Below are 144,179 nucleotides of genomic sequence, written 5' to 3' on the forward strand. Positions count from 1 at the left end.
TCTGTCAAAATGTATGGACGGTGTGGATAGAACATATACATCACCGTGGCCCCCACAGAGCTTTGGCCACGTCCTGCCTCACCGCGTGTAGAGGTGTGTGTTTGGGCCCGGTTACTCAAGAATAATTCGTTCTGCAGCCTTCGCGAGTCACGATCTAGCGCACTCACTGGGGCCCAGATGCTAGTTTTCCAGTGATCAGAACCTTCTATGTTGTGAAATGTATGATATAAGGCCTACCAAAAGAAATTATTTTGAAACGTACCACTGTAGGCGTTAATATCAGTAGATGAACTTAGAACCCGAAAAGAATATTTTGAATGGTTTGACATTCAACTCCAAAAAAATCAGAGCTGAGTATCATTGCTGTAGAGTGATTATGAGCGAATAGCTCAATGATGGTATTATAGAAAATATGGACGGTTCAAATCATCTGACCAGCTCAGCACGTGGGCCTCAATGGGTGGCGACAGACGCTGGATTCTGAGTCGCGACAGACGCCAAACGAACTCCCTCTCGGAGTAGAATTCAATTCAAAATGATTCGTTTGAATCTAAGGAAAAGGCCAAAAAATTGTAACTCGCGGGACACCCGAAATTGTATTTCGCGTGGCCTCAGATCCTCAACAGCACATGGAGACCGTTGGGAGACGGTCATGCTGAACGAAGTTGAATATTTTAAGCATTACGAACCATCTAAATCCACGGGCCTGTTAGATGAACGGTTCAAAACACGGGACGCTCCGAACATGTAATTCGCAGAAGGCATAGATTCGTAGTTCCGCGGACTACCAAAAACGAAGAGAGTCCATGTGCGAAACTGTTTGCAACCAACCCCAGCAAGGGCCCATGCTCACTTTTAAAATAGAAAAGAGGCTTTATACCATGCGTTGCCAGAGTATGGTAGATTGAATGTACACGCAGATCCCATATACACGTGGTATGCATCTACCTCAATCCAAACCGTCCAAAAGAACGCGAGCCCCATATAATAACTGTGAGAAGACCAGTACGGACAACATAATATTACGTTGAATGTTCACTTAGGTAATTAATTACCCGGAGAAAACTCAACCGTTCAAATCCAGCAAGCAACTATCTGTTGATTAGATGGTTCGGATCATACTGATGTGTTTTTTGGGTTACTTAAACAGTCATTACGTGGGGCCCACGAACTGGACCGTTTGGGTGATGCACTGACCACCTCTGTCAGTTGGACTCGTACTGCACGTACCAGAGATCCAGGCCGTTCATCGGCCAGACCCGTCTCCACATCAGTGTACGGAGATTTTACAGGACAGTTCGGGTTTAAATTTGCACAATTGGGGCCCACGGTTGACTGATCCAAACGGTTGACACTATGGGCCCCACTGCAGATGGCCCATTTACCCAAAAGTTTGGAGGAATCTTAACCGTCCAATAGGCGAACAAGAAACAAACGGATAAGTGAGCATATATGGTCCACATTCAACCAAGAAAAACGCCAAAATATTGTACGACTAGGATTTTCCACTTCTGTGAAACTTTTGATAGATCACTGAACTATAGGCAACACTTGTGCGAATCCAAAAATCGAACGGGCCAAACTGTCCACAGAGAGCATCTAAACAGTGGGACCCACCTAGATGAACGCCTCGGGCAACACACGCGTGCCACATTGACACGTGCTAACGGCTAGTACCAGAAAAACGCACTTTCCATTTCAAAATGGCTTTTTGTATCATCCAACTTACGTGATTTCTGGGCCAAAAGCATTTCAAAGTGGGGCCCACAGATTGGACGATGAGGGTGATGTATGCCTATCTCTGTCAGTGTTATGGAATTAATCTCTATTTTTTAAAAATAAAATGCATGTTAGCTCTTTTAAATCAAAGAGGAAGAAAAAAACAGAGAGAGAGAGAGAGAGAGAGGAAAATCTGCAGAGGGAGTTGCTGTCATGCCATCCCATTTCCAGATTACATAGTAGCTCTCTCTCTCTCTCTCTACAGTCATCGTGGTTTGTCTCGCCCTTTTCATCTCATTACATATCGTTTTCTACTATGTCTCTTCCTACCTCTCTCATGTTTCTTTCCGCCCATCTCAAAAAAGGCATTGCTTTTGACGATTTGAGCGGTTTTCTCAAGTGGGTTTGAAATTTCCGCTGTCTCTTTTTTGGTTATGGTATGATTGCACGTGGTTTTGGATTGGTTCCTGATACTGAAGGAAGATCTATTTGAAGATCTTCTGTTTTATTTCATTGTTGTAGGGCCTGTGATAAGGTAATGCAGTTATCTGCTCTTTTATATGTTTTGGTATTTGATTTTGGATTCTGGAAGTGGGTTTTTAGTGGGAAGGAAGTTGGTTTTGAATGAGAAGAAGAAATCTGATTTTGATGGATGTGTTTGTGTTTTTTTGGTTGGAGAAGTTGGGTTTTTTGAGGTGGGTTTTTGCGGAATGGTACCAGGAATTGTACTCTGAAAGTCGAGTTTTTTCCCCTCTCTCTCTCTCTCTCTCTCTCTCTCTCTCTCTCTCTCTTCTGATTTCTATATCTCTTGAATTGTTTTTTATTTTTGAAAATTTGAAAATGGTGTTTGGATGTAGGAATGGTGCTTTTGATTTGGATTGAGAAATTTGCTTTGGCATATGGGTTTATGTGATTTGTGTTTCTATTTTCTTCTATGGTTGTTTTTTCCAAATTCAAACCTACTTTGATAAGTGATGTTTGGACTTGAATCTGGAATCCTATTGATGGCTTTTTTCTTCCTTAAAAAAAAATAATATTATTGGTGTGTTCTATTTTTGAAATTCTGTATCTTAACGGTTCTGCTGTTCATCGATGGACGAGATTGTGCTTGGAAATCTGAAAATGTGTTCTAATCGACATGCATTGCAGCATTGGTTTCATTTCCTTTTTCTGGATTTGCAGTTTTTTATGATGGGCGTTTGATTCTCGGGTTGAATCTCTGATATCATGATTTTTCGTTGATAAACCATACGAATTTTACGGAAAATATGGTGGTCTTTTCATCCTTTGGGCTCTTGGGAATAATGGGTTTTATTTCTGAATTCTGATTCTTTACTTAGTATTTCTGACTGATGAATGAGACTTGAGATTGGAAATCATAAAGTTAGTTTTAATGGTTATACGTTTGTTTCATCTGTCAGGTTTGTAAAAAGACATCGCTGACAAGTGATTAGTTTTGGATTTTTCGGGGTTAAGTTCGAGCAATTTTGGCAGAGATTAAGCACCATGTTGTGCGCTTGCTCGGGAGAGCGGTTCAAGTTCGAGGAGGCACCTCAGTCGCCAGAATCTCTAGCGACAAGGGATTTTTCCGCCAGCGGCCTCTCATCGAGAACTGGGGATTGGGATTCGAAGTTTGATGATTGCCAAGTCGATGATGTAGAATCTACTCTAAAAGAAGCTCTCTCTCTAAACTATGAGGTTGATTTTCTGTTCTGCTTAGTCTATCATCCTTTGCATCCTCGAATTCCCATTTAATGATTTGTATTTCTGTTGCAGGAAGCCAGAGCGTTGTTGGGTCGGCTAGAATATCAGAGGGGGAACTTTGATGCCGCGCTTCAGGTATTTCAAGGAATCGAAATCCGCAGTTTGACACCGAGGATGACGAAGGCCATTGCTGAAAGAACTCGCCAAAGGAAAGGGCGTTACAGAGGCGAGAGCTTGCCGGCACCTGCAATGTCGATGCATTCGGTGAGCCTACTTCTGGAGGCAATGTTACTTAAAGCTAAGTCATTGGAGGAGCTTGGGCTAGCTAAAGGTAATAGTTTTTAGTCTTTGGTAGTTCACGAGTTTCTGAAATTTCTGAAATGAATGGTGAAACACTGATGTCTGCTTTGCTATTCTCACTGTTCAATTGTTAAAGCTTTGTTTGGACAGGACACCTTCCAAAATTAGGATTATGTTATATAATTCTGATTTTTGCCAGGCCTCACACCACCATGTCGGATTTTCCTTGTTATTTTGTGGTGCTTTGTCTGCCAAACTGCAATGGCGGATAATTTCTCTTTGGGTGAAAGTTCCTGAAGTCACTGTATGGCAGAAAAGCACTGCAAAATGATGTGAATGTTGGGGCTAATCCCTATATTGGAAGATTCACTTACTGTCCAAACACAACTGCAAGAATTGTAGGTCCAAAGCAATGTGATATTTGCTATTACACATCCAATTATATAATGAGGAAAAGGATCCAATGCTGAACTCTACTGTACTTGGCACGTATGGTGACATAATGATATTCAGACTATCAAGCAACCAAAGTTGGCACGAATGGGCCAACGTGACCATATGCCTAAAATCTCAATGAGCATCTGATCCAGCCACCAATTGGAAGACTTTTGCTTGTTGATCAGAATTTTTGTCCAACTGCTAAATCATGCCTCAAAAAAGTCACCCATTTGGATCATTTGATCAATGTGATTTTTGGGTTTACCCCTTATCCACGGCAAGGCCCAGCAAATGACCAGCTCCAATCTCATATGTGGCTGGTGGTAGATTTATGGATGAATGCTTGATACCTATGATATTTGCATTTAGTCTCCCGCTCGTTAGATGAGTTGGCAAAGATGGTGTAGTGTGTGTTATTGATCTATGGTTCAATCCCTGGTGCCTTCTTCCATTTTAGATATTATGTGGGAGTCAGACAAGCCATTTCTGTTGTTATTCATATGCTACTCATCTCTCTAAGGCATGTCTTGAATATCTCCATCTGTCTGCATTTTAAAGTTAATTGCTACTGGGCCCTCAACTTGTGGTACATCATACTTGAGCGCATTGCCTTCGTAGTCATATAAATGGTGAGCTGATGCTAGTTTGTAGTCATGGATCTGTTTTTAAACTTGAAAAGTGGCCATGATCAAGTAGTTCATATAATAACATAATTTATGGGCTTTTAAGTCCTTGCATGATGTTACATAAGAGGAAGTATAAGGTCCTGACGCATTAGAACATTATAGTGTCATGATGCATCTACTTTTTTACAAGTGGGCCCCATGTTTTGGTGAACCAGACCGTTTATATGACTGGGTTAATCACAGATGGAGTATGCCCCAAATTTTCCACATTGGATGATTAGACCTATCCCCCGAACTTTTAATCGGTAATGTTTTTGTGTTTTCTCCCCCTAATTGTTTATCCATAGGGTGGTGATCCATGGTTAGAATTGTTTGATCAGTGATTGTTCTTAGGCACTACCCATCCAATATGGGTTCCTTTGGATCCATGGTCTGGATCTTGAAACTAAAGGCTCTAGATGTACAAACCATCATATGAGGGTATTATTCATGTTCTGATGCATCAAAAGCCTATAATTCCTGTTGCATAATTGCCGGACACTGGTAAAGGAAACCAAATATTACGTTGACTCCTCTTTTCCACCATTTTAAAAATGGTGGTGACTCATCAAACATACAAATGACGTGGACTATCCAAATCACTGACCCACTGCACAATGGAAAAATTGCAACTGAGAACTAAATATTACCATTTGATTTTTCCCTTTGAATTTGGATCATTCACTAATTTTCTTTTAACCATTTTTATAGCCGGTAATTGGATGGTTAGGATTGCTTGATCAATATGATTTTTGATGTATGCTTCATTCACAATGGGACCCACAATCTGGTAGGCCTGGGTTACTGTACATCTGTGCCACATGTGAGAAGGATGAGTCGCCACCATTTTTTAAATGTTGCAAAACTAACATGGTGATCTAGCCCATATTACAAGGTTTCTAACACATTTTGAAACACTTGTAGGGCTGTCAATGGGCGAGGAAACATCAAAATTTTGAATAGGCCCAGCCCATTGACAACCCCAAAAACTAGCTATGCAAAACAGGTAATGGTTGAGCAACTATATTTGATTTATTGCTAAAATAATTACTCGAGAATACCTTTGAAAACCCAAACTCATATTACTGAATACGGTGTACTATCTACTATGAACAAAAAATTCATTTGACTAAATGTAATGTTATAAGATAAAATATCTAATATTGTAGTGCATGCTTTCATCTCTCTCTCTCTCTCCCTATATATATATATATATATATATATATATATATATATATATATATATATATATATATATATATATATGTTTGTATGTGTGTGTGTAAGGTGTGTTTGCCTCCGCCTAGCTCAATGTCTCATTGCCCTAAGCGCTTTACACCTTCTGCATGCTGATTTTATGAGGAAGCCTCACATCCAGGCCACGAAGGTTGTGTGTATTGCAGCTGTTGTGCGGAAGTGCGTGGAGTTATCCATGCAAAGGTTCGGAGGTGCATAGAGATACCTACGTGGTATTGTGCTGAAGCTGTTTGTGCAAAGGTGCAGAGCTAGCTGCATGGAGGCATGCTGGAGCTGTTCATGCAGAGGTGCATGGAGTTGTCTGTGCGAAGGCATGCTGGGGCTATTTGTGTGAAGTGTGAGGCTGTCTACATGGAGGCGCACTGGAGCAGTTCGCATAGAGGTGCGCTGGAGCTGTTTGCAATGAGGTGCGCTGGAGCTGTTTGCGCTAAGGTGCACTAGGCATGTCTCACTGATGCACGTTGGAGTTGTCTCTACTATTTGTGGGAAGCCTGTTTGTGCTAAGGTCAATGAAGCTCGCTTGCGTTTAGTTGTGCCGAGATCGTCGTTGAGGTTGTCTTGCTACTAAAATGCACACTTCAAAGAATGACTTCCCTCGTACTGGAGTCACTCACATATCTTCAACTATTGGATGATTGCTGTCAAGACTTTAAGTTGAGATTGATTGCTACCTTCCATGTTAGGCGACCTTTTCATGTACACGAGTTTCATTAAACGCCCTGAGCAGTATGATTACTACCCTACCGGCCTTGTGATCCGTCGTTTTAACTATCCCAGCAATCCTTATGACTATGTTCATTTCAAGACCATCGTTTTCAAATGCCCGGAGTGCGGGGCTCTAACCTTTTGGTCCCATGATAGTTGTATCATTGTCATTTTGGTGAGACTCCATCTCTCATGCGCAAACACTTGCATCACACTTGACACATCTCAGAGGTTCACGATGTGGATGCATGCGTGTTAGATAGAGACTTGTCTCATGGAGCTTGGAGCCACCCTAGGTGGGCCCCTTGGAGAGACATGTTCCTCCTCGTTCGTGGGACCCGTTGCCATTTGCATCTCATCGAGCCACCGCATCTTCTAGTGATACTTCATCTTTGGTTGCCACGTGTCATCTTCTCATAAGTTGCTAGGCATCATGTGTTGAGCCAGGATTGCCCATTTGTTAACTACCTCTCATTGCCACCTTATAAATAAGGGTCATTCTTTGCCAAAAAGGGCAAGAATTAAGAAAGGTCAAGGAAGAAGAAAAAGAAAACTTGAAGAACTCCTAAAAAGGAGAGAGAGTGGAGAGATTGAAAAGTGAAGTGGGCCTTTGTAGCTAGTGGAAGCCTTGCGATAGCTCCAAACCTTCCACCCACTCCGCACATTGCTCATAGTAGTTCAACATCTCGATGCTCATTCTCATTGCATCTCTTCCTTTCCTCGTACCTATGGGATAGTTGCCTACAACGGTACCCATTTCTTCTTGTACATGAGGATCTAACTGTCGCTTGTGCGCACCAGTTACTTGTCTTTGTTTTGTTTACTCTCCTAAATACATGGAGGTCTTGTAGCTAAGCTTGCACCCTCATACATCTTTCATTTTTGCTTGTATGTCATTTGAGGTTAACTGAGCCATGTCCCGTACAACCCTTGGATTTAGGTGCAAACACGGAAGTAACAAGGCGCTACCTTATGTAATAACCCATTTATGAAATGGGGGTGTTCGTTGAAGAGTGTGTGTGTGTACATTGCAGTTCTTTATTTTCGCTCATTTTCTCCTTTTATGACTTCTAACACTTGTGCGCGCATCTGGCCCTTAGGCGTAGGGACAAAGGAGCCACAACGACTCGATATGTGGGGACAAAAAGTGGGAATTCCTTACCCTAGTTTGGAACTTGTGGCATGCTAAGCAACTTTAAATGCCATTTTTGTTAAAGGATGGAAGACCCCCTTAAAGAAATTGGTCGAGTGAGTAAGAAGGCTCCACATATGACAGGTTCAAGTGCATGCTAGAGTCGTAAGGTATTTGCTAGGCCATTAAAGGATTGGCCGTGCATGTAAGTGAGCATTCAAACACAGTGCATACACTAATTGGGTTTTGGTGTCATGGGCTCAAGACATTCATCATTAATGAAAGAGTTTGGCTTCACCTTGGAAGATGCCATAGTGGCCGAGAGCTTGCTAGTCACATGCAAGCCTATACATCAAAGATTGAGTGAGGAGGCAGAACAAGTGCCCAAGCTTGAAAAGTTCACCAACCAACTCCATTGTAAAGGTAGCCATTTATCGTGAGGGAAGTGCATTTTTATAGTGTGGTTGACATACTTCAAACACCAAGGATAGCTTTGGCGCATCTGGTGAAGTCATCAACCTTGCAACATTGTCTTTGGAGGCGCATGTGGTGAAGTCATCAACCTTGCAACACTTAGCATTGCATATCGCCTTGCAAGCGGTTAGTGGTTTTCCTTGGCGCGAGCAATGATTGCAAACACCTATTGCGACTTGTTGTGTTATTGTCGAGATGCTCGAAAGAATGATGAAAAGGATGTTAACTCATCTATGTCGATGCGGATGTTGCAAATATGGCTCTCAGAGCACTTTTCTGACATGGCCTCAAGTAAAGTTGTGGTTGGGAAGCATATGTATCATCGAATGGACAAGTGTAATGGAAAGAGAAAAATATATTTATTCTAGGATACAAATGAGGGGCTGTGACATATGAAGCTTGTATGAGGTTGTATATTTTATATTGAGCCAAAGACAAAGGCCATATGTTGCTACATGCCTAGATATAATTCTCAAAGGGATGATGTGCAGGTATGTTGGAAGTTGTTAAGATGTTTATGACATTCATGATGCCTTGCATGCTAACAGACTTACCTTCTTTGTCAGACACTTGGGTTGGTGTGCTACTAAATGTTGGGTGCTTGAGTTGGAGTAGAGGAGAAAGGAGATGGTGGTTGAGCATAAGGCATTTTGGGTTGGTGCGGGAGTAAAAGCGAGAGGTGGATCTTCGGTCGGCATGGTTGAAGGGTGTGTTAGTGGGGAATGGATGCAAGTATCAAGGGCATCAACAAAGTTGGGTACTACGTCGCCGAGTTGCAATGTACACACATGCACTTTAACAAACTTCCTTGTCTCGTGGATGAGTTATTACATAAGGTGGGGCCTTGTTGTTTTCATATTTGCACATCAACCTACGTTTTATGAGATGTGGCTCGTTCTATCTTGAATAAATTTCAAGTAGGAAAAGGAAGATGTATGAGGTCGCATGCTCTGCTACAATACTTTCATGTATACAAGAGGGCAAACAAATGTAGATGAGTGAGCATACAATCCTCATGTGCAAGAGATGAGTATCATTATAAGCAACTATTAGATCCCGTAAGCATAAGGGAAGAGATGTAGCGAGGATGAGTGACAGAATGTCAAACTGCCTTGAGGAACACGCAGAGACGGTGAGAGACCGGGAGCTATAAATTTGCTCTCCTTTTCAATCCCTTTATCCCTCCCCCTTCGGTCAATTTTTCTCTCTTCTTAATTCTTGTTTTTTTTTTTTTTTTGGCAATGAGCGACTTATAATTTATGTAGTAGCAAGGAGATGTTGTTAACAAATGGTTAATGCTTACACAACATATGACGTCTGTCAGCTTATGAGAAAATAACACGTGGTAATTAGAGATGAGATGTCATTGGAACTTAAGGTGGCCGAATGAGATGCAAATGGCAATGAGTCTCACAAATGAGGGGAGGCCCAGCTTATGAGAAGATGACACATGACAATCAGAAGAGATGAGATGTCATTAGAAAATAAGGTAGTCAAATGAGATGCAAATGGCAGTGGGTTTCGAAAATGAGGAGGTACACATGTCTCTCTAAGGGGCCCACCTAAGGTAGTTATAAGCTCCACAAGATGAGTTTCTAACATGCATTCATCCACTCCTCAAATCTCTGAGTGTGATGCAGGTGCTTGTGCGCGAGTGGCATAGTTGCACCAGATCATCAGAGATGTAGCAGGCTTCAAGTCTAGAAGAGTAGCACCCCACACTTAGAGCATTTGGGAAAGATGGTCTCAAAATGGACATGATTGTAAGAGTTCACTGGAACAATAATTATGATGATGGATTGCAGGGCAATCACTCTACTTCAGGAGTCCAATGAGGCTCGCATACGTGGAAGGATCGCTTAGCTTGGAAGTAGTGTCTTCAGTTTAAAGTCTCGATTGTAATCATCTGACACTTGAAGAAGCATTCACGTGTCGGGACCTTGTGGGAGTCACAGGGCCAGAAGGATAACGATTGCAATGAACGAAGGTCTAGAGGCTAGGTACGTGAGTGACGTAAGTAGCATGACGTCATCCTTTGAAGCATGCATCTTGATATTGAGATAGCCTCAGCAATGTTCTCGGCACAAATGAACCCAAGTGAGTTTCATAGACCTCAACACATGCAGGCTTCACACACCACATCAAATACAAGTATAGAGCACCTGAACATAGACAGCTCCAATGTGCCTTAATGCACCTTACCACCAATAGCTCTAGCTTATCTTCCCGTGAGTAGCTCTATCGTGCCTCCATGTGAATAGCTTCTCACCTCTGCACGAACAGCTCCAACACCCAGACAGCTCTAGCGCATCCTCGGCACAACTCCCATCTATCTCCACTTGAAAATCTCTACGCCCCTCCGAGCAGACAGCTCCAGCATGCCTTCGCACAGACAACAACATGCACCTCTGTACAAACACCTCCAGGGCAGTACTGCGCACCTCCTCACAAATAATTCCAGTGTGTTGCACAATAGCTACAACGCACACAACCTTCATGGCCTGTGTGTGAGGCTTCCTTATAAAATAAACGTTCATTCTCACAAGGGGTTAAGCACCTATGGCGGTGAGATGTTGAGCTAGGCGGATGCAAACGCTATTCATACAATATATTAGAAGTGAGTTGGTTATGGTCATATTTATATGATCAGTTTTTTTTTTTTTTTTTCCTCTTATAAGGATTGGCCAAGCGAGCCAACCCTGTGGGTCCCACATATTTTGTCAGCCATGTCTTGGTAGCCTTACGATACTCACCTTCAAGGGGGAGCATATGATCAAGTGGATAATAATATTTTCTATACTGTCTATAATGCATGGAAGCTGTTATTATCAGGTTGGTAGTTTGCTATACAGCTCTCACATTTATGGCATATTCAGCCAGCTGACACTTCCATGTGATCATGCTGATATTAATATTTTTCGAGCTTTGCTAAGCCCAAGTCACATGTGTGAAATAAAACTCAGGTATGCACCAGTCGAGATGGCTCTGAGATCCAATCATCCGTCAGAATGGCACAACTATATTGATGGCCTAGCCCAAGAATGGTCAGGTGGGCCATAGTACGGGGAAAAAAAGAAAAAAAGTATGGCTCTGAAAAACTTGACTGAAGTTTTCTAACCCATTAACCTGTTTGCTGATTGCACCAGACTTCATGTTTTGGGAAAGCATGTACAAGGTTGGAGCAATCTGATGTATTGATTAGATCTCTCACATATTTTCCATGCTGGCACATATGTGGCATGTACACAAGCTTTATTGCATACACGTGTGCACTTTGTAAAGCTCATATTTTTCCATTCGATATATAATGCATGGAAGCTGTAGTTATCAGGTTGGTAGTTAGTGGTTAGGCATGTATGTTTTTTTCCCTGCATGGCTAAAGTTTGATAGAGGTAGTTTAAAAATAAATACAACATCATTTCAGGTAGACTACGGCTGGTTTTGTGCACCTAAAAGATCAATGACAGGCACTGAACCACCCAAGTGCTGCCCGTCTGCATTGCTGGAAACCACATTCACAACATTGCCAACAGCATCTATTTTGGAAGACTTCATACCTTGTTCACCCATTACTTGTAAGCTTGTGACATTGACCCCATGTTACTCGGGTATGGGTCTGGGTACGGGTATGAGGACTGCAACATGGGTTCCAGTCAACACGAACTCAAATGACCCAACCCGAGTTCAGGTTGGGTTGCATTAGGTTTGAGGTCCTTGGGTTGGGTTCAGGTTGGAAAACGGCAAGTTGCCAACCCGAGTTGAGTTCAGATTGGGTACAGGTTGAGCAAATTTGGCCATTTGGGTTTTAGTTAGGCCAGGCTGGGAACAGGCCACGGACTGTCTGTGACAATATAAGCCAATCTTGCAAGCTTGCATTATGGAAACTCTGGTGTGGAAATCTCACATTGGCAGAACATTTCTCATATTTCTGTGTTTATGATAAAATGATAATTTATCAGGTGGTCTTTGCACTGATTGGAATTTTGAACTTTGCAGATGCTGCAAGAGAGTGTAAAATTATTCTGGACACGGTTGAATCTGCATTACCTAATGGGATGCCAAACAGTATTGGTGAGGACTGCAAGATGCAAGAGATGTTTCACAGGGCGTTGGAGCTGCTTCCTGAGTTGTGGAAACAAGCTGGATTCCTCGATGAAGCCATTATTGCATACAGGCGTGCCCTTATCAAGCCATGGAACTTAGATGCTCAAAGGCTGTCTAGAATTCAGAAAGATTTAGCTGCACTGCTACTATATGGTGGTGTCGAAGCCACTTTCCCGCCTCAGTTGCAAGTGTGGGGCACAGGCTCCCCCAAGAGTAATATAGAGGAAGCGATTCTATTGTTGTTTATCCTAATGAGGAAGGTGGCTTTTCGGGAAATAGCTTGGGATTCTGAAATCATGGATCATCTAACCTTTGCATTGTCAGTATCCGGGCAATTCATAGTCTTGGCCGATCATATCGAGCAGGTGGTGCCCGGTGTCTATACCAGAGTAGAGAGATGGTATCTTCTCGCTCTATGTTACAGCGCTGCGGGTCGAAATGATGCTGCCTTGAATATTTTAAGGAAGGTACTTAGTCATTCGAAGACAAAAAACAAACACCATCTTCCATCGCTTTTATTGGGGGCAAAGTTGTCTTCTCAAAATCCAAAACATGCCCACGAAGGGGTTGATTTCGCTCGGCAAGCGATCAAGTTCATTGACTGTCGAAGAGACCCACATCTCATAGGTGTTGCGCATCACTTGCTTGGTGTTTGTTATGGTAATTGTGCTAGAGTTTCCATCTCAGACTCTGAAAGGCTCCACTTTCAGAAAGAGTCTCTAGTAGTGCTGCACCATGCCACCATAATCGAGAAAGACAACCCAGAAATCATACTGAGCCTAGCTGTGGAGAATGCCGTGCAACGGAATGTGAATGCAGCTTTAGATAATGCAAGAACATACTCAAACATGGTGGCTGGAAGCTCGGCAAGGTGTTGGAAGCTATTAGCCCAAATGATGTCCACAGAGCAGCACTTCGAAGATGCCAAAACCGTTGTTGATATTGCTTTAGATGAGACTGGAAGAAAGGACCAATTAGAAATTTTGAGGTTGAAAGCTCTGCTTGAAGTTGCTCAGGAACAGCCCAAGCGGGCAATAGAGACCTATAGACTATTGCTTTCTCTGGTTCAAGCACAAAGGGACCAAAACGGGAATTCTGATCATGAGGTGCTGTCATCTGTTTTTTCATACAAGAGATATTTGAAGCTTACTTGCATGAGTAGGATTATTCTGAATCCTACTCTTCTCACATGTGCCAACATGACATGGGTGTAGAATCCAAGCTGTTCATCCATTGATGGCACTGTGTATGTCCCATGGCCAATGGCAAGCTAGTCCCATCATCAAGTGGGCCATTTGTGTACAAAAAGAAAGGAATTGACAATCCACAGTTTACGAACATGTTGCCGTCTGATGACTGAACCAGCCAAATTTTTGGGCCAAAGCACGCATGATGAATGAACAGCCTGGGAACCACACATGCATCAGGACTGACCATAGCAGGGCTCTCTATTTATAGGACAACTGATTATTATTGTCGTCATCGTCTTTGTCGTCGTCGTTGTTGTTTGCTACACATATGATGACCTGTTGATGATTTGAACCGTTCATTCATTCATACAGCTTGGTGCAAGCTATGGTTCAAAAATCATGCCAATCGGATGATCCCAAACATCCAATCAATTGCATTGAACAAAATAGGTCCAATCGCCATCTTCCAACATCTATTTGATATGTTTGGTTTGGTGATTCTAACCATGTGATCTACAGCTTGTAAAAACCGGACAGTTGCAACAAATTGGGCCCATTCACGGGGTAAGGATCATCCATTCAGTGTGATTCTTGTATCTTACAATGGCACTATTGAATGAACTGTCCTGGTTGATGATTGGGCATCCATGTATAATTCGAAAGGTTTGGGAATCATTGGTAGCTAATGTTTTCTTTGTGCTTTGTACTCTTCTTTTTCCCTTTTAACAGGCAGAAGCCGCTAAGAAATTAGAAATGGAAGCATGGGAGGATTTGGCAAAGATTTACACGAAACTCGGATCATGGCCTGATGCAAAAGTCTGTTTGGATAAAGCCAAGGCGATTGGATTTCATTCTCCTAACAATTGGCATGCAACAGGTCATGAAAATTTCCTTTTAGAGCTTGATGAGCTGTGTCACCCTTTTATTCTCTAATCCTATCGTTCTGAGCATAGAAGTCTGTGCCTGTTGATTTCTTGCATCCCATTTATTTATTTATTTATTTATTTAAATTTTCTACAGACACTCAAAAGAATATGCTCAATTCTTCCATACAGAGCCTAGAATACCTAAAATCTAAAACTTTTATATTGTATCATACATAGATCCTCATCAGCATCATCTAAGCCCATCCCAACGACTAGGGGTTTATCATACATAAATATTTATTCTTCATTGAGAGATATAATCCTGGAATATATGAAAATGATCATTGCATTTGTTAGGATGCCCAGATATGGATATTTTGATATGGGGAATAGAATCCGTTTCCAATTTTATCAGAACTTCTAATATTTATGTAGTCTCCACCGCAAGGCTTTTATATGGTATTCCTTACTAGAACTCAAACTCTTTTTACTACTGGTACATAGGTTTGGTTGATGTCAAATGAAAATGGTATTACAGAGTTTCCTGAGCATCTGAATGCTAAAGCTGTATGAAATACTTAATAGTAAAGGTTGACGCCATTCCAAGTTTGTGGCTAGGTCAGTCGATGGGTTGGGTTTGGGGTCAGGTCCTTGAGTACCCGTACCTGTACTTGGCCTATTAGGATTGAGGTCTTGTTGGGTCAAAACTGACCATTTCTAAATGGTTCTGAAAAATTAAATGTGGACTCATTGAAATAAGGTCGGGTCCCTTGGTTACCCACAGATCTGAGAACCCACTGACAGCCCTGACTATCAGTGATGACTCGTGGCTTGCCTGGTGGCTGTTTCGGGTCAAGTCATCGATATTACACAGTTGTAGAACTACTAGAAGGAAAACATTTAGGTCTGTTTGGATTGGTGGAATTCTGATTTCTACTGTGGAAAAAAAAAAAAAACACTTTCTGCCGATTGCAAGAATAAAGAAACCTGTGCAAAAAAGAAAGAAGAAGGCAGTTTTCTGTTTTCCTCCAAAAAAAAAAAAAAAACTTAATAATCATCATTTCCTCACCTTTTGAGAGTCTATTCACTTTTTGACCAATGACCATTCCACATTTCTCTAAAAATCGCGGAAACTAAAACAAACAACCTTTTTAGGATTCTTTCCCATTCCTCAAATGTGACGTTTTTCCTTTTCAATTCTCCTTGTTGATTCCAATCCAAACAAGATCTAAGAAACTACGTGTTCTCGGTCAAGCCTATTATAATGATGGTGATGGTGATGTGGAGAATTGCATATCTTTATTTTCTTGCACTTCAATTCTGTTGCAGTATGCCATTTGATAGTATGCTCAGCATGGTAGGCCATAGCATGCACCATTAGCATTTATGTTGTATAGCTTCTCATTTTGTATATAGGGTATATGTGTGATCATGCTATATCATGGATCTGGGTTCTATGCACGCCCGCTATCAATCTAGGATTTCAATATCAACCACCATGCCAGTGCAAATCAAGAGCTTGCATCTTCCACTTGTTCAATGCCCAAATGTTTGTTTCTTTTCAATCTCAATCAACTTTATACGGATTTTTCATTCATTAAGAGGCTTGTACTTCAGTTCCTTATTTCTTCTTAAAAATCGATTCTCCATGCATTTCAGGCATGTTATTGGAAGCCCAATCATTAGACAACGAAGCCCTTGAGGCCTTCTCAACTGCACTTTCAATCGAACCAGACCACGTTCCTAGCATGGTTTCAACAGCGGTGATACTAAGGAAATTTGGAGGGAGTTCACTGCCGATTGCTAGAAGCTTTGTAATGAACGCTCTACGATTAGAACCCATGAATCACAATGCATGGTTGGAGCTTGGGTATGTGTCCAAGATGGAAGGCTCGCTACAACAAGCCGTTGATTGCTTCCAAGCAGCATTTGAGCTCAAACAATCATCGCCTGTACAGGATTTTGTGTGAACTCACCTCCCAATTCATTGCATTGGTGAGAACTTGAGTTCTTCATGAGTTCAATTGTCATGCGATAACTTATAAAATCCATGCAGCTGTAGAGCCACTAAACCGAAGACAAAGGGCTACAAGATATGTACCTGATCGCTGCATCATTTTTCGCAGAGAGCGGGCCCCACAAATTTCCCAAGTTAAATTCAGGATGTATATAAGTTGTTTGTGTTACTGAGGCCATCTGACTGAAATGCAAGAGGGGGGACTTGGAATGGAACTGAATCTTGGGTTTGGTGGTTTTGTCCAACCTCTTTTAAGTACAGCATAAGGCCCCAATCAGAGCCGTTTATAATGTGGGTCCCTAAGTGGGTTGGCAGGATCGCCCATTTGGTGAAATTTTTGTACCCGAGTAATCCAAGATGGGCCGCAATGGCGGATGAATGGTTTGGATCAGCCATGGTGAGCACTGGATGTGAAGATGCACCAAGTTTGGTAATTCAGAGTGTTGATCTGATGACCCAATTGAATGTGGAATGCACAACATCCACCAGATTGGGTGGCTAGGATCTTCTAATTTAGAAGACTCAAGGCCATTCTCCGTCCACCTTGAGGCCCAAAACATTGGTCTAGATCCCCCAAGCAATGCACCCAAATCCTGTATGGTGATCCGGACCATTCTTTGATGGGCTCCACATGGATGGCCTATTTTGCAACGGAGAATGTTGATGGGCCACAGTTCAGTGATCTAAACCATTGATTTGACGAGATAAAAAGCTGTTGGTGGCTGCTTTGAAAATCTTAAAGATAGGGTCGATGATAAAACAACGGTTAAAGATCGGGTCCATATTCAAAAGAAAAACGATCAAAGGGTAGAAACATTACAACCTAAGAGTTTGAGCATCCCCTGGTGAGGGTGTTGCATAAACGGTTTGGATTAATGGAAACGTTGTGATCATAGATCAACGGCTATAGTTCCAGAAGATAACGATGCGTAGGAATGTATTGTAGCAAGACTCTTTTATAACTTATTGCAATGCCATCTCCCAATGATCCAAACCATTTATACAATGAATCTCACTCTGGAGGGTAGATGGACAGCAAATAAAAGCTCCCAATTAGACTATTTCAATCCCATGATAATTCGACTCTTCTACTTTGAATATGGACGGTAATATTCATGCATTGAAACGAACTGGTAAAACAGATGGATGGGGTGGATAAAATATATACATCAGCTTGGTCTACAGGGTATCCTAGAGACCGAGTATCTAGGCCTTTTATTGACTCGGATTGGGTACTGAACTCTCCACTCCTGAAGTCTATCTTATGGTGGAAAACCTCTGTTGGCCCACCATGATGTATATGTTTTATCTACGCCGTTTATCTATTTTGCCAGCTAATATTAGGGCATGAGCCGAAAATGAGGCAGATTCAAAGCTCAAGTGGACTATATCCCTTAAGATAAATAGATGGCGTGGATAAAACATATACATCATGGTGGGCCAACAGAGCTTTCCCACCACCGACTTGGGTAGTGGAGGGGTCACTACAATGGGAGTCAGATAAAGACATGCCACGTGTACAATCTTTTGTGTGTGTGCATGTAGATTACCAAACGCTCCCAATGCACCGAACTTGTGTCTCGATAAAACGCGGGAAAGTCCAAAGCGGAGTTTTGAATCGTGACAGAATGAATGGCTAGTTTCTGCCGTTGGAGGAGATCTGCTCCGTTAGAAGAACGTATCCTAAGAAAATAGAAAGTCCAACGGTCCACATTCAAGGTTATTTTAGGTGAAATGATAGTAATGCCCTTGGCTATCCTTTTCCAAGAAAGTGATGAAATCGAGCATCTTGGAGCTCCACATGGTGTGCGTGTGACATCCAACCCGTCCAACAGTTGTACCACATCATAAACAACAGCCAACTAAAAATCAGGCCGGTATAATCATCATGTGGGCCACACAAGAATTAGGTAATTTTTGGACGATGTGTATTTTTATTTTTAAATTTGTGGCCCACCGGATGATTGGATCCGCACGGCTCTTGTTCCTGAAGATCATCATAGCACCAGTTGGACGACCATTTTGATGTATTTTATTATATCCACGCTGTCCATCTGTTTGGCCAGCTCATTTTAGGGCATGATCCAAAAAACGCTGCAGATCTAAATCTCAGGTGGACCACACCACTTTAAACGATGATGATTGAACACCCACCATTAAAATTTTCTTGGAGCTACGGGAATGTTTATTTGCTATCAAACCTATTAATGAGGTCATTGATGGACGGGTCTTGCTTCTTATGATCGTCATAGACGGGTTCACCAGTTGGACGCATTGGGTGCCATACGTGGGTCCACGACAGACACGGCTTCGGTGCCATCCAAATCTCAGGTGGACCATACCATATGATACAGCGGTGATTGACTATTAAAAACTTTTTGCGGGCCACAAAAGTTTTGGATCAAACTGATATTTGTGTGGTCCCTTCATCAAGGTCTTTTGTGATCTTATCAACAGCTTGGATGGCAAATAAACGTTCCGGTGGCACCCCGAGAAAATTTTAATGGTGGGTATCTAATCACCATTGTTTCCTGTTGTGTGGTCCACCTGAGATTTGGATCTGCTTCAAATTTTCTTTGTCTTATCCTAAAACGAGCTGTAAAAAAGGATGGACGGCGTGGATGTGAGGCACATGCATCACAGTTGGCGCCGCCATTCAGGGGATCCGGGAAGCCGCGTCCTTCCAGGATTCTGGCGAGATAAAGGTCATTTCGGTCATTTCATCTCTTTCCAAAAACAAGTTTCTAGAAAGATTTGCAAAGCTATAAGAGGAGAAGTGCTGCCACCCTCTCTCTCTCTCTCTCTCTCAACAACACTCGAGAAGAACAACCCAAGGTACGCCTCTCTCCTCTCTGCATGTGTGTTGATATGGTGGGACCCACTTGAGGGCTTGGAAATGCATCGATTGTCCATTGCCTCATTCATGGCGGGATTGGGCTCGGCTCATCACGAACGTGTTGAACGTGGGGCTGGTGATCAAGATTTCGAATGCCCTGTCCCCAGCAGTTGGACATTGGCCCTACGGTTACCAGCCCTACCGCAACGTTGGTGTGTGTCCGGTGTTGTTGAAGTAGAGATTAGATACTCTTAAATTCAATTGAAATCGGTTTTCTCTATTTGTGACAAAAACCCTTGTTTCTTTTTACGTGGATGCATTTGGATGTTAATGAATCTTCCTCAATTTGAGATTTCCCGTAGTCGTAATCTAGCTATGTGGAACCCACAGATGCCCGTTAGAAATCTACTCCATACATTAGTTTCTCAACTTGGGACTCCAAAAATCAAGCAGAAACACATGTGGGCCACACGACAAGGAAACAGTTAGAATAGAAATGTCAACCGTTGAAAACATTCAAATCTGTAGACACAAATATCTTATGTGGGCCCTGCAAAGTTTCCTCTTAGGTTTCTGTACGTTGGTACTAACAAACCACCCTCGAGTCTCCACCCCATACCTTACAGTCCAAGCTTACCATTACATCCATAGTGGGGCCCACCGTATGCTCAATAAGTCTAATCCAATAGTCAGATCTAAACCGTTTATCATGTGGGGGAGAACCTAATAGAGGTCTTACAGTACTCTCTTCCTGAAAAAGTAGAGCATATCTAAGCAAAGGTATTCTGTTTTCCTTTGTCATCCATGGGTTATAAGGTGTATGAATTCTCTCCCATTGACGATGGCCTACCGGAACATAGGATCGAGTCCTCCCGTGCCCACCACTACCTATGGTACCAGGCCGTACAAATGGGAAACAAATATATCATGGTGTGGCCAAGAGAGCACTGACCACAAGCCACCGGGCTGGTGGTAGGGGGAGTAGCCAATCCGTTTCCTCTTCCATAGGATGGCTAGGAATGGAGAGATTCGGAGCATTCATCACAACACCTATGCCAGGAGAATGTGTACTTAGGGCGTGTTTGGACAGGCAGCGTGCATTGGAGTAGCCTGTATTAGGTTGGATTGGGTACTCCAATCCTACAGCATTAGAGCAGCGGTCTGTTTGGACGGGCGGTGGATTCAAGCCGGGAGAGAAAATCCCCTGGATTGTGAGGGATTTCGTTGCTGGATTCGAAGGGTTATCGCCCGTACGGCGCAATCCCGCGGGATTCGACGCTAGACAGAGGTTTTTTCTCCCCGCCTTTCTCCTTCTCGATGTCCATCGTACGGCTGAAATCCGGATGGGTTTCAAGTGCTGGGATTTGGCGAGAGGGTCAGGAGGAAATGCACCTCTTCAGATCGGCAACAGGCGGGAGTTCAATGGCGTTCCATTGTTGTTGATGACCAGAGATGCAGCAGGGTTTCGGCGGCTGGTAGATGCAGTGTATTGGCGATGGTGATAGGTTTGAATGACGGTAATGGTGGACGCACAAGGGTCTTGATTTGGGAATTTGGTTTTTTTCACATAGGGACAAGGTCTGTAATGGTGCAGATGCAACGGGAAAGGGTTGGTTTGCCGAAGACGGGAGTTTGGACGGAGATGTTGTTGAGGGAGAGATGTTGCTGAGGGAGAGGGACAGAGACACATGACCCAGGGCAGAGAGATATCTTTCTGCCCGGGGCTGTATGGGGTCCACTGAGATGACTGCGACGAATCTACTCCATCCATCTATTTTTAAAGACAACAATAGGTCAGGAGTCCGAAAATCAGGAAGATCTAAAACTCAGGTCGGACACACCAACAAAACAGTGAGAATAATAACGTCCGCCGTTAAAACCTTCTATGAGCCCACAGGTTTTAAAACGGTTTAATGTGTTTCATCCTTTCCGTTCATACATTTTTACCGATCATTTTATGGCCCCAGATGAATGGAAAAAACAAAAATGAGCTTGATCCAAAACTATTATGGCCTGAAATTGTATTTTAATTGTCGATGCTCATTCAAAACTGTTTCCTGTAATGTGGTCCATTTAACATGGAACATAAGAATATTTTTTTTCTTCAGTCGTAAAATGATATGTTAAATTAGATTGACGGCATGGATGAGACATATACATCATGGTGGGTCCCACAGAGCAGCGACCACCAGCCAAAGGCTGCTATCAGGGGAGTACCCAGTCCGTTTTCCTGACATCGTACTGCTGTAGTAGAAGCGCTCGGATGGCAAGCAATCCCAAGCCAGTCCAAACACGCCCTCACTCAACCCACTCCCATCCAGGCCACCCGTCCAAACACGCCATGGCTGGGACGCTGGATACAACAATCCAGTGAGATTTCATGCAATCCACTGACACCTTATTGGAAGGCGTGCAATCCACCCTAATACAACCCAATCCCATCCAACGTGCCCGTCCAAACACGCCCTTAGAAAATAGAAAGTCTAGGTCCAACGGTCCAATTCAAGGTTTACTTTCTGTTTTTTTTGAGTTGAAATGACATTAATGCCCTTATCTATCTTTTTCTATGAAAGTAATGAAGTGGAGCACCTTGGAGCCTCACATGATGTGCGTGTGACATCCAACCCGTTCAACAGGTGTACCACATCATGATGAACAGAAGAATTAAAGATCATGCCTGTCCAATCATTACGTGGGCCACACAAGAATTAGGTTGTTTTTGGAGAGTGTATATTTTAATTTTGGCCCACCGGATGATTGGAAAGGCATGGGTCTTGTTTCTTATGATCTTCATGGACGTGTGCACCAGTTGGACGCATTGGGTTCCATACGTGGGTCCACGACAGATACGGCTTCGGTGCCATCCAAATCTCAGGTGGACCATACCATCTGATACAAAACTTCTTATGGGCCACAAAAAGTTTGGATCAAACTAATATTTGTGTGGTCCCTTCATCAAGGTCTTTTGTGATCTTACCAACAGCTTGGATGGTAAATAAACGTCCCGGTGGCACCATGAGAAAATTTTAATGGTGGGTATTTAATAACCATTGTTTCCTGTTGTATGGTCCACCTGAGATCTGGATCTGCTTCATTTTTTAATTGTGTCCTGAAACGAGCTGTAAAAAGGGATGGACGGCGTGGATGTAAGGCACATGCATCACGGTTGGCGCCGCAATTCGATGGATCCGGGGATATAGGGGAGCCGCATCCTTCCAGAAGTCTCGCATTACTTATTTAGAAAGTATAGAAGATAAGGTCATTTCGGTCATTTCATCTTTAAAGATTAGAAGAGTATTTCCACCAACTCTCTCAATCTCTCAACAAAACAGTCGGGAAGAGAAAAAACAAAGAGTCTCTGTGAAGAAGAAAAACGCGAAAGGTATGGCTCTCTCGTGTCTCTGCATGTGGTGGTATGGTGGGCCCCAGCCCCACTTGAGGGCTTGAAATAAAGCGCATGGCCTCATTCACCGCGGGATTGGGCCTGGCTCATCACGAACGTTGATCGTGGGGCTGGTGATCAATATTTCGAATGGCTTGTCCCCAGTATTTGGATGGTGGACTGATCGACGGTTGCCAGCCCTACACGTACGTTAGTAATGGGCCCCACCGCAACGTTGGTGTGTGTCGGGTGTTGAAATATAGATGAGATACTCCTAAATTCAATTGAAAAAAAAAAACCCTTGTTTCTTTTTACGTGGATGCATGAGGATGGTCATGAATCTTCCTCAATTTGAGATTTCCCGTAGTCAGAAGCTAGGTATGTGGGACCCACATATGCCCGTGAGAAATCTACTCCGTCCATTAGTTTCTCAACTTGGGACTCTAAAAATCAACCAGATACACATGTGGGCCACACGACAAGGAAACAGTTAGAATAGAAATGTCAACCGTTGAAAACATTCAAAACTGTAGACACAAATATCTTATGTGGGCCCTGAAAAGTTTCCTCTTAGGTTTCTGTACGTTGGTACTAACAGACCACCCTCAAGTCTCCACCCCATATATTACAGTCCAAGCTTACCATTACATCTATAGTGGGGTCCACCGCATGCTCAATAAGTCTAATCCAATAGTCAGATCTAAACCGTTTATCATGTGGGGGAGCACCTAATAGAGGTCTTACACTCTCTTCCTGAAAAAGTAGAGCATCTCTACGCAAGGTATTCTGTTTTAGGACAATCCATTGATTAAATGGCCCACATCTTGTGCACGTGTTCCATGCATAAAATTTAGGCCTTTTGTAGCTGGATCTTTCCTTCTTACCTACCTTGGTGTTTTGGAGCTCCAGGGCTTAGGATGTGGTCCTCTCCTATGGTTAGAGCTGGAAATCAACTCGAGTCAAGTCGGACCGATCGAGTTAGGGCTGACTAGACTCGATCTGGTTTTGAAATAGGCTGGACTCGTACCCGATATCGAGTCCAGCATGCCTGACTCGATCCGAGTCCGGTCTGGCCTGATTGGAACCGAGTCCGAGAATCAGGTTTCGGATCAAGTCAGTCGAGTTACTGGGTAACTCAAACTCGACTCGGTTTGAATTCAGATTGGGCGAAACCTACGCAGTTCGGACTGACTCACCCATTTGGTTCGAGTTGAGTCGGTACCAGGCCGTACAAATGGGGCCTACAGACTATTGATCTAGGTCGCTAATCTGCTAGGCTCCCCTGTAGTTGGGAATGCCCAAAAAAAGTATTCCTGTTTGGAATATACTAGCTGTCTACACTTTCACCTTCTTTATATTCACTTGCTGTATTTCTTTCATCGCCATCTATTTGCATGCTACAGATCGAATTGTCCGGATTGTTCTATCCAGGCCATTTTGGGGTTATGATGCATTCATGGCGGAGAATATCAGATTGATAGCCTTAACCACTGAACCATGGTTCTGCATTAGGAGGAATCATACTATCATGAGACCCACAATTCCATACATCTCAGGCTCATGAATTGGTGATCCAGACAGTTTATTATGATGGGCCCCTCCATGGTTGGACAATTTACCATAAATCTTGTAGATTGGAAGATCATGATGCTTTGATCTTTGCCATAAAAATAACTACAACCACTCAGATTCAATGCGGAGTGTGGACTGTCATGCCCCTTTTGATCATGGATTGGAACCGTAAGATGGACAATCTGGACCATTGAACCATGGGACCCACAAGTGGCTAATAGTGCAGCTTAACAAATTAACTGGATCAAGGTAACTGGTAAGACTTAGGTGATGATGAACATGGGACAATGGGAATTCCATTTATCCCCCATTAGTTAGGTTAGGGCTTAGTTGATGATGATGATGGGAGAGCATTTGCTGCATGGGGCCCACTGATGAGTGGTGCTAATTACAATCTAACCCAGAACATCTGATAGTGTCATGCTTAATTCCTTTCCTGTTGTATCGATTAAACATGAATGCATTTGTTTTCATGTAATTTACATAACATGATTTTTATATTTTCAGGAAGATGGATTCTTTTCTTGATGGCGATGAATTTGATCAATGGGTGATGACCGAAAACGTCATAGATAAAGATCAAGTTGATCGATTAGAGCTTGAACTCCAGGGATTGATTGGCAAACGCCTGCAACCTGAAATGGAATGTAGAGAACCTGGATTAAAGAGAAGAAAGCTTGAATGCAACTCGCCTTCGCCTTCCAGTGCTTCTTCAGTGGGGCCCACTGATGAAAGGTGCTAATTACAATCTAACCCAGAACATCTGATAGTGTCATGCTTAATTCATTTCCTGTTGTATCAATTAAACACGAATGCATTTGATTTCATGTAATTTACATAACATGATTTTTATATTTTCAGGAAGATGGATTCTTTTCTTGATGATGATGAATTTGATCAATGCATGATTGAACACATCATAGATAAAGATCAAGTTAATCAATATATGCTTGAACTCCAGGGATTGATTGGCAAATGCCCAGAACGTGGAGAACCTGCATGGCCCACTGATGAAAGGTGCTAATTACAATCTAACCCAGAACATCTGATAGTGTCATGCTTAATTCATTTCCTGTTGTATCAATTAAACACGAATGCATTTGTTTTCATGTAATTCGCATAACATGATTTTTATAATTTCAGGAAGATGGATTCTTTTCTTGATGATGATGAATTTGATCAATGGATGATTGAACACATCATAGATAAAGATCAAGTTGGTCAATATATGCTTGAACTCCAGGGATTGATTGGCAATCGCCTGGAATGTGGAGAACCTGAATGCAACAAGTCGCCTTCTTCTTGCAGTGCTTCTTCAGTGGAGAAAGAAGCAAAACGATGGAATAGACACACGCCTTCAATAAACCTGTCTTCTCTGATAGACAATAACGTGGTGTTGTTGGGGGAGAAAGCACGTTACTGGAATAAAAAGGACAACCGTGTTATGGCAGAAGGGTGGGTCATGCGTGAAGGAATCAGATGCTCGTGTTGCAAAAATGTGTATTGTCTTTCCAAGTTTGAGATCCATGCAGGCAGCCATAGTCATCGGCCTACTGCCAATATCTTCTTGGAAGATGGAAGGTCGCTGATGCAGTGTCAAGCACAAATAAAAAATGGTGATGAAGTTAAAGGCTATGAACAAAATCCACACCCCATAATTCAGAAAATGGAGAGTGATTTGAGTGTTGAAGGTTTCACAGGGTATCTGCATGAGCAAATGGAGAGGAATCAGGCCCACCCCTTAATTCAGCAAATGAAGGTTGACAAAAAGGATTGCAGAGTCGCAATTGCAGAAGAAATGAAGAGTAACACATCATGTTGCAGAGGAAATGGAATATGCCACATTTGTCTCCACCAAGGGGTTGGATTGCTAGTGTGTGAAGGTGAATGCCTGCGCATGTTTCACTCAAGCTGCATTGGTTTAGAGGTATGATCCCAAACTCTTGAAACCTTATGATATAATTCTATTTCCACTACAGTTTGGCAATTAAGTTCAAATAGTTAGCTTGATCCCCCCAAATCTGCTATATAATTCAACCAGTGTTTGGATGCACTATTGAATTGATTTCAAATAAATTAGTCATGTATAGAGGAAATGGCTGAATCATAATCACCTTAATATTTGTATTGATGGGTTAGATTCCAAATTGTAATTTTATTTCTTTATGGGCGGATTTGGAAGGAAATGATTATAATTTGAATGTTAATTCCTCATTGTGAATACTATAAAATGTCATTATGATTTTTATTTTTATTTTCTCTTTATTGGACTAAATTTTCAAATTTTCTTTTTATTTTTTAATCCAAACACAGCCTTAATTCATATATTAATACCGAGAATAGAGAAAATTATGATTTTTTTAAAATATATATTTTTTTTCTCACGTTTAACTTGATGTTGGCGCTCGTGTAGGGTTTTCATGGAAGTGAATGGTTCTGCCCATCTTGTGCATGTGGATTATGCGGCGGGGGTGAATACAATAATGACGGCGATCAGTTTGTGGAGCGAACGATTGTGTATTGTGATCAATGTGAACATAGATGTAGGTTCTTCTCTCATCTTCTTTTTTCCTAGATGTGTTGAATGGAAAATTGATCTCCAAAACTAACATTTTCTTTAATTTTCTTTAGATCATGTGGGTTGTCTAAGAGAAAGAGGAGTCGAAGGGCTTGAAAGTCGTCCGAAAGGAAATTGGTTTTGCAAGGAAAAATGTGCAGAGGTACTTCAAAATTTTCTCTATGAGAAGTAGAACTATATGCTTTTTCTAATTAATGTTTCACTTACAGTGTGTTTGGATGCACAACTGAATTGAACTGCAAATGTTCGATTCACTCGAAATTGAGTTAATTTCTTAACCATTTGAAACTAATGTAATTGCCACTTCTTTTAAAAGTAAGAATATGGAAAATAACTGCAATCCAATCATTTTCATTTATTGAATTAATTATTTCAATTCATTTCAATAATCCATGCATATGCAGCTATAATTAGTGCTATTATGTGATTTGTGTTTTATCAAGTTCTTGCTTTACACATTTACAAGAATTTTACTGATACATGAAATATTTTGTTATAAATGTGTCATTGAATATTCATACCTTTTATTATCTTTCTTTTTCAACTACATAGTTGTTTGGTGGATTTTGAGATGTCACCTATATACTTGACAGTTAAAAAACTGACATATGATCCACATTCATTGTACATAAGTGGTGCATGTCAAGGCATCTAAAAGTCTAAAATGTGTGCCGCACATGTCAAGGAATTCGAACAGCGGGCCCGCCTAATGGGTGGCTTGTATCTTGTACACACATCTCTTTATAGTAGAAAGAAATCAGAATCATTGAATTTTCAAGTCGAATCATGTGTTTGAATTCAACATATTTGTGATTATAAGCAATTTTTGAAATCCAAGAAACTTCAACTCTATATTTATCCAGTTACTAATTTAAGAAAGATTGTCATGTGTCTCTCCTTGAAATTCTTTCTCCTCCATGGATTTCCTTAAGAGTGGTCAATTCTAGCACAATAATACTCATTCTTGTGCTATTTTTTTTTTTTTTTTTCAGCTATGATAATGTTAATTTCTGCTAATGTACTTATTGTGATACAGATATTCTTCCATCTCCAAAAGTTTCTTGGAAAATCAAATCCAACGGACATAGGGGATCTATCGTGGACTATTTTGAGGTCAAATGAAAAGGATGGGCATGATCTTCACACATCCTCCTATATTGAAGCAATGACTAACCGCAAGCTTGAGAATGCACGTGCTGTACTGCGCGATTGTTATGGTCGCATTGTCCAGCCAGTTACCAAGACGAACCTTATCAAAGATATTGTTTTCAGTAAAGAGTAAGACCTACTTTCCTGCTTTCAGTAATAAAAATATCTATTGTCCTTGTAGTCCTATTATATTGTTAGCTATATAGCACGATGTGTCTTTGAGGTTGAGGAATCACCAAGTCCCGGTACTCGTCTGCACATGGGGCTAGTTATTTGGTGATCCAGGCTGTTAATGTGAGGGCACTGTCGACAAAGCATATACCCTGATTTTAATCATTAGCATATTGACCTCAATGAGTCTACTGCCATTGTTGCATTCCAACACTTAAAATAAAAAATAAAACTGAAGAGTACATTTTCTTAAATTCAAGATTTGATACATTTAACTTCCACTACTTGGAACTAAATAGAATCTTTTGAAGATTAAGAAACTCATGGGTTTTCCATGTTGCTCAGTGTCACTTCTATCCATGATAAACTGAGCCTCTTTCCTTCAATGCAGATCGAAGCTGCCCTATCAGAACTATCGAGGTTTCTATACCATGATCTTGGACAGAGGGAAGAGACCAATATCTGTGGCCACATTCAGGTACCTTGGTAACCCGTATTTGAACCTTTTACTTTTCTTCTTTTTTTTTTTTCACTCTTGTATGTATTGTATAACAAAATATTATTCTACTTTTGGCACATTTCTATTCTAGGGTCCACGGTGACAAGGTAGCAGAAGTGCCTCTATTGGGTACACGTGTTACGTCGCGCCAACGAGGAATGGCACGTCTTCTCATGAACAATTTACAAAAGGTAAGATTTTCAGTAGATATAGATATACAGCTAGATATTGTGTATTGATATTTAATGATATGTTTTAACTTGTGTGAATAATTTTCATTCAACCCATTGATTAGAGGCATAAGAGATAACATAGTTTTACCTATCCATCTATGTGTTTGGGGAAAAAGTTGAGGATATTGACACAGTTTGAGTATAGGAAGTCTGTGAATTTCATGTCCCAATATCACTCTATTCCGCACCAGGTAGGACACATGTATATGTTGAATGTGGATATCTGGTCAAGTTAGTTTGACAGTCCATTTCTATTAATATACATGTGGCCCGCTTTATGGACGAACTGAACCAAATTTTAAGCCATGGGGTCATATATGGTGTTCCCACTTCCTGAACAGCCTAGATATTGCTTGAATGCCACAGAGGATTCAATATCCTTCATGGTTCCTTCAGATGCTTGCTCATGCGGGCAATGTCTGAGATTATTTCAATACAAACAATGAAATACCATGGCAATTATGGAGACTTGCTCACATTGTTCTACTTGCTTTTTATGCAGATTCTTTCCGACATGGGTGTACAAAAATTGATATTGCCTATAGCTCCTAAGTTTCTACAGAGTTGGACTACGTCGTGTGGTTTTTCTAAGGCAACAAATTCAGACAGATTCGAGCTATTGGAGTGCCCTTTCATAGAATATAATGACAGTATAATGTGCCAGAAAATACTGATAACACCTGCAATTTAAAGCAGCAGAAGCAAGACGGGTGCAATATTTATACATCTATGCATATTGCATAGTTTCCATGACATTCAATGTATAAAATTTCTATTTTTTTTATTGTATACAAAAAGCTCCGTAGCTCTTATTCTTTATCTAATATACATAATTCTTATCTTCCATTTGGCTTTCATTTGTAATAAAGTTCTTCTTACAAGAGGCACCTATAACAGCAAGACAATACATATTACTTGGTTTGATACAACGGTCAAGATTGTTGCAAGTGTTTTTCGGGTATGGGCTGTTCTTGATTGGCCCACTAGTGGCTAATTCAGAAGACTGATTCCAATCCACATTAGTGGTAGTATGTTTGCCTTTCAATGACCAATACACTTTAGTGGTATATAGGATATACAGTAACTTCAAACCAAACAATATGGAGAGCACAAATACAAAATTAGATAAATTGGAAAATGTCTGTGTGCGTGTTGAGTGCATCACTGATCATCCATTTGATGGCACCAATTAGACGGTGAGGATCATCTATTCAAGGTTTTTGAATATGGCGCACCTTTAAATAAGGCTTGCCACTTGGACAGTTCGGAATTTCAAATGAGGTGTGTGTGCACGTGAATGTGTAAAGTAGCTTTGTAAATGCAGAGAGGGACACTATCAAGCAGGGTGAACAACAACTCATTTATCGAACTAGTCAACACAAATGTTTGTAAATCTACACCTTCCAAAAAATGGGACCCACAATGGATGGAGCAAATTCCAAATCAGTATTGACTACATGATGCTGACCATTTAACTTTTGGCTATGAAATGGATGAATGAAAATAAATGCCAAGCCATCCAAGTTTTACAAGCAAAATGGGATGGTCAGGCTTAATGAGTGTGGACCATGCCATAGGAAGTAGTGGTGATAATGACACCCCCAATGGAAACCTTCCTTTGAGTTACCTTGATGTTTATTTGCCATAATTCCAAAACTTTTGTGGCTCCCAATAAGTTTTTAATGGTGGGCGTTCAATTCCAACTGTATGGTCTAGTTAAGCCTTGAATCTGCCTCGTTTTGGGGTTCATACCCTAAAATGATCTGGCAAAACGGATGGACTGCATGGATAAAACCCATGCATCATGGTGGGCCCCAAAGAGCCCACCCTGGATGGATTATCATCCGGGGTCAGGACGCAATCTGCTTCCATGAATAAGGGCATTTAAAATAAAATTTTTAATGGCTCACATTCAACTAACTCAATCTATGGTGAGGATCATTTTTAATGACATGTGAGGAATGATGCAGGCTACATGCAGCACACAACGTCAGTGCTATATGTAGCCCATAGCATATGGCATGAAAGCCTACACCCGAAACGATGGTTGGACAGTCTCCCTGTATTTACCATCCCTTAGATCCAAGATTCAGTAAGTAGGGTGGCAATGGGCCAAGCTATGCCCGATCCCAGTCTGACACTGTTTCACTCGGAGGGTAAGTAGATCCAAGGCAATAGAAAGGAAAGAAGAAACAATAATTATCCAATGATAATTTCCACCAGAATTAACAAAACAGGGATTTCAATTTTGAATCCTTGTTTAAGTAGTAAGTGGAATTCTCATATTTCTCTCACGACACTCACCTTGTGTCAAAAATCTAAATTATGGAAAAGTGTAATGATTGTTTGGCAGAATCCACATTGTCTTTGCAATGTGTCCTCAAATACACACCAACATATTGCAATCAATACATCGGGACTTTAGCCTTTGAATTTGGATCATCTTCCGATGATGTAAATGGTTATTCGATGTGTCTCACCAATGTGTATTTGTGGTGGATAAACAACAAATAAAATGTCTGAAATTCAAGTGTTTCAACTGTTTGAAATTTGGATCATTTGATTTAAAAGTTGACAGTCACCATCCGTATGATCAAAGCCTTGAAATATTAAACCTTGGAGATGTTTAGGGCACTCCCATCTATGGGAAGCCCTATCATATAATTGGTTTGAGTCACTGGAAAGAATCCAATTTCAGTGGCTAAGTTAACCACGTATCATATTGCAATACGTCAGGATGGATTCAAACAAACCTCTTTCTTTGCTATTCAACAAATTTGTCACATCAAAAGAAAACCCTTTTTCCTTTTTTCTGCAGTGTGGCATGGAATCCATAGTTCCAAGCATGACCTCGAGGATCCAACAGCCTATGACAGCATGAGATCCACTGATAAAATGAAATGGTGGGGCAATTAGGAGGAGAAGAGACCGTTCCAAGTGCAGTCTCTTGGCAGTTAAGTGGGATGATGCAAGACAATTAACCACTTGCTTTAAAAGCTCGAACTGTTAGAGCATGGCAAATCAATCCATTTATCTCATAGCCCAAGCCCACATCTCATGGGTTAGGACCTCGGCCGAACCCCCCCTCGTGGGCCCCAAATCACATGGGTACCGCTTCACACGAGCCACCCGCTTCTCACGGGTGGGGCCCGCCTCACACGGGCTGCCTACCCCGAGTGTGTCCCCGCATCCCACAGGCTACCCCACTCGAGCCCGGTGTGAAATGCCCCTGCATTAATCACCTCCGGTGAAGAGTCTCGAACACGAGACCTCCTGCTCTGATACCAATTTGATGCAAGAAAATTAACCACTTGCTCTAAAAGCTCGAATTGTTAAAGCATGGCAAATCAATCCCTTTATCTCATAGCCCAGGCCCTACATCTCATGGGTTAGGACCTCGGCTGAACCCCCCTCGTGGGCCACAAATCACATGGGTACCGCCTCACATGAGCCACCCACCTCACACGGGCCGCCCACCCCAAGTGTGTCCCCGCATCCCACAGGCTACCCCACTTGAGTCCGGTGTGAAATGCCCCTGCATTATGGGAGAGGGGAAAGAATGAAAGAAATGTTTCAACAAGAGTGATTTAGTTGAGTGTGAGCCATTAAAATTTTCAATTCAATGGTCCAGATTCATCTGCAAAATTAATTGAAAGAATCATCCATTCACATGACAAAATCCATGTTCATTTAGCAAGCAACCAAGGTTGTACAATAGCACTGTCAAGTTGCACTATGGCCCAACCTAAGCAAGACAAAACAAACCCACATAAGGTCTACAATAAGCCCATATTTAAATAAATAAAACATGGTTAGGCATGCTAAAACTGTGAACATCTAAAATTACCAAAACTGACGAGGCACATACCAAAACTAATGTGACGAGAGAACTCGAGACAATAACAACTCAATCAGGCTCCAACTACTTCTGTTTCCCCTTCCGTCATAGTATCTTCATCCGGTTTATCCACCTTCACTCCCACATCCTCCGAGTAATCGCCGTGGACCTGCAAAAGTACTAGTAGTATTAGAAATTTCAGGTATCATTGGACTTGCCAACTTGGCGATACCAATAACACTAGTAGTATTAGAAATTTCAGGTATCGGTGATATGTCGCGACGTATCGACAATGTATCAATATCACTCGTGTATTGATATCACAAATGTTTTCGACTATGTAAATACCAAGTGTCGCTTGTATTACCAATAAATCAGTGATATTTTGATAATATCGCCAATGTATCAATATTGCCAAAATTTTGTTTATTAAAAGAAATTCCATATCAAATTCTTTTTATGGGTTCATGGTTGTATGATGAACTGCAAGTTTATATATGTATGCATGCATGGATGGATGAATGGATCAAGGATGAATATGTGTATGCACGCATGGATGGATGTATACATGCGTCTATGAATGCATGCATGAATGGATGGATGGATCATGTATTTGTGTATATATCGATATTATCAAAATTTTGTTTATTAAAAGAAATTCCATTTCAAATTTTTTGTATGGGTTCATGGTTGTATGACGAAATGCAAGTTTGTATATGTATGCATGCATGGATGGATGAATGGATCGGGGATGTATGTGTGTGTGTCTGTATGCATGGATGGATGGATGAAAGGATGGTTAGATGGATGGATGTATATATAAATGTGTCTATGAATGCATGCATGAATGGATGGATCATGTATTTTTGTAAATATGTATTTGTCATTGTATGTATGTATGCATGCATGGATGGTTGGATGGATCATGCATTGTTTGTATGTATGCATGTGCATGCATGGATGGTTGGATGGATCATGCATTGTTTGTATGTATGTATGTGCATGCATGGATGGATCCACCATTTCCTCATGTTTCCTTATCAACGATACATGTTTTTATGCGCCCATTAAATGGAAACTTATTATTTGTTTCCTAAATATGCAAATTTGCAACTTTTTAGCTATTATTTGATTATTAAATATGCAAATATGTGTATTTTAGCATCTTCTAAAATATCATTGAAAATTCCACCATTTTACTCGATGTTTGCCTCAATCAGCGTTACATGCTTTTAGGCCCCCATTAAAGGAAAACTTAGTATGTATGCATCTAGGGTTTTTTTTTTTTTTTTTTTTTTTTACAGTTATTTGATTTCTAAATATGCAAATATGTATGTTTTAGCACCTCCTAAAGTTTCATTGAGAAATTCCACCATTTTCCCCATATTTCCCAAACATTTCCCTCAATCAACGATATATTTTCAGGTATCGACCATATCAATACATGTTTCATATTCCCAGGCAGCGATACATGTAACGATACAGATACTGCAAACACTAATGATAACCAGGTTAGGAGAGGCTGTGAAGATACACTTAAGGGGGCCAAGGGTTTTCTTTAGGAACACGCGCCAATGTCGTGCACATGCCCCACACAAGATGATACCAGTCCAAAATTGGGCAAGTTCATGATAATCAGGTATAAGAGATGTTGCAGAGATCCATAAAAAGGGGAATTGAGGGTTTTCTCTAGGAACACATGCATATGCCGCACATGCTTTGGCCCAAAATTGAGCCAATCCATCAGGTGGAAAGGCCACAAATGCACAAGAAAAACACTTGGCTAGGAGAAAAGTAAGGACCAGTGGTCCAAATTCAACGTGCACTTGCACCCACATGAGCTTCCAAGGAATATTAGAGTCTTAGTTATTCACAGAATGGCTGAATCTGGCACTCTGTTTTCTTTTTTTCTTTTTTCTTTTTTTAAATTATCATTATCCCTCTTCGAATGGTTAAAAATCTGGCACTTCCCAGATAAAGAAAATTGGGTGTTGGTACGGGTGCGAAAATGCAAGTCTACCTCCATGAGCTTCCAAAGATCGAATTTTGGGGGCTTCAAGATCTTCACTTTACGGATAAATACATTCTGGAGTGGGTAGATACTTGAGGCTGGTTGCTTTCTCAATCTCTTACCCAATGACCTCAGGAATGAACTTCTGTACTGGTTCCTTTGACCATTATCTCTCTCATTTTGTGGCGGATCTGAAAATAAGACATGAATTGAAACAGATTTAAGATATGGTATGAGTATCACAAAAGGTAGCAGTTGAATGGTTGGGAAAGGAGCAAACCTGTCTGATCTGGCTAGATTGGCCATAACAAGTACGCTTGACCTGATTCGGACGTCTCTTGGTGAAACCGATACAGAACATAGATAGGAATGGAGAGAGAGAGAGGAAGGACCCTAACCCGACGGCCATGGTTGATGCTTCTGAAGCTCCAGTATCAGCAGAAAGAGTGTTTTAGTGATGATGAAGATATAAATCCCTACTAAGCGGATTTCCGGAAGTTCCTGCGCCGGGATGCCAGGTGGGCCCCACAGTGATGTTTGTTAGAAATCCACCCCGTCCATTCGTTTTTGAGAGGTTATTTTAATACATGCGACTGAAAATGAGGTGGATCCAAAACTCAAGTGGGCTGCACGAGAGTGAAAACGGCGAAAAGAGTTTACTACCGTTGAAACCCTCCTGGGCACCACCTTGATGTTTATAGGACATCCAAACCGTTTATGAGGTCACTCCCACTGGGACGAAATGAAAACACGAAAATTTATCTTGATACTTAAACTTTCGTGGCCATGAAAATATTTCAGCTGTGGTCACCGAATCCGCACTGTTTCATCTCGTGCAGCCCACTTGAGTCTTGGATTCACCTCATTTTTGGTTGCATGTCCTAAAATGATATTACTAAACTGATGGACGGAGTGGATTTCTCACAAACATCGATGTGAGCCCCACTTAGCTTCCTTGTGCAGGAACTTCCTGCGGAAGTCTTGCAGGAATAGGAAGTGGATTGGCTGGTGTACCACACACCACCAACATTGCAGGCGTAGGTGCGTGTTGGGCGAAGGCGAGCACTGACGCTCCTCGAGCTCCGAGTTGTACGAACGTTCAAAGGAGATTAAAGCTACAAGGGCCCAAAATGATGTATTTGTCATATCTATACCGTTCATCCATTTGGCAAGATCATTTTAGTTCTTGACCCCAAAAATGAGTAATTTCTAAGGTTCAATTGGACCACACCATAAATAACAGTGGGAGAATGATTCTCACCATTAAAGTATTCCTAAGGTCCACCCTTAATATCTACTTTCCATCCAATTTTTTTTTAAGGTCACATCCGGATGAAGAGAAAAAACAAAAATCATATTTACGTGACCTAAAGGATTTGGATTGTAGGCGTTCAACCCCCGTTGCTTTTTGAAGTGTGTTCCACTTGATTTTTGGATCTGTCTTATCTTTTTTCGTCTCAAGCTTTGGGAAGAGTTCACCAAGTGGACGGATGGTTTGGATATAACTCATATCTCATAATGGGATCACAGAACTTGGTGACGTCAACCTATCAGCCACATCGGTGGTGTGGTACACCAGCCAATCTGCCTCCAATTGCATATGAGTAAACTCTGCAGGGCTCACCTGGATGTACGCGTCTTATCAACGCCGTTCATCCGTTTTTCCAGCTCATTTTAGAGCATCACCCTAAAATTGACGCATATCCACTGCTCAAGTGTACCACATCATAGGAAAAAGTGGGGACAAATATCATCCTCCATTGAAACCTTCCAATGGCTACAATGATGTTTATTTCTCATCCGATCATCCCAAACTTGTATACCCAGGAAGTTTTTAATAGTCGGCATTTCCGATTCACATTATTTCGAGAAATAGAATCATCCTGTCTGATAGGAGCATCGATTTCCTGTTTTGTGTGATTGGGCCATAACATTATTGATGATGTCAGCAGAAATTATTAATGAAATCAGCCATGTCATCGCTGATGATGTTGCCCAGTCACATTGAATTTAGTAAGAAAATGATTCGGACCGTTTCTAGTGGTGTGGTTAGAGCTCGGCACTGAATTGAGTCCGACCGAGTTAGGGTTGACCCCACTCGATACAGTTATGACATGGACCTAACTTTAAGTGGACCCAACTCGGTACCGAGTCTAGCATACCTGACCTGATTTGAGTCTAGTTCTGACCTGGACTAATTCAAACTAAGTCTAACCCAATCGCAAGTGCTAAGTTGGGTCCAATTGGCACCAAGTCGGGTCAAGTGTTGTAGGTATCCATGGCTAAAATCACAACTCAAAGGTGAATTTATAAGAATTGAGTTTACACACACATACATGAGGCAAGTCAATATCAAGTTAAATTTCAAGTTGAGTTGAGTTACTAGGTGTCTTGAATTCGACTTAGTTTGAGTTTGGATTGGACAAAGCCTACTAAGTTTGAATTGACTTACTACTCAGTTCAAATTGAATTAGCTATGATTGCGTTAGAAAAAGTCCAGTTTGACGAGTCAAGTTGTTCATGCCCAACTCTAGAAGGTAAAACACATCATGACTTTAGTATTGTGTATACATGCCAAAGCCCCGTGGCCTCACCATGACATGTGTTTTATCCGCAGGGGAGACCATTTTGCAATATCATTTTAGGCATGAGCCTAAAAATGACATGTACCCAATGTGCAAATGGAATGCTATTTACGTGGCTTTACCTAGTGTGGTCCACTTGAGCTTTGAATTTGCCTCATCTTTAGGCTCATGCCTTGAAATGATCTTATAAAATGAATGGATGGTGTGGGTACAACACACACATTATGGTGGGCCAATACAGACATTATGCTGGGCCACGGAGTTTTGCCACATACACACACATGGGGTCGAGCTGTGTGGGCCCCACCATGATGTTTATTTCTCATCCGATCATCCCAAACTTGTATACCCAGGAAGTTTTTAATAGTCGGCATTTCCGATTCACATTGTTTCGAGAAATAGAATCATCCTGTCTGATAGGAGCATGGATTTCCTGTTTTGTGTGATTGGGCCATAACATTATTGATGATGTCAGCAGAAATTATTAATGAAATCAGCCATGTCATCACTGATGATGTTGCCCAATCACATTGAACAGAGTAAGAAAATGATTCGGACTGTTTCGAGTGGTGTGGTTAGAGCTGGGCACTGAATGGAGTCCGACCGAGTCAGGGTTGACCCCACTCGATCCAGTTATGACATGGACCTAACTTTAAGTGGACCCAACTCGATACCGAGTTCAGCATACCTGACCCGATTTGAGTCTAGTTTTGGCTTGGACTAATTTAGACTAAGTCCAACCCAATCACAAGTATTAAGTTGGGTCGAGTTGGCACCAAGTCAGGTCAACTGTCGTGGGTGTCCACGGCTAAAATCACAACTCAAAGCTTAGGTGAATTTATAAGAATTGAGTTTACACACACACAATCACACACACGAGTCAAGACAGCATCAAGTTGAATTTCAAGTTGAGTTACTTGGTTACCCGTATTCGACTTAGTTTGAATTTGGATTGGACAAAGCCTACCAAGTTCAAATTGACTTACTACTCAGTTCAAATTGAATTAGCTATAATTGAGTTACAAAAAGTCCAGTTTGTCAAGTCGTCCCATGCCCAACTCTAGCAGGTAAAACACATCATGACTTTAGTATTGTGTATGCATGACAAAGCCCCGTGGCCTCACCATGACTTGTGTTTTATCCGCAGGGGAGACCATTTTGCAATATCATTTTAGGCATGAGCCTAAAAGTGACACGTACCCAAAGCTCAAATGGAACGCTAGAACTTGAGCCGTGGAGTTTTGAATTAAGCTGATATTTGGGTCTTTCATTTGTCCATATATGTGTGACTCTGCCAGCAAGTTGGATGGCAAATAAACATCAACATAGGCCTTGGCAAGGTTTCAAGGGTGGGTGCCGTTATTTACGTCGCTTTCCGTAGTGTAGTCCACTTGAGCTTTGAATTTGCCTCATCTTTAGGGCCTGTTTGGCCGGACCAATCCCACAGTATTAGGAGGGATGGGATTGCGATATCCTGGGATATGCATGACGAGCCAAATAGACCCAGTGAACTTGTCCCAGGATATAAGCAATCCCATGGATCTTAAAACAATCCACTGACATCACCATCATTACCTTAAAATTGATCCCATCCCTTGGTTGGATGGATTGGAAGGTAAAATCACGGGATATGCCAGGCTTGCCAAACAGACCCAGTGAACTTGTCCCGGGATATAGCAATCCCATGGATCTTAAACCAATCCACTGACACCACCATCATTACCTTAAAATTCATCCCATCCCTCCTAATCCCATGGGATTCCACCGGCCAAATAGGCCCTTAGACTCATGCCTTGAAATGATCCTATAAAATGAATGGATGGTGTGAGTACAACGCATACATTATGGTGGGCCAACACACACATTATGGTGGGCCACAGAGTTTTGCCACACACACACATACACGCACATGGGGTTGAGCTGTGTGGGCCCCACCATGATGCATGTCAAACATCTACCCCATCAATCAGATGCACCATTCCATAGTGGACCTAGGGCTTATAAATCAAGTCAATCCGTGACTTGTGTGGGCCACACCACATACAAAAGTTGAGAAGGGTTACCCTCCATTAAAACATTTATAATCATTTTTTGGGCCCACCGAGATGTAGTTCACAAATCCAGCCCATCCATTATATGTGTTCCACTTGGATGAGGGGTCAGACCAAGTTTCAGACACATCCAAATTTCAGGTGGGCCCCACCAAGCGCTTTTATATATTTTAGGCATGTCTTCACATGATTTTAGATGGTATGGCCCACCTGAGTTTCGTATATGGCTGATTTTTGGGATATCCCATAATTTAAAGGGGACCTATCAAATGCACGGTGTTGATGTTTGATGTACATCATGGTGGGCCCACACAGCTAGACCTCTGTTGAGTGCCATGCAAAATACAGGCAAAACCATGTAAGCAATCAAAATTGACTGAGGGTCCACTGGTTGTTAGTTGAAATAGGAAATTAGACTGCATTGTGCCTCCACCTAGACAGACTCAGTCCATATAGGGACTTTGTGGGGCCCACCATGATGTATGAGTTTTATCCATTCCATCTACCCATTTTTTAGATCATTTTAATTATGATATAAGCCTAAGAATAAGGTAAATCTAATACTCAAGTGGACCACACCATAAGAAGCAACGCTGATAATGATGTTTATCATTGGAACCTTCCAATAGCCTACCATGATGTTTATTTGTCATCCAACCTGTTCATAAGGTCACGTTAACCCGAATGAAGGGAAAACACAAATAACGTCTTGATCAAAACTTCTAGGGCTCCAAAGAACTTTTTAATGGTAGACACTTGATCGCAATATGTGGTCCACTTGATTTTTCCCTTTGAACGAGGATCATTCACTATTTTGCTTTTAACCATTTTTATAACCGTTAACTGGATGGTTAGGATTGCTTAATCAGTGTGATTTTTTTAATGTATGCTTCATTCACATCAGGACCCACAAACTGGTAGGCCGTTGCTGTACAACAGTGCCGCACATGAGAAGGATGAAGCGCCACCATTTTAACAATGTTGCAAAACTAACATGGTAATCTAGGCATAGTGCATGTTAATTAATGGGCAAGGAAACATCAAAATTTTGAATAGGCCCAGCCCATTGATAACCCAAAAAATATCCATGTAAAACAGGTAATGGCTGAGCAACCATATTTGATTTATTGCTAAAATAATTACTCGAGAATACCTTTCAAAACCCATACCCAAACTAGCAGTGAACAAAAAAATCATTTAACTAAATGTAATGTTATAAGATAAAATATCTAATATCGTAGTGCATGCTTTCTTCATCATCATCTCTCTCTCTCTCTCTCTCTCTCTCTCTCTCTCTCTCTCTCTAATATATATATAACACACACACACACCCCAAGGCATAAATTTTCACCATGATCTAAAATACTGGTGGGCCATATCAAAGAAATGCAAGTCAATGGAGGAAACTATTTTCATTTTTCATGGCACAAGGTTTTGGATCAAAGTAAAAAAAATTAGGCTTGGAGGGTTTTACAAGGTGCTGCTTCATGTGAAGCATTCAAATTTTGGAGTCACATCACATATGATGAGTTCTCAGAAAAGTTCGCTCAAGTTCCATGCGAACTGGTCAACTGCATTCGTGTGTGTGTGTAGAGAGACAAAGATGCTCACACACTTAGTTGGACAGTGCATTTTGCTGGGCATTTAATGAGAAAACTTTTCTCTTAAATATAATATATACACCCCATGCTAATTAATGTTGAGACACCTTAGCTTTTCAAGAAGTCTTTTGAGAATGATCTCTAGCTTGGGCCAGCTCCGCTGTAGTGTTAATGTAAAATCCACATTGACCATCATGTGTGTCAACCTATGTTAGACGTGGGAACCGAAAATCAACTCCATCCATGGTTCAAGTGGACCGGACAGTTGAAAATAGTGTGAAAAAAAACTTACTTTTCAACATAATTCCTTTGATGAGGCATACTTACATCAAGTATAGCCATGATTTTTGAGTTCTACGTCTAATCTTTGGTGTAGCATATAATGGTTGGAGTTTATTTCATTTACTCATGGTTGTCAGTCTTGTAAATATACATCTCTCCCGATCTACTGTTCTATTGTTGTGGCCTACCATTAGTTTGATATTTTGCCGTGGCCTATCATTAGAATGAGATGACACATATGACGGTCACATGTACATCACCACATCAAGATGGGCCCAATAAAATTAAGGTTGTGTGTTTCTCTTCTGCCGTTAAGGTTCTTTGTCTCCGTTACAAGGAAAAAGTGCTTATTCGATTTTATTTTATTTTTAATTTTAAAGACAGGATTAAGTGCGGCCTCTTCCTCATGCAACACAGTTTGTCTCTGATCATCCCGCCCACGTTAATGTAGGTATTGTATATCCACGATGTTCATTGGATTTTTAAGCTCATTTTAGAACATTAATCCAAAAATGAAGTAGGTATAAATCTAAAGTGGTCCACACGCCATAGGAAATAGTGGATATTGAACTCTTACCATTAAAATTTTCCTAAGGCCCACCATATTTTTTTACTTGCCACCCAACTTATTGATAAGTTCACAAAGACCTTGATGCAGTAAATTAAAAATAAAAAACAAATTTTAGCTTGATTCAAAACTGTTGGCCCACAAAAAGTTTTTAATGGATAATCACCACAATTTCTGTGGTGTGTCCACCTGAGAATTTTATCTACTTCATTATTTGAATAATGTCCTATTATGAGCTGAAAATATGGATGTAGGGCATGGATATACAATACCTACATCAAGGTAGGCCCCAATGTGAGGACATGCTTCACCTAATCCACTTCCATTTTTTTTTTTTCGGATCTTTTCTCCTAACAAAGAAGTTTAACAACAAGAGGAAAAGCCAACCTTTATTTTTTATATGGCCCAATGCGTCATGTATATATATATAAAGATTCACTCCCACCATCAGATGTACAATCTCATTGTAAGTCTAGAGCCAAAATACAAGGAAGACGTGTAATTCAAGAGAGCCACACCAATAGAAAATTTGAGGTAGAGACGTCCACCTTTGATTTTTACAAGACCCCAATCATGAATACGTGAAATCCACTCCAATCATTAGATGCGACAACAAGGTCTAGGCATGGGACCCAAAGATAAGATCCACAAGTGATTCAAGTGGGCCTCATCAAATGAATCATTTTGGAGGGAGATTTTTCAGCACACTATTTCCAATTGTGCGGTCCACCTGAACCACCAATGGGGTTGGTTTTCAGTCCATAAGTCTAACATCCGGTGACACATGTGATGGTCATATAGATTTTACATTAACACCACAATAAGGCCCACCCGAGCTAATAAGTATTTTGAAATTGAGTTGTGTGAATACCTTATATGAAAAACTAAAACTTAAATGAATTGGGTTGTCCACTCTTACGCGAATTTAAGAATTTCGGACCGTCGGTTTACGACCAAACTTCACATGTATAATAAAGATATTTCTCCATACATATCCATAAAGCCACGGCCCCGATCGACTATCGGGGACCGTTGAACAGACTTCTGATCATACCCGTCAATCGATGCATCCAAATGATAGGCCGATTGTGTCTATGAGTAGATCATCGCTAGGGCCAACTATTCAACAGTGGGTGTCAACTCCTACGCACCGTAGTGGCACCCAAATGGTAGAAAAACACTCCCCTAGGGCTAGTATAGTAAAAACCCAGCCCTTATGGCCATTTACAATAAATCTGGAACTATATAAAGGCCTTATTTGGGCACCCCCTCCTTGTATAAGAATTTCATACCCTAGAGCAAGAGAAAAAGGAGAAAGGAGAAGAGAGAGAGAGCTTGGGTTATGGGTGTTGGTGCACCTCCACCCTCACATCCCATATCTAGCTGCCTTGCCGTAACAAAAGTCATCGCTGGAGTTTTTCCGATAATAAATGGAGGTAACTGTTGAATTTCACTTATAATATAGGCTTTCAATACTTGTTTATCCCCATTCTTACAAGCTTGTATGCTGCTTAGGTATTTCAATGATCTTTTTCAAAACTCTAACCTAAGGAACGCCATGAGTTGGGCGAAACGTCACAAGGTGTGGACCATTATACTTAGGTTTCCATTTATCGACCCTTGAGGGTTTTAGTTAATGATTTGTAAATAGCTAGCATGTTCATATTTCGTGTTTGATTGTAATATGTGTTATTGCTTGTCTATGCATGCTCACATGTTTGATAAAATGCCCAAGTGATTAAACATGTTATTCTAATAATGCTCACATGATTAATTGAACTCTAGATTGAATGCATTAATTTATTGATGCTCACGTGTTTGATTATATGCTCCAATGAATGTATTACTCTATTGTTGCTCACATGTTCGATGAAATGCCCAAGTGAATGTAGTGCTCTATTGATGCTTACATGTTTGATGAAATACATAGGTCGTTATGTAGTAGTATGTATGCTATAATCACATGATATAGTGTTTAGTTCATAGTGATGTTTAGAATTTCTACGATGTTGGGTTAGTCGGTAAATCGCCTAAATCAACGTGTAGCCCGAGTTAGAGCAGCCACCCTAGGCTTGTTCGATCGACCCGGGTTGAACACGGACGACCGACAGTAGCTGGACTATAGGGGCTGCTTGCACCCAATGCCGGTTGTGTCGTAGTTCTCCTAGGTCAATCAAATTAGCCCACTAGCCGACTAATCATGTATGTTTACAATGTATTATACAACTAAATGGAATTTAGGATATCCCGTTCTCAATGGCTGTGTCCACTCATAACCGTCAGTGCGATACGATTCTACTAAGACTCATGAGCCAGGCATGGTGGTATGGGACACCGTGTCCGAGCTGTTACCCTATACTGGGGTAACAAGCCTCCCTGTAATGACCAGTGAGCAACTAAGACTCATGAGCTAGACATGGTGATATGGGACACCGTGTCCAAGCTGTCAGCCTATACTGAGGTGACGAGCCTCCTCATAGTGACTAGTGAACACTGATAGAGGTGATAGACTATTATTCAAACAGCCCCCGTCAAATTACCTGGCCGATGGTTGCATGCTAAAGTATCATTTGAACGACACGAGCGTGGATGAAATTGGGTGACAAGCTCATTCCTTATGATAATTTGGTTTTATGTGACAAGTCCGCACCTCGGAACTGAGTGATCATACTCGGTTTGGGTAACGACCCATACCGGGTTGATCCTCATACATTTGGGTATCATACCGTACCCTTGGAATTGTTGATTTATGAGATAAATTGGTGACACCTAAATTTGGATCAAGGGACACTGGTAAGGAGTGGCTACGTCCGCAACGATTCATATGATCCGAATAAGGACTCGTGATATAACGTCGGTATCCTAGCTTCGCTAATATGCTGGATAAATTGAATTTAATAATTACTCAGCTAACGTGATTATTCATTACATCGCATTAGATTAGAATGTGAAGAACAGGCGTGATTGTCACGTGATGAGGAAGTGTTGTCATTTGTGAAATAAATGGTCAGAGTCACGTATGAGGGAGTGTTGTTTAGAAAGGGCATGCATCATGTTATATCTTTATATGTATATTTAACAAGAGTATTTAGGAATTGTTTAATTTCTTGTTTATCATTATGTCAATAGCATGTGTAATTTAGAACTAATGAAACCACTGAGTTGGTTACTCACTCCCACCTGGGACGGTATTTTAAAACACCAACCAGGCATATTATTGATGCAGGTTTTATCGAGGCCTTAGACAAATAGGCTCATATCGGGTTGTGCCAGCGCCGTTATATTTTGGAGAATTTGGTGTAAACTAAAGGCTTTACACTTTACCGTATTAGGTATGTATATTGTGGATTGTGATTTATATAATCCCATTTTGGGCGATCATCACAATTGAAACTGTACTTTTAACTCTTATCCCTATATTTCTGAATCTATTGTAATCTCTACCTTGCTTTAGATCTACTAATTCAAATTGCTCTACTCTGATTATCTGTGTGAAATGAATTTAAATCTGAATGATGACACACATACATTCTCATTACGTTAACACCCGGGAACTCGAGATCGGAGTCTTTGTACTTGGGTGCTGATTTTCAGGGCATTACATGTGCGCACATCCGACCCTTAGGCGTAGGGACAAAGGAGCCACAATGACTCGATAAGGGGGGATAAAAAGTGAGAATTCCTTACCCTAGCTTAGAACTCGCACTACCAAAAAAACAGAGCAACGCCGATGGCTAAAAACTGTCGGCAAGGCGATGGTCAAAATCATCAGCGTTTTCTATGGCTAAAACCGTTGCGTTTTTGATGATAAGAGCGACGACTAAAACCATCGGCGTTTTCGATGGCTAAGGGCGACGGCCAAAATCGTTGATGTTTTCGACAATTTTAGCCGTCTGTGATTCTCGTTATTTTTTTTAAAAAAAAAAAAATTTAATTAAATTTGGATGATATATTTATTTTTTATTTCTTCCTTTTCTATTTTGTAGACTTACCTTCTCAAATAGGTTAATTCGCTCAAGACTTTAGAGAAATGATTATATCTAGTAACGCACACATCCAAAACTAGATATACCTATTTCTCCAAAGCCCTAAAGGAACCAACCTATTTGAGAAGGTAAGTCTATACAATAGAAAAGGAAGAAATCAAAATCAAATATATCATCTAAATTCCAAATATTTGGATTAGATATATGCTTTAAAAAAGAGAACCAAGAGAGAGAAGTAGTAGCAACTTTTGATTCGAATGAATGCTCGTCTTCGAAAGGTGACAAGAGAGAGGCCATGTCGTGATCTTCGTACCAATAAGGGCAAGGGAAATCGGGTCAGACCTCTTCTTCCACCCCGAAATCCTCGAAGCTTAACCAATCTGAAACGAAGTCGATAAAAAAATCAAAAATTGGGGGCCGTCTATGAAGGGTCCATCACATGATAGGACATGGAGATCGATGGAGGAAATCTAAGGGGCCATTTGAATGTGGGCGCTCGATGGAGGATTTCTCGATGGAAAAAAGTGGGAAAAGAGGAAAAGAGGGAAAAGAGGGGCGCTCAATGGATTTGGGATAGATTTGGAAATCCTCTTTTAAATAAGATAATGTTTTGAAATCCATATGTTATGAATTTTCCACTAAATAATAACACAAACTCTATTAATGGTCGTACATGCATGGGACCAATTTCTGGATGGTTAAGATTGTATTATATAATAAAAATATATAAATATTTACCATTTACTACTAGACTGATTATTTAGATGGTCTGGATAACTCTATATCTTAGCTACTATTGTTATGAACAAGTCAAAATGAAAACGGTAAATTGAGCTTTGGATCTAGTAAGGCTCTGTGGGCCCCACCATGATCGATTTGTTTCATCCATGCTGTCCATCCATTTCTCAACATAATTTTATCATTGATTCCAAAATATAAGCCTGAACTAAAACTTGGGTGGACCACACAATGCGAAAACAATAGTGATTGGACGTCCACTATTAAAATACTGGTTTTGCTGACGGCTTATTGGGTTTCAGCTACGGCTAAAATCCGTAGCCGTAACCGACAGCCAAAATCCATCAGGAAAACCTTCTAAGGTCCATCGGCTTTGTCCTATTTTTTGGTAGTGGTGGCATACTAAGCAACTTTAAATGCCATTGTTGTTAAAGGATGTAAGACCCCCTTAAAGAAATTGGTCGAGTGGGTAAGAAGGCTACCATGTATGACAGGTTCAAGTGCATGCTAGAGTTGTAAGGTACTTGCTAGGACATTAAAGGATCAGCCATGCATGTAAGCAAGCATTCAAACATTGTGCAACACTAATTGGGTTTTGGTGTCATGGGCTCAAGACATTCATCATTGATGAAAGAGTTCGGCTTCACCTTAGAAGATGCCGTAGTGGCTGAGAGCTTGCTAGTCATATGCAAGCCTATACATCGAAGATTAAAGAGGCAGAAGAAATGCCCAAGCTTGAAAAGTTCGCCAACCAACTCCAATGTGAAGGTAGCCGTTTTAATGCAAGGGAAGTGCATTTTTATAGTGTGGTTGACATAAACACCAAGGAGAGCTTTAATTGGCGCATGTGGTGAAGTCATCAACCTTGCAACACTTAGCATTGCATATCGCCTTGCAAGCAGTAAGTGGTTTGGCACAAGCAATGATTTTATAAATATGAATTGGAGTTACAGTCATTCGGGCAGATCCCAACAAAAAGGTAACAGACCACGCCTATCATATACATGAAAACCAAAGCTAGACTAAGCAATACTTGCATGAGCAATGATTGCAAACATCTATTGCGACTCGTTGTGTTATTATCAAGATGCTCAAAGGAATGATGAAAAGGATATTAATTCATCCATGTCGATGCGGATGTTGTAAATATGGCTCTGAGAATGCTTTTTCAACATGGCCTCGAGCAAAGATGTGGTGGAGAAGCATATGTATCATTGAATAGACAAGTGGAATGGAAAGAGAAAAATATTTTTATTCTAGGATACAGATGAGGGGCTGCAACATATGAAGCTTGTATGAGGTTGTATGTTTTGTATTGAGCCTAAGACAAAGGCCATATGTCGCTACATGCCTAGATATAATTCTCAAAGGGATAATTGCAGGTATGTTGGAAGTTATTATTATGTTTATGACATTCATGATGCCTTGCATGCTAACAGACTTACCTTCTTTGTCAGACAATGGGGAATGGATGCAAGTATCAAGGGCATCAGCAAAGTTGGATACTAGGTCGATCGCTAAGTTGCAGCATACGTGCATGCACTTTAACAAACATCCTCGTCTCGCGGATGAGTTATTACGTAAGGTGGGGCCTTGTTGTTTCCGTGTTTGCACATCAACCCACGTTTTCTTTTCAATCTCAATCGACTTTATATGGATTTTTCATTCATTAAGAGCCTTGCATTTCAGTTCCTTATTTCTTCTTATAAATCGATTCTCCATGCATTTCAGCCATGTTATTGGAAGCCCAATCATTAAACAACGAAGCCCTTGAGGCCTTCTCAACCGCACTTTCAGAACCAGACCATGCTCCTGGCATGGTTTCAACAGTGGTGATACTAAAGAAATTTGGAGGGAGTTCGCTGCCAATTGCCAGAAGCTTTGTAATGAACGCCCTACGAATAGAACCCATGAATCACAATGCATGTTTGGAATTTGGGTATATGTCCAAGATGGAAGGCTCGCTACAACGAGCCGCTGATTGCTTCCAAGCCGCATTCGAGCTCAAACAATCATCGCTTGTACAGGATTTTGTCCTCCCAATTCATTGCATTGGTGAGAACTTGAGAAGATCTCAAGTTCTCACCAATGCAATGAATTGGGCGGAGAATTCGCACAAAATCCTTACTCTTGCTCCGGTGGTAGACTCTCAAGAGTTTCAACACCTGCTCAAGGGTTAAGTATCATAGGTGGTGAAATCCCAGGCGTGAGTGTGTGGGGGTGTGTGCGTGTTAAAATAATAATAATAAAGTTCTTCATGAGTTCAATTCTCATGCGATAAATGCATAATAATAATAATAAAGTTCTTCATGAGTTCAATTCTCATGCGATAAATGCTAAAAATCACCTAATTCTTGTGTCGCCCACATGATGATTAGACAGGCCTGATTTTTATTTGGCTATTGATCATGATGTGGTGCTATTGAGCATGATGTGGTACACCTGTTGGACGGGTTGGATGTTACACGCACACCATGTAGAGATCCAAGATGCCAGGCTTCATCACTTTCTTGGAAAAGTATCGCCGAGGGCATTACTGCCATTTCACCTTTAAAAAAAAAAAAAAACCTTGAATGTGGACTGTTGGAGCGGATCTCCTCCAACGGCGGGAACTATCCCTTCGTTCTGTCACGATTCATAACCCCGTTTTTGGACTTTTCCGCCATAAAAAGAGACAAAACTTTGGTGCTCTGCGAGACTTTAGTGATCTAAATGCGTACACATAGAAGATTGTACGTGTGGCATGTCTTTATCTGACTCAGATTGGATAGCGACCCCTCTACAACCCAAGTCGGTGGTGGAAAACCTCTGTTGGCCACCATGATGTATATGTTTTATCCACGCCATCCATCTGTTTTACCAGTTCGTTTCAAGGCATGAACAAAAAAATAAGGCAAATCCAAAATTCAAGCGGACCACATCACAGGAAATAGTGGAAATAGTGACAACACTATTAAAAGCTTCCTAAAAGACCTGCTGTAATGTATATTTGTTATCCAACCTGATGATTAGGTCATACAAAGTCGGATGAAGGTGAAACACAAATATTAACTTTATCCAACCTAATGATTAGGTCACACCCCTAGTGCAGCGATAAACTGCTGCCAATACCTAGGCCAGTATACTTGGTGGGTAGGCCGCCTTTCAAATTTTACATGCATACTTTTGAGAAGAACCTAACCAATAAACCAAAATTTTTAGAATTGTTGAAATGTGTTAAGTTAGACTCTTTAAACTGTTGGGCTTATAACATTCTACCGCCCTTCATAACCAATGACTATAGCTCTTTAAACTATTAGGATTATAATAACCATGCTTCATAGCCAATGTCCATCGCAGCCCCATCAACAGTGGTACTCTAGCCTCTTTTTCTTTTTCTTTTTCTTTTTTTCTTTTTTTCTTTTTTTTTTTTTTTACACACGCACACACCCCACACACGCACGCCATGGGATTTCACCACTGATGGGTACTCGAACCCTTGACCCGGTGTTGAAACTCCTGGGAGTCTACCACCCGGGTAAAAGCAAGGACCCTCTAGCCTCTTTTTCAAGTAGCCCTTTCCAAGGGAAGGTGGCTACACTCATGCTTATCCAACTAGCCGTTTCATGATATAGCGGCTTTCATTCTAGCAGTGTTCGCTTGATGCTAATTGTTAAGAACTTAACCATGTCAAAAGTTGATATAATGTGTCAAGCTAGGCTTTTTAAACCATTGATAAGATACATATCTGAATTTGTGGTTTTTCTTCTTCCTATTCTTCTTCATTTTTTCACTTTTTAATCTTCAATAGCCCAAACCAACTTTCAGACCGAATATTTCAGTCCACATTCAAAGTAGAAGAGTCAAATGATCATAGGGCTGAAATAATCTAATTGGGAGCTTTTATTTGTTGTCTATCTACCCTCCAAAGTGAGAATCATTGTATAAATGGTTTGGATAATTGGAGATGGCATTGCAATAAGTTGTAAAAGAGACTTGCTACAATACATTCCTATGCATCGTTATCTTCTGGAACTATATCCGTTGATCTTCTTCTTCTTTTTTTTCTTTTTTTAAAGCTTTTTAGTACACCCGCTGTAAGATCACACTTCACTGTTAGCCACCCCCACTAGGGAATTGATGCCAAGACCTCAGTGTTGAAACGAGGTATCTATGATCACAACGTTGAAATTAATCCAAACCGTTTATGCAACGACCCTCACCAAGGTATGCTCAAACTCTTTTAACTTGTAATGTTTCTACCCTTTGATCGTTTTTCTTTGGAATATGGACCCTATCTTTAACTGTTGTTTTATCATCGACCCACTATCTTTAACCGTTGTTTTATCATTGACCCACTATCTTTAAGATTTTTAAAGCAACCACCATCAGCTGTCCAGATCACCATACATGATGTGGGTACATTGCATGGGGGATCCAGACCAGTGTTTTGGGCCTCAAGGTAGATGGAGAAGGGCCTTGAGCCGGACGCAGCATCGGTGTACCCCTGACCGTGGGGCCATTTTGATGTATTTTTATTATATCCGCCCTGTCCATCCATTTGGCCAGCTCATATTAACGCATGATTGAAAAAATGCTGCAGATCTAAATCTCAGGTGGACCGCACCACTCTAAACGATGATGATTGAACATCCACCATTAAAAATTTCTTAGAGCTACCGGAATGTTTATTTGCTATCAGACCTATTGATAAGGTTATTGATGGACGGACAACACAAATATCAGCTTGATTCAAAACTTTTGTGACCCACAAGAAGTGTTTAATGGCTAATAATCACAACTACTACTTCATGTGGTGTGATACACCTGAGATTTGGAGGGCATGGATATAATAAAAATACATCACGGTGGGCCCTCAGTCAGGGATCCATTGGAGCCACGTCCGCACCGGTTGGACTCACAGATCCCATAACCACATCAGCTCCAACTGATTGCCTGCTACAGAAGTTAGGTGGGGCCCACTTTGATGTTTTTGAGAAATCCACTCAGCTCATCAATTTCACAAGGTAATGTTAAGACATGAGCCCAAAAAGAGAAAGATCCTGGGCTTAAGCGGGCAGCATGACAGGAAACAGTGAGGATTAAACATCCACCGTTAAAACCTATACCCAAGGCGGGACAGTGATATTTATATAGCATTCATACCGTTTATAAGGTTATTCTTATTGGGATGAACTGAAAACATAAACTTGATCCAAAACTTCCTAGCCCATGGGATATTTCAACGGTGGACATTCAATCCTCACCGTTTCCTGTTGTGTGACCCACTTAGCTTTGGATCTCATCATTTTTAGGCTGATGTACTAACATAACCTGAAAAAAACGGATAAAAACGTATATCTCTCACAAATATCACGGTGGACCCTACCCAGCTTCTTCCATGAAGTTGCTGCGGGGCCCGTCGTAGACGGTGTGTCCACGATGTTCAACTTCAATTTTAGAAAGTATAGTAGATAAGGGTATTTTGGTCATTTCCTCTAGCGAAAAATGAGATTCTGGAAGGATTTGTGAAGCTATATAAATACGAACAGCAATCTCTCGCTCTCTCACATTCGAGAAGAAAAGCAACTCTCTCTCTCTCTCTCTCTAAAAGAAGAAAAAAAATCCAAGGGACTGCTTTCTCTCATCTCTGCCTGGTATGCTGGCCTCACCTTTGGAGGTTAATTTATGCCTTTTAGATTCTTGATTTATTTTTATTTTTTAATTCATCTTCCCTATCTCCAGTGTCTCTCAATCGTTCATTTACTAACTCACGAATTCGTTTCTAAGCTTTCTTGCATCCTTATTAATGGCTTGAATACAAGCCAATAGCTACAACCAGAAGCAATTATAGGAAACAGTGTCATCAGATTTCTTAATATATGTTAAGTCTAATTGGGAAGTTGCATAGTCTTTAGTACAGGTTTATAGCGTTTGGATATAGGATTGGTGTGTTAGTTTGAATTACAGAATGTAGGATCAATCATATAAATTAATTATAAAGATAATTTGAATTTAATCATACACTTGAATGGACAGCATCTCTTTCGCCACCCTCTTACGTTCATGCATATTTACATATGTGCATGTACTACTATGCTTAAGGAAGCCTATTTTCTCTAGGGTTTTGGGTATTTTCTTTTTTTGTGGTTGTATCTATATAAAGAGATACACGTGTAGAGAGAGTATTTCATTTTATAATCTTTCGGATATTTCTTAGTGTGGATTCTTTGTATAGGTGAAAGAGAAGTAAGCCTTGTCTTCTCAAGCTTTGTGCTACTTCCCAATAGAATATGGATATTACGTAACCACATAAGTTTCTATGCTTATTGTCTTTTATTTTTTATCTAGACCTTTGGGTTTTTGTTTGATCTTTTTGTAGTCTTGGTTTTGTGGTGAGTGAACTTGACTCTATATCACACTACAATAATGCAAACTCGAGCCAATGACAAACCCAGATGAAACCTTAGGTGTTAGAGATTCGGATCTAACACCACCATCAATCCATACATTTTGCAGAAGCATGATAAACAAAAATATATAGGATTCCACAGTTGCAGCGCGGTTTTTTTTTTTTTTTTTTTTTTTACACACGCACACAGACCCCACACACTCACCCTAGTGGAATTTCACCACCTATGGATGCTCGAACCCTTGACCGGGTGTTGAAACTCCTAAGAGTCTATCACCCGAGCAAGAGTAAGGATCCAAACGGTCGCACTGCGGTTGACCATGGAATTCCACAATTGACCATGAACATCACAAAGTGTCTTGGGTCAACCATAAACCCTGCAGAATGCTAGGCATATGCACGACAAGTTTCACTTACATTAATCATATACACTTTTTTTTCTACGACAAGCCATTATTTGGACAATAAAGAGTTTTAAAAAATGGACACCCTGATCCATAGCTCAAGTGGTAGACTGAGTGAAGATAACTCAGTTTCAAGAAGTGGGGGTGGCTAATAGTGAAGTATGTAATGACAGTGGGGTGTGTACTAACAAGCTCACCAAAAAAAAGTTTTAAAAAATGGAATTTATTACAAACTACTGCATAGAATCCATATCTATTTGAAATACTGTAAATATATGTCATAAACTCATGCACGACTCTACTTAATTAAATTGATCATTTAAGTGGGGTCCATTGGTATGTTCAATCTAATTAATCCAACAGTCTAGATCTAAAGCAATAATCACGTGCAAATCATTTTATCTGGGATAAAATAAAACACATCTATATTTTTTTTTTTTTTTATGATTGTGGAGCACTGAAGCACGGAAGTTTTCCTCTCCTCGTTCTAGGGCGGGAAAGTTTAAAACGGATTTTTTGAAGTCTTACAAATCAGGGCTAGCTTCTTCCATTGGATGGCTAGCAACGTTGAGATTCAGAGCATTCATCACACCTATGCCAGGGGAACGTGTAGTTAGAAAGGATGCGGACTGCGTCCTACCCCCGCTCTTTGGGGCTCACCGTGATGTAAGTGTTTTATCCACGCCGTTCATCGTTTTTCTCGGATAATTTTAAGATACAATCCTAAAAATGAGGCAGGTCCAAGGCTTAATTGGACCACAGATTGGGGATTGAACGTCCACCATTAAAAACTTCTTGGGAGCAGGAGAAGTTTAGGATCAAGCTGATATTTGTTTTTTTCACTTCATCCCCGTCTACATGACCTTATCAATAGGTTGGATGGTAAAAAAAACGTAACGGTGGCCCTAAGAATTTCAACGGTGGGTGTCATTATCACTGCAGCTCCCTTTGGTGGGGTCCACTGGAGTTGTGTACCTGCCTCATTTTTAGGATCATGCCTTTAAATTATCTGATAAAAGAGATGGACGGCGTGGATAAAAACACTTACGTCAAGTTGATGATGATGATGATGATGGGACAGCATTTGCTGCATGGGGCCCACTGATGAGTGGTGCTAATTACAATCTAACCCAGAACATCTGATAGTGTCATGCTTAATTCCTTTCCTGCCATATCAATTAAACATGAATGCATTTGTTTTCATGTAATTTACATAACAAGATTTTTATATTTTCAGGAAAACGGATGCTTTTCTCGATGACGATGAATTTGATCAATGGATGACTGAACACATCATAGATAAAGATCAAGTTGATCAATTGATGCTTGAACTCCAGGGATTGATTGGCAAACGCCCGCAACCTGTTATGGAATGTGGAGAACCTGAATTAAAGAAAAGAAAGCTTGAATGCAACAACTCGCCTTCGTCTTCCGGTAGTTCTTCAGTGGAGAAGGATAGACAAGATCAGCCATCAAGCTACTTGGTTGAACCTCAATCTTTTGTGGAGAAGGATAGACAAGATCAGCCATCAAGTTACTTGGTTGAACCTCACAAGTTGAAAGGAGAAAAACGCCGGAATAGATGCATGCCTTCAATCAACCTGTCTTCTCTGATAGACAATAATGTGGTGTTGTTGGGGGAGAAAGCACATTACTTGAATAAAAAGGACAACCATGTTATGGCAGAAGGGTGGGTCATGCGCAAAGGAATCAGATGTTCGTGTTGCAAAAATGTGTATTGTCTTTCCAAGTTTGTGGTCCATGCAGGCAGCCGTAGTCATCAGCCTACCGCCAGTATCTTGTTGGAAGATGGAAGGTCACTGATGCAGTGTCAAGCACAAATAAAACATGGTGATGAAGTTAAAGGCTTTGCACAAAATCCACACCCCATAATTCAGAAAAAGGAGAGTGATATGAGTGTTGAAGGCTTCACAGGGTATCTGCATAAGCAAATGGAGAGGAATCAGGCCCACCCCTTAATTCAGCAAATGAAGGTTGACAAAAAGGATTGCAGAGTCACAATTGCAGAAGAAATGAAGAGTAACATCTCATGTTGCAGAGGAAATGGAATATGCCACATTTGTCTCCACCAAGGGGTTGGATTGCTAGTGTGTGAAGGTGAATGCCTGCGCATGTTTCACTCAAGCTGCATTGGTTTAGAGGTATGATCCCAAACTCATGAAATCTTATGATATAATTCTATTTCCACTACGGTTTGGCAATTAAGTTCAAATAGTTGGCTTGATCCCCTAAATCTGCTATATAGTTCAACCAATGTTTGGATGCACTATTGAATTGAATTGAAATAAATTAGACATGTATAGAGGAAATGGCTGAATCATAATCACCTTAATATTTGTATTGATGGGTTAGATTCCAAATTGTAATTTTATTTCTTTATGGGTGGATTTGGAAGGAAATTATTATAATATGAATGCTAATTCCTCATTGTGAATACTAGAAAACGTCGTCATGATTTTTTTTCTCTTTATTGGACTAAATTTTCATAATTTCTTTTTATTTTTAAATCCAAACCTAGCCTTAATTCATATATTAATACTGAGAATAGAGAAAATTATGTTTTTTTTCTCACGTTTAACTTGATGTTGGCACTCGTGTAGGGTTTTCCTGAAAGTGTATGGTTCTGCTCATCTTGTGCATGTGGATTATGCGGCGGGGGTGAACACAATAATGATGGTGATCAGTTTGTGGAGTGAACACTTGTGTATTGTGATCAATGCGAACGTAGATGTGGGTTCTTCTCTCATCTTCTTTTTTCCTATATGTGTTGAATGGAAAATTGAAATCTCCAAAACTTACATTTTCTTTAATTTTCTTTAGATCATGTGGGTTGTCTAAGAGAGAGGAGTCGAAGGGCTTGAAAGTCATCCGAAGGGAAATTGGTTTTGCAAGGAAAAATGTGCAGAGGTACTTCAAAATTTTCTCAATGAGAAGTAGAAATATATGCTTTTTCTAATTAATGTTTCACTTACAGTGTGCTTCGATGCACAACTGAAGTGAACTGCAAATGTTCGATTCACTCTAAATTGAGTTAATTTCATAACCATTTGAAACTAATGTAATTGCCACTTCTTTTTTCAAAGTAAGAATATGAAAAATAACTCCAATCCAATCATTTTCATTTATCGAATTAATTATTTGAATTCATTTCAATAATCCATCCATATGCAGCCATAATTAGTGTTATTATGTGATTTTTGTTTTATCAAGTTCTTGCTTTACACATTTACAAGAATTTTACTGATACATGAAATATTTTTGTTATAAATGTGTCATTGAATATTTATACCTTTTATTATCTTTGTTTTTCAACTACATAGTTGTTTGGTGGATTTTGAGATGTCCCTATATACTAGACAGTTAAAAACTGACATATGATCCACATTCATTGTACATAAGTGGTGCATGTCAAGGCATCTACAGTCTAAAATGTGTGCCGCGCATGTCAAGGAATTCGAATAGTGGGCCCGCCTAATGGGTGGCTGGTATCTTGTACACTCATCTCTTTATATTAGAAAGAAATCAGAATCATTGAATTTTCAAGTCGAATCATGTGTTTGAATTCAACATATTTGTGATTACAAGCATTTTTTGAAATCCAAGAAACTTCATCTCTATATTTATCCAGTTAAGATTGTCATGTGTCTCTCATTGAAATTCTTTTTCCCCTATGGATTTCCTTAAGAGTGGTCAATTCTAGCATAATAATACTCTTCTTGTGCTATTTTTTTTTTCAGCTATGATAATGTTAATTTCTGCTAATGTACTTATTGTAATATAGATATTCTTCCATCTCCAAAACTTTCTTGGAAGATCAAATCCAATGGACATAAAGGATCTATCGTGGACTATTTTGAGGTCAAATGAAAAGGATGGGCATGATCTTCACACATCCTCCTATATTGAAGCAATGACTAAGCACAAGCCTGTGGATGCGCGTGCTGTAATGCGCAATTGTTATCGTCGCATTGTCCAGCCGGTTACCAAGACAAACCTTATCAAAGATATTGTTTTCAGTAAAGAGTAAGATCTACTTTCCTGCTTTCAATAATAAAAATATCTATTGTCCTTGTAGTCCTATTATATTGTTAGCTATTTATCCCGTATGGTATCATATAGCACGATGCGTCTTTGAGGTTGAGGAATCACCAAGTCCCGGTACTCGTCTGCACATGGGGCTAGTTATTTGGTGATCCAGGCTGTTAATGTGATGAGGGCACTGTCAACAAAGCATATACCTTGGTTTTAATCATTAGCATATTGACCTCAATGAGTCTACTGCCATTGTTGCATTCCAACATTTAAAAAATAAAATAAAATTGAAGAGTCTACATTTTCTTAAATTCAAGATTTGAAACATTTAACTTCCACTACTTGGAACTAAATAGAATCTTTTGAAGATTAAGAAACTCATGGGTTTTTCAATGTTGCTCAGTGTCGCTTCTATCCATGATAAACTGAGCCTCTTTCCTTTAATGCAGATCGAAGTTGCCCTATCAGAACTATTGAGGTTTCTATACCATGATCTTGGACAGAGGGAAGAAACCGATATCCGTAGCAACGTTCAGGTATCTTGGTAACCAGTACTTGAACCTTTTACTTCTTTTTTTCACTCTTGTATGTATTGTATAACAAAACATTATTCTACTTTTGGCACATTCCTATTCTAGGGTCCATGGTGACAAGGTAGCAGAAGTGCCTCTATTGGGTACACGTGTTATGTTGCGCCGTCGAGGAAGGGCAAGTCTTCTCATGAACAACTTACAAAAGGTAAGATTTTCAGTAGATATAGATATACAGCATTGCGTGTTGATATTTAATGATATATTTTAACTTGTGTGAATAATTTTCATTCAACCCATTGATTAGAGGCATAAGAGATAACATAGTTTTACCTATCCACCTGCGTGTTTGAGGAAAAAGTTGAGGATATTGACACAATCGTGAATATAGCAAGTCTGAATTTCATGTCCCAATATCACTCTATTCCGCACTGGTAGGCCACATGTATACATCGAATGTGGATATCTGGTCAAGTTAGTTTAACTGTGCATCTCTATTAATATACATGTGGCCCACTTTACGGACGAACCAAGCCAAATTTTAAGCCATGAGGTCATACATGGCGTTCCCACTTGCTGAAAAGCCCAGATATTTGCTTGAATGCCACAAAGAGGATTCAATATCCTTAACATGGTTTGTTCATATGCTTGCTCGTGTGGGCGATGTCTGAGATTATTTCCATACAAACAATGAAATACCATGGCAATTATGGAGACTTGCTCACATTGTTCTACTTGCTTTTTATGCAGATTCTTTCCGACATGGGTGTACAAAAAATGATATTGCCTATAGGTCCTAAGTTTCTACAGAGTTGGACTACGTCGTATGGTTTTTCTAAGGCAACAAATTCAGACAGATTTGAGCTATTGGAGTGCCCTTTCATAGAATCTAATGACACTATAACGTGCCAGAAAATATTGATAACACCTGCAATTTAAAGCGGCAGAAGCAAGACGGGGGCAATATTTATACATCTATACATAGTTTCCATAACATCCAATGTATGAAATTTCAATTTTTTTTTATTGTATACAATAAGCTCCATATCTCTTATTCTTTATCTAATATATATAATTCTTATCTTCCATTTGGCTTTCATTTGCAATAAAGTTCTTCTTACAAAAGGCACCTATAACAGCAAGACAATACATATTACTTGGTTTGATACAATGGTCAAGATTGCTGCAAGTGTTTTTTGGGTATAGGCTATTCTTGATTGGCCCACTAGTGGCTAATTCAGAATAGTGATTCCAATCCACATTAGTGGTAGGATGTTTGCCTTTCAATGACCAGTACACTTCGGTGGTACATATGACATACAATAACTTCAAACCAAACAATATGCGGAGCACAAATACAAAATTAGATAAATTGGAAATTATTGAGTTGCACCTTTGATCATCCATTTGATGGCACCAATTAGACAGTGAGGATCATCTATTCAAGGTTTTTGAATATGGCGCACCTTTAAATAAGGCTTGCCACTTGGACAGTTCGGAATTTGTAATGAGGTGTGTGCCCACGTGAATGTGTAAAGTAGCTTTGTAAATTCAGAGAGGGACACTATCAAGCAGGGTGAACAACAACTCATTCATCGAACTAGTCAACACAAATGTTTGTAAGTCTAGACCTTCCAAAAAAATGGGACCCACAATGGATGGAGCAAATTCCAAATCAGTATTGACTACATGATGCTGACCATTTAACTTTTGGCTATGAAATGGATGAATGAAAATAAATGTTAAGCCATCCAAGTTTTACAAGCGGAATGGGATGGTCAGGCTTAACGAGTGTGGACCATGCCATAGGTGAAAGTGTAGACAGCTAGGATTTTCCAAACAGAGAGACATTTTTTGGGCAGTCCCAACTACAGGGGAGCCTATTAGATTAGCGATCTAGATCAATCATCTGTGGACCCCATTTTTAGGGTCTGGTGCCATAGGAGAGGACCACCAATGCTATGTCCTGGGGCTCCAAAACAGAGGGAGGTAAGAATGAAATATCAAACTACAAAACGCCTAAACTTTACGCATGGAACACGTGCACAAGATCTGGGCCATTTATCTGGTGGGCCATTGTCAACGGGAGAGAATTCATACACCTTGTAACCCATGGACATCAGCTACAGAGCATGGTAGAATGTTATAATCCCAACCATTTAAAGAGTCTAACTTACACATTTCATCAATCGTGAGGCTTTTGGTGTATTGGTTAGGTTCTTCTTAAAATGATGCATGTGTAAAAAATGAATAAAATTTTTATGAAGAAGTTGACCAATTAATCGTGGATATTCAAATTTGAACAATGACCTACCCACCGAGCACCTCTGCACTTGGGATGGGAATAATTAACGCGGCTGAAGGAAGTAGATTGCTAAGACCTACCTTGATGTATGTGTTTTATTTATATTATCTATTTTGATGGTTCATTTTAGGGTAGGACTAAAAAATGAAGTAAATAGAAAACTCAAGTGGACCACATCACAGTAAATAGTGGGGATTGAACACCAATTGTTGAAAAAATTTTAGAGGACGCAGGACTTTTGGATAAAGTTGATATTTGTGTTTCTCCTTCATCGGAGTTTGTGTGATCTAATCATCAGGTTGGATGGAAAATAGACATTACAGTGGGTCTTAGGAACTTTTTAATGGTGGGTGTCATTATATCCACTGTTTCCTGTGATGTGGTCCACTTAAGCTTTGGATTTGCCTCAATTTTTTTGTTCATGCCTTGGAACGAGCTGGTAAAACAGATGGATGGCATGGATAAAACAAATACATCACAATGGGCCCCACAGCTTGGTCATCCAGGCCTGCCATGGACTAGGGACCTAAGATTGTCCATTGTAAAATCCATGCCCTGTAAAAATAAAGGTGAGGATAATAAGTGGGAATGGACAGAGAGGGTCGGTGAACAAGGATGCACATACCCAGAAATTTGTGAGAACATTCCTTCCCTGAACATCCTCAGCACGAAGCCTGATCTTTCTGTATGACTGGTCTTCATCGTTCTGAAGGTCGGCCAAAGAGCACTCAAACACTCTGTGCTTGAGACCTTCTGATGCAATCTAGAACAGAAGAAACAGTAAACTAAATCTTAGAAAATCAATTTCGTGGCAACTAGCTGGAATTGGCGAACTAAATCTTAGAAAAACAATGTTGTGGCAACTAGCTGGAATTGGCAAATTGACATTAGAAAACTGAGCTGAAATTGGAGAATGCACGTTAGAAAATCAATTTAGCAGCAACCAGCTCACTGCTCATTGAAGTAGCTTGCAGTGTCTCAAAATGAAGCAATTCTCCCCGTATAAAGATTTGTGGTGGGGTTACTAATGGTGGGTTTTTCAAGGGCTCGACTAGAGGTTGGAGATGACGGAATGTGGATTCCACATATGGCCTTCTGGCTAGGGATATGGTTATTAGGCAAGGCTTAAGAAATGGACTTGAAAACGGAGCTTTTGTCCTTGTCAAAGTTGTATCCTCCATAAAGGTGTTGTTTGATAAGGTAATTGAGAGGCTAGCTGATAAGTGTATGTCCCAATTTCAAGAAAAATATGCATGCATGCTACATGTAAAGGCGGGTCATGTCAATGGAAAAACACAATAGTTGGTCATTTTTTTAATCTTTTGAGAAGTAATAGTTGGTCAGATGTCGAATATCCCTATATAGCTTCCTTGAAATGCGCCCCACGTGTAGGGATGGATGTGCACTCCAACTACATCTTGATGCACACCACATTAGTCTTTAAATATATTGGCACATACATGTTGGATCATGGCATTCTTGGAATAAGGAAAGCTCGCAATGATCCTTGTCCAATGTTACAGACATTAGCACAATTGTGTGTAGTCCGGGGTTGAATTGATTGCACTTTCCCAGCCTAAAGTTTACAGTGGGATTTGGGCATATGCCAAGTTTTGGCCTGTGGATTCTATCGTCTTATAGGTCATCTAGAATGTGATGAAGGTAAGATTCACAAATATCGGTCAAGATGCTTAGATTGCTCGAGTAAGAAAAATAAGATTTTCCACTAGATGAATTTAACACCTTCATGTCAAGAATATGGGTAGGGCTATCAACAGGTACTCAATGGACCATACCCATTTTTAAAAGGTCTTGGTCCAATTTCTTAACCCATTTAGGAATCCAGTTGGTTCTGGCTCCGCCACATGCATCAAAGTGGCACGCATCACACGTGTGTGATCTAATCCATCCATTCAGGAGGCAACCATGTAAATGCCCTTATATGTTGTGGACCTGACTGAACCTGGACATTGAAACCATTGTGCAAAAGACTTGATGGGTACCCGACCCTGATCAGAAATGGATCCAGGTCCTAAAAATCAAGACTCAGACAAAAAGGACCAGAAACCAATTAGGCAGGTCTGGAAACTCCGGGACGCATCCAAAACTCAATCCTTTGACAGCCCTAATCCAATGCAAAATGGGGGATCTACATTCACTCATCTGGACCATTGGGTACAAGAATATTAACATAAGAAACTTGCCACTTGGTCCACGTGAAGGAACACATCTAAGTGAGCTTATGCATTATTTTGATGTTCCACATGCTTAACAGGTTGCCATGTGAGAAGGGGTGCATATAGGGCTGGCAAACCCTTAAGAACAAGTGCAACAGCACATATAGTAAAGGTGCAGTGCATCCAAACCAAACTACAATGTGGAGTTCCTTCATCGAGGTGTAGGCCCAACTTGGACAGCATGTGGCTAAAAAATCATTGTCCATGGGTCCTAACCAATTTGATCTTTTATCCGTTAAATGCAGGCCCGTAACTATTTTTCTAACCAATCCAAAAGACTAATGAAAGATGGGCTGCCCTTCCGATGTTATACACATCTTAAAGAGTTCAGAATGATTCTTGCAAAACCTTAATTAGCATTCTCAAACACCAAAGAAACAGAACCAGATCCAGAAATTTCTCTAATAAAAAGTTTCGATATGAGAAGCAATCAAGCTGCACAACATTTGGATTAGTGGAATCCAAAAGGTAGATTTAGAAAGAAAATGTCACATTGGATGAAATAAGTGGTAATAGAAATCCATGGAAAGAATCCTAAATAACCTTTTTGTTTTAGCATATATGATTTTCATGGAAATGTGGAAGGATCAATGGTCAAAAGGTGAGAATTTTCTCTCAAAAAAGGTGGAAATCTCCATGTCTTTTAGTGTTTTCTTCGTTTTTTTTTTCTTTTCTCTTTTTGCTTCTTTTTTTATGAAATGGAAACAGCCCTTTCTTGAGGAAAACTGTGGAAAGGAAACAGATTTCCACAGCCACTTTTGCTTCCACAAACAGTTGAAAAACATCATATCTTGGTAAAATCGATTTCCTTTCCACAGTTGAATCCTGTTTTCCTCCAATCCGAGCAGCCCCTGAATACGAAGAGAACAAAGCCAATATCAAAGCCTTCCTCCACACTAACAAAAGCAACATTTCATTTCATTATCAAAACTCAAACATCAATATTCAATCTTTGATCACTGACATCCCAACACGTGAACTTGCAAACTTCCATGCACAACCTCATCTTTCTACCAGCGTTCCACCTCTGTAGAAACTCAATTCGTACAATCAGGGACCCCACCACGAAAATCAACTGGCTCATCCACTCATAACATGGGCATCACCAACAAATTGACTCGTACCATCGGCTGTCATTTAATTTTCATGGCGCAGCCCGCCCAAGGAGTGGATCAGCGTCATTTTCCGCCCAGGCAATCCTACGGAACCCATTTTTCACACGCTGGGATGTTCATCACAAGTAAAAAGCTGGCGGGAAAGAAATGAACAATTCTTCTCGTGAAAAACGAAATCCTAACCTTGGTGCCCTGTGTCCTGGTAGCTAGGCTTTTTCCGACGGTGCGGACGTTGAAGATCGAGGGAGCCTTGATATCGTACCAATCTTTCTTCGCAAAGGGATTGACTCTGCAAAGATATATAATCAGATTAGAGAAGATCGAATGCCAAGAGAAGATTAAGATAAAGAGGCGTGATGCTAATGTACACTTTCTTCTTCCCGCCCTTTTTTCCCTTGGAAATCCTCTTGTTCTTCCTGATAATCCAAAGCAATGAAGATGAGAAAGCAAAGATCAGTGCCAGAGAAAAGAGAAAGATAGATAGGAATGGATAGAGAGTAAGGACCCTCACCCAACGGCCATGGTTGCTGCTTCTGAAGCTCTAGTATCAGCAGAAAGAGTGTTTCAGTGATGATGAAGATATAAAACCCTACTTCAAATACTAGGAAGAGAAGCGGATTGGCTGGTGTACCACACACCAGCAACCTAGTTGGTGTGTTGACATCACCAAGTTCTGTGGGTCCCATCACGAGGTATCAGTTATATCCAAACCATCCGTCCACCCGGTGAGCTCATCGTAAGTCTTGAGTTGAAAAATATGACAGATCCAAAAATCAAGTGGACCACACTGTAAAAGGAAGTGGAGGATTGAACGCCTGCCATTGAAACATAACACTTCTCTCTTTTCGTCACCCCAATGGCTCATGTTCATGGCTCACCCAGTCTCATCCATGGGTTATGAGGTTCAACCAAGTAGCTTGAAGGCTGATCTTGTCTATACTTCTCCATTGAAGATTGAGGTTCAACCAAGTAGCTCGATGGCTGATCTTATCTATCCTTCTCGACTGAAGGAGCACCGGAAGACGAAGTCGAGTTGTTGCATTCAAGCTTTCTTTTCTTTAATTCAGGTTCTCCACATTCCATTACAGGTTGCCGGCGTTTGCCAATCAATCCTTGGAGTTCAAGCATCAATTGATCAACCTGATCTTTATCTATGATGTATTCAATCATCTCAAATTCATCGTCATCAAGAAAAGAATCCATCTTCCTGAAAATATAAAAATCATTTTATGTAAATTACATGAAAACAAATGCATTCATGTTTAATTGATACAACAGGAAAGGAATTAAGCATGACACTATCAGATGTTCTGGGTTAGATTGTAATTAGCACCACTCATCAGTGGGCCCCATGCAGCAAATGTTGTCCCACCATCATCATCATCATCATAAACTATGCCCTAACCTAACTAATGGGGGATAAATGGAATTCCCATTGTCCCATGTTCATCATCGACTAAGTCTTACCAGTTACCTTGATCCAGTTAATTTGCTAAGCTGCACTATTATACACTTGTGGGTCCCATGGTTCAATGGTCCAGATTGTCCATCTGACGGGTCCAATCCATGATCAGAAGGGGCATGACAGTCCACATTCCGCATTGAATCTGAATGGTTGTTGTAGTTATTTTTAGGCCAAAGATCAAAGCATCATGATCTTCCATTCCACAAGATTTATGGTGAATTATCCAACTATGGAGGGGCCCATCATAATAAACCGTCTGGATCACCAATTCCTGAGCCTGAGATGTATGGAATTGTGGGTCTCATGATAGTATGATTCCTCCTAATGCAAAACCATGGTTCAGTGGTTAAGGCTATCAATCTGATATTCTCCACCATGAATGCATCACAACCCCAAAATCGCCTGGATAGAACAATCCAGACCATTCGATCTGTAGCATGCAGATAGACGGCTATGAAAGAATTACAGCAAGTGAATATAAAGAAGGTGACAGTGTAGACAGCTAGGATCTTCCAAACAGAGAGATTGTTTTTGGGCAGTCCCAACTACAGGGGAGCCTATGAGATTAGCGATCTAGATCAATAATCTGTGGGCCCCATTTGTAGGGTCTGGTGCCATAGGAGAGGACCACCAATCCTATGTCCTGGGGCTCCAAAACAGAGGGAGGTAAGAATGAAATATCGAACTACAAAAAGCCTAAACTTTATTCTTGGAACATGTGCACAAGATCTGGGCCATTTATCTGGTAGGCCATTGTCAACGGGAGAGAATTCATACACCTTGTTATAACCCATATACGTCAGCTACAAAGCGTGGTAGAATGTTATAATCCCAACCATTTAAAGAGTCTTAACTTACACATTTCATCAATCATGAGGCTTTTGGTGTATTGGTTAGGTTCTTCTTAAAATGAAGCATGTGTAAAAAATGAATAAAAATTCTATAAAAAAAGTTAACTGATTAATCGTGGATATTCAAATTGAACGATGACCTACCCACCGAGCACCTCTGCACTTGGGATGGGAGTGATTAATGCGGCCGAAGGAAGCAGATTGCTTAGACCTACCTTGATGTATGTGTTTTATTTATATTATTTATTTCGATGGTTCATTTTAGGGCAGGACTAAATAATGAAGTAAATACAAAACTCAAGTGGACCACATCACACGGAATAGTGGGGATTGAACATCAATTCTTGAAAAAAATTTAGAGGACACGGGAGTTTTGGATAAAGTTGATATTTGTGTTTCTCCTTCATCGGAGTTTGTGTGACCTAATCATCAGGTTGGATGGAAAATAAACATTACAGTGGGTCTTAGGAAGTTTTTAATGGTGGGTGTCATTATATCCACTGTTTCCTGTGATGTGGTCCATTTAAGCTTTGGATTTGCCTCATTTTTTTGTTCATGCCTTGGAACGAGCTGGTAAAACAGATGGATGGCATGGATAAACAAATACATCACAATGGGCCCCACAGTCTGGTCATCCAGGCCTGCCATGGACTAGGGACCTAAGCTTGTCCGTTGCAAAATCCATGCCCTGTAAAAATAGAGGTGAGGATAATATGTGGGAATGGACAGAGAGGGTCGGTGAACAAGGATGCACATACCCAGAAATTTGTGAGAACATTCCTTCCCTGAACATCCTCAGCACGAAGCCTGATCTTTCTGTATGACTGGTCTTCATCATTCTGAAGGTCGGCCAAAGAGCACTCAAACACTCTGTGCTTGAAACCTTCTGATGCAATCTGGAACAGAAGATATGGTAAACTAAATCTTAGAAAATCAATTTCGTGGCAACTAGCTGGAATTGGCAAACTAAATCATAGAAAAACAATGTTGTGGCAACTAGCTGGAATTGGCAATTTGACATTAGAAAACAGAGCCGAAATTGGAGAGTGCATGTTAGAAAATCAATTTAGCAGCAACCAGCTCACTGCTCATTGAAGTAGCCTGCAGTGTCTCAAAATGAAGCACTTCTCCCCGTATAAAGATTTGTAGTGGGGTTACTAATGGTGGGTTTTTCAAGGGCTCGACTAGAGGTTGGAGATGACGGAATGTGGATTCCACATATGGCCTTCTGGCTAGGGATATGGTTATTAGGCAAGGCTTAAGAAATGGACTTGAAAATGGAGCTTTTGTCCTTGTCGAAGTTGCATCCTCCATAAAGGTGTTGTTTTATAAGGTAATTGAGAGGCTAGCTGATAAATTTATGTCCCAATTTCAAGAAAAATATGCATGCATGCTACATGTAAAGGCTGGTCATGTCAATGGAAAAACACAATAGTTGGTCATTTTTTTAATCTTTTGAGAAGTAATAGTTGGTCAGATGTTGAATATCCCTATATAGCTTCCTTGAAATGGGCCCCGCATATAGGGATGGATGTGCACTCCAACTACATCTTGATGCACACCACATTAGTCTTTAAATATATTGGCACATACATGTTGGATCATGGCATTCTTGGAATAAGGAAAGCTTGCAATGATCCTTGTCCAATGTTACAGACATTAGCACAATTGTGTAGTCCGGGGTTGAATTGATTGCACTTTCCCAGCCTAAAGTTTACAGTGGGATTTGGGCATATGCCAAGTTTTGGCCCGTGGATTCTATCATCTTATAGGTCATCTAGAATGTGATGAAGGTATGATTTACAAATATTGGTCAAGATGCTTAGATTGCTCGAGTAAGAAAAATAAGATTTTCCACTACATGAATTTAACACCTTCCATGTCAAGAATATGGGTAGGGCTATCAACAGGTACTCAATGGACCATACCCATTTTTTTAAAGGTCTTGGTCCAATTTCTTAAACCCATTTAGGAATCCAGTTGGTTCTGGCTCCGCCACATGCATCAAAGTGGCACACGTCACACGTGTGTGATCTAATCCATCCATTCAGGAGGCAACCATGTGAATAACCTTATATGTTGTGGACCTGACCGAACCTGGACCTTGAAACCATTGTGCAAAAGACTTGATGGGTACCCAACCCTGATCGGATACGGATCCAGGTCCTAAAAATCAAGACTCGGACAAAAAGGACCAGAAGCCAATTAGGTAGGTCTGGGGACTCCAGGACTCAACCAAAACTCAATCCTTTGACAGCCCTAATCCAACGCAAAATGGGGGATCCACATTCACTCATCTGGACCATTCGGTACAAGAATAATAACATAAGAAACTTGCCACTTGGTCCACGTGAAGGAACACATCTAAGTGAGCTTATGCATTATTTTGATGTTCCACATGCTTAACAGGTTGCCATGTGAGAGGGGGTGCATATAGGGCTGGCAAACCCTTAAGAACAAGTGCAACAGCACATATAGTAAAGGTGCAGTGCATCCAAACCAAACTACAATGTGGAGTTCCTGCATCGATGTCTAGGCCCGACTAGGACAGCATGTGGCTAAAAAATCATTGTCTGTGGGATTCTAACCAATTTGATCTTTTCTCCATTAAATGCAGACCCGTAACTATTTTTCTAACCAATCCAGAAGACTAATGAAAGATGGGCTGCCCTTCCGATGTTATACATATCTTAAAGAGTTCAGAATGATTCTTGCAAAACCTTAATTAGCATTCTCAAACACCAAAGAAACAGAACGAGATCCAGAAAGTTCTCTAATAAAAAGTTTCAATATGAGAAGCAATTAAGCTGCACACCATTTGGATTGGTGGAATCCAAAAGGTAGATTTAGAAAGAAAATGTCACATTGGATGAAATAAGTGGTAATAGAGATCCATGGAAAGAATCCTAAATAACCTTTTTGTTTTAGCATACATGATTTTCATGGAAATGTGGAAGGATCGATGGTCAAAAGGTGAGAATTTTCTCTCAAAAAAGGTGGAAATCTCCATGTCTTTTAGTGTTTTCTTTGTTTTTTTTTAATTTTCTCTTTTTTCTTCTTTTTTGTGAAAGGGAAACAGCCCTTTCTTGAGGAAAACTGTGGAAAGGAAACAGATTTCCACAGCCACTTTTGCTTCCACAAACGGTTGAAAAACATCATATCTTGGTAAAATCGATTTCCCTTCCACAGTTGAATCCTGTTTTCCACCAATCCGAGCCGCCCCTGAATAAGAAGAGAACAAAGACAATATCAAAGCCTCCTCCACACTAACAAAAGCAACATTTCATTTCATTATCAAAACTCAAACATGAATATTCAATCTTGGATCACTGATATCCCAACACGTGAACTTGCAAACTTCCATGCACAACCTCATCTTTCTACCAGCATCCCACCTCTGTGGAAACTCAATTCGTACAATCAGTGGCCCCACCACGAAAATCAACTGGCTCATCCACTCATAACATGGGCATCACCAACAAATTGACTCGTACCATCGGCTGTCATTTGATTTTGATGGCGCGGCCCACCCAAGGAGTGGATCAGCGTCATTTTCAGCCCAGGCAATCCTACGGAGCCCATTTTTCGCATGCTCAGATGTTCCACACGAGTAAAAAGCTGGCAGGAAAGAAATGAACAATTCTTCTCTTGAACAACGAAATCCTAACCTTGGTGGCCTGTGTCCTGGTAGCTAGGCTTTTTCCGATGGTGCGGACGTTGAAGATCGAGGGAGCCTTGATATCGTACCAATCTTTCTTCGCAAAGGGATCGACTCTGCAAAGATATATAATCAGATTAGAGAAGATCGAATGCCAGGAGAAGAGCAAGATGAAGAAGCGTGATGCTAACGTACGCTTTCTTCTTCCCGCCCTTTTTTCCCTTGGAAATCCTCTTATTCTTCCTGATAATCCAAAGCAACGAAGACGAGAAAGCAAAGATCAGTGCCAGAGAAGAGAGAAAGATAGGGATGGAGAGAGAGAGAGAGAGAGAACCCTAACCCGACGGCCATGGTTGATGCTTCTGAAGCTCCGGCATCAACAGAGAATGTTTCAGTCATGATGAAGATATAAAACCCTACTTCCAATGGGAAAAACGGATTGGCTACTTCCCCTGCCACCAGCCATTGGCTGGTGGTCGTTGCTCTTGGGCCCCACCATGATGTATGTGTTTCATCCATGCTGTCCATCTATGCTGCTGTCCATCTATTTTTACAGATCGTTTATATAAGACCAAAAATGAGGTATATCTTAAGTGGACCACATTACAGGGCTGAGTGTTAAATGAGTGTCGACTATTAAAAACTTTTTGGGCCCGCAAGCTGATCTCTGTTTTTTCCCTTCGTTTACGTCTGACCTAATCAACGTATTGGATGTCAAATAAACAATCCAGTGGGCGCCAGGACGATTTTAATGGTGGGGAGTAGCCCCGTAAACCTAGATGATGTGGTGACGTCACCAAGTTCTGTTGGTCTCCATCACGAGATATGAGTTATATCCCAACCGTCCATTCACTTGGTGAGCTCGTTTTAAGTCTTTAGCCTAATATTATGACAGATCTAAAAATAAAGTGGACCACACTGTAAAAGGAAGTGTAGGATTGAACACCTGCCATTGAAACCCTTTTTGGGTTACATATATTTTGGATCAATGTGATATTTGTTTTTTCTCTTCATCTAAGTCTGTGTGACCTTCTGAGCATATTGGATGGAATGTAAACGTTACGGCGGGCCCTATGAATATTTTAATGGTGAGAATCATGGTCTCCACTATTATTTGTGGTGTGGTCCACTTGAACCTTATAAATTACTCATTTTTGGAATCAAGATCTAAAATGATCTCTCCAAGTGGATGAACTGTGTAGATATTATAAATTCATCATTGTGAGGCATGTAACTTTGATCTCATTTGAACCGTTCGCGCAACTCGGAGCTCGCGCATCCGCTCGTCTTCGCGTACGCGGTTGGCGGAAACGGATTGGCTACTCCCCAGCCAACCGCTAATGTCGGTGCTACGTCGATCCCACCATGATGTATGTGTTTCATCCTTTACATCTATTTTTATATATCATTTTACGCTATGAGACAAAAAAATTAAGTATATCTCGACATAAAGTGGACCACGTTGTGGGAAACAGTGTTGAATGAACGTCAACCATTAAAAACCTTTGGGGGCCATAAACATTTTGGATCAAGCTGATATTAGTTTTTTCCCTTCATCTGGGTCTGCATGACCTAATCAAAAGATTGGATGTCAAATAAACAGTACACTAGGCCTTAAGAGGATCTTAATGATGGATATCTAATTTCTATTTTTTCCTGTGGTGTGGTCCACTTGAGATTTATATCCCTAAAATGATCGGTAAAAATGGGTGAACTGAATGGATGAAACACATACATCATGGTGGGGCCACATAGCACCGACCAGCAGCCACCCATTTCGGAAGCGGTTTCACCAGTGATGCTACCACTAGCCACTAGCCAGGTAGCTAGTGCTGGGTGCTATGTGGGCCCTACCATGATATATATGTTTTATCCACACCATCCGTCCATGTTTACACATCATCTTAATAATGTTTCTGATAAATGAGGCCGATGAAAATCTAAGCTAGACCACACCGTGGGAAAACAATAGTGACTGAACGCTTACCATTAAAAACGAACTAGAGCCCACTAATGTTTATTTGACATCCAACTTGTATATTAGGTCATACAGACCCATAAGTAGGCAAAAAACAAATATAAACTTCATCCCTAACCTTTGTAGCCCCAAAAAGTTTTTAATAGTGAAAGTTCAATCAGCATTCTATGGCCCCGCTTGAGGTTTTGATCTACCTCAATTTTGGGTTCATACCATAAAATTATGGGGAAAAATGGAAGGACGGAATGGATGAGATATATACATCATGTTAGGGTCCACATAGCACTGACCACTAGAGCTGGGCATCGGACCGAGTCGAATCGGATTGGGTCCAACTTGACCCGATCCGTGTTCTGCATGGACTGACCTGAACTCGGACCGATCCGGGACCGAGTCCGGGCCATCTGACCCGATCTAAGTTCGACTCGGTCGGGAAAACCGAGTCGGATCGGATTGGGCAAGGTTCGGATCGTTCATTTCTTTCAACGGTGTAGAAATCATTATTATCAGTGTTTCGTATGATGCTATCTACTTGATTATTAAATTTACTTAAAATTTAGTATCAACCCCTAAAATGATCTGAAAAAATTGATGGACGGTGCGGATAAACCAAAAAAAAATCAAGATGGCCCCACATAATTTATTGATAAAAACGTAAAGGTATATAACTTCTTAAAGAAGTTTTACACCAAATATATAACTTCTTGAAGAAGCTTTATATGTCTGTAGCTAGCACCAGCTAGCCTAATAGCTGCTCTTAGCACATGCCGTGCGAAGACAGCACTGACGCTCCTCGATCTCCGAGTTGTGAGAACGGTTCAAAAGAGATCAAAGTTACATCTTACATGGGCCCCACAGTAATGTATTTATTATATCTACACCGTTTATCTAATTTTAGAGATCATTTTAGAGCATTATCCAAAAAAATGAATCATATCCAAAGATCATCTGGACCACACCATTAATAGCAGTAGAGATAATGATTTTCACCATTAAAAAATTTGTAGAGCCTACTATAACGTTTATTTTACATCCAATCTATTTATAAATCACAAGTAACTGAATGAATGGGAAAAATAAATTTCATATTGATCCATAACTTTTGTGACCCTAAAAAGGGTTTCAATGGTAGACGTTCAATCTCCCACTAGTTTTTGAAGTGTGGTCCAGTTGATGGTTAGATCTGTCTTATTTTTTGTCTCAAGCCTTAAAATGAGCTTGCCAAATGGATGGGCGGTTTGGATATAACACATACCTCGTGATCAGACCCGTTACATCAGCCGATCCGCTTTGTACACCGACCAATTTGCTTCCGTCAACTTCGGTGTGACTATCAAGACAACAACCTGTAAACAGCTGTACGCCGACCATTCTTCAACCGCGACTCTCTCTCTTTCCCTCTCTCTTTCGTACATAACTATACACCATTTCTCAGTATATATTTCTCTCCAACAGACATCTCCAAAGTGATCATGTCCTCATGACTCCGTTCGTTTCGAGGCCGTGAACAGGTGATCAAAACCATCTCCAGAGTGATCGGAGCTATTAGACAGATGGCCGCGGTCCATTAATGATGGGCACTTGTAAATATTCCAGGATCTGTGGCATCCAATCTGGATCGTTGCTGTATTCTGGACTCACCATGGTTGTAGACTACATATCAAAAGGGTTACAATAATCTTCTGTCTGGAGAAATTTTTTAGAGCATTCCCCATCCGCGAGGGTTACCATCGGATCAACGATCTGGATCATCTAAGTCCCATACAAATGCCGCTGATGGATACATCACAGTACATCTAGCTAGCCTTCTTCTTGCCTTCTTCTTCAACAGAAATAGAGAGACAGATATAGAGAGAGAGAGAGAGAAGATATAAGGGAGAGATAGAGAGAAATAGAGATACAGAGTTGGGCGGGATTTTTTGATGCCAAACGAAAAGACTTGGCGGCGAAACTTTTAGTTAGAGATATATTTACATCCCGGGTCGGGTCGGTTCGGACCATTTCGGTTCGAGTTTTCGGATCGTTCTGTCCGGATACACCTCTATTCGAACCCGACCTAAAAAACGATTGGGATCTAGAAGGACAGACTCGATCAGGCCCGATCTAGGCTGTCAGTTCTGTTTGGAACGGGTCGGATTGGGTCGGATCCGCCGGATCGGGTCAGATCTGCCCACCTCTATCGACCACTAGCCATTCTGTTTCGGTCTTCACATGACACGTACCCACACCATCTATGTTGCCAGTGTGTGGTACACCACCCAATCCGCTTTCAATTACATAGGGAGTAAATTCTGTTAGGGCCCACCTGGATATATGTGTCTTATTCATGCCATTCATCAACCTAAAATTGACGCATATTCAGAACTCAAGTGGACCACAACACATGAATCAATGGGAATAATAACATCCACGGTTGAAACCTAGGGCCACAATGATGTTTATTTATCATCCAATCATCAAAAACTTCTATACCCCAAGAAGTTTTTAACAGTTAGCATTTCCAATTCACATTGTTTGGAGGAATTGGGGTTTGATGGGAGCAAGGATCTCTTGCATTGTGATTAGGACACGTCATTATTGATAATTTCAGCAAATGTCATTATTGATGATGTGGTCCAATTACATTGCATGGATAACAAAATTCTTGTTTGGGGCACAGCGTGGATTAGGTACTACCCCCGCCTGTTCCAAGCTCGAGATAGGCAGAGCCTCCTAGGGCAACTAAGGGGCCACTGTGATGTATTAAATTTATCCACACCGTTCATCCATTTTTACATATCATTTTAGATTATGAAGCCAAAAATAACGAATGTCCAATGCCCAAATGGACCACACAGTGGGAATTAAATATCTACCATTGAAAATTTCTTAAGGACCATAGAAGTTTTGGATCAAGACAATATTTGTTTTTTCACTTCATCCAATTATATTTGACCATATCAACAGGTTGGATGGAAAATAATTGACACAGTGGACCCTAAGAAGGTTTCAATGGTGGGCGTCCTTAGTACTGCTGCTTCCTGTGGTGTGGTCCACTTGAGCCTTAGATCTGGCTTATTTTTGGTTTAGCCATCTAAAATGATATGGAAATATGGATGGACAGTGTGGATAAAACTCATAAATCATGGTGGCCCCTCAATGGCCCTCGGAGCCTCTGCCTGTCCCAAGCTCAAAATAAGCGGGGGTAGTACTTAATTCGCGCCCTTTGGGGCAAATAGGATCTAGACTCTGTTTGGAGATGTGTGCTCTATTTAAGTTTTAAATATGCTTTACTTCTAGACTTTACACTTAAATGAGCTGGGAAAACATGGCACCGACTTTGGTACTATGTATACGTTACAAAACTTATGGCCTCATCATGATATGTGTCTTTAACCTACGGCCGAGATTATTTTACAAGATAATTTTAGGCATGAGCCCAAAAATGATGCATATCCAAAGCTCAAGCGGGATTAAACGCCTACTGTTGAAAACTTCTCGGCCACAATGTCTTTCATTTGTCCATGTCTATCTGACGATGTCAATAAGTTGGATGGCAAATAAACATCATAGTAGGTGTTGGTAAAGTTTCATGGGTGGGTATCATTATTCATGTGGCGTTGGTAAAGTTTCATGGGTGGGTATCACTATTCATGTGGCTTTTTGTGATGTGGTATACTTGAGCTTTGAATTTGCCTCATCTCTAGGCTTGTGCCTTAAAATGATCTTGTAAAAGAAATGGATGGCACAAATACAACACACATTATGTTGGGCCCATAGAGTTTTTGTTGGGATTTGGTCTGTGGAATTACACAGATATGGATCTAAGATAACAATCCTATGACACCAAGCAATCACAAGAGAACACAAAGATTTAATGTCGAAAACGTTTGTGGGAAAAAACCACGACACGAAGCTACAGATCTTCACTATGAAAGCAAAAATTACAAAGAGAGAAGACTTACACGATTAGAACAACCTCGAATCTCACCCTTGCTACACCCTTTACAAATCCTATAACCATTTTAGAAACCCTTAGAATACCTTTAGAATGCCCTAAAATCCTTGAGAAAAGGCCCTAGGAAGTCCTATTTATAATTTAGGTAACCCCCTTTCGCACTGACTTGGAATAGTTTGGAAATCGCCTCAAATTTACGCAGTCCGCGTGCTGGTTGCGTAACCTTAGACGAGTCAAAGCAGATCTTCGATGAGTCGAGGATCACGGATATTCCAATCCGAACTTTCCTTCGACTAATCGAAGATTTCCAAATTTAAGACATCTTTTTAACAATAATCTCCACCATGTCTTCAATCTTCAAACGTGTATCTTCTTACCCTCTTCTCTTGTCTCTGCATCTCATCATAGTTTTAATCAATGCTTCTCGTGCACACTCCGTCCTTCTTTTATGCAATTGTCAAGCCCAAAGAAGTTCCACATAACTTGAACTTCTCTGTAGGAACGACCTTTGTAAGCATGTCCGTCGGATTCATGCTGGTGTGAATCTTCTCTAGTGTTACACTTCCTTCCCCAAGCACCTGTCGAATAAAATGATGATGAACATCAATGTGTTTAGTGAGTGATAAATAGATTTTTTAGCCAAATTGATCGCGCTCTCGCTATCACAATTAACCGGCATGGCCTCCTGATAAAGTTCCAACTAATTTATTATGCCTCTTAACCAAACGCCTTCATTAAACGCTTTTGTCATTATCATATACTCTACTTCGATCGTGGAAAAAGCCACCACGGAATGAAGCTTCGACATCCAACTAATTGCTCCACCTGCTAGTATAAAGCTGTAACCTGAAGTCGACTTTCTAAAATCCATACTTCCTACATAGTCTGAATCCACATACCCTATCAACTTTATTTTTGTCTTCCTAAAAGTTAAGACGTAGTCTTTCGTACCTCGAATGTATCGAAGTAGTCATTTCACCGCTTCTCAATGCTACTTGCTGAGATTTGACATGTATCTGTTTACAACACCGACTGCCTGTGAAATATCTAGTCTTGTATAGAATATAGCATACATTAAACTGTCAACCGTATTCAAATAAAGCACATGGGACATAATTGCTTTTTCTCATTTGATTTAGGATATTATTATAAGGAAAGCTTGAAGTGAGCCGCGTGGGGAACGCTCACCAGCTTTGTCTGGTCCATCCCATACTTGATCAATATCTTTTCAAGGTATTCTAATTGTGATAACCAAAGCCTTTCATATTCTTGTTTCTATGAATATTTATGTCGAGAACCCTCTTTGCAGCCCCCAGATCTTTCATATCGAATGTTCCTAATAACTGAATCTTCAATACGTTGATTTCAAACATATCATGACTGACGATCAACATATCATCAACCTACAATACTAAGATGATGAATTTGTCATCACTCAATGTCTTGTAATAGACACAGTGATCGTATTCACTCCGAGTAAATTTCTGACTCACCATGAAATAATTAAATTTTTTATACCACTGCCTAGGCGATTGTTTCAGGCCGTACAACAACTTCATTAACCTATAAACTTTTTTTTCCTGCCCCTTTAACTTCGTAGCCCTCTGGTTGCTTCAAGTAGATCTGTTCTTTTAACTCCCCATGCAGGAATACAGTCTTGACATCTATTTGTTTCAGCTCGAGATCGTATTGGGCAACCAGTGCCAATACGAATTTGATAGAAACTTGCTTAACCACCAACGCGAATATTTCTCTGAAGTTGATTCCTTCTCTCTAAGCATAACACTTCGCTACCAACCTCGTTTTGTATCTATTTTCTTTCCTTTTAAATAACCACTTGCATTCGATCACTTTGCAGCCCATTGGAAGCTCCACCAGCTCCCATGTGTGATTTTTGTGCAATGAGTTCATCTCATCATCCATAGCCACCTTCTACTTTTCTGCATCAGGCTCATCAAGAGCCTCCTGAATAGTTGATGGGTCCCCCTCATCTGTAATGAGGGCATATGCGATATTAGAGTCATCTCTATATCTTGATGGTAACCTGCGATCACGCGTAGGTTTCTTCTCACAAGTGGCTACGCCACCTGATCTCGTACCTCTGTTTGCACATCTGTCTCTGCCTGAGTATCATTTGTATCCATCTGGACGTCTAGGATTAACCTTTCTAGTTCCTCTTACTCCTCTTGATCATTCTTGCGGTAATAGGGAGCTTTCATTGAATTTGACGTCACAGCTAGTGATGACTTTGCGCGTGACCTTGTCGAATAACCTGTAACCTTTCACACTAATACCATAGACAACAAAAATATACTTTTTGGCTCTATGTTTTAGCTTATCTCTCTCAACTAACGGTGCATGAGAGTAAGCCTCACAACCAAATATACGCAAATCTAAGTAGTCCAACTTATGACCAATCTATACTTCCTCTGGGATTTTACATTCAATTGTCGTAGAAGGAGACCGGTTCATTAAATAGTAAGCCATGTTAACGGCCTCAATACATAAGTCTTTGCCCAACGCATCACTACTTAACATATATCAGACCCTCTCCAAAAGAGTCTAATTCATTCACCCAGCCACACCATTTTGTTCGGGCATGTGGCGCATTGTATTATGTCTAATGATCCATTTATCTTTAGAATGTTCATTAAACTTAGTGGAAGTGAATTCTCTACCATTTTCAATCCTTAAAACCTTTATTTTTCATCATGATTGTTTTTCCACCATTGTCTTTCATTGTTTGAATATGGTGAAAACTTCAGATTTACGTTTCATTAAGTAAACCCAAACTTTCATGGAGTGGTCGTCAATGAATGAAACAAATCATAACGACTCCTAATGGAAACCTTTGGCAATGATCCCCATACGTCAGAGTTAACATAATCAAGAACTCTCTTATATACATGTTTTTCAGATTTAAAAAACATTCTAGATTATTTACCATATATATAATGCTCGCATATATCTAAATCAAAATTTAAAAAAATGGAATCAAACATTGATCAGAAACTACCTTCATGCCCCACTCACTCATGTGACCTAGGCATGCATGCCACATACGTGCAGATGTGGAATCTGCAATAGTCGCTCCATCTGTTGAAGTGCTCTCAATCAACCTGTAAATGTTTCGTGTTTCTGTGCTTTCATAACCATGAGTGCCCCTTTTGTAACTTTAAGTACACCTTTGTCGCCGGTGAACTTGCACCCTATAGCCTCAAGTGCATCGAGAGAAATCAGACTTTTCTTTATATCAGGAACATGTCTGACGTCATTCGGGGTACACTCCATCCCATCAAACATCTTGATTCTCACCATATCAATAGCCACAATATTACAGGCATTGTCATTGCCCATAAAGACCTGTCCACCATCGCATTCTCTGTAGTTGGCGAACCAATTCTGATAAGGAGTCATGTGATATGACGCTTTTATGTCTAAGATCCACTCATCTGCATGATTGTCGTGCATATATCCGATCATGGACACAGATGGAACTTCACCACCACTTGCCTCTTCATCAAATGTGACAACATTAGCTTCCTTAGAAGAAGTCACTGAATTTTCTTTCTTAGCTTTAAGATTGGTATACAATCCTTTTTCATGTGTCCAGCAATCCCACAGTTCCAGCACTTCAGTTTTTCTTTGCCCTTACCCTTGGATTTGGATATCGGTCTTAAGGATCCTATACCTCAATCAGTATTATTACCCCTCGTAATTAGTGTATCGAAAAATGTCCCCATGTCATCGTTTAGCTTTCTCATGACTTTCCCTTGAAGGGCTGAGATAATGGTGTTAACACTCAGGATTTTATTTACGGTGCACATAGTGTCCCTGAGTGACTCATACGATGCCGAAAGAGAATTCAACAACATACATGCTTGTTCCTCATCTTTGATCACTTCCTCCATATTTAGTAATTTGCAAACCAATTTATTAAAATTGCTGATGTGGGCCTCCAGATCTCCACCCCCTGCCATCTTGAAGGTATACTACTGTAACTTCAAGTGTAGGAGATTTTCAGAAGATTTTTTCACATAGATATCATCTAACTTCGTCCATAAACTAGCTGCAGTTTTCTCTCTCAAAATATCATATAGAATCTCATCCGTGAGACATAAATGGATGGAGGCTAAAGCATTACTATCAAGAGTCTCTCATTCTTCATCTTTCATAGTCGGTTTCCACTCCTCAAGAGCCTTAACTTCGCATTGCTTGGTTAATAGACTAATCATCTTAATGTTCCATAATTCAAATTATTTTTGACTGAGTATTTCTCAGTATCAAACTTGGTGTTTCTCATTATTGTTAATCCTGCAGATTCAAATCCTTGCCCCAACGATAGCTCTGATACCACTTGTTGGGATTTAGTCTGCGGAATCACACAGATATGGATCTAGGATAGCAATCCAATGACACTAAGCAATCACAAGAGAACACAAAGATTTAACGTGGAACACCATTGCATGAAAAAACCATGGCACAAAGCGACAGATCTTCACTATGAAAGCAAAAAATTAGAAAGAGAGAAGACTTACTCGATTCAAACAACCTCGAATCTCACCCTTGCTATACTCTTTGCAAACCCTAAAACCCTTTTAGAAACCCTTGGAATACCTAGAATTCCCTAGAATCCTTTGGAAAAGGCCCTAGGAAGTCCTATTTATAGTTTAAGGTAACCCCCCTTTCGTATTGACTTGGAATCGTCCGGAAACCGCCTCAAATTTACGCAGTCCGTGTTCTACTTGCATAACCTTTGACGAGTTGAAGGGCACCTTCAACGAGTTGAAGATTATGGATATTCCAATACGATGTTGCTGGACTTTGAGCCGAACTTTCCTTCGATTAGTCGAAGATTTCCAAATTTAAGACATCTTTTTAACAGTAGTTTTGCACATATATACATCCTGAGGTTGGTGTTATTTTCTATAAAACTAAGTGAGCAATCAAAATTTAATAAAGGTTCACCAGTTGTAAAAACCGCCTCAAATTTAGGTACCTCTGCAAAAACCGCCTCAAATTTACGCAGTTCACACCAAATCTAGACTGAATCTGCATAACCCTCGACTAGTCGAGCTGGGTCCTCGACTGGTTGAGCGGACCCTCGACTGGTCAAGGCAAAAAAACATGGCTTGTTGGACTTTGAGTCGAGCGACCCTCGACTGGTCGAGCAGCATCCTCGACCAGTCGAGTAGCCCACTCGACTAGTCAAGCAGCTCCCTTTAACCCGTTAAGCAGCGCGGTTCAGTAAGATTTAGGACATTCACGCTGCACAACCTTTCCTCTGGATTGAGGAAGAAAACCCCATCAAATCTCCCCCTTTCCGACTAAGGAGGAATTCGTCTTCTTCAAGCCAGCTAGGTTTCTACAAACCTCGAACTTGCTCTTGAGTAATGTTTTAGTCATAATGTCTGACCTATTATCGTCCGTGTGGACCTTCTTAAGCTATAACACCTTCTGTTCCAAAGTATCTCTGATCCAGTGATACCGAATCTCTATGTGCTTCGACTTAGAGTGCATACTTGGATTTTTGCTCAAGTGTATAGCACTTTGACTATCACAATAGATCACGTGCTGCTCCTATTTCAGGCTAAGTTCCTGTAGGTACCTCTTCATCCAAAGCATCTCTTTACATGCCTCTATAACCGCAATATACTCAGCCTCTGTCGTCGACAATGCTACCACCTACTATAGTTTGTTCTACCAAGAGACCGCTCTCCCTATAAACGTAAACATGAACCTCGATGTAGACTTCCTAGAGTCTGTGTCACCTGCCATATCTGCATCCATGTAGACTTTTAACACAGGTTTTCTATCACCATAGCATAGGCTCAACCTAGATGAGCATCTTAGATACCGCAGTATTTACTTCACCGCTGCCCAATATTCTTTGCCAGGACTGACAAGACACTGGCTGAAAACACCAATCGCATATGCTATGTCTGGGCACGTACACACTATAACATACATCAAACTTCCTACCGCTGACGCGTAGAGTATCTTCCTCATCTCATCCATATCTGCCTTCATCTTGGGACACTGCTTGTCACTCAATTTGAAGTAACCATCCAGTGGAGTATTGACTGGCTTCACTGCATTCATATTGATCCACTCTAGGACTTTCTTGATATACTGCTCGTGTGACAATTAAATTTTTCTGCTGCTTTTGTCACGAGTTATCTCCATTCCTAGGATCTGTTTGATCGGGCCTAAGTCTTTCATCACAAACGACTTGCCCAACTCCTATTTTAACCTATCAATCTTCTTTATGTCTTTACTTATGATAAACATGTCATCAAAGTATAACAACAAAACTAAGAAATCACCATCCGAGAACTTGCGCATGAACATATAATGGTCCCGATTCTGTAATGCCCTGAAAATCGGGGGTCGAGTAGATGCTCAACTTCCGAGTTCCAACGCATCACTTATGCAATATAGATAATGATGATTAAATGTTGTCCATATTAGTACATTAAACATGAATGAAATTATACCAAATCAGCATATCATACTCCAAAGACAATTAGATTACGCAAGCGGAAGACTGTGATACGTATATAAAACATATAAGTTGTTTTAAGTCTTTAGAGTGTGAACATGTTACCAGGTTAACTAATTACATGTATGATTCCAAAATTTACAAAATGATGAAGTATAATGTCATCTAATCCATATCCTTGTAGCCCCAGTGACGCAACTCCAGATCTATATAGACCCGCCACAGAGTTGCAGATAAGAGAACTCCTCATTGTCAAAAAAGGTTGGCTCCAACTCTTAAGCCTCGCCATCATCTGAAACTACAACAAAGTCTGGTTGGTGTTTTAAAACACCATCCCATAGTGGGAGTGAGTGATCAACTCAATGGAACTATAAGGCAAAGGTTAACATGTTATCAATTCAGTCAAGCAGTAATGATAAATCAATACAACAATCATGTCCTAAGTACTCTTGTTAATGCAAGAATGGTATGTATTAATGATGTGTGCTCTTGGTTACACTCCCTCTGCGACATCATCTCACGGTCGCACATGCTAAGCTCCCACTGTGCTCAACACCCACGCCAAAGGCACATGCGATGTGGTGCATGGTCGTGTTAGCGAAGTTCTTAATTAAACCTATTCATACAACAGATTTGGGAAGTTAAGATACCTCGCTTGATATCATTTACCTAACAATGATTCATCTAGGGTCGTCAATCCTAGTTAATCACACACGATACACGATAGGCAAGTTTGTGAGTTTACATTATAGGTTACTACGGGAGGCTCGTCACTTCAGCGTAGGCTTAATTCACACTCGAAGTCGCTACGAGGGGCTTGTTACCCGGTCGTATGCCTATTTTATACTCGAGGTCACTACGGGAAAGGCTCGTCACCTTAACGTAGGCCGACAGCTTGAATACAACGTCCCATACTATCGTATTCGGTTCACGAGTTTGGTTTGCTCATTGGACACTACGGAGAGGCTCGTCACCCCAGCGTAGGCCGATAGCTCGACCACGGTGTCCCATACCACCATGCCCGGTTCATGAGTCTTAGTGGATCGTTGTACTAAGGTTAGACAGGTTTTTCAATAGTAAGTAGTACCTTAGATTCAAACAGTAGCGTCCATACATAGTGAACATACATTATGTCAATCGGGTTACTTGACAAGCTCGATTGGTACGAGTGTACATTGAATTAATCGACATGGAGCGTGTAAGCACTCCGCATGGCTTAGCCACTGTCGACAAACGACATACGACTCAGATTCATTGAACGTGTCTTGTGTAGCGAAACGACCTCGGCCACTAGTTTGGGAATTGTTGCTGATTGCCTGGACTACGCAGTAGTTCCAATCATATTCAAATACAATAGGCATTCATATGTGATAGCCAAACAACATGTGACAACCAATTTCAATATAAATCTCATTTGAGCATTTTAACAAATACATAGTATGTGATTGTCATACATAGACATTTCATCCATAAAGCACATAGTAGTAAGATAGGTTACATAGAGGAAATTGTAACTATAAGTAAGGTAATTGAGAATCCTATCTCAACGCCCTCACTAAATACATTCAACAAACATTTTCTCATTCAAGCATTTTATCAAACACTTAGACTACACATATCAACATACAGGTGATAAATTAGTTATAACCTACATTATAGTAAATCCTTTCACAAAGGAGTTGCCACACATACAACAATTATATATTCTCAATCAATAATCATGGCAAGCACAAATCATAATTCTATTTTCATTCAGACATTTCAATAAACACATAGGATGCACTATATTCAACATAGTTTATATATATGTGTAATACACGGAAAACATCGCATCTAAGCACGTGTGACAGCAATCAAGTTAGTCATAAATCATTAACCGACATTGAAAGCCTTAAAAATAATAACCTAAACGTTTATAGTTAGCACCTTTCGTCGGTAAACTCGAATTAAACTCAGTTCGAATACTACGCCTTTGTCTACGGCACAACGACTACCTAAATCATGAAATAGGTTAGCTATTTCACCAATCTACCTATCTGGATACCTAAATCAGATTAGGGTTAGAATTTCTTACCCAAAAGTGGAGTTGAAATCGCCGGTATAACGACATGGATGAGGTTATTCAGCAAGTAGAGGGGCGGGATCAAATCCCAGGAACTATCTCTCGCTCTCTCTCACTTCTCCTCACTTTCTCCTTCTCTTTTTCTCTTCTCTCACCTAGGGTTTAGGAAATTTGTATGGAATGAGAGAGGGGTGGGTTTAAGGTATTATATAGGCCTAGAAGTGAAGTCAATAGCCCCAGGGCTATGGTATACTTAGGTTATAGCTAAAAGTCATCTGTTTCAGGCCAACAAAGCTCATCCAGAGGCCCATTACCTGCATACGGTCTGGAGAAAGTTTCATAAAAATGGATTTATGCTAGGCTAAGATTTCAGTCCGATCGGATTTATGGATCGACCGCGGTGGACCTGTTTTAGTTTAACGGTCGACGCCTCTCTATCAGGGCCATAAGTACACTGATATGTGTTAGGAAATTTCTTGATCCGAGGGTGTAGTTGGGTAAGAATCTGACGTTCTGAACCCTTAAATTTGGCCTGCAAGCTAACGGCCCAAATCACTTAAGTTTGAGTTTATTTTCTAAAGATATTCGCATTTCTCATACACTTCGCTCCAGGCTTAAGTTGTGCATTTCTGGATACTATTTAGACTTGATCCCCGAGATGGTTGTCAAGCCCAGTAAGGCGGTCATAACCGTATAGTTTCACGGTCATCGGACTTTCAACACGCGGTCCAGGTTCGATACGGGGTTTCACGATGCTCCCGAGAGCAACTGGGTTTTGAGATTAATCATAGGTTTTTAGGTAATGTAGAGTTAGTAATTCTGCTGGTTTTGGGTCTTGCAGTTCGTATAGAAAGTGATTCAAGTTAATCTACCGATTAATTCAGTTTAGTACTTAATTACTTTTTATCTAATTTCTAAAAGATTTGGTCCTCAGTGATTTGTGCTTGAGGTGGTACTCAGGTTTTTGTACGAATTTTTCCGAGATGTTACAGATTCTGTTCTGTTATATCCATGCTTTAACATGAACAAGTCGAACTTCTTGTACCATTGCCTTGGAACTTATTTCAGCCCTTACAAGCCTTCCTTAGCCGACACACCATATGCTCTTTGCCCTTGACTTCGAACCCTTCTGGTTGGTGCATGTAGATCTCTTCTTCCAGGTCACCATAGAGAAAGACAGTTTTAACATCTAACTGCTCTATTTCTATATCCATGCTAGCCGCCAACCCAAGCAACACCCGTATGGATGTCATCTTCACCACTGGTGAGAATATCTCCTCGAAGTCTATATATTTTCTCTGACCAAACCCTTTTACCATAAGTCTGGCCTTGAACCTCGTCTATGAATTCTTCTACTCAATCTTCTTTCTGAACACCTACTTGTTGCTAAGAGCTTTCTTGTCCTTAGGCAATTTTACCATATCATAAGTATAGTTCTTATGTAACGATTTCATTTCCTTTTGCATAGCTTTCAACCACTCCCCCTTATGCTCGTTAGCTAGGGCCTCAGAATAATCTTCTGGCTCTCTCCCATTAGTGAACATAATGTACTTATGTGGTGAGTACCTCTTGGACGGATGTCTGTCCCTAGATGACCTCCTCACCTGTGGCTCAACAGGTAGATCAAGTGGGGGCTGCTCTCCCGGTCCATCTTCTATAGGAACTCCCTCATCCTCTACACCTTGTTGTACTCCTCCGTCATCAGGCACCACAGGAGGAATGACGAAATCTATTGTCATCTAGCTCACTTGAACTAGGCTGAGTCTTCTCTGGCTTACAAATGTCTTCTATACATTGATCTTTAAAGAAAACCATATCTTTGCTCCTGATGAGCTTCTTCTCAGTCGGATCCCACAATCTGTATCCGAACTTTTCATCACCGTACCCCAAGAATACACATTGCCTGATCTTCGTATCGAGCTTGGACCTCTCATCCTTTGGTACGTGAATGGATGCCTTGCATCCAAACACCCTGAGATGATTGTGTGATGGATCTTGTCCAGTCCACACCTTCTCAGGTACTTATCCATTCAACGGGGCTGATGAAGACCCGTTTATTAAATACACTGTCATGTGCATTACTTATCCCCAGAACGTCTTGGGCAACTTTGTATGGGATAACATACATCTGATTCTCTCTACAATGGTGTGAATCATTCACTCAGCCACACTATTATGCTGGGGGGTTTTGGGAACTATCTGTTCATGTCGTATACTCAAGGACTTATAATACTCATGAAAGTCACTAATATATTCCCCATCATTGTCAGTGCGGATGCACTTTAATGATCTAGATGTCTCTCTCTCGACCATAGCATGAAACATTTTAAATACACCAAAGACCTTGTCCTTGGATTTCAATGCATAAACCCAAACCCTCCTAGATGCATCATCTATAAAAGTGACAAAATACAATGCCCCATTTAAGGTTTTTGTCCTCATAAGACTACAAACATCAGAATAAACCAAATCTAATACATGCAATTTATTAACATGAGAAGCAGATTTAACAAATGAAACTCTATGCTGTTTCCTTGATAAATAGTCAATACAGGTTTTGAAAGGTATACTTGTCATGTCTGGAAGGAGCCACTTCTTTGCTAGTAGCTAAAGCCCTTTTTCACTCATGTGGCCTAGACAATTGTGCCACATGTTAGTAGCTGAATCTTTCGCTGCATTCAACCCACCCTTGTACACACTGACACTTGTCTTGTAAAGGGTGCAACACTTCTTCCCTCTTGCTGTGATCAACGAACCCTTGATGAGATTTTAGCGCCTTCCAACAACTCAGCTTTCATAACCATCATCATCGAACCTTTTCGTCGATATCCAGTTGAGGCAAATGTCTGAAATGTGCCTTACATCCCTGAGAACCAATGTGCAGCCCACATCGTTCTTCACACAAATATCACCAACCCCTACGATCTTTGATACGCCAAAATTTTCCATCTTCATGATCCTATAATCACCTGACTTATAGCTTGTAAAGAAATCCCTGCGTGGAGTCGTATGAAACGAGACTCCCGAGTCTATCACCCAGTCGGTGTCCTGACTCATAGCCGTGAGACAAACATCATGATCTGTTGAAAGAATAACTACAACGTCGCCATCTGAAGCGACCATAGTGGAGTCTGATTCATCTTCCTTCTCCTTTCCTTTTCCTTTCTAATTATTTTCTTCTTACGACATTCATGCTTATATTGGTCCTTCCTGTCACAATTCCAGCATTCAACATCCTTCTTGGTACTCGAATTGCCTCTTGATTTATCTCGTGCCTTCCTGCCCTTTTTGTTCTTTCCTCTCCTCCGATCTTGTGTCACAAGGGCCTCTTATTGATTAGACCCCTGAGACTTCCTCCTTGTCTCCTCATTGAAGAGATAACTTGTTACCTGTTTCATGGACACCTTTCCATCTGGCGGGGAGTTGCTCAGATACACCACCAATGTCTCCCAACTATTAGGCAATGAGGTAAGCAATAGCAAAGCCTATAGTTTATCGTTCAAGACTATCTTCATAGCGGAGAGCTGATTCAATATGTTGCTGACCTCATTCATGTGCTCAGCCACAGAACTACCATCTTTGAGCTTGAGATTTACAACTCGTCTTGTTAGAAAAATCTTATTATCGGCTGTCTTACTCTCATACAACCCTTACAATTTCAATCATAGGCTAATGGCTGAGGTCTTTATAGACACATGGTGAAATATGGAATCGTCTAGCCATTGTTTAATAAACCCCACCGCCTTTTGGTCCAACTTCTTCCAATCATCATCTACATATCTTTTGTCTTTACTGATATGCCTAGAATTGAAACATACAAGTCCTTGAAATAAAGCAGGTCCTCCATCTTAGCCTTCCATATGGTCCAATTAGAACCATTGAGACTGATCATCCTTGATGAGCTACCTCCCATAATTCAGATCTGATCCCACTCCGTTCAACCAACCTGAATGCTCTGATACCACTTTGTTGGGAGTGGTACACAAAACCCTTAAGATCCTGCCTCCCAAAACACCAGAATTATAGGATATAATAAAGCAATGAAATAAATCAAAGCACAAACCACACGACACAAGAGATTTTATGTGGAAAACGCTCGAAGAGGTAAAAATGACAGGACCTCGTCCAGAGCAACAATTCACTATGAAGTAGAACGTTACAATGATCACAAGCACACACTACTTGGATCAAACCTTATTCACTCACACGGGAGTGGATGAATAATGAGAGAATAAAGAAAATGGAGAGATTTCAATGATTACGAGGACGTAGAAGCGCTGAGACGTCGATTGCGCAGTAAATCACCTCTACGAGCAGAACCCTCCATTCCACAAGCTTCCTCTCTCTCTTTTCTCTCTCTCTCTCTCACATTTGATAACCCTAAAACCCTTTAGAAATCCTTTGTATAGCTTTAGGAAACCCTCTTGCATTACCCTAGAATAAATCTAGGACCCTTATTTATAGTTTAGGAAACTCCTTTTCGCACATCTGCGAAAACCGCCTCAAATTTGTGCAATCTGCACCAAATCCGGACTGAATCTGCGTAACCCTCGACTAGTCGAGCTGGGTCCTCGACTAGTCAAGCGGACCCTTGATTAATCGAGCCAGGCCCTCGACTGGTTGAGGCCAAAAAACATGGCTTGCTAGACTTTGAGTCAAGCGACCATCCATTGGTCGAGCAGCTCCCTTCGACCAGTCGAGTAGCGCGGTCTAGTAAAATTTAGGACATCCGCGCTGTACAACCTCTCCTCTGAACTGAGGAGGAAAACCCCATCAATTTGCCTTGTACCTAGTCATCTAGATCCATTTCATGCCAATTGCTTTATGACATTCTATAAGTTAATTAATTCATATGTGTTGTTTTTCTAGATCATTTTGATTTCTTCATCCATATTCTTTATCCATTTTTTTTCTTGTTTGACTACTCCTTCAAACTCGAGAGGATCACAACTTACGAACAACATATAGTTAATCAAATGAGAATCATCATCAATATCAAAATCAATACCATTATTATGAACAATATCAAAATTTCTAAAATGTGTGGGAAATTTAGATGTACAAAGGGATTTTGTTACAAATGACACTAGTAGTAAGAAGCACCATGGGTGAAAAGGATTTTGATAATGATACTAATGAGCACTTGCGATGCGAACATTAGACCATTTAAAGTATATCAACTTAGGAGGCATTCGTTACTTGTGCCAATATGGTTAGATGACGGGTATAAGTTATATATCTAGAGGTTGAAGACCTTACACATGTATTTGTGGTGTGTGAATGATGCTTAAAGGAGATATTTGAAGTATTGGACTATGGGGATGGTGTGATCGGACTGTCGGATTGTTGAAGCCCACCTTCATTGTGCTATCATTGGGGCCCATTGGGCATCTTGGATTTGATTTATCTTATGAATATTTTATTTATTTGAGTTTTGAGACAGTGTACGCGTAATTTTTTGTGTGAATTTAAATTTTTTGAAATTTTTTAGTAAGGGTATTATGGTCATTTAATGTAATTCCAAATTTATAAGGTCATTTTGACCTAAACCTCATGAGAAATATTTATGTCATGTTTATGAAAAATGGAGCTTTTAGTTCTTCAAGGCCGGACAATTCCATCTTCGACTTCCAATGATTGAAAGAAGGCGCGAGGCATAGGGAAGTGATTTCTCATCTTTTCATTCTCTCATTCTTTCTTTTCTGAAGGTATTCTCTTATTTAAACCTTTTTTTTTTCCATCTTCTAAATTCTCTAAATCTATAAGTCGATCTCTTTTCTTTTGAACCCGACTCATTATATCTTGAAAAATTCTTACCATCATATATACATATTTTGATATTATTCAAATCTCATCATCCAATGCTCTAAATTTGAACTATAGTCAAAGAATCATTAATTTTTCTAAAATTTTCAGATTTTTCAAAATTTCAATTTTATATTTATTTGATTAGAAAAATTCACTTGGATCATCAGACAGACTTATTGCAATACAAAAGTCTCATCTTTTGTCAGATTCGATTAACTTCATATTTTATGATTCAATACAATGTGTTTGTGATGAATGACAATGATCATTACCGAAATTTCCATAGTTCACTCTTATCTCATGATGTATAATGCTGAATTTTTATTGTTAATACTTGCGTAAATCCAATCATTTAAAATACCGCATTCATTCAGGGTTGGATCAGGCAATCCTACACCAAATTGCTAAATAGACTTGGAGGAGAAACTAACTGATCATCCTAACCAACCACATCATCTTTAAAATTAAAATGCATGTATCTAAAGTTGTTGTTACACTTCCTTAGTCCAATTCCAAATACAAGCTTTATTGAATAAAATGTCTATATTAGCAATTACTTGTAACTAAACCATAGAGTATATATCCAACGAAAACACACTTGATTTCTTTGTCATCGAGTTTTTTTTTTGGTTGGGACATGTATATAGACAATAATACTAACATGGAAATGAGAATTTCCTTAACTCCATGCTTATTCAAGTGTCTCACTATCGAGATTTTTTATAGGATGCCTATTCAACACAAAGTTACATTGGCTCTACTTATGCAAAAAAGAACTGGGTATATATATATTTTTCTCTCAACATTCTTCTCGCAGTCTCCACACAATTGTTTCAATTTTCTTTTAGGCAACTCATTTGTTGAGTTGTATAGTTGTCAACATGGGTATTGTTATCCCCTACTACGAGCCCAGACACATTAAATGAAGCCCCAACACCTATTTAGTTCAGCTTCAAATGCTATGGGCCTCTACATATATTTGAAGATCTTTTAACAAAGCTTCTATGCTCAGCACAGAGCTCGCAGCACCAATCTGCCAACCCACAAGCGAAAATGCCAAAGCACAAATGCTTAGCCTCTTCTATGATAGGCGTTAATTTATTTAGTCTACAATATTAATTTAATGGTAGGCAACTCTTCTTGTCCAATGGAATGCTGACATGTGTCCATAACCATCCAACAAACATTTGGAGGGAATCAAGACTCTTGTTGACTATAAATACATCATAACACATCATTTGCATGAACTTTTAGTCTTTAATCCTTTCACTTCAACTTCACTTCTTAGGACTTTATACACCATATCTTTCAAGTGAACCTTACCCGTTTGAACACTCTCACTTTCACTGAAAAGCTTCAAGTGCAAACATCTCAAGAAAAGCTTAAGCTCTAGGCATTAGGCTTCCAAAGTACACACACACACACGTTTAGCTTGTTAGTAAACACCCTACCATTAGTGCAAGCTCCACTGTTAGCCAACCCCACTAGGGTATGGATCCCAAGACTTCAGTGCTGAAACGAGGGTATCTTTGCTCAGGCATCCAAAGGATATAGTTTTGTGCTAAGGTGTGGACCCATGGCAGCATTTGTTCCCCGCGTAGAGTACCATTTCTCAACCATGATTAAAAAACAATAGTTAGATGAGCTAAACCTTATCCGTCCCATTATTAGCTGATCTAACCATGTGCCCATCATCCATTATTGGATGATCTTAACCATGTGCGGCACCTATTATTAATCTATCTCGAACAAGTTCACCGATATTATATCGAAAGAGAAGAGAAGAGCCATTGATTGTGGATATTTACTAACATGTAAACCAAGTCATAAAATTTCCTTTGGTTGGAAAGGCAAGAAACAGCAAAGGAAATTCACTCTTAAGATTTACCAGACAGTCCTAGATTCTGATCAATTGATCAATGGACAATTGAAGTTGAATTTAGACCGTCTGCTTCTTCCATCCAAACCGTTCATTTGATGTCCACCAATCCGTCATTCTTGATAATCTTTCAGCAAAATTTTTGTTCAAAGGTTCATTTGATGCTCTTCGGCAAGACATGAACAGTTTGATTTGAGTTTCATCATCCCCACATGTCTATTTCTAAGTGCACGAGTATAAACAGCCATATTCCGCCGGAGTATTAAATACCATCTTCACATCTTTAAACCTTACCCGCTTCTAACCATCTCCCAACGTTCGGCCATGGAAGCTTCAATCCGACCTCATACACACCCCATCCTCTCATCTCAAAATCCGTTATCTTCCCATCCAAACACCCAAAAAATCAAACGCAGACTCCTCCAAAAGGGCGTATTCCCCACCCCCAAAATCATCCACACCGTTCGGAAGAAGGAAACCCTAAAATCAATCCGTAGATCGAAGCGCCTCGTCTCCGGTCAAGCCCCACTCTCCGAATCCCAGAAGCGGACATTGGAAGAGGAATCCTACTTCCAGACGATATCCAAGGAGTATCGGACGGTCAGGAAGGCGCTGGGGTCCAGACAGAGGGATGGGGTTCCGACGGTCGGGATGCCGTGGGAGGGGGTGAAGGGGGTGGAGTTGAGAGAGATTGCAAGTGGGAATGGGGAGTATGGAGGGGATAAGGTAAGGAGAGAGGGTTTGGTGGAGCTGAGAGAGATGATCCGAGAGCGGAAATGGGAGGATTTGAGGTGGGTTTTGGAGGTGGATGGTGGTGATTTGGAAGAGGGAGGTTTGCAGGGGGAGGTGGAGAGAGGAGAGGGTTTTCGGGCGAGAAAGGGAGGGAGGGATGACGATGATGCAATTAGATTGCTTGTTGAGAGGTACCATTTCATTGTCATCCATCTTCTTCGTCTTCTTCTTCTTTTTAAGTGGATGCCTGTAAATGGTTTAAGTGGTAAATGATTTACCTGTCCTGTTTGGCTGTAAGCTGTAAATGATTGTTTGTGTTTGGATAATCTGTAAATGGTTTAAGTCTTGTAAATGGTTAGTCAATCTTTCCATTTATAGCTGTTAGGCTTTAAATGGAGAGCCTGTAAGGGCCTGTTTGGATGCCTGTAAGTTGGGCTAGTGGGAAGTGACTTAAAGGGAAGTCATGATACGTTTAAATCCCTGGTAAATTAGTAATTATTACCTGTTTACCTGAAAATGGGTGGAACGATTCCCTACTCTAAGTTCTGCTTGGTGTGAATACACAGCTTATTACCTGTAATTGACAGTGACTTTCACCTGTAAGTGACTTACCCGTAAGTCATAACTTAAACAACTTACAGGCATCCAAACACCCCGTAAATGAAATCACAACTTTTCGCCTGTAAATCAAATGGAGCTGAAAGCTGTAAAATAATTTACAACCTTTAAATCATTCACAAGCATTTTTCAACATCCAAACATAGACTATAAACCATTTACCTGTAAATCATTTACAGTTAGCCCTATTTACAAGTTTACGTTCTCTTATTTTTCTTTTTAATTTTCATCTCCTTGTTAAATTTAGTATAAAGGAATTATAGATACACTGCCTAGGGCTTTGCATGGTATACATGCATTTTCAAGTGGGGCTTATGGTTTGTTTGTCCAAGACCGCTGGTCTGTGTGTCACACGATGGGACCTTGCTAAAAAAACCCTCATCGATTGCTCTTTGTAAGTTTCCGATTTGTGGCCCACAAATAGATGGTCAAGAAGACAAGTATGTGTGGAAACTGGATCCCGGGGCTGGAATCGACTTGCGGCTTCCACGGGTTGCCTCTTTCTAGGGCTTTTGTGTTTGTATGTTTGAAGGGGTTTAATATATGACCAGAGTCACCACTAGCCAATTACTTTGATCTTACAGTTGGATAGGCCCTGTAGAACGCTCAGGAGGGAGAATCTGGAGATTTTCAACCCTGACTCCTTGCTCCGCGGACGAAGATTCTAAGTAAGGGACCACAATTATAGAGAGAGAAGGTGTTAGGCACCCACTTTGCCCGTTCAAATGTACAGTTTCTACTTAACAAGATCTGGCTAACTTCTGTGGTTGGGATTAGTTGTTGCGCACCAATGATGCGATAGTGTATGTGATGCCGATGACAGGTTGTAGTCTTAGCTGCCCACTTGTCGTGTGTGGACCAATCAGTCCAAGTTTCTAATGGGCAGGATTCTGCTATATCGGCAAACCACAGAGCATACGTTTGAATTGACCGGGTGCTGAGTGATATGTATGCGATGCGATATATGTGGAATTGTGATGTTGTGCTATATGCAATGCTTGCGACAAAGTGTGAGTTAATTGGCTGGGTTTCTAATGGGCAGGATCCGATTATATTGGCAAGCCACAAAGCATATGCTCGAGCCAATTAGGTGCGAGAAGTGATGTAATGCAATACGAAAATGATGAATTCGATGAGCAGGGGGGTTGAAAGGGGAATGGGTGTTGCACTATGCTAATGTTGGGTTGAATGAAGCTGATTGAAGGTTGAATGGTTGGATAGACGGTAGTATCGCAAAGGCTAGATTGAGTGGCGTGGATTAGGGCTCAAGTGGCTCAGGAAACTTGGGCTCTGGTTAGGCTAGGCTAGACCAAGGTTGGGCTCTCTCTATGACTCTCACTCTCCTTGGTGGATGAATGGAATGGCTAGGCTAAGGATGGCTTAAGGGATTTCCTAAAGCTTTGGTTTTTTAGGGATTTACTAGATGCTTGAAATGGGAAGGGGAGGGGGCTATTTATAGCCCCCAGGCTCGATTTTCTGATAATTCCTGGTAAGTTAGGGTTGGAAATGGTGTTGATGGTTTGGATTTGAGATTGTCACGTGGCATCATCTCAACGGTTGGATTGAACGGTAAAATGGTAAATATGGAATCAAGGGAGGGGTACCAGAGTCAATACACACTGGCCACACACTTGTGGGTTGCAAAAGGGGAAGTCTACATGCTTCGAGGACACCTGCCAAGAGAGGAGGCGTGCCATGTGGCTGGGAGCCGCTAGTACCACACATGACCTCTTGTCATGGCAGGCGGTCTCCCACACTCATGCGGAGGCTCCGCTGTAAAGGGGTGCTATATTGCTATTTCATACTGAACTTCGGTTGGGCTTGATTCACGCTCAATTTTGGGTTGGGCTTGGCTAGGTGAGTTGACTGGGTTGTTGGACTGGGTAGGTTGATCAAATTTGTTGACTCAGTGAGTTGACTCGGTGAGTCAACTCGTCGAGTTGACTCAAGGCTCTAGGGTTTATGGTTTTAGAGTTTCAGGACTGAATTGACTGGGTTGAGCTGGGTTGAGTTTAGGGTTTTAGCCATTTGCTTACATAGTTCAATTTCAATCAGCTTATCGGTCTAGGGTGGGGTGTCTACACTACGGCAATGATCCATGTATAACTGGAAAAGTCCTATTATTTGTGGTTAGAATCTTCAAATCTGGGATATCTTTTGAGACATTGCCAGTCCATGGTGGGTTGACATGGAATGATGGTCTGTATTACTGAAACATGGTTCCAACAAGTAGATTTGAAAACTCGCGTATTCAGTGTAAAACCTTGGGTCTGTTCTATGGTTTCTCTTTAGTGGAAGTTTGCTTATTGTGAGTATGGTGTAGGCTTTAGAGATTGTTTTAGTTCAACCGTGAGTGATAATGAATTGCTTAGCCTGTCCATGAATGACGGGGCACACATTATTGCATGGGTAGATAATCAGGACTTTGGTTGTGCATACAATTGATGGGTGATGCTGAAAAGTTTACACTAGTTGGACGATTCTTACTGTCCGGTTGGACAACCTCCAAATGAATCATAATATGGTCAATGGCTCACTTTGGATGGGAAAAATCCATTGGTCAGAAGGGTAGGATTTTCTGGTCCACGTGATTTTTGCCCCATGGGCTAATTGCAGCAAGTTTACCAAGCCAGTCAGTTTTGCTGATGATAGTAACCGTGCATGTGGTTGTGACGGGTGCAGCAGCAAAACCAGAGGTGTTAGTTGCGATTCACACAGAGTATACTTCATAGTTATTAATAGAGGGCTTATGGCTCACTAGGGGTGTACATCGAGTCGAACCGAATCGAGCTGGCCTCAGCTTGACTCGGCTCGGCCACTGGCTGACCTCAGCTCGAACTCGGCTCTGCTCGGTCCTCAAGCCTGACTGGCTAGCTTGGCTCGATTCGGTCAGCAGTTCCGGCCGAGTTCGAGCCAAGATCGAGCCGAGTTCGCCATTGAGGCATTTCCACAAACACCTGAACTGCAACTTCAAAATCTCACTGTTTCACAAACAGAGGCAATGGTTTTACAGGTATTTTATCAAACACCTTCTAAGCAACATAAAAAGCAAGAAAAACAAAGAGAAAAATGGAATTTGTTTCATGTACATACCTTCCTTGCCACCAACCACATTTTGTCGAGTCATTTTCTCAAACAGTTGGTGAGCAACATCAATGGCAAAGTAACCGAGTCACCGAACTGGTTCAATCCGAGTTCGATTTGAGCTGGATTCGATCCGAGTCGAGTCGAGCTGGGGCCTGCTCGAACTCGGCTCGAACTCATTTTCGAGCTCAAAAAATCAGCTCGACTCGGCTCGAACTCAGCTTCGAACCGAGTCGAATCGAGCTTTTTCGAGTTGAGTCGAGCGAGCTAACTGAGCTAGCTCGGTTCGTGTACACCCTTATGGCTCACATCCATGTGTTTGTAGTTATATCATATAAGAATGATTGCTTAAAACTCAATGGATGATAACTTTCCATTAGCGCTGGGCATGTCTGACCCGATCCGAACCGAACCGACGGCCTGGATCGGTGCGGATCGAGTTGGGCCATTCAGATCCGAATGTTTTTCGGATCGAGTTCGGATCGTGGTCAATCCGAACCGATCCGATCCGAAACCTGATCCGAATGGATCCGATCCGATCCGACCTGATCCGGAGTGGATAAACCACATGCATTCACGATCGTGTGGCCCACCTGTATTTTGGATGGACCTGATTTTTGGAATTAGGCCTACATGAGGTAACGCAATTAATGGACGGAGCAGATGTCACAGGGATTGGGTGTCACGTGCTCTTCCGACAACGAGTGTTGTAGAGGATTTTGGTCCGTAGATATGAAAAACTCAAAAGATGGTTGTAATGTTTCAACCATTGCGGTGGTATCTACCGTCGATGGTGATCATGACCGTTGATCTAATGGTCCAAAATCTTTTGTCATTGGAAGAGCTTACCTATATGAACTTTTGCATTTCCACTTTTAAAAGCAAAAAGTTGCTGTATTTTACTTGAACCATCCATTCTCCATCTAAAGATTAAAGGGTTAGGATTATCTCACCATGAAGATTTTTGGCATGTGGTCCATCCAACTTGGGGTGAACCAGATCAACGGTTTGGATCAGTAATCCATGTATCCATTCATGCAGATTAGGTGCCTCTGGACCTTGCATAGCATCCCTTGATTCCTTGATGATAAAAAAACTGATCCAACGGGGAAGCGGATTGGCTAGTGTACCTCACACCAGCTATATAGCTGTAGGTACGTGTCGTGCGAAGATGTGCACTGACGCTCCTCAAGCTCGGAGTTGTATGAATGGTTCAAAGGAGATCAAAGTTACATGGGCCCTGTCCCTGCCATTTGGGGTTGATTTTTTCCCCCTCTCATGATTTGCTTGGCAAAGGTTTAATGACCGGCTGCCCTCCTGGCATCAATCTTCCTTCACCCAGGCTTGGGACTGGCTGGCATGTCGTTGCCAGGCAGAGTTCGTTTTGGATTACATGTTGGCATTTTTTTGAAAGATCATATTGACATCTTTATTAATTATATTTATAATTTGAAAGATCATATTGACATATTTATTAATTATATTTTATAATTTGAAGGATCTTGTGTATTGTATCTTTGACAGTGATTTTTATTTACATTTACATCATTTATCTCACGATTTTGCACCTGATGCTTTTATTGTTATTTATGCATGCCTTATTATTTATGTAAAATGCTCAAGCGTCTTTAACAATGAGTTCACGGTGTAGGCTTGGCACTTCCAACCTTAGCATGCGGGACTGGAAATTCTCTAGGTTGATGAATCAATCAGGGATACAGTTTACTGAAAGACATTTGCTTAAAATAGTTGGAGGACTTGGGACTCTTGGCCACTGGAGACACGCATTATCTGTTGTGGAATGGGTGTACAATGCCAAGGATTATAAGCATTATAAAAGCAGGTAAAGTCTTGGAATATTCTATGTTCTATATGAAGAAATTAGTATAAATTTTTTTTTTTTGAAAGAATGTGTTGTCAAATGGTATTTTCTTTGTTGTTATCATTGATCAAGTGAGTATTTCTGCTGTTTTTTTCCTTCTTCTTTTACGCGTTGTTTGGGAACATGGAAAAACCCTATAAATGGAATCGATTTCCATTAAAAGCCCACTTTTCCAAAGCAAACAACAGATGGAAAACTGGAATTGGGATTTGAAATTGGTGTATTGGGTATCATGTCGGTCACTATCACAGTCCATATTGCCCTGTAGTGGTCTGTTTCAGGCCCCGATACGGGTTGATACAGCCGTATTGTTCATGGATGATTCTGGTACATACGTGTACTAGTTTCGGACGATACTTTAAAGTGGGCCAGTACAGCCATATCGCTCGTGGACAACATTGGTACGTATCGGGAATACATACTATTTTCGGATGATAATTAAACCCCGATTGGAATCCATGGTTTTCCATTTCCTGGTAATCTGTCAAGGTATAAACAAATATATCTGGTGAGATTAATAGAATGTCAGGTATTTTCTAAATTCAGTGTTCTTTTCTTGTCTCGAGTTGCACAAGGTAACACCGTTTGTATGAGAATGTGTTTGACTTACATTGCTTCAAAATATAAGGAAATAGGCACCAAATGGACCCTATGGTAAGAAGCTTGTGAAGAATGGGAAAGAGTGAAGAGGTTTGGGAGCTGGAGAATAATATCAAGTTTTGGAGTTAGATTGCAAATGAAGCAAGTAGAGCCTTCACACGTGTGCATTAAAAGATGTCTAGGGTGGGCCCCACTTGATCCCACGTGTAGACCCTATGGCCACACAACTGCTTAGATTTGGTGCTCTTATTATTTGTTTTATTATTATTTTTTATTTTTTATTTTATATTGCTAGTAATTGGTATGACCAAAATACCCCCGCCTATGAATCTTTGTGAAAGAACTATCAACAAGGGCATTTTGGACATTTCACATAACATTAGGACACGTTTGCCTCCTTGTAAATCCCATTGGGAATTGTGACTCCATTATGCATCAAAGAAAAGGAAAGTTTAAGCTTGTTTTCTTTATTGTTTGTTGGTAGAGAGGGGGAGAGAAATGTCATTAGCTTTAGGCAAGTACGGTCGTATGGAATTGTAGATATTTTTGGACCGTGGGCCTTCTCCCTCTGGACCATGGGCCTTCTCTCGCTGGACCATGGGCCTTCTTATTCTCCTCTTATTTCTCTTATTATTTCTCTTTCTTTATTTTTCCTCTCTTGCCCTTGGTTCGAAGGGTATTTTATGCAATTTAGGGGCATTACTCAATATAAATAAGAAGGGGACTGAACATTCAGCCCTAGTTAGGGTTTTTTCTCTACAAAAAGCTTTTTCTCTTTGACATGGTATCGGAGCAAAAGAGCTCCTAGGGCCTTTCTCCTCATCTGCCCTCTTGATCTCCCTTTCCCTTTTCTTCTTCTTTTCTTTTCTTTCTTTTTCTCAGATTTTTTCTCTTGGTTTGAGAGTCGTTGCAGCTAATCAGCGTTTGAATATGATTAACGAGGGATCTTGCGGCAGTTTCTGATTTTTTTGAAAAGTTGCTGGACATTTAGTTTTGATCAAGTTATTTTTGGGGTGTTTTTGTCATGCCCCGCAATTCGGATACAAAGTGTGCACCCTCAAACTTGAGTTACGGTCCATGACTTGTACACCAAGTGTACTCATACAGTTGCTTGGAGGCGTAATTTGATTACATTTTGAGTTCATTCTTGATTCTAACATTCATACATCCACACATAACACATTCCCATTCACCCCAATCATCACATCCTGAAAACCACATCATTAAATATGAAATTCAACTAGGTCCACCCATTTGGGACATTATTAAATCATGAATATCAAATACCATCTAGCAGAAATGTCTATTAACATTTTTTCAAAACAATATCTAGCTATAACTGAGTAGCATAATGAGTTTAAGAGGATGCGTGATCAACAATTCTCGTTAAGTAATTCATTTAATCAGTTCATCGCAACAAGTTCGTCTTCGGATAAGTGTGGCCACTGATCCTGTGGTTCATTCGCCATTTTAGCCTCATTCTTTGGTATCTAGCCCAATTTCATGTCTTGATCACCTCTGTACGGTTGTTATTCAACAAACGTTAGCTGGCCAAACCTAGTGAGTGAACCCATCATCGTTCATACACAATATAATTAAGATAGTATAAACAACATTCAAGTACATGTTTGCATATATGAGTATGAATGCAGAGATGTCGTGAAATGGTGGGATAATCATCCACTTGCTTGAGTTGGATATCTGTCAACCTGCATCTGCCCCTGATAGGTGTCTACCATATTAGGTAGGCATGGGCAAGGCCCGCATCTACTCCTTAAGTAGGCTTCCACTAATCATGGGCATCCGGTAACGAATCTACCAGGAAACCATTCAGCGAGATCCCCTAGGAACCCAGGCACGGGGTGTGCATGCAAATCATCTAGAGCGGGCCTCTAGGAATCTGCATATGAGCGTTACGTACTGCATGCTCAATGCACAATGCATCAACATATGCAATTGTCATATACATCTCTCCGAGAGGAAACTTATGAATTCATAATTGTAATGATGTACATCTCCATATATGCAATTCATAGTAATAACCGTCATCAAAATCATCATACATCAGCAATTCAACTTAGCATGGCAATACAACCAACATAGCAATCATAACAATCCATTTTAATCATACATATACGAGACATGTTGGGATTCACTCACTTGTACTTGGTAGAGGTAAATCCGCCGAATTGTCGTACATGTTTGAATTTAGTATACCTAATGAATAATGTGAACAAAATCATGAATTGATCCAATCATTCCATCCAATGGGGCCCGCCTTTGATTAAATTAAGGTAACCCGTCTTCATTCATTAATTTATAATTTAATTCAAGGTGAATTATGTATATTATAAACTCATTAATCCATTTTTGAATTTTGGAAACTGATAGATCGGTCCAAGAGACGAGACCGATCAAAGATTCCTTGATCGAATTGAACATCAATCAATCGATCGAGAAATTTCAGATTTTCACAACTAAAGTCTCTAGACAAAAATTGATCCTTTCGATCGATCGAAGACCTATCCTCGATCAATCGAGAAAATCTCCAAAAATTCACTTTTGGTTGCTGGACAAAAATCGACTTGTTCAATCGATTGAAAACCCGCCTTCGATCGATCGACAGCGTCCCGATTCAACTTGCCTTAGACGCTCTATTTTACACTTTTTGGGGTTTTCCTTATTTTCAAGTTTTAAGGGTTTCTTACACTTATGGTTGAATCCAAACCATCCATGGATTTCCACAACCTCAAGTTTAGGAAAACCAAAGGATTGCTTAGATCTGGACCATCCAATATCTACAATTATCATACGGCATGATTTACCATTAATGCCATCTTTGATCGTTGTGGACAATCCAATGGGCAAATCCATCTAAAATTTTGGGTAACATCCCAGATCTAACCCATAGTAGATGTGAATGGTGTATATCGATTTGAAACATCGGAAAATCCTTCGAATCAACAACTATACAAAACAATGACTGAGATTTATTTTGATTGGTGTGGCCTGCCCAGTGGTCAAATTATTCTAGAATTCAAAGCCTTGGTGTATTTTGGCCTTAGAAAACATGTGATCCAGACGGATCTGAACTGACACCATTAGACGGGCCCCCCGCCGATCTCTACAATAAGAGATCTCGCTCAAAGCTTTTGCCTTTTTCTCCAAAACGTCCCATAGAACAAGACAATGAACATAAGGTTGATCTGCTCCGTTCATGGTGTAGATCTAGGGATTTTTAATCAAAAACACATAATTTTTCTTTTTTTAAAAGAAAAGGATTTAGGAACTTATCGGTGGAAGCTTTCTCCACAGGCCTTCCCCTTTCCCCCTTCTCTCTCTCTCTCTCTCTCTTTGCTTTTTTCCTTGGCGTTTTCGCAGGAGAATTCTCTATCTGATCCCCCTTTTATAGAGAGGAAAGCCTTGGATCTAGAAGGTTCTTCCGAGGTTTTATAGATTTGCACAAAAAGTTATATACCGCAATGACAAGATCGATCTTCTGATCTTACCCTGAACCGAGAGTGTCTCTACCAACGTGCCAAATGTTTTGTTTTTGTTATTAATTATGACATTAAAATTTAATCTGATTAATCCTGAGCTTTGTGTGGTTCAAAAATTCAGGGACATTACAGTTTTTCTTCGAGTTTTGCGACAGCTAGGGTTTGCTAGATGTTTTTGTTTGAATACCTTTTTTGGGCTCTTTTCGTCTTGATTTTCAACGATTCTTTTGTGGCTAGCAATCAGGTATTTGAGATTTGTTTTTCCTTTTGAAGATTATCAAGATTTGTTGATATACAATGAATTTACCATAAGATCCCCTTCTCTTTGGTGGTTTGATTTAGAGTTACGAGGATTGGTGCCTTTTTGTGTTTTTTGAGATTGTTGCAAGCTATAGTTGGTTATAGTAGTTTTTTGGTATTAATTGGTGTGAAGTCTTGATAAGTAGTACTCTTTTGATTATTTATGATTAAATATCTTCATCATCAACATCTGAGATGGCTGTTTCCATCACCTCCAAGATGAAGATGTTGATTGTTCATTATGAGAATCTTGGGTTGCATATAACAACATATAAATTTAAGTTCAACAATTATCTTTTAATGTAAAGAGCTGTTGAGGTGTTTGTTGGAGGAAAACAAAAGTTGGGATATATAGATGGCAGTATATTGCAACCTTGATTGATCCTTTTTATGGAGAGTGGGAATGGAACAATTTGTTAGTTATGCCTTCGCTCGTAAAGTTTATAAAACCAGAGGTTAGTGAAGGATTTTTCTGTTATCCGGTGTGCGTGAGATTTTGTTTACTGCTTATGAATTGTATGCTAATAAGAATAATATGGTCCAAATTTGCAATATTTATCAAGAGATTAATCATTTGGGGACAGGGAAGAGATCAACATCTAATTATTATGCTAAGATGTGTGGTTTGCGGTAGGAATTGTCTTTCTTAGATGATCTTTAATTTATTTATTCTACAGACGCGGATGCATATAAAAGAAGTGTTGAGAAGAAAATGATATTTGAATTGTTGACGGATTTTAATTATGAGTTCGAGCTTAGATTATTGGTTTTCCTACTTTCACTCGATAATGTATATCAAGGTATTCGGCCACCACCATTACTATTATGATATGGACCGTGATTGTCGTTACGACTTGCAACACTTAAAAAAAAAAACCCTCTATTGTTCCTGGTCGTTTTTCCCGTAATAGCCATTATGACTCCAAAACGCGTAATGGTTGCCATCGTTACCGTCACATAATGGCTATTTGGGTCGCGTAATGGCACAACTTGGTGTATATGGTTTACTTTCATGGTATGAGAAGCATTATATGACTATGGGATTAATTGTGGTTGAGAAGTTTGTCCTAGTGATTAGGATTCAAGAATTTTGATAATGCTGGTGCTGACTGCTGACCGATGTAGAGGTACATGAAGAGGTCATGATGGTGGTTGGGGTCATGGTCATTGTATGGATCATCCTTGCACTCATTGTGATAGACATTGACATACTGTTGATTATTTTTGGGTTCTTCATAGTTGACCTCAAAGCTGAGCTGCTACTTTTGCAGCTATAGATGGTAAGGATTTTTAGGATGTTGTTGGGGACACTATACCATTGGCAAATTCACACGCGGTTCCCTCAGCTGATGATGTGGTTCATTTCTCAAAAAGTGAGTATGATACCTCACTAAGGGATGTTTTTCGGAAATAGGTATCTTCATTTACATCTTTGGCTCAGGCAGGTAATGCTTTCACAGCCTTTCACACTACTTCTACGTCAAGTCCTTAGGTAATTGATTTGGGAGCTGCCGATCATACGACACGTACGTCTATTTCTTTTTCTTCATTTACCCTCAATCCTAATTTTTGTCGTGTGAGATTAACAGATTGTACCCTAACACCTATTGGGGAAAGGGTATTGTTTCCATTTCACCTTCGTTCTTCTTGTCCTCTATTTTATTAGTTCATAACAGTGTTGTCATATGCGATTGCATATGCAATTTTGGATGCATGGATTGCATATGCCACGATGGCATTTGCGACCGATGATGTCCGTCGAGGCGTCAAATGCATTTTCTTGGGATATTTGTCTTCACAAAAGGATATGTGTTTCAATTGAGTCACTAAAAAGTGTTGCCTCTATGTATGTTAAGTTTTTTGAAGACACTCCATATTTTTTTATTGGTCACAGGGAGCATAATTTTATGGTTCTCCCTGTTCCGGTTCTTGAGCATGGACCAATTGTTTCGATTCCTTCTAAACCTGATCGTGGTAAAGATGAGGTTGTTTCTGATTCACAAGCGACTAAACCAAACTTAAAGGTATATGAAAGAATGAATGTTCGTACTTTGGTTCTTTCTCAAGTCACCATGAAGCATTCTTCGTTAGTGACAGGTAATGATAGTGTTCTTGCTACCTTTGCCTGTTTCTTTGATCCCATATCTAAACTCATCCTTGGATTTGGCTGCTGTTATAAAAAAGAAGAAGCTAAAAGATAATGCACTTCTCATCTTATTGAACGGTTTATTTCCCATTCCTCTGTTTCCGGTTCATAGGTCATTTGTAGAAGCCCTTGAGTGTTCTTCTTCCATTATTTTTGAAAATCTTAAACTAGCTCTTAATTCTCCTTTATGGCGATGAGCTATGGAGGAGGAGATGGCTGTCATTCAAAGGAATATATGGGAGATGACTGATTTACCGGTTAGGAAGAATCCGGTGGGTTTTCGCTGGGTGTATGCTCATAACTACAATCCTTATGGAGTGATGGTAGTATATCTCGATATAATGGTCATCTTGTAGCTAAAGGGTTTACAAAAACATATGGTGAGGATTATTTTAAGACTTTTATTCTTGCTAAGATAAATTCAGTATGGGTGATAATTTCTATTGTTGCTAATTTGAATTGGTCATTGCACCAATTAGATGTTAAGAATGCCTTCTTAAGATAAAATACCTTTCTTTCCTCCCCCCTTTCCAACGAAACTATAAAATAAATTCAATATGGGTGATAATTTCTATTGTTGCTAATTTGAATTGGTCATTGCACCAATTAGATGTTAAGAATGCCTTTTTGAATGGTGATATGACTGAGGAGATATATATGCTTCATTCTCATAGTTTCGTTGGAAAGGGGGCAGGAAAGAAAGGTATGTTATCTTAAGAAGGCTATATATGGTTTGAAGTAGACTCCTTAAGCCTGTTTTAAGAAGTTTAGCGGGGGCCCTAATTCGTATTTGATTTACTCACATAATTGCATTCGTATTTTGTATTTCTTAAATGGTGTGTATAGGGTATCATTATTGTGTGTATATGAATGATATCATTGTTATAGTTGATAATGCTAGTGCAATTTCTAAGTTGATACTTTATTTGAGCAAGGTTTTTGACATCAAAGATTTGGGATGGCTAAGATACTTTCTTGGAATTGAAGTCTTCCGTTGTAAGAAAGACATCATTTTGTTTAAATGAAAATATGCCTTTGATTTCTTGACTTCTGTTGGTGATCTTGGTGTTAAACTTATTAGTTCATTGTTAGAGGTTAATAAAAAGCTTTAGCCTGATGATAAATAACTTCTTGATAATTCTCGCATATATCAGCGTTTGGTTGGTCGGGTGATATATTTGATTATTACTAGCCCAAATTTATCTCATGCAGTGAGTTTGGTTTGCCAGTTCATGCATGCTCCTCAAACTAGTCAACTTGAAGCAGTTCGTTGTATTTTATTCTACATTAGGTCTTCTTCAGGATGTGACATTTTGTTTAATTGTCACAATAATCTGGATATTGAAGGCTATGCTAAGGTAGATTGGCAGGTTCACTAGATGATCGATACTCTATGATATGATATTGTACTTATTCAAAGGTAATCTTGTTATCTTGAAGACTAAAAAGCAGACAATTGCCGCATCATCCGATGCTGAGGCTGAGTGCTGTGCCATGGCGAATATTGCATGTGAAATTTTGTGGCTAAAAAGTCGTTGCTGAATTGGGATTTCCGATGAAGAATCCCGTGCCTATGTATTGTGACAGTTAAGCTGCAATTCATATAACTTCTAATCCTGTTTTTCATCAGCGGACAAAATACATTGAAGCTGATTGCCACTTTATTCGTGAGAACATTGCTTCTGGCATTATTTCTATTCTCTTTGTTCAGTCCACTGCTTTACTTGAGGATATCTTCACTAAGGCTCTTATTATTAAAGTTGGACAATGTATTCTTGGTAAGTTGGGCATAATTAATATCTATGCCTTAGCCTGAGGGGGAATGTAGATATTTTTGGACTGTAAGCCCTCTCTCTGGACCATGGATCTTCGCTCTGGACCATGGGCCATCTTTTATTCTCTTCTTCTTGTTTTATTATTTTTCTTTCTTTTGTTTTTCCTCTTTTGCACTTGGTTCCAAGTGTATTTTATATAATTTGGGACATCACTTGATATAAATAACAAGGGGCCTGGATGTCCAGCCCTAGTTGGAGTCTCTCTTTCTCTCTCTCTGGATTTTTTTTCCTCTCCGACAGGAATCATCCCACATCCTTCTTATCACCATGTTCTTTTATTTTCTCCATGGGCGGTCTCTTCAAAGACTATCACCAAATCTGGAAATTTGAGAACTTTGATTCAAGGTGGTTTTGGCATTCTTGACTAGTGGACAATTCTCGGAAATTTTATTTTGAATCCCAATGTAGGCCACGTGAAAAGACTACCCCTGAATTTACTAATACATTTAATGGAGGAAGCACCTCTGAACTATGTGTACATGGACAGCATAAAGAAGTAAAAAAGAACCAAAGAAAAGCTTTTCTGTGAAAGATAATTACATTTCCTTTTCATTATGTGTTTCATTGTTGCTGATATTACAGGATCTATAAATGAGAAGACCATCTTTATTGTATAATATGCTTCATCTTTCATCTTAACCTGAATGTCTAGCCGTCTGCAAGGAATTGTGTCGGTGCTAGAAGCCATACTGATGTCTATAGCCGATAATTGTGCTTTTTGTAGGTTTGTATATACAAAACTCTTAGCAGTTCTTGGGAAGGCAAGGAGGCCCGGCGAAGCTCTCTGCATTTTCAATACGATGCGGGTAAGGATCACAAGTCTCATTACTTGTTATGTTGTGAATTGTGTTATCTTCTATTAAGACTTGTAATACTTGTGTTTTGTGGATTCCAATTGTTAAAACTATTCAGGGAGACCGCCAGATATATCCTGACATGCCTGCTTACCATAGTATTGCTGTTACACTTGGTCAAGCTGGTCTTGTGAAAGAATTGGTAGGCATTATTGAATGCATGAAGCAGAAACCGTCAAAGAAAATTAAGAATATGTGTCGGAAAAACTGGGACCCATGCTTGGAACCTGACTTGGTCGTATTCAACGCCGTAAGAGGACCATTTCACTGGAGCTTTACATAATTTTTTAGAATTTTGTTTAATCACTTCATGCATTTATTTAATTTCTTGATCTCTTATTCGAACTGGCCACCAGGTGCTGAATGCTTGCGTGCCATGCAAGCAGTGGAAGGGAGTCTCTTGGGTGCTGGAGCAGATGAGGCATAGTGGTCTGAAACCTAATGGAGCAACTTATGGACTTGCAATGGAGGTATTACCTCAATCGCTGGTCTTACTTTGGACCTGATGCTCTGAACATGACTTTGAATCATTTTCCCATTAACTACAACTAAAATACTGGAGCCCATGGATGTCCAAAAGGTTTATAAAGTATCATCCTAGCCTTCTAGCTATTTAGGATCGGCTTTCATATCCTGTTTTGCCAATCATTTCCAAGGCCCATCAAGGTATCATATGAAATTAATCTAACATCTTCTCAGCGTTGAACCTTTCAAGTATGGCAATGAAAGCCCACTGAGGAGCAACTATATCTAAATTGTCACCTGGAATAGTCAATATTCCGTCTCTGCTGAACTATTAAGCTATTTGAGCTTGCTTGTTAATGAAAATCTGATTGTCAATATATTCTGAAAATGTTAGCGATGGAGGGATCTGCCCCCTCCCCTGAAAATCTTGCTGCTGTATCATTTACTTTTGCTGAAACTCTGGTACACGAAACATATATGTAGAATTGTCTGTTCAGTTCTTGGCACCTATTAGTTCAATAGCATTTTTGTTGTTTTCAATAAAAAAAAATCCAATGTTACAGTAGATTGGTAACATTATGCTGATAAAATGGCTGATATGGTTTAAAGTAATTGTTTATCAAACATATGTGAAACATTTGAATTGAAATATGTGTCTGACCCATGCATGATGCTGTAATACTTCATCCTATGTAAACATAGACCCATGCTGTAGATTTACCATTGCATGTTGTGCCTGGTAATGTATGGTGCTTCTGACAATGCTTTTATTATACATTAGGTGTGCATGTGTTATGAATCCAATTTCACATTCTTAATATGTTCAAGCATTCTAATTTATCATTCTCTTTCATAACTTGTTACTTGTGAGCATATATGTCCCAAATTATATATGCATTTTAGTCTTACAGGTGGTGCTTCTTGAAAGGTCATGCTGAGATCAGGGAAGTACGATCTTGTCCACAAGTTCTTTGGGAAGATGAGAAGAAGTGGGTTAGCTCTGAAAGCCATTACATACAAAGGTGAGGCTAGTCATTCTTTTCTTTTTTATTGATTAGATTCTTCTGAAAAATTCTGTATCTTACTGCTTCAAAATTTGCAGTTCTTGTAAGAGCCTTCTGGGAAGAAGGCAAAGTCAATGAGGCTGTTGAAGCAGTCAGGGATATGGAACAGAGAGGAGTAGTAGGAACAGCTAGTGTTTATTATGAATTAGCATGTTGCCTTTGCTACCATGGGAGGTGGCAGGAAGCTATTGTGCAGGTAAACTACTTTGTCTGCAGTTACTGAAAAATATGCATCGAGATTGCACCATTTTCTATTGTTGGAAGTTGGAACATCTTCTATGATGTTTTTTCATAAGCTGATGAGGTATTATAAATGCAATCTTTGGGTTTTCAGTTCAATGATCCAATAATTGATATTATGGGGCCCACTGTAGATACCAAGTGCTAAAATATCTCATATAGAAAATCCTAACCTGTCAATTGGTGGGTAGCATTTTTTTCTTCATTTAGAAAGAAAGACAACAACTTTACACATTCCACCAAAAGAAGGGCTACTGTTTTTATTTTTTATTTTTATGGTTAGGAATTTACAATCTGGGAGATTTTTGGTGCATGGGCCTGCCAGTGTGGCTCATCATATCAACTGTTGGATCACTGAACCATGGGCCTCGCTTGTACAGACTGAAAACCAAACATACTGTTCAAACTCTCAGCCCTTCCAAAAAAGTATTATCTTTGAGCTTATTTTGCATGGAGGTCTGTATGTGGCTCTGTGGTAGTCCTTTCAAATTTTGCTTGATCGTCGTGACTGATCATCAGAAATATGGTTTGTGAGTGCCTATGTTAAACACTTTCTTTTGCAGTTGGTGTCATCATGTTTTCATGTCTCTGCAGGTTGAGAAGCTGAAAAGTGTTCCTCATACTAAACCATTGGAGGTAGCATTCACTGGCATGATTCAATCTTGCATGGATGGCGGGCATGTGAATGATTGCATCTCTATTTTTGAACACATGAAAGATCATTGTACTCCTAACATTGGAACCATAAATGCCATGTTGAAAGTTTACAGCCACAATGACATGTTCACAAAAGCTAAAGAACTGTTTGAAGAGACCAAGAAAGCAAACTCTGGATGTATGACCTACCCTTGTGTTGGTACTTCCCTTACTCCTGATGCATATTCTTACAGCTCAATGCTCGAGGCATCGGCTAGGGCCCACCAATGGGAATTCTTCGAGCATGTATACAAGGAGATGGCTCTCTGTGGCTACCAGATAGATCAAAACAAGCATGCCTGGGTACTCGTAGATGCATCCAAAGCTGGAAAGGTAACCTATTTTCATGATTATTCATGTTTGTTTGTGGGATGCAGTAGGCCCTACTCAGAATTCTTGATAGCAGCATATTTCCTAGTTTACGAAATACTTGGGCCTTGTTTGGTTGACATCTAAAAATGAGTTTATCTCATTTTAGTTAACATACATAATTACTGTCAACATTTGGTAGACATCTAAAAATTGAGTTGATCTCATTTTAGTTAACAGTACTTATTAGAGATATGAAATGAGATCAACATTACTTACGTATTAGGGATATTGAAATCCAATACATAATTACTGTTAACATAAACTCATTATGTATTAGAGATCAAGATCTTCAATACATAATTACTATTAAATAAAATGAGATCGGCTCGTTTTTAGCCATTACCAAACAGGGTCTTAATTTTCTAGCTGTTTTATTCTTTAAGTGTATGGTTAGCATAAACATGCTGTTTGTTTGCACAGTATAAATAGATGAGCCTTATTGGTCTTTTTCCTTTTCACAAAGTAATTTCCCTAACAGTTTAGATATTTGAATAAGAGGCCGAGTTCCCTATTCGTTCTGAACTGGGAACTTCCCTGTTCGGAACTTAGTTTGTGGATGTGGGGCCCATGGTTGGTCTATCCAAGCCCTCGATCTGATGGGCCTGCCCCATCATAGATGGACCATTCCCAGAATATCCTCTCAATTGGTCAACTCTAACCTTCGAGTTGTTGGCATGAGAATAAATGGTTCAAAAGAAATGCATGAACAAATTACAGTCAATGGAGGGAAGACCAAAGATTCGATGGCTAGGATCTTCCAATTTGAGAGATTTGGCGGGAATGGTCCATCCATGATGGGGCTGTCAGATAAATGGCTTGGATAGACCAACCATGGGCTCCACATCCACAAACTAAGTTCCAAACAGGGAAGGTCCCTGTTCAGAATAAGTGGGGAACTCAGCCTCTTTAAATACATTTGTCATGTAGATGGAATTTACATTAATTGTTTAAATATTTAAGCACTTCCCTGTTCGGAATGAATAGGGAACTAAGGTCTTTTTTGATACATTTGGTATTTAGATGGAATTTACATTGATTGTTCAGATATTTAAGCACATGACTTACCCTAGTTCTCTTTCATTTTTGGTCCACCATTCTTATATGTGATTTAAATAATTCAAATAAGTATTCCGTTACAGGAGCATGTTTCTGTCATTACAAATGATTGCTTTAGCTTGTGAAATACAAACAACAACATTCTTCAAGTTGACTGCCCAGTGCCCACTGTCCATATCAATATTAAAAGATACCTTCTCAGCACTGATAAATGTACCCTTTTGTGTATTCATGTCCCTGCCCAAGTTAGTATATTTGGCCTCTTGGCATTGGAGAGGCTGGGATAGAATGGAACCGAAAGTGACCCATTCCTAGAACCTTGATATTTGAGAAGTTGCATCAGATTCCTGTTTGTCCAGAATGGAATCAGAAGTGGCCTGTTGGCATTGGAGAGGCCGGGATAGAACGGAATTAGAGCGACCCGTTCCCAGAACCTTGATCGGCGAAATGTCGCATCACATTCATGTTTGTCTAGAATGTAATCAAAAGTGGCCTGTTGGCATTCTGGTTTTGATGAGCGTGTTAAAATAATTTCTTTTAATATAGCAAACCACTATTCCTGTGGTGGCAAACCACTGAATTCTGTGACATTCTCTGCTTGCTCTCTCTTTGCAGTGGCATTTACTAGAGCATGCGTTTGACGCAATTTTGGAAGCAGGTGAAATCCCTCATCGATCACTTTTCATAGAAATGATATGCCAGAACATAGCTCAACACAACTATGAAAGAGCGGTTACCCTCATCAACGGCATGGCTCATACCTCACTGCAAGTCAGTGAAAAGCAATGGACGGACATTTTCAACAGAAGTCGAGACCGGATCGGTGAAGACGACTTGCAGAATCTCTTAAGCTTTATTCGTGGTAGTGATACCATGACAGAAGCCATTGCCTGTAACTTGTTAACATCATTGGAGTACCTTTGCAGATCAAGATCACTGAAAGATTACGAGACTACGAGTGGAAAGATGCTGCATCTTTTGACTGATGCAGTGGATGGGAACCATATTTCTAATGGGAATCTATCAGATGAAGATCATGACCTTGAACCAAGCCCCTTCTTAGTTTATCATACCAATGACAGCGATGATGATGATGATAGCGACGGTGATGATTTGGGTTCTGACCCAGTAACTCATGCCAGCAATGAAAGCCAAACCTCTAGCCTATCTGTTGAATCTGGCATACCAGCTGGTTATGTTGATGATAGCAACTCAGAGCCCATCCATCATGGCCAGTTGCAGAATGACATTAACAACACAACAGTCGACTTGCTAACTAGCCGCAGCAATGAATTGGATAGTTCCGAGTTACCCTCAGCATCTGAGATATTGGAAACATGGAGAGAAAAGAGGAGGAAGGACGACGTCTTTCTCCTTGAACTATGATTGCAAATATTCATCTCTTTAAGTTGATATCACAACGAGCTCATTCTGCGCAGATACTGGAATCTGATTTCAGCTTGGATTGATGGGATCTGTCAATTTGCTGCCTTTGAGATGGCATAGGGGAAATACCCCCCACTTTTATTTTTGGACACTCTTTTGTGGACTTCCATAGCCATCAATCTGTATATTTCACCTTGTAATTATAAACAGAATGTGGTAGATGATGATCATTCTCTTATAAATGTGCACTGTTCATGGATATGGTTTGAAGATCTCCTTCATTAAACTTATGCTTGGTGACCATACTGTTGTCACAGTGACAAAGCCTTGTTCTTGGGCACCTCTTGGGAGATTTTCGATGGTACATGGGGTGACCCATCATCAATTTCAACCATTCAGTCATTCAGACAATGAGTAAGCCACGTGTAAAAATCACAACAATCATCAATGGCATGGAAAATGGAGAGCCAAGATTGAGCGAAAAAAAAACCCCTTCCAATCATCATTTTGAAACAGCTACCATATAAATCGCACTTTGGTCTGCTTATGATTTCAAAGCAGCACTTTGATTTGATGATTCTATGTTATATAAGGGTCTGTAAATAACGGATGGTTGTAACAAATTGGCCCCATTCAAAGGGTTAGGGCCATCCGATTGGTGTGATTTTTGCACAATGGCTTGCTCTTGATGATTAGGCATTCCAGTCTCATTCAAAAGGTTCAGGACGTTAAAATCATCATAGGGTGCATTATACTTGGATGTGTTGGTCCCATGTGCAGGGCCTTATTTCTCACACATGCAAGATTAACATATCCAAGAAAAGATTTATGGTTGAAAATCTATTCACATGCACATGTGTGCACATGCTTCTATTTATCTGTTACAGAAAATACCAGTGACCTGATCAAAACTACTATCAAAATGACGCATGAATACAAAGATTTCAAGGGTTCATTTGGGCATCCTGTCAATTCAGATTGGTTCGGCAACTTGAGCGGGACCATCAGCTTTGTGTTTTAGGCATCATGGAAAACATAAACCACATAATGCAGGACATAGTTCTCTCACCATCTCAATTGGAATCCCAATTGAGAAGATTTGAGCAGGAGCACATCCAATCTGGAAACAAAATCAGAACTTGCAAATGCTCCCTGAGCACATAGCAAAAACACCCAAATTGAGATCTGAATGCTATTTCTATTTAATTTTCTAACATCTCAACAAGGCTAAGCACAATACAACAAAAATCAGCCTCAAGCATTATATGGACACCTTATTAAAAATCTCGGCCACCTGATAATTAATACAGTGGGCCCACAAGATAAAAATAGGTTGACTGTACAAAATCTACAGAGAGACACAAATTATTAGACTGGCAACACATCCACACTGAACATCCCTAGAGTCTGCTTCTTGGAACAGGCGAAAACCACAACACACATCCGAACATAATTCCTGCACAAGAATGAAAAAATATAAAATAAAAGGTTATTCTTCAAACCTACAATCTTCATGACATATAAATGAAAATAAGCATTCGCATCAAGAATTTGAAACTACAGATTGGAAATACATGACAACACGACTCATGTGTCTGAGATTAGAACTATTAATTTGATGGTCCCAACGTGTAGTTGCACTCGCTGAAGAATAAGGTTGAACCACTCATCAGGGAGGCCACTATGTATAAACAAATGTTATGGTGAGAAAAAGTCGGCCAACGCTTGACATTAACATACACATTTGGCTAATTTGATGAGCGGGCTGGTCTGATTCTTGGACCCACCTAATCAACAGCTTCAATCTCTCACATGCGTGACATGTTCACACCTGTGGCCGAATACATCAGGTCTGGGATATACATTCATTTCAGATTAGCAGTCTATGAATGTATGTATCGATCCACCTTTTGAATTTGAGTAGAATTCACAGAAATGTGAAGGAACAGAGGAAAAATACAACAGCACCGATTCCATAAGCATGCAACAAATCCAGTATCAAAAGACAAATTTGCAAGCATGCTTTCATCAGTAGCCGATAATGGAAATCAAGTTGAGAACCAAAAAAGCAAGTTGAAATGCAATCAACTTACACAGTTGGAGTTGAACAGACAGAGAAAATGAACTTCACCCCATTTGCCACTGCACACAAACCGAAAAAACATCAGCCAATGCATGCATTAGTCGACATTAGGGCTGTCAACAGGCCAGGCTTGGGTTCGCTCGTGCATGGATTTTGAACAGGAATGGTTGGGCTCATTCTGAATTTTGGGTTTTGCTCGGTACGAGCCTGCCAATTGACAGCCCTAGTCCTATTGATATTTCCCATCTGAAAACCAAATAGTATGGACAATAAATAACGTTAAACTGAGTGAAGGAAATGGACATGCACATCAGCAATACCTTGAGAACCGGTTCACCTTTGTTAGGGGTGTTAGATTGCTTGGCAGCTGCTGCTAGCTGTGCACGTGCAGCTCTTCCTGCAGCAGACTTCTCGAATTGCTCTTGCCTACAGTTCACACTCTAATATTGTTAAACAATTGTAGAATGATTGGGTACTTTGTAGTTTGTTTCTCATTGTAGATATGTGATGGCATAAGATGATATTGGTAAGACAATCCGCATAGCTCAAAGATCAGCTGTAGTGAAGACTAGAAGGTGGGTAATGCCTGGATTCAAGGACATTAACAGTGCCATGCTGTAGAAGTGGAACCCATGGTTCATGGTCCATATTTTTAATTTAAAGGGTCACCATGGATGGGGTATGACCCAAAATCTCCCACTGTGGAAGATCCTCACCCTTAAATCAGTGGCCTCATTGATGATTAAGAAATGATACATCAACAACCTTGAAATGGCAAAAAGGTGAGCAATTTCCCATGCATGGTGGGGTCCATCACACTGGTAGTTAGGATCATTGAACCATCGGCCCCAGTTGTATGGATTTGGGTGTAGGGGGCTTGTGCATCGGTACAATATACACATCCTGATGCATCAGGGCTCTATAATTCTTCTGTCTATACACTTCATGTGAACATCATTATTTTATTTAGAAAGTCCACGTCAGACTAATTATGCGACATATGGTAGAGAGATGCTAATATTCTACACTTGCATGACAAAATGTTACATATGAAGTATGGAAATCCTCCTTGATTCCAAAAACACTACTGATATTCCGTTGGTACGTTTTTAATGAAGCAGCAACATATTAAGATTAATGGAAGAAAGAAGAGAAGAAAATTAAATATAGTAGCGTTCTCTGCATTTTATCAACAACTGAAACTTATTACGTCATGTTGTAGGGGCTGGGCATACCCCTTCATGAACTAAATATCGTGTGACGGAACAAGATGATGCCCCAAACTAAAGTATGGTGGTCCGAAGGACTACCTAGTCAGGGAAGAATTATACATTTTCCTCTTACATCATCCTCTTGGATAAAGAACACTCAGAAAGCACTTGAGTTACAAAGAACGTTTCATCACATTAACATTTCGACTTCCAACCTTATTAATGAGAGAACTGAGTTTTAACTACAATTAAATCACCAAAAAAAGAAAGAAAAAGGAATTGCTTATTTAGAATAATAATTTCCAATTAGAACTGTTCGATGCAAAGCAGTTATTAAAAAAAAAAAAGCACCTAATTCCTGTTGAATCATTGTGCATCGGTTTGGAATTGGATGATGGCTTAGATCAAGAAGATTAGAGATACAATTGGACCATATTCATCATGGCTCATTAATAAGGGCTGTAACAAAAAAAAAAACAAAAAATCCGTTAAGAGAACATGCTGCATTTAGATGCCTCTACACCCTACCGAATAATGTGACCATCAATTTTTTCCCATTTTATTAACATCCTGAATTCATATTCTGATCCTCCACTTCAATCTTCATGATTCAACTTGAATTTTGAATGTCCAAAAATAGCACATGGGCCATTTCATTTTCATCCAGAAATCGATTAATGGTGTATGTGACGCAGGGAAGAACGTGATGAGGATAACTACTCCGAATCCACGGAGCTTCTCTGGACTCCTCCCCGAGACTTCTCGAATCCACGAGGAAAAAAAGCAGAAAATAGAAATAAATTCTAATAAATTCGAAATTGATTAATTGATGACTAAAAACAAGTTCACAACCCTTTAAATAGGGGTACCAAGCAATGGGAAAGAAATTAGAATCAAACTACAACTCAAACTCCTAGAATCCGCGACTTACTATAAATAGTAAACTTACTATTTATAGATGGTCGTGATGTCTACTAGTGCGCAAGGTTTTTGGCCAAAAATAGTAAGTGTCCTATTTGGCTTCACCAAACCGTTCTCCTAATTATTCTAAGCTCTTTTCACGTTGGGCGCAACTCCTAAAGCCCGACAGATGAAGAGTTATAATCAAACTAAAACTTACTATTTATAGTAAAAACGAAATTAAAACAGGGAAACGACCGTCGATCCAGGGGTATTTCGCAAATCCGGCTTGCGCAACCCAGCATAGCAGGGTTGGTTGGCTAAAGTAGCTCATTCTACCCCAAAATCATATATTTTACGCCCGATAACTCATTCTGGATTGTGAGATACGCCCGATCTAAGGTCCGACGGTCCGGATCACTTCTGTTGTCGATCGGGCCTTTTCTGATCCATCTTGGCCATGTAACTGTCCGCGACCCGCTCTACATCAGTCTCCTCCACTTCAAAAGAACTCGTCCTCGAGTTCTCGCCATGCTCTGGTTCATGATACTCGGTCAGGTCCGCGACATTGAAAGTCTGTGAGATTGCCATGTCATCTGGAAGATTAACAATATAAGCGTTGTCATTGATCTTTTGGATGATTGGGACGGGTCCAATCTTTTTATTTTTCAACTTGTTGTACGTCTCGGTCGGAAATCTCTCTTTGCGCAGATGGACCATAACGCGGTCGCCCAACTCGAACATTTTTTGTCGCCGATGCTTGTCCGCTTGTTCCTTGTACTTCTCGTTCGAGGCATGTAGCTTGGTCTGCACTTCTGCATGGATGCTCATGATCTTGTCTGCCATATGTTCTGCTGCAATGCTCATACCTGGGTGCTTCGGTAGCGGGACCAAGTCAAGTGTGTGGCGAGACACTCGTCCATAGATAATCTGGAATGGTGATCTCCCTGTCGAGCGGTTCACCATGTTGTTGAATGCAAACTCTGCTTGGGACAAGGATAAATCCCACTGCTTCGGTTTTTCTCCTGAAATACAGCGAAAGAGGTTTCCCAATGTACGATTCACAACTTCGGTCTGCTCATCAGTCTGTGGGTGGTAAGCACTGCTGAATTGAAGTCGTGTATCAAATCGATTCCATAAAGTCTGCCAAAAGTGGTTAATGAACTTCGTGTCACGATCGGAAGTAATGGTCTTGGGGACCCCGTGTAACCGAACGACCTCCCTGAAAAATAAATTCGCCACGTGTGTTGCATCGAGGGTCTTCTTGCATGGGATAAAGTGTGCCATCTTTGAGAAACGATCTACCACCACGAACACCGAATTCATGCCGCGTTGTGTTCGTGGGAGACCAAGCATGAAGTCCATTGATAAATCCTCCCAAGGATCATCAGGCACAGGTAACGGGGTGTAGAGGCCCGTATTCTGAGATTGCCCCTTGGAGGTCTGACAAACATAAAAACGTTGTACGACTTTTCCCACATCGCGTACTAACTACGGCCAGTAATACCGTTCTTCCACAAGAGCTCGCGTCTTGTCTCGCCCCAGGTGTCCACCAAGGCCACCTCCATGTAGCTCCTGAATAATCTGCTCCCTCAGAGAACTTTGGGGGATGCACAATCGATTCCCTTTGAAGAGAAAATCGTCCTGTATATGAAGGTCACTGGGGTGACCTTCTTGACACTTCATCCAAGAATCTTTGAAGTCCTCATCCTTGGCATACAGCTCCTTGAGACAGTCGAAACCGACTACCTCGTTACTCATTGTAATTAGTAGTGATGCACGACGGCTAAGTGCATCAGCCACCTTGTTTTGCTGCCCTGACTTGTGCTTCAGAACGAACGTGAATTCCTGTAAAAACGCAACCCATCTAGTATGCACACGATTCACGTTAGTCTGACTATTAATAAACTTTAATGCTTGATGGTCAGTGTACAAAACAAACTCTCTTTGAATCAGATAATGCTGCCAATGTCGCAGCGCCTAAACAACTGCGTACAACTCAAGCTCATAAGTTGACCACTTCTTTCGGGCTTCGCTGAGTTTCTCGCTGTAGAAGGCTACCGGCCTGCCTTCCTGTGATAATACTCCTCCAATTCCGATGTATGAAGCGTCACACTCAACCTCAAACAATTTGTTGAAATTAGGAAGTACCAAGATCGGTGTTGTAGACAAACGATGCTTGATCTCATGAAAGCTCTTATCAGCTTTATCGGTCCACTGGAACGGTCCTTTTTTCATACAATCTGTTATAAGCGCGACTATGGTGCTAAAATCTCGTACAAATCGACGATAAAAAGTCGCCAATCCGTGAAAACTCCTCACCTCATGAATGTTTGTCGGGATCGGCCATTCCCTAATACCTCGCACCTTTTCATCGTCCACACGAATGCCTGTGGACGTTACAACAAATCCTAGAAACAATAGGCTGTCAGTTAAAAAACTACACTTCTTTAAGTTGAGGTACAACTTATTAATTTGTAGGACCTGTAGCACCTGCCTGAGATGTTTCCTGTGCTCCGCCTCATCCTGGCTATATATCAATATGTCATCAAAATATACTACCACAAATCGGCCAGTGAACGGTTTTAGAACTTGATTCATCAAACGCATAAAAGTATTTGGTGCGTTCGATAGGCCGAAGGGCATGACCAGCCACTCATACAACCCTTCCTTGGTATTGAATGCCGTTTTCCACTCATCACCGGGTCGAATACGAATCTGATGGTACCCCCTCCTTAGATCTAGTTTAGAGAACACTTTGGCCCCTTCTAACATATCGAGCATGTCGTCCAACCGTGGTATTGGGAACCGATATTTGATGGTAATTTTGTTGATTGCTCGGCTGTCCAGCTTCCATCTTTTTTTGGCGTTAATAATGCTGGTACGGCACATGGGCTCATGCTCTCTCTCAAGAGACCCTTACGGATCAATTCCTCCACTTGCCCCTGAAGTATCTCACACTCCTTCGGACTCATCCGATAATGAGGGCGATTGGGCAGGCTAGCCCCAGGGACGAGGTCTATGTGATGTTGGATGTCCCTCATGGGGGGCAATCCATCAAGTAAATCCTCAGGCCAGACTTCTTTGAATTCGTTTAGCAACAGTCTTAAACTTGGAGGGATGTTTGAGGGTTCCTCTTCCTCGCCCTTCACTACTACGGCGTATACCTCGCCAGTTTCCTTGGATTTCTTCATGAAATCCCGAATGGTCAAGAGGGAACTCCCCTCTACTTTAGAGGCTTCAGGGTGGTTCTCTGGTGCCATAGGAGCAAGGATTATTTTTCGACTATCCTTGACGAATACGTAGACATTATCTCGTCCCCGATGGGTTGCATCACGGTCCGACTGCCAGGGTCGACTGAGTAACATATGACAAGCTTTCACATCGACCACGTCACAAAGTATTTGATCCTTATAATTTTTGCCAATTGAAAACGAGATAGTGCATTGTTCAGTTACCTTGGTCTCATTCACCTTTTTTATTCAGCCAATTGAGTATGGGGAAGGATGTTTCATCGTTGGTAACCGCAACTTGTCCACCATTACTCTCAAGACGACGTTTTCGCTGCTACCACTGTCTATGATCACATCACAGACCTTTCCGTTGACGGTGCACCGAGTACGAAATATATTGTGTCGCTGTGGATGTAATTCTTTTCGTGGGGCATACAGTAATCGCCTCACAACTAGAAATTTGCCACGATCCTCGCCCGTTACTTCATCGCCACTTGCTATTTCTTCAGTGGTTTGTTCATGTTCATCAAAGTGATGGTCTTTTTCTACGGCCTCATCTTTAGTGCCCCCTTCGTTTATAGTCAAGTGCGCTGCGGGACGTTGATGACAAGTGTTTGATAAGTGGCCTGGTTAGCCACAGCGGTAACAATTGTTTGACCTTGGCCGAGTATAAGGATTTGGAATCCTACTCGGACCTGCTGTTGTGGATGCTGCACGTTGAGGTTTGGATGAGCCGCTCCCCGTATCACGGTTTGCGATTGTAGGAAGTTGAGGTACTGGATCTTTTCCTCGTGGCAGCATTGGATCCTGCGTGGGACCGGTCGTGGGGGGTCGATTTGAAGGATATGGACGAGCAGGAGCTCTTGCAAGTTGTGTTTCTGCCCTACCCGCCAATTGAACTACTTCATCGATGGTCCCGACTGAGTACATCTGAACTCGGTCCTGAATTATCGGTCGTAACCCACTTATATATCGTGCAACCTTCTGTGACTCAGATTCTGACAGATCGTTTCGTGTAGCCAATCGTTGGAATTCTTCAGTGTAATCTGTGACACTTCGATTTCCTTGTCTGCAATTTTAATATTGCTGGAATAATATCTGTTCATAATCACTGGGGAGAAATCGTGATCGAAGAAGACGTTTCATCCGTGGTCATGATGAGATAGGCGTTTTGTTCTGGTGGGCTCGTGAGAGTTGTAATTGTTCCCACCATGCAGAAGTACCAGATTTTAATTTAAACGCTACCAATTTTACCCTTTTATGATCTGGCATGTCCATGTAATCAAAATATCTATCTACTTCGGCTAGCCAATCGAGAAAATCTTCTATACGTAATAAACCGTTAAAACTAGGAAGTTCAACCTTACCTCGATAGTCTCTTTCAGCACGATCTAGATGATCACCTCCATGGATTGGTCATCGAGCAAAACCCTCATTAAGGTCCTCATCGCTAGAACTTGAATCATTTGGTATAGCCCTATGGTTTGCCACTGGTAGTGCTCTACGAAAATCGGGGTTGTGTCGTACAGCCACCATGGGTGGTGGAGCACCGCCTAGGGCTCGGGGCGGAAATAGCGCATCTGCAAGACGGTTGAGAGTTGCCTGCAGCCCTTGCATGGTCAACTGACTCTCCCGGTGGAAAGCTTCCATTCTTTCCGAAAGATAACGAATCTGTGGATCACCGTCCACAGGATTTTGATTCATACCTTCGTTGTTTGCCATCGGCTCAAGGGGAATCCTCGCTCTGATACCAATTGACGTAGGGAAGAACGTGATGAGGATAACTACTCCGAATCCACGGAGCTTCTCTGGACTCCTCACAGAGACTTCTCGAATCCACGAGGAAAAAAAGCAGAAAATAGAAATAAATTCTAATAAATTCGAAATTGATTAATTGATGACAAAAAACGAGTTCACAACCTTTTAAATAGGGGTACCAAGCAATGGGAAAGAAATTAGAATCAAACTACAACTCAAACTCCTAGAATCCGCGACTTACTATAAATAGTAAACTTATTATTTATAGACGGTCGTGATGTCTACTAGTGCGCAAGGTTTTCGGCCAAAAATAATAAGTGTCCTATTTGGCTTCACCAAACCGTTCTCCTAATTATTCTAAGCTCTTTTCACGTTGGGCGCAACTCCTAAAGCCCGACGGATGAAGAGTTATAATCAAACTAAAACTTACTATTTATAGTAAAAACGAAATTAAAACAGGGAAACGACCGTCGATCCAGGGGTTTTTCACAATTCCGGGCTGCGCAACCCGGCGTGGCAGGGTTGGTTGGCTTCAGTAGCTCGTTCTACCCTAAAATCATATATTTTACGTCAGATAACTCATTCCGGATTGCAAGATACGCCCGATTTAAGGTTTGATGGTCTGGATGACTTCTGTCGTCGACCAGGCCTTTTCTGATCCATCTTGGCCATGTAACTGTCCGTGACCTGCTCTACATCAGTATGGTATCATGATTGTTCATGGTTCATGCAGGACCCACAAACATGACAACTGCATAGAAACATTAGACCCTAAGACTGCAAGAGAATGCCGATTACATCCCACAGACCAGTGTAACATTCAAAAGCAAAACATACTGAAACAATTTAAGAAAATGAGAAATGAAGGTTTGTCTTGGATATTCAATCGAATTAAGTTGCAAAGAAGAAGAAGAAGAAGAAGAAGAAGAAGAATTTTTCTATAGTCAAAACCATTTATATGATGGGACTCGTGGCAGATGGATGAGATGCCACAGAAAATTCCTTAGATACCACCAAAAATTCTGTCCAATCAAATCAAATTGCAATGCTCATTTGGATGTCCAATTAAATCAATTTGTAATGAAGAAGAGCTCTCATTCTCGTTTGGATGACCAATCAAATCAAATCGTAATCAATTTCAATTCAATAAAGAGTAAATGACCAAACTGGAGCTAGCCCCCACTCCATTTAAAATGAACATCCAGCCCCCCAGTCGCAATTACTACCATTCCAAAGTCAAACCTGAAATCAACAGAATCTGAATAAGGAGTTTTTGTCGCCAGCAAAAAAATCAAAATAGCAACACCGCACTTCAGCCATTTCCTAACACAGATGATTTTAAAAAATGCCAATCACTTAAACGGAGCATCCAAACGCACCCCGCAAAACAAACTAAAAGAACTAAGCCCCTAATAACTGCAATAACTGCAATTCAGTCTCAATCACGGTTTCAAATGCTAAAGGCTAACGAATCACGATTCTCATAAATACCCAGTCGAAAAAAATTCAAAAAAATCAAGACCTGAATTCGAAAAAAAATGCGCTTCACTTCAATGGAGAGCATCCGAACGCACCCCCGCCAAACAAACTAAAAGAACTATGCCCCCAATCAACAGAAATTCAATCTGAACCATCAATTAATGAATCACGATTCATACCCACTTGAAAGTTTTTCAAAAAATCAAGACCCCAATTCTAAAAACAATTGCGATTCACTTCAACAGAGCATCCAAACGCACCCCACAAAACAAACTAAAAGAACTAAGCCCCCAATCAACAGCAATTCAATATCAACCATCGATTCAAATGCTAAACTGCTAACGAATCACGATTCTAATAAATACCCAGTTGAAAAATATTCAAAAAATCAAGACCCATCAAAAGAAAGAAGAATGATATCTATGAAAAGATAGTTTTTGACAGATTGAGAACTAGAAAAAACAGCCAAAAAAAAAAACAGAGAGAGAGAAATGAGGATTGCCTTTTCTGAGCTGCTTCGGCAGCCTTCGCACGTGCTTCTGCAGATGCCAAACGATCTTCCTCTTTTCTCTGCGCCTTTGATGGGCCAAAGCAGGCCAAGCAAAATCCCATTTTCTTCATTGAATTCTCCTCTCGCTCTCTCTCTCCCCCTTACAAAAAAAAAAAAAAGCTTCTCTTTTCTGTTTCGATTATGTTTAGGCGTTTGGTTGTATCATTAGATTATACACGTTACGTATCCAGAGAAGGTGTTAGCTGTCACGTGCGAGAGCCCTCCCCCACACGTGTGTGAGACCTAAGGCGTTTGATCGAGTGGGGATGGTTGTTAGTGTGCGCTCGTTGGAAGTTCGGGCTCATTCGGTTGTTGGTCGGCCACGTGTTTCAGGAGAAAATGGATGGTTACAGAAAGACAGCGGGTTTCATGAGTACCTGTAACAAAGAGCTCTGTGGGGTCCAGCGTGGTTTCTGTGTGACATCCATTCCATCCATCAGTTGTGGAAGCTAATGTTAGGATGTGATACAAAAAATCAGGAAGATTCCAAATTCAAGTTGACCACACCATAGGGGGAACCCGATCAACAAAAGGCTCCAAAGTCGCAGACGCCGCTGGAAAAGGCAGCGGGAGCGGATTAGGTGCTACCCTTACCGTGGGGTCACATTGATGATTTATTATATATCCATTCCGTCCATCAGTTTCTAAAACCAATTTTATAGTGTTTTAAAAAAATTAAGCAGATTAAAATTTCCGGTGGATCACACAACAGGAAACAGTAGTGATTGAGTACGTCACCATTAAAATTTCCAAAGTGCCAATCGTATGGTTTTAGTAATGTTTATTTCCCATCCAACCTGTTGATAATGTAAAAAAGGCATGGATGAAGGGAAAATACAAATATCATCTTGATCGAGAAATTTTGTGGCCCACAAATATCTTTTATTGGTCATTCATCACTCTTTCTAGTGGTGTGGATCATCTTAAATCTTGGAATATCTTACTAAAATAAGTTTGTAAAAAAACTGATGAACGGATTTGATATACAAAAAATACATCAAGGTAGGCCCCACACGGTTAGGGTAACACCTACAAAGGTCTGACCTGGGTAACACCTAATCAACTCCCTTTACTCCTCGAGAGAAATTTACCACTGTAGAAGCTACCTTTTATCCAGCGTTTTTATGAGGTATAGGAAACTTAGCTTACCAACTTAGATGTTGGACGTACGGACAAGCATTTGAGGACCAAAATACCCCTTGCCTTCCTTTCGGAAGCGGATTGGCTAGTGTATGAAGACAAGGGCTAATACTTGTGAGCCCCACCATCATGTATATTTTGTATCTACACCTTTCATCCATTTGGAGAGATCATTTTAGGGCAATATCCAAAGAATGAGTTAAATCCAAATCTCCAGTGGACCCCCAAATAGAAAACAGTGGGACAGTGACGCCTACCATTAAAAACTTCTAAAGCCACAAAGTTTTAGATCAAGCTGATATTTGTGTTTTCCCTTATTTCATGTCTTTTTTAACTTTTGAACAGGTTGGATTTGAAATAAACATTATGATGGGCCTTAGGATAGTTTTAACGGTGGGAATCACTCTCCCCACTGTTTTCTTTGGTGGGGTCCACTACAGATTTTTATTTGCCTCATTCTTTGGTTCATATCCTAAAATGATATCTAAAAATGGATGTTCAGTGTGGATATAACACATACATCATAGTGGGGACATCACTTTAGTAGCTGACTCGCTACTCAACCTGTCAGTACCTAATCTGCGTCCGGGGAACGGATTGGCTACTCCCCTGCCACCAGCCCCGTGGCTGATGGTTGGTGCTCAATGGGCCCCACCATGACGTATTTGCTTCATCCATTCCATTCATTCATTTTTACAGATCATTTTAGGGCTTGATACAAAAAGTGATAAGAATATAAATCTCAGGTGGACCACACCATACTAAGACAATAGTGATTGGATATCCGCCATTAAAATACTCATAAGGCCTAATCTACTGTTTATTTTAGGGTCCACCATAACATTTATTTACCATCCAATCTATTCATAAGGTCACAAAGACATAAATGAAGAGGAAAAACAAATTTCATATTGATCCAAAACTTCTTTAACCCCTAAAAGGGTTTCAATGGTAGACCTTCACTCCCCCACTGCTTTTTACAGTGTGGTCCACTTGATTGTTAGATTTGCCTTATTTTTAGTCTCAAGCCTTAATATGAACTCACCAAATAGATGGACGGTTTGGATATAACACATACCTCATGATAAGACTCATAGAACTTGCTAGCCAATCCAGCAGGGCAAACTAGAAATTGAGCAGGGCAAACTGGAAATTGAACGGAGCAAACTGAAAATTGATCGGGGTAAATTGGAATTTGAGCGGGGCAAACTGAAAATTGAGCAGGGCAAACTAGAAATTGAGAGGGGCAAACTGAAAATTGAGTGGGGAAAACTAGAAATTGAACAGGGCAAACCGAAAATTGAGCGGGGCAAACTAAAAATTGAGCGGGGCAAACCGAAAATTGAGCGGGACAAACTAGAAATTGAGCAGGACAAACTGAAAATCGAGCAGGGCAAACTAGAAATTGAGTGGTGCAAACTAGAAATTGAGCGGGGCAAACTGGAAATTGAGCGGTGTAAATTGAAAATTGAGTGGGCAAACTAGAAATTGAGCGGGGCAAATCGAAAATTGAGCAGGACAAACTAAAAATTGAGTCGGGCAAACTGAAAATTGAACGGGGCAAACCAAAAATTGAGCGGGGCAAACTGGAAATTGAGTGGAGCAAACTGAAAATTGAATAGGGCAAACTAGAAATTGAGCGGGACAAACTGAAAATTAGGTAGGGCAAACTGAAAATTAAGCGGGGCAAACTGAAAATTGAGGGGGGCAAGGCCTTACGGTAAGTATAGGCCTACTTTGAAAAGTAGGGATATTTTCGTCATCAAATTTGCTTTCCGTACGGGCAAGGTCTAAGTTAGTAAGTTAAGTTTCGGATTCTTTATAAAAGACACTGGATAAAAGGTGGCGTCTACAGTGGTAAATTTCTCCTTGATAAGGGAGCTAGTTTGACTTGTGGGAACGCAAGCCATGCAATCCACTTCCCACGTAAGGCGAATATACAGGGGGTCCACCTTAAGGACGGCTTGGATGAGTAGTTAGTGGGGACTAAAGTCCATGCCACTCCTCCGTCCGCTTGATTGGGCCCACTGTGGACCGATCATAGATACTCTGAACTAGGCTTTTGAACTACTTTTATCTGCCGTCCACTTTGAGCCCAGAGATCAGGCCGCTAACGAGATGAACTAGGTTAACCAACGCTCAAGATTATGCTCCTGTGCTGACTTTTGAGGTGGGACCTCTAGTGAGAGTTCTCACTCCAGATACCATCCGCATATTCTAATATAATGCTTTGGTGGAAAACCCTAGAAGCTGTTTGGTTTGGATATCGGAATGAGAAAATAAATTATTTAAAAAAAATTAATTCTCATTTTTAATTATATTTTATTAAAAGTTAAAATTTTAAAAGTTATGAAATGAAAAGTGATTTAAAAAAAAAAAAAAAAACTCCTATACCAATGACAAAATAAATTATTCAAAAAACCTAATATTCATTTTTAATTATATTTTATTAAAAAGTTACGAAATGAAAAGTGAAAATGTTTTTTTTTTTTTTGTTTTTAAATTATAATTTCCTAATAATACACTATTTTGTTCACATGGGTCCAGCTTAGCCCCGCACAGCCCATTACCCGATACTTAAGGCTTTATGTTGGAGGTTAGCCCATGACTAACATGGGCATACCAGGACAAGTCCAAACCCAACCTTAACCCTAACCCTGTGTAGAAAAAAATATAAAAATATTCAGACCAAAGCATGGTCAAGCTTGGTCTAAATAGTGATAAAATTCGTATATCTCACCTAAATGTTTTTAAAGTGGGCCACGTATGTACTAATATATCATTTAAAGTAAACAAAATTAATAGGTCCTTACTCATACCTTGATGTTAGACTCACGACAGTTTCACGGTTCGAGTCCTCATTTTGGGGACCTTGATGGTAGACTCACTAGAGTTTCAACATAAGGTTATAGGTTCAAATCCCCATTGTAGATCATAGGTTCAAGTCCCCATTGTGGGGACGTCGATGGTAGATTTACAAGAGTTTCAATATAAGGTCATCAATTTGGGTCCCCACTGTGGTTATATCCTCCCTCAAACCCATCCTCCCCCACTAAAAAATAAAAAATAAAAATGTGTGAACAAATCATGTGGCAGCCTAAAGACCAACTTCATACCAATTTTTTTTTCTTACAAACACACTCACCCCCACACACTCACACCGTAGTGGCATTTTACCACATATGAATACTCAAACCCTTGACCGGGTGTTGAAACTCCTGAGAGTCTACCACCAAACAAGAATAAGGATCTAACTTGGATACCAACTAATATCAAGTTATTATTAAACTAATTTTTGGGTAAGTATTTTTGTAAAAGTAACTTATGTGATGAATATTAATTATTTTTATAAGTTTTTTTAATTATTATTTTGAAATTTTTACAAAATAGTACCTTGCTAATATCATATTCAAATCCCACTACCTTCGTAAACTAATTTTTCATTGAGCTACCTTATTAATTAAGATAATGGTCAAATGGGTACCTTCAGTTATTTTTTATGATATTTCCATCATTTTTTTTATTATTATATAAAATGATTAAAATGCCCATCTTAATAATGTAGCTTAATTATTTGAACATAAAAATGATATTTACTAGATATTTATTATTTAAAATTACTAAAAGTAGAAAATACGATACTGAGCCGATTGCCAAAAGACACTACTAGTGGTCGGTGCTCTATGGATCCACCATGATAAATGCCTTTTATCTATGCCATCCATCTATTTTTTTAGGATTATTTCATGGCATGATCCAAAAAATGACCAAGATCCATATCTCACAGGTACACCACGGGAAAATGTAGTCAACTGCCCACCATTGAAATTAAACTCATTGTGGGCCACAAAAAGTTTTGATTAAGCTGACATTTATGTTTTCCCTTCATACATATTTGTATACGTATTTGTGTAACCTAATCAACAGGTTGGATGACAAATAGGTATTGTAGTGGGCCTTTAGGAAGTTTTTAATGATGGGTGTTTGATCACCACTATTTTCCTGTGGCATGGTTCACCTGAGATTGGAATAAGACATTTTTGGGACCATATCCTGAAATAATCTTGAAAAATAGATGGACGGTATGCATAATACACATAAATCATGGTGGGCCACAAAGCACATTATCCATACTATCCACCTATTTTTTTCATGTTATTTTAGGGTTTGAGCCCAAAAATGAAGCAGATCCAAGGATCAAGTGGACCACACCATGGGATGTAGTAGGATGACCGTTTAAACCTTCCTCGTGTCCACCGTGATGGTTAATTGCCATCCCACCCGTTCATAAAGTCATATGGACTTGATAGACCTGGATGAAGGGAAAATACAATTATCATCCTGATTAAAAAATTCTTTAGTCTCTAAAAAGTTTTCAACGGTATTACTTTAACTGTGTGGTCCACTTGAGCATTGGATCTGCCTATTTTTGGGATCATATGCTAAAAAAAATGGCAAAAATAGATGGAGGGTGTAGATAAAATCCATACGTCACAATGGCCCCTTAGAACCTCTGTCCATCCATTACTTAGAGGTGTACATGAGTTAAACCGAGTCGAGATTGGCATAGCTTGACTCGGCTCGCCACTAGCTGATCTCAGCTACTCAAGCTTGACTGGCCAGCTCGGTTTGGTTCAATCAGCAGCTCGGGCCATTTCAAGCTAAGTTCGAGCCAAGATCAAGCTTAGTTTGCCTGTACAATATTTTAAAAAACACATGGAGTGTACTTTCAATTTCCCATGGTATGTAAAATAACAATAATAGTTTTACAGGTATTTCATCAAACACATAGTAGACAACATCAAAATCAAGACACAAGGGTATTTGTTTCATATCCATACATTCCTCGCCACTGGCCGACACTTCGTTAAGTTATTTCATCAAACACTTGGTGAACAACATCAATATCAAAATAATCAAGTCACCAAACTGGTTCGATCCGAGTTCGATTCAAGTTGGGATTCAATCTGAGTCGAGTCGAGCTCGAACTTGGTTTGAAATTTTTTTGAGCTAAAAAAATCAGCTCAACTCAGCTCGAACTTAATTTCGAACTGAGTCAAATCAAGCTTTTTCGAGTAGAGCCAAGCGATCTAACTAAGCTAACTCGGTTAGTGTACAGCCCTACCATTACTAAAGACTGTAGTACCCAATCCGCTCCCATCTTTCCTTAATCTCGTGTTGCCAGTGGATTAGGTGCACTCCCGCCTCACCCAAAACGAGTGTGGGCCTGACCATGGGGCCCACCTTGATGTATATATTATATATCCGCACCTTCCATCTGTTTTTCCAGCTCATTTTAGGCAATGATCCAAAAATAAAAGATCCAATTCTCAGGTGGACCACACAAAAGGAAACAGGGGTGAGTGACTATTAAAAACATCTTATGAGCCACAGAAGTTTTGGATTTAGCTGATATTCATTTCTTTCCCCTTCATCCAAGTACGTGTGACCTTATTCAACAGGTTGGATGGAAGATAAATATTAGGGAGAGCATTACAGTGGGCCCTTGAAAGATTTTAATGGTGTGGTGAAGTGTTGGACGCTGTGGGGCCCCTTGATGTATGTGTTTGCCATCCAACATGTTGTACAGACCTAGATGAAGGTAAAAAAACAATTATAAGCTTGCCAGAACTTTTATAAACCTTATGAAGTTTTGAAGGGTGGACGCTTAATGTTCACTGTTTCCTGTGGTGTGGTTCACATGAGATATGGATTTGGCTCATTTTCTAGCTCATGCCATAAAATGATCTGGAAAAATAAATGGACAGCGTGGATGAAACACATGTATCATGGTGGGGAACCGATCAGCAGCAGAGTTAAGTAGGCAAAAGACTGAAGCCGATTGCTCCCCGCCCTCGACTGAAATCAATTCAGGCAGGGCCTATTTGATTTATTGGTTTTATCCATGCCGTTCATCCATTTTTAAAGATCATTTTAGAGTATTAGCTCAAAAAATGACGCTAATCCCAGTATTAAGTGAACTAAACCATGTAAAGCAGTGATGATAAGGACCCACCGTTGAAACCTACTTAGGGCCAACGGTGATGTTTACTTGTTATCTAAATTGTTAATAAGGTCACATAAACATTGATGAAGTAAAAACACAAATGATGATCCAAAACTTCTATGACCCCTGAGAAGTCAATCTCCACAGGGTGGAATTTTTTTTGGAACTATGTTTCTTTCTTTTTTTTCTTTTAAAATTTTTTTTTTTAAAAAAAAATTAAAAAAAAAAAACATGGATCCATACAGCAAGTCAGCCTCATCAGGGAGGGCAAAAAGCAAACTCTACAGCCCGCATAGCATGTAGTTATCCAAACATCAACATAAATGGACAAACGGCTTAGATAAATCCCGTACAACACGGTGGGTCTTTGATTGGACCAAACGGAACCACATAAGATGGTAATTAAAAGCTACGTCATTAGTAATGTGCATTTTTATCATTTCATGAAAAAAAAGCTTGATGGATATAAGAGAAGACTAACGGAAGGTACCCAATTAATAAATGTTTTTATTAACGAGGTACCTTAATGATAAGATAATTTAAAATGGTATCAGGTATAAATATAGTATTAATGAGGTATTATTTTGTAAAAATTTCTATTATTTTTTAACTTTTAACTTTCTTATTTCTCCCTTCATGTTCATAACCCTAAATGTAGGGTCGCGATGTAGTAATAATCTTGGTGAGACCGTGGTCAAGTTTACAGAGCTTAATCTTGTACGTTTCTGAAAGTAACTAGAATTAGAACTAGAACTAGAAGAAAATGTAAATCTAAATCTGAATAATTGAAAAGAGTAATTGTGAATAATGTAATTAAAACTTGTGAATTTAAATGTGGGAACTAGGGTGCCAAGGATCCACTTGTAGCTATTGGGAAGTCACCTTGCATGATTCAAGAGATTCAATTGGAATCGGAGTCCTATCTTATCCAGTTAGAGAAAGAAGAGACGGTCAGATCTTTGAACTTCTCATGAACCTAGTCGTAATAGATGAGAGTTGTGAGGATTGAAAGTAATTCTATTACTCAACAATGCCTAGGAGACAATGACAAACAACAGGATATACTAATCTCACAACCAATCATAAGATAACTGTGAAGATTAGGAAGAATTCCATCACCCAACCATACTCAAGAGATGATGGTGAACACTGGAACTTACTAATTTTACAATCTCAAATAAGGAAAAGAAGTTATTCAAAGCAATTACAAATCTATTGTAATATGTCACAATAAATCATTAAAAACTAAAAATATTCCTTGATAAAGAACTAGAATCCATAAGATTCAATAAAAACATGAATCAAAGTAAAGCAAACATCTTAATTATGTTACAAGCTTTACTTCTTAGCTATATCTAAGAAGTTTAGCTAACCATAGACATGATTGAACTAAAATCTCTTAAGAAAATCATAAAAACAACTAAGGAAGAAGAAGAAAGACTCTTGACCGCGGCTCTCTACACTTTTGTTTCACTTCTTAAACCTTAGAAGATGCATAAGAACATCTTAGGAACTCCTATTTATAGTTGTGAAATGCCTCCTTATGAATCGACTTGAAAAAATCTAAAAACCGTCTTAAATTTACGCAGTCCGTGCAAAATCTGCGTAACCTTAGACGAGTCGAAGGCAATTTTTGACGAGTCGAAGGTCATCTTCGACAAGTCGAGGATTGCGCCAATTTAAAAGATAATATTGCTGGAGTTCGAGCCGAAGTTTTTTTGACTAGTCAAGGCAAAGCTTAGGTTGGTCGAAGCAGGGCTTAGGTTAGTTTAGAATCACTTGGTTTCCTTGGATCTTTGGCATGTGAATTTTTCAATCTTAGTCTCCTAAGATTCATACTTTGCTTTGGTGATTTTTGAGCATCAAATCCATGTTTTTAACATTCTTTTCAATTCAAGCTCTCAGATTCACCTTGCAACACAAACATGTATAAAATATACCATTAAGCAGTATCGTGTTTATAAAACTAATATACAAACAGGGAAAAATACGCAATATTTGACACTTAACACTTCACCTTTTTTGTAAAAATTCCTATTACTTTTAAATTTTTTTACTTCTCCCTTCACCTCTCATCTCTCAATGTGATGGTTGTCCATATCAAAGGATGCCCTACATTATGGATGGTCTACATTGAAGGTGGCCCCTCCATGATGAATGATCCACATCAAAGGTGAGTCTCACATGATGATGAACCATATTAGCATGTGCCCATATGATAGATGGTCCCATCAAAGGTTAGCCTCTAATGATAAATGGCCCACATTCAAGGTGAACCCTGCATGATAGATGACCCACATTGAAGATGGGGCTCACACGATGTAAACAGAATAGCTTATGACTAAACGATGGATCTCATAAATTCGGGACACTATTTTGTTTCTTTTATTCGACATGATTTTTCTAATAAGTTAATTGCATGATATATATATATATATATATATATATATATATATATATATATATATATATATATATATATATATATATATATATATATATATATACACACACGGAAACGCTCACCTGCGAACCAGTTCGTACGTACTACATACGAACTTTTTTGAGAACCCATCATATGTGATGTGGATCCCAAATCTGAACCGTTCATGTGAAGCAGCACCTCGATAAACCCCCCGGGACCAAGTTTTTATTTGATCTAAAACTATGATGGGCCATGAAAAATAAAAACAGTTTCCTCCCTTGATTTGCATTTCTCTTTGCTATGGCCCACCAGAATTTTAGATCAGGGTGAAAGTTTGTCATAGGGGGTTTTATGGGATTCCGCATCACATGGACCGTTCAGATTAGACATCCATGACACGTGTGTAAAGGTGCGCACGTGCGTAGGTGCGCAGGGGAGCATGACTCTCTCTCTCTCTCTCTCTCTCTCTATATATATATATATATATATATATATATATATATATATATATATATATATATATATATATATATATATATATATATATAAAAGCTTCGGCAAATAGTTCATAAAATCGTATGTTACAACATATGATCCACACGATGGATCAACTTCCCTGTGAGCGTGGGGTGAGACTCAATTCTAAGCTGTCGCCTCGCCAAAATAGATTTAGAAACTGTTTTTGGAAAAATAAAATAAATGGGTTGAAGGAGATAAGGATTGTTTAAAACATGATTTCTCTAAAATTATAATTAAGTTTTTTATAACCATATTTTCCAACATTCTCCCACTTGATGTTTGCCTGTCATCCACCTTGTTCATAAGATGATTCCCACTGGGTGAAGTGAAAACACAATCATAGCTTCGACTTAAAACTTCTGTGACCCATTAAGATTTCAACCGTGGGTGTTCAATCCTCACTTTTGTGGCCCACTTGAATTTTGGATCTCCTTTACGCTTGGGAGCATGTGTTAAAATGAGTTAATGAAATGAATGAACAAAGTGGATACAATACAACATGGTGGGCCCCATAGAACTTTGGATTACATGGTAGCTGTCTGGCCGGGCTAATAGTTTCAATTTGGAATTGATGCTTAAAGGATTCGGCTAAAACACGCCAAAGCCCCACATGGTCCATAATCCATTCCACTCATAAAGCAAGGGCCTTTATTTTATTTGAAGCTCGATCGAAAAACTCCAACAAGCTACGCCAATGGGAGCAATATGAAATTGCCCTCAAAACCTCTAATCATCATGATGAGTTACATTTAATTAATAGTTTCAAGGAAAATACAAACCATGACACCGACAAACCTATGGCGGGCATTTCAACCCCGCTCCTTATGGTGGGGTCCACTAGAGTTGTTTCTCTACCATCTAGTTTAGGACATAACCTGATGGCGTAATAAATGCTATATATACAACATTGTGGCCCCACAAAGATTAGGTGTTTTACATGCATCCAATTACAGATTTAGAGGGAAGGTAGATCAGTCCTTGTGTATGGTTCATAATTGTGAGAATTTTCAAGGTAAATAAGGATATTTAGTTAATTTAAATATATTTAAAATTTAATAAATTTTTTCTATTTATAAAGTTATTTATGTAATTTGGATGTCTTTGTATTTTAATTTTTATTATTTTACAAAATTTTGATACCATGGTATTTCTTTCCTTTTATGTGTAGCCTGCCCTAATCATGTGGCCCTAACTGTGTGGCCACCTTGATGTTTTTGTATATTTAAGTTGTGGCCTTAATTATGTGGCCATTAATTTATATATTTAAGTTGTCCATCTATTTTGCCAAATCATTTTAGGACACGACCCAAGACATGAAGCAGAGTTGAATCTTAAGCGGACCATAACACGCAAAATAGTGGTGATTGGCCGTTCAAAACTTTTTGTGGGCCACAAAAGTTTTGGATCAAGCTGATATTTTTGTGACCTTTTCAACAACATGGATGGAAAATAAATATTAAAATAGGCATTTCAGTGGGCCCCAGGAAGTTTTTAATGGTGGGTGTTCAATTACCACTATTTCCTATAGCTTGGTCTACCTGAGATTTGGATCCACTTATTTTTGGGCTCATGTACTAACTTGAGTTGGAAAAACAGATGGACAGCGTGGATACACAAAATCTACATCAAGGTGGGCCCTTGGTCAGGCCTCACGGTATTTGCTTCCCTTCTAACCAACCCTATGTCCACTAAGGGGTGTCAGTGGGCTGGGCTCTAGCTTTAAAAAATAGAATTTTGAATAGAGCCGGCCTGAAATAGTTGGGCCAAAACCTATCCCAGGCCCAGCCCATTAACAGCCCTAATCTCTGCGCATTTCCCACGTCCACTTGGAACTAGAGATGTACATGAGCCGAACCGAGTTGAGCTTGGCATAGCTCGACTCGGCTTAGCCACTAGCTGACCCCTGCTTGAACTTGGCTCAACTCGGTTCGGTCAGTAGCTCAGGCCAGTTCGAGTCGAGTTCGAGCCAAGATTGAGCCTCTGCGGCATTTTCTCAAATATATGGAGTGGACCTTCAATTTCTCACAGTATGTAAAACAACAATAGCAGTTCATAGGTATTATCCATACCTTCCTCACCACCAGCCGACACTTCGTTGAGTCATTTCATCAAACACTTGGTAAGCAACATCAACTAAGTTACCGAACTGGTTCGATTCAAGTTGGGGTTTGATCTAAGTCGAGTTGGGCTCGGCCAAGCTTGAAAATTTTTCGAGCTGAAAAAATCAGCTCAACTCAACTCGAACTTAGTTTCGAACTAAGTTGAATTGGGCTTTTGCGAGTCAAGTGGAGCGAGCTAACCGAGCTAACTCGGTTCATGTACCACTCTACTCGGAGCCACCAAAGTCAAGGGCTGGTCTGGCATCATGGGCTCTTGGCCGTACCTGATTCGGGTCACGCTTGGGCTGGTAATCTGGGCCCAAGGAAAGGTTATGGCCTCCAATTTAAGCCCGCTTGGTATGCTGATTTTGGGCTTTACTTAAGATCCTATCACCCAACAAACCCTTCTAGGATTTCAAGTGCTTTTTTGTCACAAATTGCGTGGGACATCTAATGAATGGACCAGATGAGCCCAGATGGGCAGAAAAGTGAATTGATGGGCCCGGGTTCTGCCACCTCGGGTCTGTTTGGTTTGGCCCAATATGGGCCTAGACCGGGCTCGGGTCTAGGTATTAGTTTGCGGGTCGCGCTTGGAGAGACCTCGCCCGGCCGTTGACAGCTCTACTTCACACGTGTTGCTCGTGCAGGACCCACTAATTTTTACTAATTGGAATTTAAGTCCATTTTGCATCTAAACAGGCCCTAATTGCATAGGAAACACGGCCGTAAAAATGGGGCCCACCTTGAAGTATGTGTTATATATCCACGCTGTCCATCCGTCTTACTAGATCATTTTACAGCATGGCTTAAAAATGAAATGGTTACAAATATAAGGTGAAACACACCACATGAAAAGGTGATAATTGAATTCCCACCATTAAAAACTTCTTATGGTTCAAAAGTTTTAAATCGAGCTGATATTTGTATTTACTGTTCATCCGTATCTGCGTGACCTTATCAATATATTGGATGTCAAATAAACATTATGGTGGGCCATAGGAAGTTTTTAACGGTGGCCATTCAATCACCATTTTTTACCATGGTGTGGTCCACCTAAGATTTGAATCTGCTTTCAGGACCATGCGTTAAAATGAGCTGTAAAAACGGATGGAAAGCGTGGATATACAATGCATGCATGAAGGTGGGCTCCACGATCACGGCTTCAACGAATCCGCGTTAGTACGGCACCCTTTCGAGACTCGCTTTTGATGGTCCGTTTGAACGAATCAATAAGCACGTGCGGACCCTTCTTTTTCCCTCTTTGCCGTACGCGCACGCAGGAAAAAATCCAATTCAACTCCTCACGCGTTCTCAAGCGCGTGTGGACGAATCAACTTCGAAACGCTGTTGCGCGGAGCATTTTTTTAATGGATTTTTTCATATGGCCGCCTACCTTTTTGGCTATGGACGAAACAGCTCCTCATTTTAAACTATTTTTTCAAGCCTGCTTATAGTTCAAACCGTTAGTCCTTAAACCGGTTTTTGTATTTTTGAATGTACAAAACTGCCCTTGCTTTACAGTACCTGGCAAGATAGATTATCACTGTACGAACCCTCACCCTGACTGTACGTATGGTCCACCTTTTTCCAGCTCATTTGAGGGCATGGACTAAAAAATGTGGCAGATCCACCGCTCAAAGTAGGCCCCATGATCGCCCTGAGATATTTCAACTTGAATGTTCTTTTCTACTGTTTTTTGTCATATAGCCCATCGTTTTATGTCGAATATGAATGTGTTATTTTTTTGCCCATGCCCTGAATGAGCTGAGTTAACTAATGGACGTAGTGGATTCGTCCAAAAATTATTTATGACATCACCAATGTTTCAATGGTAAGCTTTAAATTTCCTACTTTTACGTGGCTTTCTAATAACCTCGTTTTTGGGGCCATGTTCTAAAATGAGATGACAAATCCGATGGATGGGGTGAATTTATAACAAATATCATAATGGCCCCACTCAAGCTTAAAACACAGTTAAATGTCCAACCACCCTCTAAAACACACTTATAAACATTGATTGCAACATGTGGGTTCCACTTTTGATGTTTCTCACAAATCTATTCCATCTTTCTATTTTGGTAGTACATTTTAGGGCATGAGCCATAAAATGAAGTAGATTTAAGGTTCAAAGTGGCCCCTTAACGGACTTGAGATGTTTCAACGGTGAGCATCCTTTCACATTGTTTCCTATAGTGTGGTCAAATTGAGCTTCAGATGTACTTCTTAATGAACGATTGGATTTGTTGCAAACATTATATCACCTAGGTCAAGGTGAGGTTTGCAAGAAAATCAAAGTACTTAAGGTAGGGTTTGCATGAAAATCAAACTACTTAAACCAGTCCAGAGATTGTTTTGGATGCGGATTAGCTATTAAATCCGACAATAGCGAGACTCACTACTGATGTGGCGCCACCAAGTTCTGTAGACCCTACGGTGATGTATGTGTTGTATCCACATTGTCAGTCTATTTGTAGCGAGAAATTTAGGGCTTGACCCAAAGCATGAGGCAAATCTAAAGCTCGAGTGGATCTTACTGCAAAAAAACAGGCAAATCCAAATCTCAAGTGGACCCTACCACAAAAAACAGCGGGGCAGTAGACAAATGGTGTGGATAAAATATATATCACGGTGGCACTCTCATATCATTGTCCAGCACCAACCCTGCGACTGACTATGTCAGTAGACGATCGACATCCCCGAACACACAGAACACAGTCTGTGATTAGGTCATTTAAATAGGCTGAGGGTTGCTCGACCGTAGGTGGGGTTCTCATGATGTTTGTGACAAATCCACCCCATCCATTCGGATTTTCCATCTCATATTAGGGCATGGGTCAAAAACTGATGTTGACCCAAAGATCAAGTGGGCCTCACGATGGTTTTAAGATATTCAATAGTGTGTGGCCCATTTCAATTTATGATCTACCTCATTTCTGGGCCCATCACCTAAAATGAGATGACAAAATAGATGGACAGTATGGATTTCTTATAAATCCATGTGGCCCCATGAATGTTTCAATGGTAGCCATTTGATCCCACTGTTTTCCATGGTGTGGCCCACTTTAGCTCATGAATATACTCAATTTTAGGATCATACCCTAAAATGAGCTTGCAAAATGGATGGACGGTGTGGATAAAACACATACATCATGATGAACCTATGAACCGGGTAAGCGGAAGGACAATACCATCACCTGGCAAAGGTAAAAGCCGGAGAAAGGGCCAAGCAGTCAGATGTGTTTGGCAGTCAATGGCTAAATCCAATAACCATCCGTTGGCGTATGAACCGGGTAAGCAGTATTTGGGAAATAGTTTAAAGCCGGAGGCTTTTGGTTCATAGAGGAAAAGGCTGATGGCCATATGAAAAAAATCCCCCGCCCCCTTTTTTCTTTACCTTCCATTATTATTTGTTTTGAGTTGGCCCAGTCAACGAACGGACAGCTTGATTTTCCCGTGTAGTCATCTTCGTTACAGGGCCACCTTATGCACGGCTCAGATGCCCTACGAAACCTTTGTAGGGTAGGATGCACTGTGGCCAAAGCGGATTCCGTACCGAGTAACTGTGGGGCCAAATTGATATATATATTTTATCCACTCCGTCCATCCATTTTACCAGATAATTTTAGGGCTTTATACAAAAAATGAAGCATATACAAAGCTTAAGTGGACCACACCACAGGAAACAGTGTGAATTGAATGTATACCGTTGAAAAAATTCTTGGGGCCACAGAAGTTCTGATATTTGTGTTTTATCTTCCTCATGTCTGTGTGAATTTACGAGATAACAAATAAACATAACCGTAGAACCTAGGAAGAAATCATTTTTCCCACGGTTTCTTCTGGTATGGTCCACTTGAGCTTTGGATATGTTTAAATTTTGGGTTCAACCCCCGAAATGAGCTGAAAAAACCGATGGACAGCATGGACAAACCATTTACATTCACGGTGGGCCCAACAGAGTTTACTCAGTACGATAAAAGGGTACTTAGTAACTCAGTACGCTGGCTTGCAAATCTCAATTGGTAGCCCCACACGAAAGGCCGCGGCACACATGTGGGACATTTGAACCGTGCAAAAGGTGGACCCATCATAGATTAACATACCCAAAAAATCTGAAGGTCCACGTATCTACTTGGGAACATTTAAATATTGATTCGGACCATTGGCAAGTTCTAAACCGTCCACTCCAACGAGGGTGGCCCACCTAATGAGTGTTCTTCTGATTTCTAAGTATGTACTGGCTCAATTACTTTGAGCCTGATCCGGTGTTCTTAGTCCTTAGGGCATTTACATATCCTAGCTTTCAGACCTGAAAATTAATGGCCACGTGATGAATGGACCGATGCCTAATAATCAAACTTGTCGGATGATCCTAGCCATCTGATTAAAGAACTTTTGTTTATTGAAGTCGGACACATTTCTAACATTCCATTTTCATGCTTTAGGTTGTTTTGGATAGTCTGATCAGCACAACTCTTTTGGATAGTCGGATACATTTCTAACGTTCCATTTTCATGCTTTAGGTTGTCCATAAATGTGGGCCCATGTTGAAAATTTTCTTTTGGGTGGCTCACTCAACAGTTCTAGCTTATCTGAGTAGGATAGTGACCCAGAACACGAGTACCTGGCTAACTAAATTTTTATTGATATTTTGACATATACCCCTTCTACGATACGCAACAAATCCAGTATTTTTTAATACTGCCATATGATTCTTCTTCTTTTTTATATATGATTATAAAATAATATATATTTTACTTTGTTGAAATTAAATATTATAGAAGACCTTTGATCATAATAAATGATCCCTTTAATTTTGACTTTGTAAGGATGAGAGAAATTTTTACGCAACAGGAATCTAAATTGCTTTCTTATGTGACCCAACATAGCCGCATAACGAAAACTCCCCAATAGTGGGCCATCTATTACATTTCATCAAAACTATTAAAATCTAGATATCATTTTATGTTTGGATAGGAGTTGTCATATTTACAAAATTAAAATAAATATTTTTTTATATGGTTAATAATCAAATTTAATAGTTAATAATCGTTTCCAACAGCTAATACAAATGTATATTAAGCATCTGATGTAGAGGGGGTCGTGCACAGTTACATGGCCAAGATGGAACATAAAAGGTCCAGTTGATGACAGAAGTGATCCGGATCGTCGGACCTTAAATCAGGTATATTTCGCAACCTGAAATGAGTTATCGGACGTAAAATATATGATTTTGGGGTAGAACGAGCTACTTCAACCACCTAACCCCGCTACGCCGGGTTACTTAAGTCGGATTAGAGAAATACCACTAGATTGACAGTTGTTTCCCTATTTTAATTCCATTTTTTTTTACTATAAATAGTAAATTTTAGTTTCATTATAACTTTTCATCTGTTGATATGTAAGAGTCGCGCCCAACGTGAAAAGAAACTTTGCGCACTAGTAGACATCACTACTGTCTATAAATAGTAACTTTACTATTTATAGTAAGTCACGAATTCTAAGAGTTTTAGTCGTAGTTTCATTCTGATTTCTCTCCTATTGCTTGGTATCCCTATTTAAAAGATTGCAAACTTGTTTTTATACATTCATCAATCAATTTTGAATTTATCAGAATTTATTTCTATTTTCTTGTTTTCTTTCCTCGTGGAGTTGAGAAGTTTCTGTGAGGAGTCCAGAGAAATTCTTCTTGAGGAAAACAGTGCTCGACCTCACGTCTTCTCTTGCATCAGCATCAATGTTTTATGTTATGCATGGAAAAATAGATATTTGATTTGGCTCAACTACGATGAGGCCATCTTGATGGGCATGATTTACATTGGTGGCGTAAATCCTTTTTTCCACCTCAGCGTGATCCAAAAAATAAAGCAGATCTGAATATTAGGTGGACGGCACCACAAGAAACGATAGTGCCTAAATACCTACTAATTTTTTTTATTTTTTTAACACACGCACACACACCACCACACACTCATGCCATAGTGGGATTTCACCACCTGCGGGTCTTTACTGTTGCTCGGGTGGTAGATTCTCAGGCGTTTCAACTCCCGGTCAAGGGTTCGAGTACCCATAGGTGTTGAAATTCCACCAACGTGAGTGTGTGGGGGTGTCTGTGCATGTGTAACTTTTTAAAAAAAAAAAAAAGAAAAAAAAAAGAGAGTAAGGACCCATACCCACCATTAAAACCTTCTTAGGCCCACTAGAATGTTTATTTGCCATCTAACCTGTTGATAAGGTCACAAAGACCCTGATGAGTGAACCATACAAATATTAGCTTCATTCAAAACTTTTGCAGCTCACAATAAGTTTTTAATGGCCAATCACTACTCTTTCCTATGGCGTGGTCTACCTTAGATTTGGATCTGCTTCATTTTCTAGATTATAAACTAGAGTGATACGTAAAAAAGGATAGATGGCGTGGATGCGAGGAAAATACATAAATGTGGGCCCCATAGATCACACCGAAGCCGCGCCCCATGCATGCGTGGGAGTCTGGTAGTAGAGGTGGGCATTTTTGACTCAATCCGGTGGATCCGACCTGATCAGACCCGATCCGACCTGTTCCGAACCGAACCGACGGCCTGGATCGAGTAGGATCGGGTAAGATCATTTAGATCCGACTGGTTTTCGGATCAAGATCGGATAGTGGTTAATCCAGACCGTTCCGATCCGAAAACCCGATCCGAATAGATCCGGACCGTTCCGATCCGGAGTAAAAAATCAATATTTTTACTTTTTCTTATGGTGTGGTCCACTTGAGCTTTGAATATTCATCAATTTTGGGTTCAACAGCTAAAATAATTTGAAAAAACAAATGGACGGCGTGGATACACCACATGCATTCACGGTAGACCCCAACAAAGTTCACTCACATATGAGAGTTACTTGCACGGCACGTCAACAGGCGGGCAACAGCTGTTTACTTGCTTTGCAAGTCAACATGGTAGGTTGTGAGAGTATATATTAAAGTGGCTTAACCAAGTTACTTGGGCCCCACCATGATGTATGTTTTGTATCCAACCTTCCATCCATTTGGAGAGATCATTTCAAGGCAATATCCAAAGAATGAATGAAATCCAAAGCTCCAGTGGACCCCAACATAGAAAGTTCCATGGACAGAGAAGCCCACCATTAAAAACTTTTAAAGGCTACAAAAGTTTTAGATCAACCTGGTATTTGTGTTTTCCCTTATTTCTTTAATTTTCAACTTTTGAAGACGTTGGATTTCAAATAAACATTACGGTGGGCCTTAGGATAGTTTCAACGGTGGGAATCATTCTCCCCACTTTTTTTTGTGATGTGGTCTATCACAGATTTTTATCTACATCATTATTTGGCTCATGCCCTAAAATGATATCTCAAAATTGATGGACGGTGTGGATATAACACATACAGTGTAGTGGGGCCCACAGAACTTGGTGACGTTACTTCAGTAGCCTGCCTGATGGGACGTAGCCTGCCCGATGCGACAACACATGCAGCAGGCGTTGATACAAATTTTTTATAGTCATGTGGGGCCCACCTTGATGTATATATGTTATCTAAGCCGTTCATCCTTTTTGACATATCAATTTAGGCATTGAACAAAAAATTATGATACATTAAAGATTGAAGTGGACCACACCATATGAAATGATCCGAATAGTGTCCAACCCGATCCGACTCGGTTTGCCTCACCGAGTCAGACTCGGATCGGGTCAAATAATTCAAGCATCGGATCTGTCCGAGTCAAGTGACCTGAACTCGGTCTCGGATCGGATCGATTTCGGGTCAACCCATTAGAATTTCGGATCTGACCGGGTTAGGCCGAATCCAGTCCGACCAGGACCGATGCCCAGCTCTGTCTGGTAGGTTGATCTTACAAAGATTATACTATCATGATGCATAACATACTCTGATTTTCATTTGGTCCCAGTGGTGCCTGTGTTTCAGCGATCCAGACCATTGGACTGTTAGGCCCACCATGTGTGGACCATAGGATAAAAAATAATTATCCTCACTAGTTCAGACCTAACACTTTTTGGCATAAAAAATTAGACGGCTAGGAAGTGAAATAAAGCGATGGTCCCAAGATTGGCGGCTGCGATCTTCCGATCTGGGAGATTTTTGGTGGGATTCA

General features: G+C 40.2%; 5 protein-coding genes, 3 long non-coding RNA genes and 1 pseudogene across 12 annotated transcripts; 6 read left to right on the top strand and 3 right to left on the bottom strand.

The window, feature by feature from the left end:
* The first annotated feature begins 1,827 nt into the window (after nucleotides 1-1,827).
* On the top strand, nucleotides 1,828-16,831 carry LOC131229246 (protein NPGR1). 3 transcript variants are annotated; one of them, XM_058225145.1, is made up of 6 exons: nucleotides 1,828-1,958; nucleotides 3,141-3,417; nucleotides 3,496-3,754; nucleotides 12,391-13,604; nucleotides 14,418-14,565; nucleotides 16,214-16,831. In XM_058225145.1, exons 2-6 carry the CDS (start codon nucleotides 3,226-3,228, stop codon nucleotides 16,522-16,524), a joined length of 2,124 nt encoding a protein of 707 aa, XP_058081128.1. In that variant the 5' UTR covers nucleotides 1,828-1,958; nucleotides 3,141-3,225; the 3' UTR covers nucleotides 16,525-16,831. The 3 variants fall into 3 exon arrangements, with proteins under 3 accessions (XP_058081128.1, XP_058081130.1, XP_058081129.1); XM_058225147.1 differs by having other exon boundaries at nucleotides 1,891-1,992; XM_058225146.1 differs by lacking the exon at nucleotides 1,828-1,958 and adding an exon at nucleotides 2,012-2,254.
* An 8,358-nt stretch (nucleotides 16,832-25,189) lies between these two features.
* On the top strand, nucleotides 25,190-26,163 carry LOC131228881 (uncharacterized). The gene is made up of 3 exons (XM_058224727.1): nucleotides 25,190-25,378; nucleotides 25,505-26,052; nucleotides 26,141-26,163. Exons 1-3 carry the CDS (start codon nucleotides 25,227-25,229, stop codon nucleotides 26,161-26,163), a joined length of 723 nt encoding a protein of 240 aa, XP_058080710.1. The 5' UTR covers nucleotides 25,190-25,226.
* Nucleotides 25,416-70,125, bottom strand: LOC131229761 (small ribosomal subunit protein eS1-like; annotated as a pseudogene).
* On the top strand, nucleotides 26,168-27,099 carry LOC131229765 (uncharacterized). Its single transcript, XR_009163576.1, has 3 exons — nucleotides 26,168-26,288; nucleotides 26,775-26,904; nucleotides 26,993-27,099. It is a non-coding gene; the product is annotated as an uncharacterized LOC131229765 (long non-coding RNA).
* Nucleotides 54,573-64,088, bottom strand: LOC131229763 (uncharacterized). The gene is made up of 3 exons (XR_009163574.1): nucleotides 64,055-64,088; nucleotides 63,870-63,975; nucleotides 54,573-55,386 (listed from the first exon to the last, which is right to left on the bottom strand). It is a non-coding gene; the product is annotated as an uncharacterized LOC131229763 (long non-coding RNA).
* Nucleotides 55,356-56,263, top strand: LOC131229760 (uncharacterized). The gene is made up of 2 exons (XM_058225781.1): nucleotides 55,356-55,608; nucleotides 56,068-56,263. Exons 1-2 carry the CDS (start codon nucleotides 55,360-55,362, stop codon nucleotides 56,161-56,163), a joined length of 345 nt encoding a protein of 114 aa, XP_058081764.1. The 5' UTR covers nucleotides 55,356-55,359; the 3' UTR covers nucleotides 56,164-56,263.
* Nucleotides 57,187-58,913, top strand: LOC131229764 (uncharacterized). The gene is made up of 4 exons (XR_009163575.1): nucleotides 57,187-57,490; nucleotides 57,949-58,035; nucleotides 58,138-58,237; nucleotides 58,780-58,913. It is a non-coding gene; the product is annotated as an uncharacterized LOC131229764 (long non-coding RNA).
* A 21,998-nt stretch (nucleotides 70,126-92,123) lies between the features above and the next one.
* LOC131229807 (pentatricopeptide repeat-containing protein At5g67570, chloroplastic) lies at nucleotides 92,124-112,926 on the top strand. 2 transcript variants are annotated; one of them, XM_058225846.1, is made up of 9 exons: nucleotides 92,124-92,749; nucleotides 97,912-98,103; nucleotides 107,248-107,329; nucleotides 107,436-107,627; nucleotides 107,734-107,847; nucleotides 108,771-108,864; nucleotides 108,945-109,102; nucleotides 109,741-110,175; nucleotides 111,886-112,926. In XM_058225846.1, exons 1-9 carry the CDS (start codon nucleotides 92,151-92,153, stop codon nucleotides 112,654-112,656), a joined length of 2,637 nt encoding a protein of 878 aa, XP_058081829.1. In that variant the 5' UTR covers nucleotides 92,124-92,150; the 3' UTR covers nucleotides 112,657-112,926. The 2 variants fall into 2 exon arrangements, with proteins under 2 accessions (XP_058081829.1, XP_058081830.1); XM_058225847.1 differs by lacking the exon at nucleotides 97,912-98,103.
* Nucleotides 112,927-113,834: 908 nt separating this feature from the next.
* On the bottom strand, nucleotides 113,835-124,013 carry LOC131229808 (uncharacterized). Of its 2 annotated transcripts, XM_058225848.1 has the most exons (4): nucleotides 123,823-124,007; nucleotides 115,060-115,165; nucleotides 114,746-114,798; nucleotides 113,835-114,112 (listed from the first exon to the last, which is right to left on the bottom strand). In XM_058225848.1, exons 1-3 carry the CDS (start codon nucleotides 123,939-123,941, stop codon nucleotides 114,784-114,786), a joined length of 240 nt encoding a protein of 79 aa, XP_058081831.1. In that variant the 5' UTR covers nucleotides 123,942-124,007; the 3' UTR covers nucleotides 113,835-114,112; nucleotides 114,746-114,783. The 2 variants fall into 2 exon arrangements, with proteins under 2 accessions (XP_058081831.1, XP_058081832.1); XM_058225849.1 differs by lacking the exons at nucleotides 113,835-114,112; nucleotides 114,746-114,798 and adding an exon at nucleotides 114,805-114,985 and having other exon boundaries at nucleotides 115,077-115,165; nucleotides 123,823-124,013.
* Between the last annotated feature and the right edge of the window lie 20,166 nt (nucleotides 124,014-144,179).

Source organism: Magnolia sinica, chromosome 16 (genome assembly GCF_029962835.1).
Source record: "Magnolia sinica isolate HGM2019 chromosome 16, MsV1, whole genome shotgun sequence".
In the NCBI taxonomy this organism is placed as follows: domain Eukaryota; kingdom Viridiplantae; phylum Streptophyta; class Magnoliopsida; order Magnoliales; family Magnoliaceae; genus Magnolia; species Magnolia sinica.

Excerpts from the sequence above, each read along its gene's own strand:
- LOC131229246 (XM_058225145.1), top strand. The coding sequence starts at position 3,226 with ATGTTGTGCGCTTGCTCGGGAGAGCGGTTCAAGTTCGAGGAGGCACCT. Across the intron at positions 13,605-14,417 it reads ACGGGAATTCTGATCATGAG|GCAGAAGCCGCTAAGAAATT; the intron begins GTGCTGTCATCT and ends CCCTTTTAACAG. Across the intron at positions 14,566-16,213 it reads TAACAATTGGCATGCAACAG|GCATGTTATTGGAAGCCCAA; the intron begins GTCATGAAAATT and ends CATGCATTTCAG.
- LOC131228881 (XM_058224727.1), top strand. The coding sequence starts at position 25,227 with ATGGATTCTTTTCTTGATGATGATGAATTTGATCAATGCATGATTGAA. Across the intron at positions 25,379-25,504 it reads GCATGGCCCACTGATGAAAG|GAAGATGGATTCTTTTCTTG; the intron begins GTGCTAATTACA and ends TTATAATTTCAG. Across the intron at positions 26,053-26,140 it reads GAGTGATTTGAGTGTTGAAG|AGTCGCAATTGCAGAAGAAA; the intron begins GTTTCACAGGGT and ends AAAGGATTGCAG.
- LOC131229760 (XM_058225781.1), top strand. The coding sequence starts at position 55,360 with ATGAGTGTTGAAGGCTTCACAGGGTATCTGCATAAGCAAATGGAGAGG. Across the intron at positions 55,609-56,067 it reads CAAGCTGCATTGGTTTAGAG|GGTTTTCCTGAAAGTGTATG; the intron begins GTATGATCCCAA and ends GCACTCGTGTAG.
- LOC131229807 (XM_058225846.1), top strand. The coding sequence starts at position 92,151 with ATGGAAGCTTCAATCCGACCTCATACACACCCCATCCTCTCATCTCAA. Across the intron at positions 107,330-107,435 it reads GCATTTTCAATACGATGCGG|GGAGACCGCCAGATATATCC; the intron begins GTAAGGATCACA and ends AAAACTATTCAG. Across the intron at positions 108,865-108,944 it reads GAAAGCCATTACATACAAAG|TTCTTGTAAGAGCCTTCTGG; the intron begins GTGAGGCTAGTC and ends CAAAATTTGCAG.
- LOC131229808 (XM_058225848.1), bottom strand. The coding sequence starts at position 123,941 with ATGAAGAAAATGGGATTTTGCTTGGCCTGCTTTGGCCCATCAAAGGCG. Across the intron at positions 115,166-123,822 it reads GCCGAAGCAGCTCAGAAAAG|GCAAGAGCAATTCGAGAAGT; the intron begins GCAATCCTCATT and ends TGTGAACTGTAG.